The sequence below is a fragment of the Carica papaya genome, chromosome 3, assembly GCF_054855325.1.
Source record: "Carica papaya isolate Zhongbai chromosome 3, ASM5485532v1, whole genome shotgun sequence".
NCBI lineage: Eukaryota > Viridiplantae > Streptophyta > Magnoliopsida > Brassicales > Caricaceae > Carica > Carica papaya.
The window spans coordinates 5,018,205-5,162,383 of record NC_142311.1 but is presented as its reverse complement, the minus strand read 5'-3'; the positions used below and the strand labels follow the sequence as shown (position 1 = coordinate 5,162,383).

General features: G+C 33.1%; 10 protein-coding genes and 5 pseudogenes across 14 annotated transcripts; 4 read left to right on the top strand and 11 right to left on the bottom strand.

Moving 5' to 3' along the window:
* The first annotated feature begins 10,079 nt into the window (after positions 1-10,079).
* Positions 10,080-10,744, top strand: LOC110815914 (ethylene-responsive transcription factor ERF098). Its single transcript, XM_022043889.2, has one exon. The coding sequence runs from the start codon at positions 10,201-10,203 to the stop codon at positions 10,636-10,638; it is 438 nt and encodes a 145-aa protein (XP_021899581.1). The 5' UTR covers positions 10,080-10,200; the 3' UTR covers positions 10,639-10,744.
* Positions 10,745-20,151: 9,407 nt separating this feature from the next.
* Positions 20,152-20,869, bottom strand: LOC110815907 (ethylene-responsive transcription factor ERF098 pseudogene; annotated as a pseudogene).
* A 9,297-nt stretch (positions 20,870-30,166) lies between these two features.
* Positions 30,167-31,619, top strand: LOC110815892 (RING/U-box superfamily protein). The gene has a single exon (XM_022043862.2). It carries the CDS (start codon positions 30,464-30,466, stop codon positions 31,451-31,453), a length of 990 nt encoding a protein of 329 aa, XP_021899554.2. The 5' UTR covers positions 30,167-30,463; the 3' UTR covers positions 31,454-31,619.
* Positions 31,620-39,093: 7,474 nt separating this feature from the next.
* On the top strand, positions 39,094-44,424 carry ETFBETA (electron transfer flavoprotein beta). Its single transcript, XM_088215236.1, has 5 exons — positions 39,094-39,275; positions 39,365-39,649; positions 40,258-40,338; positions 40,744-40,838; positions 44,072-44,424. The coding sequence occupies exons 1-5, from the start codon at positions 39,207-39,209 to the stop codon at positions 44,295-44,297; spliced, it is 756 nt and encodes a 251-aa protein (XP_088071362.1). The 5' UTR covers positions 39,094-39,206; the 3' UTR covers positions 44,298-44,424.
* Positions 44,425-46,168: 1,744 nt separating this feature from the next.
* Positions 46,169-50,582, top strand: BHLH104 (basic helix-loop-helix (bHLH) DNA-binding superfamily protein). 2 transcript variants are annotated; one of them, XM_022043830.2, is made up of 5 exons: positions 46,169-46,385; positions 46,819-46,899; positions 47,361-47,438; positions 47,567-47,729; positions 50,172-50,582. In XM_022043830.2, the coding sequence occupies exons 1-5, from the start codon at positions 46,291-46,293 to the stop codon at positions 50,418-50,420; spliced, it is 666 nt and encodes a 221-aa protein (XP_021899522.1). In that variant the 5' UTR covers positions 46,169-46,290; the 3' UTR covers positions 50,421-50,582. The 2 variants fall into 2 exon arrangements, with proteins under 2 accessions (XP_021899522.1, XP_021899523.1); XM_022043831.2 differs by lacking the exon at positions 46,169-46,385 and adding an exon at positions 46,392-46,571.
* An 829-nt stretch (positions 50,583-51,411) lies between these two features.
* On the bottom strand, positions 51,412-53,395 carry LOC110815861 (WAT1-related protein At2g39510-like). Its single transcript, XM_022043829.2, has 7 exons — positions 53,118-53,395; positions 52,895-52,957; positions 52,686-52,802; positions 52,314-52,545; positions 52,067-52,225; positions 51,841-51,992; positions 51,412-51,757 (listed from the first exon to the last, which is right to left on the bottom strand). The coding sequence occupies exons 1-7, from the start codon at positions 53,312-53,314 to the stop codon at positions 51,607-51,609; spliced, it is 1,071 nt and encodes a 356-aa protein (XP_021899521.1). The 5' UTR covers positions 53,315-53,395; the 3' UTR covers positions 51,412-51,606.
* A 10,305-nt stretch (positions 53,396-63,700) lies between these two features.
* LOC110815829 (1-aminocyclopropane-1-carboxylate oxidase homolog 1 pseudogene) lies at positions 63,701-65,567 on the bottom strand (annotated as a pseudogene). Its single transcript, XR_015817495.1, has 3 exons — positions 65,060-65,567; positions 64,233-64,578; positions 63,701-64,132 (listed from the first exon to the last, which is right to left on the bottom strand). The product of XR_015817495.1 is annotated as a 1-aminocyclopropane-1-carboxylate oxidase homolog 1 pseudogene (transcript).
* Positions 65,568-69,523: 3,956 nt separating this feature from the next.
* On the bottom strand, positions 69,524-70,111 carry LOC110815830 (uncharacterized). Its single transcript, XM_022043788.1, has one exon. The coding sequence runs from the start codon at positions 70,109-70,111 to the stop codon at positions 69,524-69,526; it is 588 nt and encodes a 195-aa protein (XP_021899480.1).
* A 1,824-nt stretch (positions 70,112-71,935) lies between these two features.
* On the bottom strand, positions 71,936-73,856 carry LOC110815832 (1-aminocyclopropane-1-carboxylate oxidase homolog 11 pseudogene; annotated as a pseudogene).
* A 14,195-nt stretch (positions 73,857-88,051) lies between these two features.
* On the bottom strand, positions 88,052-89,959 carry LOC110825517 (1-aminocyclopropane-1-carboxylate oxidase homolog 1-like). Its single transcript, XM_022055980.2, has 3 exons — positions 89,388-89,959; positions 88,606-88,927; positions 88,052-88,493 (listed from the first exon to the last, which is right to left on the bottom strand). The coding sequence occupies exons 1-3, from the start codon at positions 89,894-89,896 to the stop codon at positions 88,245-88,247; spliced, it is 1,080 nt and encodes a 359-aa protein (XP_021911672.1). The 5' UTR covers positions 89,897-89,959; the 3' UTR covers positions 88,052-88,244.
* A 1,217-nt stretch (positions 89,960-91,176) lies between these two features.
* LOC110825516 (1-aminocyclopropane-1-carboxylate oxidase homolog 1 pseudogene) lies at positions 91,177-93,082 on the bottom strand (annotated as a pseudogene). The gene is made up of 2 exons (XR_015817613.1): positions 91,619-93,082; positions 91,177-91,521 (listed from the first exon to the last, which is right to left on the bottom strand). The product of XR_015817613.1 is annotated as a 1-aminocyclopropane-1-carboxylate oxidase homolog 1 pseudogene (transcript).
* A 1,654-nt stretch (positions 93,083-94,736) lies between these two features.
* Positions 94,737-96,599, bottom strand: LOC110825518 (1-aminocyclopropane-1-carboxylate oxidase homolog 1-like; annotated as a pseudogene). The gene is made up of 3 exons (XR_015817612.1): positions 96,028-96,599; positions 95,143-95,464; positions 94,737-95,052 (listed from the first exon to the last, which is right to left on the bottom strand). The product of XR_015817612.1 is annotated as a 1-aminocyclopropane-1-carboxylate oxidase homolog 1-like (transcript).
* Positions 96,600-100,662: 4,063 nt separating this feature from the next.
* On the bottom strand, positions 100,663-101,987 carry LOC148266626 (uncharacterized). Its single transcript, XM_088214689.1, has 2 exons — positions 101,786-101,987; positions 100,663-101,258 (listed from the first exon to the last, which is right to left on the bottom strand). The coding sequence occupies exons 1-2, from the start codon at positions 101,985-101,987 to the stop codon at positions 100,663-100,665; spliced, it is 798 nt and encodes a 265-aa protein (XP_088070815.1).
* A 13,854-nt stretch (positions 101,988-115,841) lies between these two features.
* On the bottom strand, positions 115,842-117,559 carry LOC110815808 (1-aminocyclopropane-1-carboxylate oxidase homolog 1-like). The gene is made up of 3 exons (XM_088215234.1): positions 116,967-117,559; positions 116,411-116,732; positions 115,842-116,317 (listed from the first exon to the last, which is right to left on the bottom strand). Exons 1-3 carry the CDS (start codon positions 117,479-117,481, stop codon positions 116,075-116,077), a joined length of 1,080 nt encoding a protein of 359 aa, XP_088071360.1. The 5' UTR covers positions 117,482-117,559; the 3' UTR covers positions 115,842-116,074.
* A 14,894-nt stretch (positions 117,560-132,453) lies between these two features.
* LOC110815806 (1-aminocyclopropane-1-carboxylate oxidase homolog 1-like) lies at positions 132,454-134,321 on the bottom strand. The gene is made up of 3 exons (XM_088215233.1): positions 133,576-134,321; positions 133,170-133,491; positions 132,454-132,968 (listed from the first exon to the last, which is right to left on the bottom strand). The coding sequence occupies exons 1-3, from the start codon at positions 134,109-134,111 to the stop codon at positions 132,711-132,713; spliced, it is 1,116 nt and encodes a 371-aa protein (XP_088071359.1). The 5' UTR covers positions 134,112-134,321; the 3' UTR covers positions 132,454-132,710.
* Between the last annotated feature and the right edge of the window lie 9,858 nt (positions 134,322-144,179).

Genomic DNA, 144,179 nt, shown 5'->3' with positions numbered 1-144,179 from the left:
CTAGACCTTGTAGAGGAGACTACAACCAAAATTGTTAAGATCATGAAGAACATTCAAACGGCTCAGAGCAGGCAGAAAAGTTGTGCGGACACCTAGATGAGGGATTTGGAATATGAGAAAGGCGATTGGGTGTTCCTTAAGGTCATTCATTTCAAGAGAATCAGTAGGTTTGGCAAGAGAGAGAAACTAAACCCCCCCAGTTTATTGGGCCATTCGAGATTTTAGACAGAATTGGTACCGTCACCTACAGATTGACCCTGCCTCTAGAACTTTTGAAGATCCATAACGTGTTTCATGTGTTCATACTACGCAAGTACAACCCGGACCTCTCTCATGTCTTGGTCCACTAGCCTTTTTCACTCAAAGAGGATTTGTCCTACGAGGAAGTACCAGTCGGTATTGTGGACAGAAAGAGCAGATTACTCCGCAACTAAGAAATTTCCTTTGTTAAAGTCATATGGCAGAATCACACACCGAGAGAGGTCACATGGGAGCTCGAATCAGACTTTAGAGCCCAATATCCCCAACTGTTTGATGGTGAGTGAGAGAGACAAATTTGACGGAACAAATTTCTTTTAAGGGGGAGAGATTTGTAATACCCAAATTTAATTTAATGGAAATTAAATTAAATTATAGTTGTAATTTTTTAATTTTTTAATTTTAATTTAGTGTAAAAATGAAAGAAATTTGAAGGATGATGAAATTGAAAACAATTTTGAGAAAAATATATGAAAATTTGGGTTCTGGGGGTTTTTTTGAAAGAAATATCGAAAAATGGAGATTAAAATACAATTTAGAAAACTTGTACCGCGTAGGATGCCCGATTAGTAGCTCTGACAAACCAGAACATGCCGCATGGTGACGGACGCTGACGCGGTGCCACGCGGGCGATCCGCGTGCTTGCGATCGGACGACCCAAATCTGCTCCTACGCGCACGGACGGCCCAGATCCGTGCACTCCCTAAACACGATCGGACGGTCAGATTTAAATACAATCAATGATCCAGATCTGCTTCCTATTTAAATGTAATCGGACGGTCCATATTAGATCGTGATGGACGGTTCAGATTAAATCGCGATGGACGGTTCAGATTAGATTACGATGGACGATCTAGATTAGATTGCGATGGACGGTCCAGATTCACTCCCTATTTAATCCCGATCGGACGGTCCAGATCAAACGCGATGAACGGTTTAGAATAAATAGGGACGGATACAAATAACCCTCTTCACATTAAACCCTAACCTTAGCCGCCAAACACCCTCGCCGGAGAAGAAGACCCAGCCGCCGGGAAGGAGAGCCGTCGCCACCCGCTGCTGCACCGGAGCTACTTTCGACCGCCAAAAGAGGTAAAAAAATTTCTCTTTGCTCAGAATTCAATTTTAAATACCCCTATGGTCAAATCAGAGCAAAAACACCAACCGATTGACCGAAAACTATGGGCAAAACCTGGTGGCGCCGCCGTGAGAAATTTCAAAAACTGCCTCCGATAAGGCCCTTCCCGATTCTCATTCTGCGTAATTTTTCTACTATTATGATCACCATTTTTTTCTCTACAGGTTGACCTGAGCAAAACACTCAACCGCAACGTGAGCCAGAGGAGTCGCCACACTGGGGAGCCCCGCCGCTAGTGAGTTTCAGTTTCTTGTATTTTTCCATTCAATCGAGGCCCCTTAACGTATTTTCTCGCAGGGATTGATGCAAAATCGGTCAAATTCAGCCAAAAATGGCTGACCCGAGGTGGACCGCCGCTGCGGGTGACAGCACCGTCGACGAAATTTGCTAAAAATGGGTCTTGAGACTGATTTTGAATTTTTGAAACATTTGTAGGTACTTATAGCATGTTTTAATCCTCGAAGAAAAATTCAAGGAACACGAGGACAGCCAGTAGGCTCAATCAACAGTTTAGATTTTCGGGCATCAAATTGTGTAAGAATCTCTCGTCCTATTCTCTATTATGGAATTGAAGTCTAAATAAATAATAATACGGTATTTGGTGTAATTTAAAAAATATTCATAATTATTTTCGGGTTACTAATAGAGGTAGAATTGAAAATTATCTATCGTTGATTCTATTGAATTATTTTTCAGTTAATTGTATGATGGTATTTCATTGATCGAATTTATAGTTTTAAATGCATGTATTGTTTGATTTATGTGATTACCATTGAATTGGAAAATGGAGACTGAAGAAAAATAGAAAATTGTGTGATTAAGTGAATTGATGAAACGGCAGCCTTACTGGGTATCCTGGGAAATAGTGGGCGAACCGAGTACAATAGAGAACCCTACCCTGAACGTTGTCTCATACTGGGTGGGGAGTCGAAACTTAGTAATTTGGCACTCATGCCGGACGGGGTATGGGGACGACCCGTTTCACCCTCATACCAGACGAGGTATTGAAGTTTAGTAATTTGGCACTGATACCGAACGGGGTATGGGAACGGCCTGTTAATTGAGAATGTTAAAGAAAAGGGTTTATGCGTAAGGGAAACATCCCTATGAACCCTCATGGATACCCGTAGACTGATGAAAAGAGACAGTTGTTGTTTGATTTATTAAATATGAATTTATAATGTGTGCATGTTACCGATTGCATATAAAATCACGACAAGGGCTATGTTATTGTCTCTCTAAGTTATTTTTATAAATTTTGTTGTAGTAAGTGGACAGTAAATAATTTTATTATTATTAATAAATGCATTTATTTAATTAAGTACTCCATTAGTTGTTTTGATTTTCTATCAACCTTCATTTCTGTATCGGTGAGTAGCATGATATTCTTACTGGGATAGTGTAGCTCATCTCTTATTTAACCATTTTAGATCAAGAGAAGTAGGATTCAGAGCCCGATCTACAAGAGGGTTGCGAGTAGGATGCTTGTTTTATTTATTTTTCACTTATTTCCTTAATTTTTTTGTATTTTTTTCAAATGGTTAATTCTCGTAGTACTATTCGGTATTTTAAGTTATTGTGTAAGGAATGTAAACCTTAACCATTCATTTTGCTTCCGCACTTAATTTATAATTTATTTACTTTGGACATTCAGAGGTCGTTATAAAGGGGCCACAAAATATACATATGCATAGCTCAAAAATTTAACATACAACCTAATATCTCATATGATATATACAGTAATTATATATATAGAACATGAGATCAAAATTTAGAATTTAACAATAGAAAATAAAAATTTCTAGGATATGAACAAAATGTATATGAACAAGAACCATTTCACAAGTTCTACTCCTCCGGCAGCGGTCTGATTCTTTTTTTTTATCTGAAAAATATCAGGATAAAATTTAATGAATTTCACCAACTCAATAAGTATTTTCGTTATTCCAAACCCAGATAAGATTTCATACAAAAATACACTATATGGGACAAATGCAGTAGTAATGTTTTCAAGGTAAAATTTATTTATTATTTTTATCATTTTCTAAACCAGAATTTGCTTATTAAATACAATTGTTTTGGACATTTTAATTTCACATATTTCTGATCGAATTTTTTATATACACTCGAATATCATTTATAATCTCGAAATATAAACACATACACTCGAAAAAATATATATACATTCAAAAGGTCATCTTTAGGGTCTCATCGTGCGATGTTGTTTATGTAGTCATTGAGGAGAGACAAAATGGATTCCTCCATTGCATGGATAAAATACACACAATAACTACAACAATTTCTTTTGCTAGGTGACCCACACTCACAAACATTTATTCACGTCTGTACTAGGTTTCAAACTTTATCCATGTGCAGTTTTATCATGCCCATTGAACTTCAGCCACACACACACACACTTTTCTCCTTGATTCAGACTAAATTAGAAGGTATCCATGGTCCATACCTTATTCACTCACATCCTCCCCTTTCTAAATTCTTATTTATTTCCCTCTTATTCTATTTTCTCTTAAATATTATTTAAGTTAATCCTTTCATACCATAATTATTTTCCTTCTATTTTTATTCATTCTCTTACGTTATTTTATTTTATTTTTCTCAATCTTCCACTTTATTGGTGGTTTTTTTAAATTTAAATTTTATTTATTATTACCAGTTCAAGCATTCATCAGTCATTGATCTTTCTAGTTTCCATTTCCTCATAAATTCCAAATAGGTTAGGGTTCACTTGTCATAAGTTCAAGTTCTGTTCTTCAACAAGAAATCATATCAGTATTTGTTTTATAATTAAAACACACACAATTTTGATAATATACATACACAAATTCAAAATTCTAATCCAGGTTCATAATAAAAAATACTTACAAATCTTTTGTGCAACGACCTTCCCAGATTTGCTTGAATGTCCTAATTCACTGTACACGCACGCGACACAAATTAATTAATGTAATTTAAATATTAAATAGAGACTCAATTTGACTGAAATTATGGGTTCTAATGACCACATAAGGGTGAGCAATTTGCTCCCCAACGGTCCCTATTTCCATAACCGGGAGTATCGAGTTCCCGTACACAAGGAAAATTCCTCAATTTTTGAGTGGGCGAGCGACTAGGCTGAGCTCGTACGGTCAGCCCGACATCGACTGCCCACCCGTCGCCCTGCAATCAAAACAATCATAGGAAAAGCTTACCTGTGCCAGTGTGGTGCGATTCAGCCTCATAAACACTTGTTTTGTGATTGTCTCCCAGTTGCAATCCCCTTTTCTTCTTTCTTCCTCCGGCTTTGGCTTCCACAGTGTTTCTGCCTCCGCTACTCTTTTTTTTTCTCTTCCCTTGCAGCGATCGTTCTCTGCTTTTCCCCCTTACTCTCCCACTCGGCTACACACCCTCCTTCTCTCTCCCCCCCAGTTCTAACTCTTTCTTTCTCTCTTTTCCTCTTCTCCGATTGTCCTCTTCCTTTCCTCTCCTTCTCTCTTCCACTTGTCTTTCACTCCGCTCGGCCTCCTCTTCGCTCACCCACTCGAACTCAACTCTCTCATTCTTTTTCATTTTCGGCTTCTCTTTCAAAATAAAGAAGAAACCCTAAATTTTTCCGTAAATACTCACCTCCTTGGCTGTTGGATCTAGCAATGTTCGATCTGGGCTGTTTAAACTGAATAAAATTCTAGCTATTGGATCCCTCAAACGATTCAATCGGACCGTCCATCTCCTGATTTCCTTTTTCCCCCTTCCACTTCCATTTAATTATGCTTTTACTCCTTTTTTTCTTACATGTTTTCATTTAGGTTCTTAAAATTAATAAAAAACCCCTAATATTTAAATTTTTTTCATTAAACCCTAAATCCTAATTTAATTATTTGTTTACATATCCTTTTTATTTTATTTAGGGTCCGGATATTAAAACATTGTCTACAACTATAAATAGATCTCAAGAATTATATTCAAGGAATTCAAGTTTAAAGTCATTAAAATACAAAACTTTTTAGCTTATCAACTTGTAAGGTGTTTTTGACATTCTTATTGAATAGGGAATTGGTATTTAGTTATCAAAATAACTTGTGACATTTTCATTATTCTCATTTCTTAAATTAATTTTAACTTATCAAGAATTTTTTTTTGTGGTATTTTAATCAAATGTTAAATCTTTATTACCTTAGTTCCAATCACATGTTGATTATGAGTTAAATAGGAAAAGTTTATCCATGAATGAAGTTTTTTTTATGGTAATTTTATATTTATAAGTTTTTGATCATACTGTTGATTCTAAATTCTACATCAATTCAATTAATTTTTTTTATAGTCTAACAAATTCAGGAATCTAAATGACATTTATTAGTGCTTTATTATTGTAGAAATATAATGTATTTAAAAAATATGTTATATATGCTAATAAATATAAGACAAACTATAACTTTTGTCTCAAATCATAAGCCAGGTTATTTGTGGATTCTAAAATATTTTTTATTATAATTTAATTGATAAGACTTATATAATTATTTCAAAACATGATTTTGTTGTTTATGTCATAAAAACGGTATAAAAAAAAATTCTTTCTTTTTGAATAACATAAAAGCTTAAAATACATAAATAATTTGTTAAATGTTAATTATAATTTAAAATGAAAAAAAATAAAACTATCTTCCTGATGGACACTTTATTCTTCTTTATCATTATATAATCTACATGGTTTAAATAAAATAAATTTATTATTTCAAAATATTTAAATTATATATTAAGATTAGTTCTTAGTTGCTATCACTTTCTAACTTCATATAAAAAAATTAAAATATGGTTAAAATCACGAGTGATTATAATATTTATGCTAAAATTTTCATAATTATATAAAAAAAATTTGACATAATTTTTTTACAAGAATAAAATAATATTAAAAAAACTTAATTACAGCATCTCATATTAAATGTTAATAATATCAACAAGAATACGTTCAAAGCCAACTTGCAACATGACTATTAGTTGTGAAAATCTATTAATTTACTTCTTATTTTAAAAAGAGGTCCCTCTTTATTACTTATAAGGCTAGCTATTCGGATCCCTCTCTTAAGAGCTCCAAGCAAAATACAAATTTGCAAAGAGATCTCTCATTCCTCCATAAAACAAAAACTGTAGTTGAGACGAAGACAAACATAAAGACGCATTAGCTTTGATTCCATACTTATGTGATGCCTTATAAAGGGAAGAGAAAGCATTTATCTTATGTACCAAAAAAATTAGAGAGCATATCAATGCTAGAGTTCAACAAATCGCAGCCAGTAACCTTTGGATGTAGAAGATGAAGCAATTCTCCTATTCTTGTCGACAATGCGCATGTTAGGGTTCTTAAGGGTTAAAATTTGAAGTGACTTCCAAACTGTCACTCAACCATTATACTCCCCCTCGTGGACTCCTAATTAAGAATAAAGTAATTCACAAATTTTAATTTCAATCTAATTAGATGATTGTAAATCCATTTTAGGGTTCTTAATTTTTCCTAAATGGTGGAGCACTAAATTAGAAGAGTTCCAAAGAAGAAATTATCATTGATTCAACAACTGTCAATGACATTACAACTAGTAAAGCAATAAAGGAACCACTTTAGATGAGCAAGTTCATCATGCAACTTTAATTCATAAAAAAATATTTCTTAATCCACTAAACCATTATTTTGATAAAAATGTGACCATAAAAAGATTTAAAAAGAGAATGTCGTATCAAATGGCCAACTATAATTTATGAAGATGCAACATTAGTAAAGAAATAATTGAATGAGATATAGTTGTTATAAGAGTTGATAAAATGAATAATATAGGTTATTCACGCACTAAAATTTTGACCCAACAATAGCCTAACCACACTTTGAGGAAGTATAGTAATTTGAGATACAAAGTTGATTGGCTTAGAGCAAGTGAAGAATGCTACTAATAATAAATTTGATAAATCAATTAGATATTATGGATGACGGACATTATTGTACTAATTTTATTTCAAAGATAATATAACTATTATGTTAATAATTAAAAAAAGATAATTTTCATGTTTTATCATTATGATGTAAATTTATATGAATGATCAAATTCATTACATCATAATTTTTAATATATCATATAATAAAAATATGGTTATGATATGATCATGAAAATGGAATATATATTTATAAATATAATTTATAAAAAGTTTTCTTTAAAAGATCAATATATAATATAGATACCATTAAATCTACACAAATTAGTACATAATATGTGATGCATAATCTAAAATTAATCAACTGCGATTAAGAACTCACACAATTGTAATTCATTCAAGTTTAAGAATAATAAAATTATGAAGTTTTAGTTTTCAACTAGTTAGATTTTGTCAATTTTCTTGTTGAATGAGAATTGATTTAACTTATTAAGATAAATTTTTGTAACGTTTTATCAATCTATCTTAAATTGATTTCACTTATCAATGTTCTGTCTTGTAGTGTTTAATCAATTCAAGTCATTATCCTAATTATCTTGGTTGACATTCATGTATTAAATATAGATCAAATAGAGATGATTTGTTGAAGGTTTTACGATTATGAATACTGATGTTAGATGCGGAGTTTTTGATCATATTAGTTGATCACGGGTTCTGCATCAATATATTACACACTTAAAGGTTATTCTCATTCAACGCTTGTATGGATGATATTGTAATGTGTACATACTTTGTATGAATAAGTTTGTTGGACTACCCTGAAAATTAGATTTTTGCATTACATTTTTATTATGTGTTAAACAAGAATTTAAATAATAATAATTGTGAGATAAATCTAGTTCCATAATAAGTTGCTTACACATGAATAGTTTTTCTTTGGTATTAAATTTAGTGTTATTTCTAGTATCTTGGTTACACTAGTCAATTACATGACTAAACTCTATAAAATTATGTAAGTGATAATTAAGAATCTATCACTATTGCTAAAAGGAAATGTAGTATCTTATGAAATTACTTTCTACACCCTTGTTTGAATATTTAGTAATTGCATTGTGACAAATGAGTTCTATTGAACATATGATTGACTTAAATGATTAAAATATTACGAATTAACTATTGAAACTTGAAGCTATTTATATCTTTGGCCATTCTTAGATATAGCATATAGAATGAACAAATATAGATAGTAAACTATTATAGACATGTTTAATTATTATTTTAATATATTCTAGCGTCATGAAATATTACTTAGATGTGATATATAATCATGTAGAAATAAACTAAAATCAAAATGTTGACAAATCTATTACTGAATAAATAATTGAACCAAATGAGTTAAGAGGCTTCAACTTTAAAATGCATTATAACTACAATGTGGAGAAATTTGGAAATAGTCTAAATGATTCTTCAAAGTGATTTCAAAGGTCAATTGGTTCGCAATGTTAAAACAATTTTAGTCATAAAGGATTTTAACAAAGTATTGGCCTCTCAAAGTTCAATTAAACACATTAAAGAGTTTAGTTGGATTTAATATGACTTAATCTTAAAACTTTAATCAAGGATTGACTAATTAATCATAGACTAAATACATAGTAAAATATTAGACGATCTAGATCATTATATAGGCACAAACAAGGATTAAAGATAATTTTAATCGAAAGACTCAAGTTCTTCTTTCATGAACTGTAGTAGTGAATAGTTAAGGGACATGGAGGAAAGACATTTGAGAATTATACATGCGCATGCCAACCATCCAAGGGAGAAAAAAACTCTCACAAATATGAGTTTATGGATTACAAGAGTTTTTAGAGATTTTATTCATTAAACTAATTTTGTTTAATTTAACAGTAAGTTATATAAATAATAACCTTAGTTTTAAATCAAAATTATTATGAAAATTTACCTCCCAGTGTCACAAACTTATTTTGGAGGACATACTTATAATGTGATTTTATCAAATAGGATTATTTTTTTTCCTTCTAATTTTTGAAAACATAAAATGGGATTTTTCAACAATTATTAATTTTTATAACTAAGAACAAAGTAGGTCGAGGTTAATGTAGCCATAAAATGCGCAATAGGTATATAAAGATATGTATGGATTTTTTACTCTATCACGATAACCAAATATGCCCATTGATTCGATGGAATTTAATTGTTCCCAAGGTATTACAATTCATAACAAAATCCATGGGATATATAGTGGGGTATATATATATATATATAATATCAAATGGCATATCCATTACGACATAATTAATTATCTGAATCCTGTGGTCAAAGGACAAAATAGCATAACCCATGTTCATAATGACTCGAACAGTTTGCGCCACAAAATGTATTATATTCTCGTTGCCTAAACAAATTATATATATATATATATATTATACGATATATATAGGAATCAGAATCACATTGCAAAAAAGAAAAATGCATATCTGCTTCAAGATGCAAATCAAGGAAAAGAGATCGGATTGGCCCTCTCTAATTCTTCATTAGAAAGACGAAAACAAATTTGATTTTTAGCACTAACGTTAACAATTAAAGAAGTTTCCAAGAAATAGAATAAAAATGGTCAATCCACGTTCTATATGGCCCCACTGAGACCGTCAAATATGACTTGGCATGCAAGTGAAAACTAATCAACCTCACATTTTCTTTCTATACATATATATATATATATACGTAACCCCACAAGGCACTGAGACTCACATTTTGTTTCTATCAACTACATCTGAAAGTATATAAGGTTACGTATCCTTCAAATAAACACCTGTTGCGAGCTAGTATATGTTTACATATTCTACTTGTTAAATTACATTCAGGGCATGGAAGGGCCTAGCAGAAGACAGGAAAAGGAAGAGAAAGGAAAGGAAGATCAGGGTGTCCGATATCGTGGCGTTCGGAGGAGACCTTGGGGTAAGTTTGCTGCGGAGATTAGAGATCCTTCAAGAAATGGTGCAAGATTGTGGCTTGGGACGTTTGACACTGCAGAGGACGCAGCTCGTGCTTACGATAGGGCTGCATTTAACTTGAGAGGTCATCTTGCAATCCTTAATTTCCCTAATGAATACTACACTCAGGTTATGGGGTCTCCTCCTCATCGTCCTCTACCCTCATCGTCTTATTCTGGTAGGAGGGTGGAGAAGGGAAGTTCATCCGCTGGACAAGATAGGCAGGTATTCGAGTTCGAGTATTTGGATGATAAGGTGTTGGAGGAGCTTCTTGAATCAGAGGATGAGAAGAAGAAGAGGGTCAGAGGCTGAAACTTCAAACCTTTTTACTATTCTTATCTTGCTTTGGGGAGAGATAAGCGAAGGGATTTTATAAGTATGTATGCTTAAATTCTCTGCAAAACTAGTCTTTGATCAAGCCTTCTAGATGTCTTCCTGGGAGTGTATAATTAACAACGTACTTGTTTCATACATATGCATCTCTTTAGAACGACATATATATACACACATATATATATATATAGTGGTGGACCGTTTAAATTGAACTAATTTTAGAGAATAGACTAATGAAAGTAAAAAGAATAGCAAGAGTAAAGAAATTCAATTGGTCACCTTAATATTCGAGAGTGTATGTAAGAATATGGAGATCTCGGATAGTTTTTGAGGGCATGGCATACGTGGGTCAGGTCAAAGTTAAGAGGGGTATTTTCTATCTCTTCTCTGTATATCTGCATATATATGAATTTATATAGCTAGGAAGTAATGCAAACATGGAGATAGCAACAAGATATGTGGCATGAACAAGAATGAGATAGTTAGTGAGAAAAGAGTGAGAAAATAAAATGGCAATTAAATTTGTTATACATTCAAATCTGATGGCCAAGTAATGAATCCTTAGCCGACCCTAATATATAATTGAAAAAGAACAATTTGTAAATAATTAGTTCAGCTCTTCCTAGCTATAACAAAGAGGAAATTTAGAAAATATGAGGAAAAAGCTTTTGAGTAGTGTTAAATTTGTTTTAGTCTTTTGCAAGTTAATACTCATTGCCCCAGCAGTTAATCTCATTTCAGTGTGCTTTCCATGTTTGTATAATCTTAATAATTTATTAATGAAAGGTTGTCTTCTTATCATGTGAAAACGAGAGTGTGGTTTATGCGGATATTATAAGAATTATGGTAAGCTTAGATTCAATGGTACATAAGAGGTTATTAATGGATTCATCTGACTTGGTTCAGAAATCATATGTATTTGTGTTGGAGGAAAATGAAACTTCTAACACATTGATAGTAGAGAATGAAGATCACAGCATAGATGAATTGGTATGGCTGTTACGACCTCAAGAAACTTTTAAGCTAAATACAGATGCATCGATTAGTCCTAATGGGCGACATACTTGGGGTTCGTATATGGAGCCTAGAATTCTAAGGCAGTATTTTCAAGCACGAGAGACATTATTTCGCCGATGTTGATAGGAATAGCAAAAGCTTTGGCGACTTTTCATAGGTTATAGGTATCATAGATGATTTGCTTAACGGTCAAGTCAAGTGTTTGTTCATCAGTTTGATTAAATAAGATGAGACTAATAACTAAAAATACTTTATGTTTATTTCATTCTAATACTTTTATTATTGACTTAAATTCTAAAAAAGTTAACAAGGCACGTACTTTATTTTGGAAAACAATTTTGCTACTTCAATCTCATGTTCTGCTGTGTGAACAATCTAATTTTGTGATTGTCCTACTTTTGGTTGATAAATAATAACTCTTTTCATTGAAAAAATAAAGCAATAAAGAATTATGGAGTGCCTGGTTAGTGAATTAATAATTTTACTGATACCATTATAAAAGAGTAAATCTTTCTTAAGTTTGAATGAATTAGTAATGATGATTGACTATAAAAAGAAACTGCAAGAGAAGTTTGGAGGCATGGTTGATTCTTGGTTGATCATTTCAAGGAATTTTATAAGAAAACTTTTACGTTCAAGTTCCATGGAAGAAGCACAAAGCTCTATACAAGTTTAATTTTAAACATTGTTTAAATATACTTGTATTTATCTTAAAAATTATACTCTATATGGTGGTTATTATGGGATCCAAAAAGTTCTGATTAAAAACTCATATAAGTTCAATTAGTTCAAAATTTGTATAACCATTTTATGGGATAGGAAGAGTTCTGATTACAAATTCTATATAAAGTTCAAGATGTATATAAAAATCATGTTTTTCAAAGCAAATAATTATTCAGTAAGTTTGATAGAGAATAAAAATAAATTAGGAGAAACTCAAGGAGGAAAAATTTGATAACTAAATAATCAAATGGGATATCTAAAATATATAAACGATTGATTAGATTTTCATACTAGATTAAATTTTTAACAGTTATCAATTATTTTATATACTATCAGAATTTTGAAATCTAAATTTTAAATTTTGCATGCTTCTTTATTTACATCTGTTAAAAGGATGCAATAAGAAAATTAAATTTTAACTCGTTGTTCACAATAAAAAAAAATTTACTGGCATGAGCCAATTATTTTACAGTAAAAGAACTTTAAAAAAACACTGGTATTATCCACACTTGTGCATGTATGTGGGCAACTTTTTCGCCAATAGAAAGCATTAATGTACCGAAAGAACTATTGCCACCATGTCCAGACCTTAAATTTTCAGTTGAAGAATATCCCTCTCAAAACTATTATTTTGCCTCATGCATATTGAATATGAATGAGATCACCAATATTCTTTCATGATGATGAACATGAATTAATCAGAGAGAAATCATACAAGAAGAATATAAGTATTTCGCTTTTTTAATTCTTCTTTTCTCCTGAGATATGTTTTATTTTCCAAAGCAATATGTAGATATATATATATATATGTACATATAGCTTCACCAAGCAGTTAAAGTTGCAAAAGACATTCAAAAGAGCTAAATCCTGTGGAGCTAATAGTTTCAAAAAGTCATAAAGGGCATGGGAGGGTTCTTCTTCACTGGCTAATTTTATTCTTGACAACGAAGTCATGTGATTAGTATTAATTTCATATATATATATATATATACATGTATATATGTTTAATGTGATATATATTCTTGTGTAGTGTCAAAACAAAATTTGCAGAAAGCCGAAGGAGACGGGAGGAGAAAAGGCAAAGCATATATGAGATAGTGCCATAGATGCTCTCCTTACTTTAAGATATGTGCATATATGGTATCTAGCACACTCATCTAAACTAAGAGTGGGTACAGAATTACATTACTAGAGGCGATCTATTAAAGATCAATTAATCTTTCTTAATTCTCTTTTTCTCAGTTTTAAAATTATAAATGGTACATTAGTTAAATTCCAACCGGTTAAGAGGATCTATGATGCAAAATACACTGAATTGTCTTCGGTTATCTCTTATTGGAGAATATTTATTTCAGCTAGTGATGAGAGTACCAACTTACTTAGAATAGTTGTTAAATATTTCTTGATTTGTTCATTAATAATTCATAATTGTAACAAAAATTTATATATAATTTGCAAATGATGATAAAGAACATTAAATGTGATAAATTTTACAGTCCTCAAGAATTACTAATTATACATGAGGTTGCACACAAAAGCTAAGGAGGGATGAGAGAGAAATTATATCTAAAGCAGATTTTGAGAAGGCTGATAACACATTCAACTAGGAGTTTCTTGATATGATGATTCATGTGTGATGAAGTTGAGAGGTAAGGAAGGTCTCGTATAAAACAATGTGTGTTTGAGAATTTTCTTATTGGAAAATGACTGGGACATGGGGATCCATTATCTTGATTTCTGTTCAACATAGTTGGTGATGGTTTATTAGCCACTTTGTTTAAAAAGCAGTAAGAGTAGGTATGTTAAGTAGAGTCATTCTTAGTTTAAGAACTCCATGTGGCACTTTGAATAATATTAATTTTATAAATTTAATTAAATTCAATTACAAATGATGTAATAAATAAAACAAAAATTAAAACACAAGATTTTACATAAAAAAAAAAATATTTTATTACAGAAAAAAAAAAAACTATGAATCAAATTCTGAATCATATCCATCATTAAAAAAATTAATGAATACAACAAATTTCAAATCAATTTTAAACTTGGATTCTATAACTAAGAACTATCTGAATTATCTCCTTAACGAACACTTTATGGATTTCTCTATTTGTAATTAAGTAATAGAGAAATAATTCTACAAATATTTTTAATAGTAAATATCTTTTAATTACTAAAAATGCATAAAGAAAATCTAATCAAAGAATAAAAGAATTCTAACTTTTTTTATGATTCTCACACACCCAAAAGGAATTTCATGCTCTTTTTTCTTCTTAATGAGTTGTGTTCTTTTTCGATGTACCATTTCATCATCTATAAGCTTTCTTTCTTTTTTCTTGATGAGTTATGTTCTTTTTCGATGTGCCATTTCATCAACTACAAGCTTTTTTTCTTTCTCTTTTCTTGATGAGTTGTGTTTTTTTTCGATGTGCCATTTCATCAACCACAAGGTTTTTTTTTCATAATGTTTTCTTGATCTTTTTTGTACTTGGTTTAGGATTTATAGTCTTATGCAAATATATACACCCAAATCCCAAAAAGGAAACTAACTCATATATATATATATATATATTCCCTTTTGTCTCTAATATGGGCTGAAAGCAATTGTTTGAATCTCAATCCTGTCGTCTTGGCACCGACTCATGTTTGTCTCGTGTCACCATTGTTGTTACTACGTCAATTAATTTTTTATCAATGTAAATTTTCTTCAATAAAATTTCATAATTTTTTACTATCTCACGAAGTCAATCGTATCTTACATTAATATATTTAGTGTGACAATAATATTTAGTATTTTTAGTTAAATCAAAAGCACTCTGTCACAGTTATACACATATTTATTATGGTTTAAAGATAATTATTGAAGCATATATGTGCACTAGAGTAAACTTTCTAACATAAAGATTACATGTAAAATTTTTAGTTAGAACAATTTTTTGTTAGCTTCAGTTGTCATAATATACTCTGTTTCAATTATGAATAAGTCAATATACTTTGGTAATCTAAACTGTTATGATATAACTCATCTTACAAAAGTAAATATGTATCATGAAGTAGATTTTTTATTGTCAAGATTACCTATCAAGTCTGTATTTGTATATCCTTCTGTGAGTGGTTTTAAACTATGCATAATACAAACACATGTTTGAGCTTTTTCTAGAATATCTAAAAACTCATTTAATTGCTTCATAGTGCTCTTTTTAAGGATTATAAAAAAATCTATTTACTACTTTAATTATGTATGTAATGTTAATTTTGGTAGAAACTATTACATACAACAAACTCTCCGAAGAGTAATGAATAATTGTCATCTCTTCTTTGTATTTTTTACTAGATGAACAACTTTTTCTTGCTCACTTTAGAGTGATTGGCCAGCTGTGTTAAATTAGTTTAACATTTTTCATATAAAGCCTGTCTAAAATACGTCCAGTATACTTTTCTTATGATAACCACAATTTCTTTGTTTTTCAATTCAGAGTAATCTGCAAAATAAAAGTTTATTATAACTTGCCTATATCTTTTATATAAAAAAAAAAATTAAACAAGTTAATTTTTAAATTAGCAATTTTCTTACCATCATACCTCATTATTAACATGTCAATAATGAAGTAAATAATGATATGTGATTGATCTGGTATATCCATGACTCATCATAGAAAAATTAATTTCTCAAACCACTACCTGGGAGCCTGTTTTAATATATACAAGCTTTTTCTCAACCTATAAATTATATGTTATATCCCCTTTACCTCAAGACTCTATAACTAAACCATATGCTTCCTCTAAATTACTACGGAGGAATGTAATTTTTATATCTAACTGTTAAATATTAAAAAATAGTATGCTAGAAAATGCATCTTTATAATTAGAGAAAATATCTCATCAAATTTAATTCATTTCTTCTATTTATATCCTTTAATCACTACGAATTTTATATTTGATGATCTTGTCACCATCTCTTTTTAGCTTAAACACTCGTTCTTCAAGGGTTTCTTACCTTGTAGAAGTTTTACTAATTATGGATATTATTCTTCTTCGAGGAATTTATCTCTTCCTGCATGACACTTTTATTCATTAAGCTTTTTTCGTATGAGGTTAAATCTCTTAAAAGCTTTCTACTTCCTTTTTTATAAGAGTAATATACTAGGAGTTATTTTGTCTAAGAATGATACTAGTTCTTTAGAAAATTTTCTAAATTGAGGTTGTGCAGCATAAAAGTAGAGGGGGTTGTTTCTCCTATTCAACAACCTCTTCATCTGCATCATCATCTATTATTTGCTCAATTTCACTTTCATGTTCTTCACTCAAATTTTTTCTTATAAAATGCTCAGTTGTTGATGAAGAATCAATTTTAATCTTTGTGTTTATTTTCTTAATTTTCTCTAACTTAGATAGCATCTCATGTTTTTAAAATACTATATCTTTAAATCTAATCATCTTTTTTTTTTCACTGGATCCTTTAATCTATATCCAAATTATGCATCTTCATAACCTAAAAAAAATGAAGAGACATTGTCATCAAGCATCTGTCTCTACTCTTTAGGTATATGTATGCAAACCTCACAAGCACACACCTTTAAGTAAGAGTATGAGACTTCTTTTCTATTTTAGACTCTTTTAAAGATGTCATAATATAAAATAACTTATAGATATTGATTCAATACGCAACACGAAATAGAGTTTTATCCCAAAGTGCCTTATGTAGATTAATTACCTTCAATATATATTTGAGTTTCTTAATTATGGGTTGATTTATTCTCTCAGTCACATCATTATGTTATGGAGTGTTAAAGATTATCGTCTCCTACGTGATGTCATGTATCCCTACTCTTTATATATAATATTTTTATATTTTCATGTTACTTGTATAAAACTCTTTGTACGTTTTATTGGATCTCTCATCGGAGGATTGTCATTATACTATTTTATACTTATATCTAGCTACAACTTGTACTCATAAGAGCCTCTTTCAACTCATTTTTGATAACTTGTCATGGTTTCGTTTTCATTGATACCAATAAATATAACCTCTCATTAAGAATGCTCTTATACTAAAATTGTGGCAAATGCAGGTGTATGGTAATAGAAAACTTGTCTTAAAATTATCATGTTATAGTTTCATGCATGACTTTCAACTGAATTTGTGGCTGAAAAAAGCATGTTTCTTGCCATCTTTTAAAATAATTTTCGGATAAATTTGATGGTATTTTAAGTAAGTCCTTTAATGATACCAACATCATGTTCTAATTCATTTTGTTTTAAGAGATATGGAGACAAAAAGTTAGAGGTTAACAAATCATACTAATCTAAAAGCTTTTTAAATCTGGCAAGATACTTTATTCTACATCTAAAGAGAGTACAATTCACCATAAACATTTCTAATAAATATGTAATTGAAATTGTATGTCTTTTGTAAAAATTTATTTAATTTTTCTAGTTGCATTTCATAATTTTTCTCCAATGACAATATTATCAAGAAAAGTGTGTTTAGTCTCTATATATTATAGAAGCTAAAAATTTACAATAACTACCAACCATCATGTCATCCTAAAATCAAGATAATTCCGGGTAATGTTTATTTTAAAATCATTTCTTCTTTCATATAAGACTTCTAAGAGATAATATCTTTAGTAATAAGAAAAATAATATCACAAAACTTAACACAATCTATAGAAATCATAAAAATAAAAATAAAATAAGAAAATATATTTTGAAAAGTTAAAAAAAGGGATATATTGCAAAGAATTCCTTTAAGTTTTGGGTTTAATTAAAACTTACATGTTTATTAGTTTGAGAAAATATTACCATATGATTTTTATGTTTCAAACAAGTATAGCAACTCAATTCAATTATTAAAACCCTCACCCAAGTTTCAGTCGAGAATCATTTTTTTTTTTCTAAAAAAAAAATATATTTAACATCTGCTAATCAGTATATTAGACTCAATATAATATTAATTAAAATTAATTTTATTATGTTTACAATACTAATTTAATTAAAATTAATTTATGGTCTTTTATGTCTATGCTTGTTCCCTTATGGTTATTCATTAGCTAGAAACCTTCGTGATATATTTATGATATATGGCTACTTGTATAATATTATTCCATAAAATGTATTTTACCTTTTTCTTTAAAAGAGAATATTGGTAGATAAACAATTCCAACTTTTTTGGCACGGCGACATTGAAAAGGTCAAACATTAAGCTCAGCCATATAAAATTGAAAAGATTGAATTTTGTGGATGACTGAAACAATAATTCATGGACATGGTATCTAGTGTGCTTCCAATCACCCTCATACATATGTACATATATGTATGTTAGATTGAATTTAACATAAATAATTCCATGTATATAAAATAGGAATCTTAGACATTTTGAGTCTTAGTCATCTGAATCTTAGACATTTTGAGTTTCAATTTGGCCAACGTAGTGATTGTAATATAAATAACTCAATATAAACAAACAATATGTAAAATATATATATACATACATACATACTAACATATACATAGTCTATCTTGTTTTAGTGACATATATAGCTTCATGCATTATTTTGTAAATCTGAATAAAATTAGGTGCAAAAAGAAATCAATTTAAGAAATGAAAATCAAAATGTATTATCACCAATCTAATTCTGTAACAACATAAAATGTAATCTGCATTTCCAAGTTATTTTTAAAAAACTCGAACAAAATAACATTGAACGCGCTGAAGTTTGAAGATTCATTACATATATATGGCTTCATAAATGGCAAACAACTCTGCCTCATTAGAGTCCTTTACTCGCACAATGTGCACTTAAATATTGAGCTAACACCCTTAAGAAGCCAAGCTTCTTCTTTATCATGAATGCCATGACGGCATATTAGCACGGAGTCATGCAAGAAGGAGAAGCTGCTCGAATTTTTAATTTCTTTTATTAAATGTTAAAGGTGCAGAAATTGCCTCGTTCTCTTGGGTGCAAATTGTACAAATGTCGCATTCTTGATATAGTTGAAGAAGTTTGGCGGCTCAGGAAAAACAAGGCTTTAAGCCTTTATATCTATATATAAATCTCCTAGTAGTACCTCAGCTACTCCGACTAACAACATATGCATATATACAAAGATATATATATATATGTGTGTGTGTGTGTGTGTGTGTGTGTGTGTATACTGCACACTCCCAGAAAGACATTTGTCTGTATGTCAGGACAAAAGAAAATTGTAAACGGATCCGCTTCAATATAATAAATATACCATTATTACATATTTAGTTTTCTCCTGACTATTTTGCCTCAAGTTCATGAATCTCTCTCTTTAGGATCGAGAAGCTGATTGCACAGATAAAGACATGTATTAATTAATATTACCTGAATCCGCGGAAACAGTAGTGATAATGATATATATAACCGTTGGAAGCATATATGATAATTGCCAATAGTTGGCTTTTGCGATATAGAATAATGCAAATGGCTGCAGGTACGTGGGCTTTTTTTTTTTTTAATTTTTTTACTAAGAATTCCCTATATTATATAATTGTTTAACTTCCCTATCACCGCAAAAAGAAAAAGAAAAGTAGTTGGTTATAATATGTAAGATATATGTCTACGTACACACCCTAATCATTAATTACAATATTCTTCTTGAATATATTATATATATATATACACACACACAGACACTATACATGATTGCTATAATTGGGAAAAAAGCAGAGTAATTAAGCTCCATTGCATATTACTTGAGATAAATAGGAAGAGAAGAGAATAGTAATAAATGGCGGAAATGATTAACTAGGTGTACAATAGTTTTTCAACTTTTAAGTAATTATTGAAACGGATTCTCTCGAAAACTTGATAGACAGAAAAGGCTAATAAATTATTTATGTTCTAACTATTAGTAGACACAAATGTGTAAAGGATGATGAGATGTTTTCTGCTAAAAGGTGTCAAAATATAAAAGAGATAACATGGGCTTAAGTATTAATAGACTCTTTGGCCTATATGTGATGTGATGATCGCACTCTTCACTTTTTGTTCTTATTCTCTTCACAATCAAGAAGTTCCTCCAGTAAGTTGTCATCAAAGTACTCAAACTCAAACACCTGCTTCCCACTCTGCTCCACATTGCCACGCCGTGAGGAGGAGGAAGAAGAAAAAGAAGAAGAAGAAGAAGAAGAAGAAGAAGCATAAGTAGATGAAGAAGAAGAAGAAGAAACACCCATTGGATACTCCTCTGGAAAATTGAGAATTGCTAAATGACCTCTCATGGTATATGCGGCTCTATCATAAGCTCGAGCCGCCTCCTCTGCCGTGCTGAATGTCCCTAACCAGACGCGTGCTCCGTGCCTCGTCGAGTCACGTATCTCCGCCGCAAACTTCCCCCACGGACGCCTTCTCACTCCGCGGTACCGGACCTGGTCTGCTCCTTCTTTGAAGTTTACAGCACGACTATCTTCTGCCATGGTGTGTGTATGTGAGTTAACTAGGTGGTTTGCATGGCTCATGTGGTTGGAGTTAGTTGGTGGTTATATACGGGGAGCTGGAGAAATTATGACACGTGCCGAATGAGAAATGCTCACACGTGAGTTTTACCCAATGAGAAGGTTCGATACTACATGTGGCCAAAATTCTGCCTCATCCAATGTATCTTGATTAGTCAATGTGATGGCTTTTAAGCCTTCTTTTATAAGATGCCTCTAATTTTTTATTCTAATTTTCATCTTATTATATATTATATATACCTTTAAATATTGACGACATTCCCATCAATTGATAGCATCACTTTTTCATTTTTCTTATATTATATATATATATATATATATATATATCACAGATAAAATTCGTCTTCTAAAATGCATGTATACATATATATATATATATATATGTGATGCATACCTATGTTGGTCATGATGATGTGAGATCATTTGGCTTCTGTTCCTCTCTGAATTACGTATGAAAAACGTTCTAATTGTATCTTGCACATGTATTATAAGACAAATCGAATCCAGGATTCTTGTTTGTTAAATTGATTATCACTATGTATCTATATAAAAGCTAGCTGCTTAAATTAATATTGTTTGATAATGTATGCGATGATGGTTTGTAGTAATTTTTAGTGTATATAATGGGATATCTCATTAACTTAATAATCTGATGACCATGAGATTAATTAATCTAATATATTGTTTTAGTATACATAAAAAATAATTAACGTAAGTTGTGACAATCCTGAAATGATGTTTTAGCTAGGTGGGTGGGTTCCATAAACACGCACGTGATATATTATTATTATTATTATTATTCTAATTGATTAGTAGTGTAAGCATCAGAATATTTTTTTGTCACTCCCAAGTGCTCAAGGATTTGTAACCCAATGGGACCATAACCTGGACTAGGCTCGAAAAAGCAGAGAGAATCTGTCAAAATTAAGAAATTCAAAAAAATAAAAAAACTATGGATCCGTTTTATGAAGGAATATTAGATCACTAGCTAACTTATATTAAAAATATTTATTTACTAATAATTAAAAAACAATTGTGTTTAAATCTTATATTTAATTTTAAATTTATAAAACTATGTTTGTGAAATTAATGGCTGTTAAGGAATAATTGAAAATTTAGGTGGCTGCATTACCAATTCATGTTTTGTTTTTGTTGCACACACTTGGATTTCTGTACAACAGTCTCCTTTTATTGAATATTGTAACAAACTTAAATTAACAAATAGCTCATTGCTCCTACAAAAGATTATAATTATAATTATTTAGGATTTTTAGGGTTTCTTTTCCCATTCTGTAATAAGATGGTTTTACATTTTTTAAAAACTTTCCTAATTTTTTAAAATTTTTGTTACATTATTTCACAATTTAATTTTCAATTTTTTAATTTACATTTTGTTTTATGTTTTTTAGTTTTCTGATTCTATAAAGTTAATTTTAGTTTTTCCCTTCAATTTTGTGTACTATTTTAATTATTTATTTTTTTAAAAAAATTATTTTTGTTTCTTAATTTTTTAATTTAATGAACTTTGAATTTTTTTAATATTATATTTTATTTTATAAATTTTTTTAAACTATTTACTTTCTTTAACTCTATGCCCTTTGTTACATTTTATTTTTTAGTTTAAACTCAATTTTATTTATAATATTTTTAAATTGTACTTCTGAAAACTTTTATTAAATATTTATTTTCAAATTTTATAATGAAATTAATTACTAAACATACCATATGCAGAGTCTAGCTAGATATTTATGTAACACCCTGGCTTAAAAATTTGGTCCGGAATAATTTTTTTATTTATAAAATATATATAAATAATTAAATATTTTATTTTATTTAAAATATTGAAAAAAATAAAATAGAAATAAAATTGAAAATACTTCAGGAGACATGGGTTAAATTGTAAATAAATTGGGTATTTTAAAAAAAAATGAAAACAATGAGTGAAATCGCCAAAAAAAAAAAAATAGGGCCACATGGAACGACCATATCAGTAGTCACGGCAAACCAAAAAACCCCTGTGGTGGAGACGCTGAGGCATGAGGTCATGCGGACGATCCGCGTGCCTGAACAATCCGACGATCCAGATCGCATCTCGCACGAACGAACGGCCTAGATACATTCTCTCTTCAAATGCAATCGAACGAATGAGATTAATCGCAATGAACAATCTAAATTCACCTATGAAATCAGCCTAAACAAGCAACGATCGGACAACTCTCCTCGTTCCATGTCAACGCAAATAGACGACCAGAATCAGAGGGAATAGAGGTACTTAAACCTCTCTTTATCGGCCCCAAACCCTAGCCAACACCCAGCCGAAAAAGAAAAAGAAGGAGGCTGGAGGGAAGACCAGCCACCGGATAGATGCTACTACCGCTGCACCGAAGTCGCCACCAACCGCCGAGAAAGGTAAAATTTGTTTTCCTCAAAATTCAATCTCGAGTTTCCTTGTGGCCATATCAAAGCAAAAGTGGCAACGGGTGAGCCAGAAATTGCGGGCAAACCTCAACCGAGCCATGGCGGCCAAAACAGAAAACCCTCTCTGATGATCCCTTTTTCATTTTCTGTTTCACATAATTTTTTGACCACCGTGTTCATTGTCTTTTTCTAGTACAGGTTGGCTGAAGAAGAATCTCAGTCGCAAAGGAGAACCGACGGAGTCACCGCACCCGGAGACCCCCTCCCCCTGCCGGTAGATTTCGATTTGTTGTCTTTTCTGGCCAACCGAGACTTCCTAACCCAATTTTTTGTAGGTTTACGTGTAGAACTAGTCAAACACTAGTGTATGTTGACCCCCTAAAATATTTATTTACTATTTTTACTTATTTATTTCTTTTTTTTTTTTATGAACTCCTCTAAAAGAGATATTTTCTAATCCTATTGAAAACTTTAATTTACAATGTAAAAAATATAAATTCTAACATTATTATTTACTTATGCATTTAAAGTATAAATTTATTTTTTTTTTAAGTTTTGAACCTTTATAATATAGATATATATATATATATATGTATGAAGTTCTCCCAAATTTTTGTACTAATGGAATTTTTAAAAATAAAAATTTATAAATTTTATTAATTAAATTACACATTACATTTCAATTATCAAATAATTTTATAACAAAAATACATAAAATACACCGTCAAACTTAAACCTATAATTTATATTAAATCTAAAATCTCTGTTAAACTTAAACCTATAATTTATATTAAATCTAAAATCTCTTATAAATGAACAAAAATACTAATAATTCTATTAAAATATTTAAAATTACATAAAAATTACATTCTTAGACTTTTTTCCATAGCAATATAAATTTAATAAATAAGAATGATCTGAATGACATATCATATAAAACCATAATATATATTCCCTTTACAAGGTAACAGAGAATACTGAGAAGAAAACGAAGAACAACCATCCCCACCATTGATCCGAGTTGTAAATAACGAAAAATTATGGAATTAGGTATTAACAGAAAAAAAAAAATTAAAACACAGAAATTGGTAATTAAAAACTTGGTCAACCGTTGACTTCGTTGTCAAAGGGCGACAACATGGACGGCTTACATAGCACGTGACAACACGTGCGGATATAGTGCGGTAATTTGTGTTGGATAATTACCAGAAGAAAAGATTACGTTGACCAGATCGTGCACTCACGTGGTCAAGTAAGCACTCCCGTCATGCTGATTATTTGGTGTCTGTTGACCAGTCAAGCAATTCTCATCCATGGGTTTCCTCTACAACATGGAAAGAAAAAAAAAAAAAAAAAAAAAGCCATTTTAACTCTTTATATATTCTCTCGTGTATTAAAAGAAAATTCGTACATTAAATCTTTTTATGAAAGGAAATTATGTTTTTCGTAAGTGCAATGCAATGCTTTATAGCCTGAATGGAATATTATGCAAGATTATATCGACTATGCCTGTGAAGTTCAAAGTAGAATATGGAAATTCTATGCTCCAAAGTCATTATTTTATTTTATATGAGTTATATAGTTTGAGATTATTTAGTTCATGTTAGCTCAGAAATAATATATGATAATTTTTAAATCGTTTAAATTTTTTATATATTTATTATACATATTTTTTATCTTTAATTATAAGATTAAAAATAAATTTATTTTTTTATTTTTTTATTAAAATAATTTATGAACGTCTCTAGTATTTAATGAGTATAAATATAAATATGAGAAGTAGAAAAAGAAATTTAAATAGATAAATAAAAGTAAACACGGAAAATTACCTAATGTTTTATGTAAACATTTTATGAACTTAATTACTTATTTTCCTATTCTTTAACATCCATGTAAAATGATAATTTACAGATATTTTTAAAACTCTATGATATTAGTGATTAATTGTGATAACGGGAGAAGAAGATTAATTATTTTGCAACTTGCATGAAAGTTCTTCCTATTGATTACCATTTAATAACACCACCCTATCTTAGAAAATAAATAGATAGCTCGACTATTCTCAAATTTCTCTTTTGTTATTATTTTTGTTTGTAGCTTTTTTCTCTCTCTCTCTCTCTCTCAGTTCTTTTTTTTTTTTTACTTCTTTTCTAAAGAATTTTTATTTATTGAATAAAAAATGTATACTTTAATATATATATATGTAGATGTTTATAACCTTTTTTTCCTTGCAAGATAGGTCAGACCAAAAAAAAAAAAAAGAGAGATGATGCACAAATAAAGCCCCTAGAAAATACAAGGGCGGTCAGTAACAACAAGAAGGCTCGCAGTAGCATAAAAGCAAACAAACATACAAAGGGAAAAGCAAAGCAGAAAGAAAACAAAAACCAGCCAAGTACAGTGACCCAGCATAGAACCTGTCGAACCAAAACCAAGTCGAAGAATAGCGGGAAAGCCAGGCAGACAACCAAAGCAGAGGCCACACAACAAAAACCCATGCTCACCGCTATCCTAGCAAGAGTGTCGCCCATCGAATTCCTCTCCCTGTTACTGTGCACAAAACTGACAGAATTAAGTTGTTCAATCCCATTCTCCATTTCATTACATAACGAGATTAATCTCCAAAGGACCTTATTTCTAGCCTAACACACAGCAAGGGTATAATCACTTCAATGACAAGATTCACGAAACATGCATTTGACATAGAAGTCAAAATCACAATAGCTTCTCGAAGGTTAGAAACTTAGCGGTAATGGAGTTAAGGATACCAATATTCTTCGAGAACAAGCATTTAATCCACGCTTTCTTATCCCTAAGGCACCTCCTGATGCCAGCTGAACTCGGCTTTTCCCACACAGAAGCATCAACGTTTCCACCACTAAAGGCATCTTTTGTAATGAAAATGCGGTCAATAGTTTCAGGATTCTCAACGCAGAAAGGACAGAAAATTTTGCACCTCAAGTTTGCGCTGACAATGGTGGAGGTAATCAATATCAGTTAACCGGTCCTTAATCAATTGCCATGTAAAAGTCTAGACCTTCGAAGGGAAGGGATTTTCGCTTCCACACCATAAAAAAGAACCAAAACTTATATAACAACTGTGTAACTTCTACTTGCATAATTTCGTTAGAGATATAGTAGGAGGATTGGTTTGTTGTATCATGGGTAGATTAAGACAATGACATAATATGCATATTAATCCTTATCACCTTTTTTCAAGTTTTGGTTTGTATTTGTATTTGAGTAACTTTTAAGGTAATTTCCCCAACAAAAAAGTTTTTACTGTCAAACAACATAAACTTTTGTCCCTTTTTCTATTATAAGTAATTATTTATAATAAACAAAGACTTGTTTCTAATACTTTATTTTTATTATAAAATTAAAAAATGAAAACTTTAATTTGTGTATTAAAATTTATTTTTAAGTAAATAAACGCAAAAATTAAAAAAACATTATGGTGATTAAGTGGTTAAAATTTGATTTCTAATTTGTTGGTCCTCTAAATGAACCCGATAGTTACAAAATTTTGAAGCAACTAGAACATGAACTATTATTGGCTATAAAAATTCTAGAATTATTAGTAATGTGAATGTGAAGAATCTGAACTAATACTAGTATGGCTTTTTCGTTGGTGTCAAATGTTGTAAACTTTTTGCTAGTTATGGTAGTACAATAATTAATATAATTAAAGTACTTATTCATGACTAAATATTACAAAACTATATGCATAGCATGATAAAATACTTTCTTTCACAAATTTTAAGCAACCAACTCCCTATAATATAGTTTTTTTTTTTATCAATATAATCATATGAAGACTTTGATCAAATAATATTTAATTATCATTAGAGTTAATATTAGGTGGTGAGGATTGTACAGTTTAAATGAGAAGAAAAAAATTAAAACCCTAAAAAATCAATTTGATTGAAAAGCCAAGTATATATATATATATATTAATTTTTTACACGTAGTAAACATTTAATTAAAAATATTTTAGGTATTTTAATCAAAGAAATATTATATATTTGTATTATACATGAAAAATAAAACTTTAAAAATTTTTTGTTGAAATTAAAATCTATTTAACTGTTCAGTCTGCATAGTCTAAATTTTATTTTATCATAAATAATCAAGGTTCAATTTATTTGATTTTAAAAAATTATAAACTAGACCAATGCAAAAAAAAAAAAAAAAAAGAAAAAGAAATCAAATGGCCGGTAGTTAACATCACAAGTAATCTTTTTATGGTTCAACTTTTTGTCAAATCTAAGTTGAAAGCTATAATAACTACACTAGTATTCTAAAGAAAAATGTGAATATTAGAAAGTAGAAGATTTTTTACTCCTCAACGAAATATTTTTAAAAGTGAGGAGACATAAAGTATTTAAGTGATTGCCTTCTACATAAAGTATGTAGTTATATCTCTCAAATCATGCTAGGATTATAATAGGAAACTATATACCAATACCTCATAAATAATATCCATAAAAATATTGACCATTGAAAAATCTAATTGTTTGAATTTGGTTGGGCAAGTCACCTTTATAAAGTCCCAACTCTCATTCTTCCTATTTATAGTATGTAGAATGCCAGGATTTCGAGTCCTATTTGTGAGAAACTCTATGAGATTCATTTAGAATGTAATTACGATGGGGATCAACTGCACCTTATAGTTGGAACAAGATGTGTGTGTTTAAAAAAAATAGAAGATTGGAGATTCAGATGCTCTTCATACTAATATTTCCATGCTTATAACACTTGAATGGAATTTGTTTAATAAAATTCCGTCAATGCCTTATAAAGCAAATATGTTAAAGACAAGAATTTTCTTCAGGCAAATGCTCCCTCAATCCCTCCCTAGTAGGTTCTCTCTTTGGAAAACTATCTTTAAAAGTTATAATTAGATCCTACAGTATATACGTTCGCATATTGGTGAATGGGTCCGTGATCTCCTCCTTGTGGTATGAGAAATGGATACAAATTATTTGCTTACATATAGGAATGGTTATTCATAAGGAAGATAGCGATCTTTGTGCCAATACTGTTATTGGTAACAGTTCTGAAAATCTAAAAAATACATTATTAAAACCATCACACTTCCTTATACCAAATATGTTTCTAATAATTTGTGGGAGGTCATGATAGATAGGGTACATTCATATTTATTAATGACACACCTTTAAACTAATTGGAGTTGGATCTAAATGTCAAATGCTCTTAATAACAAATGAATTCTTTTTTTTTTTTTTCTTCTGATCGAGTTACCAAATATTTTGTCATTGAATTAATTATTCTTTGCATCCCAAGAGTTAATTGTTTTCTTAATCAATTATCCACGCTCTTGGTGATTACATTAGCGTTAGAAATATGAGGATGACTGGCATTCCTAAGTATCACCAGCCTGAAACATTAATTTTACAATATCATAGAACCTTTTATATATGAGCCCTCCTGCAAGAGTTGCTTTCTCTTTTTCTCATATAAAATCATATATTAGTTAAATTCTCAAAGTGATTTTTAAAAAAAAAAAAAAAATTAAGAATAATTATTACCGTTAAGCTTATAATTAACGTAATTACTCTTGTTTTTGTAGAAAGAGATTTTGAATAAAATTTTAATAAAACAAGAATAAATTTTCTATACGCAGAGGGAAGACAATTAATAGTGAGGGAAATTGATGAGTAGAACCATTTACAGTGGATTCAAAAATTGAAGCCAGTCATTAAATAATCGGTGACTGCAAAGTCAACTAACTTGAAGACCAAGTTAGGAACATGGACTGGTTCTTGCTTGTTTGAATTATTTTCGAAAGGATAGAATACAAACACAATGACCATATGTATATGCCCGTAAAGTTAACATAGTATACGTATTTATCACGTAGATGTTTTGAAATGTATAAGACCCCTTAATCTAATTAGCGTTTTTCATTAATTAAATTAGTATATAATATTAAAAGCTATATGAACAAAATCTTTTTTCTTTTCCCGACCAGAAAAAGAAATTGAAAGGCCAAAATCTTTGACGGTGAAAAGTGTTTCTCCACCTTGTGGGTCAGGCTACGTAGTCTGCAACTCGTCAACACCCAGGCATGGAAGGTGTCGGTTGTGTTGGTTTTGGAGAATTTGACTTTTGTGTGAAAATAGAGCAGCCTCTGTGTTGACTAAAAACTTCCGTCCTGGGGCCCACACACCCTTCATTGTGTATAATTAATCAGACGGTAATTAGTGGTGGATTAAAATTGAGAGGCTTTTGGTGATTGAAGATCTTAAAAAAAGCACTATTATATATTTTCTTTTTGTGAATCATTAATTATTCATTAAAATTTACTAGTTTGTTGGTGCTTTTTTTGATTAGGCTAATTGGGTTGATAAACTAATCATCACAAGTAATAATAATGAAATAGTTTGTGATTAATAATTGAAACCTAAATTATTGCCACCCACCAAATTTCAACGGTTGGTAAGAAATTATTTTTACTCACTGTTTCAACAGTCTTTGACTTTTGATATCTACACTTTTTTTTTTTTTTTAAAGACCAGAAATATCCGCCTATATATATATAAGGTGGGTGGGTACTCTGTAATATGTGTAGTATAAAATATTTACAAAAATGGGTAAATTTAGATTTGATAAATTAGCGACATAAACCACATGCATTACACGGAATCTAATAGTTTAGTTCAGAGTCTGAAATCAATGAAGAAGATTAACAGTTGGTCCCCCACCAACTTGATTCTATACACTTCCTCTCCATTCTTATTTATTTTTTAATTTTAAATATCAACTCATCCATACGCTGCTGTTACGTTTTATATAAATAAAATTACAATAATCGAGACAAATATAATTTTATGGGGAGAGAAATTCAACAACTACCACGTACTCTCTCTGCTCTCTTTGTTTTGAATTAAAAAGTAAACACCACATTTTCATCGAACTGCAAACTTTTTCCTCTCGCCTGCCTTCTCCTTTCTCCATCTTCTTCAGTCTTCCTTCACACTTCATCTCTTCTCTGGTTTACCTCCTTCTTCTTCTCCTCCTCCTCCTGGCTTTTCTTTTTTTTTCTTTTTTTTCTTTAAATTGATTTGGAGTTTTGTGTTTGGTGGGTATTCAAGAGATCTAAGCTGCATTGTTGGATTTGATGAACCCTGTTTGATGGATCCAAAAGCTCTGCCTCCAGGAACCTCAATCTTCGGCCCTCGTTTGCATTCATCTGACACAAGTTTCCCCATTATAGCCATTGCCATTATAGGAATCTTAGCCACTGCTTTCTTGCTGGTTAGCTACTACATCTTCGTCATCAAATGCTGCCTTAATTGGCACCGCATTGACATCCTCAGGCGATTTTCTCTCTCAAGAAGGCGGCGAACCGAGCTCCTAGTGGTTTACGCTCCAGCAGTGGAGACTCGAGGATTGGACGAGTCTGTCATTCGGTCAATCCCCATATTTCAGTTCAAGAAAAGAGAAAGAGCAGAAGGTAATAGTAGAGATTTTGGAACAAGAAGCTTCTGTGAATGTGCCGTTTGCCTAAACGAGTTCCGGGAAGATGAGAAGCTGCGGAAAATACCAAACTGTAGCCATGTATTTCACATAGATTGTATCGATGTTTGGCTTCAAAATAATGCCAACTGCCCACTTTGCAGAACAGGCATTTCAACGACGACAAGGTTCTCTCCTGATCAAATCATGGCTCCTAACTCTTCCCCACGAGATCCAAATCCTGAAATCGGAGGTGATGAAGACTTTGTTGTGATTGAATTAGGAAACCGTAATTCCACGTTGTTTGCAGCTCAAGAGAGGCTGAATTCAAATTCAAGAGAGTTACTACCCACAAGGTCAATCAGTCCTCCTTCGTCGAGAATGAAGAAGCTCCATAAGGTTACAAGCATGGGGGATGAATGCATTGACATCAGAGGCAAAGATGATCAGTTCTGTATTCAACCTATTAGGAGGTCATTTTCAATGGACTCATCCACGGATCGACAGCTTTATTTGGTAGTTCAACAAGCTATCCAACAGAAAAGCCAAGTGAGTGAGGTTAGTCCTGTTGACGGTTGCAGCAGCAGAGTGAAGAGATCTTTGTTTTCTTTCGGCCATGGTAGGGGATCAAAAAGTGCAGTTTTGCCTGTTCATTTGGAGCCATAAAAACCCAGATTGGTTATTGACATAGGAGATTTGTAGAGAGTACAGAGTGCGATTTGTGACATAGAGAGATATTCAATTGAAATTGAATTTGATTTTGTTTTACTTAATTGATAAATTATAATAATTGAAGGCTGGTCCAGTCTAATCATGATCATCATTACCCAAACTACCACCACTATTATATGCTTTTCTTTTGAATCCTTCCAATTTGTTTTTCTGGGTTGGGTTGAATATAGGCACCGTTCAGTTGTTGGGTGATGGGGAGAGAAAAGAATGTGAGAAGTTTGATTTTAGGAGTACGTTCATTAGAAAGAATAACATAGCCTACCAACTTCTTGTACCAATAATATGATGGTTGGTAGGAAGGTATGAATGGTATGATCATGGTTGGTAATGCTCCTTCTCCAATTTTATTTTCCACCCTGTAAGAATCATCTCTTATCTTTTTGTTCTCAAATTTCAAATTTCATATATGTATATGTATATATATATATATATATAAATATCCGGTGATTGTTGCGGACCAAGAATTGTTTTGCCTCTTTAAAGACCTGCAAAGATGAAAAAGGTTAAAACCATATGCATAGGATTTTTCTGACAAAGGTGATTCCAACTTTCCAATGAGTTAAAAGGTAAGGTTAAAGCAGATAAAAATGAATTTTCTATATACAAGTGGAATTGCATGTTGATTCAGGGATGTGAATGGGCGCAAGAGTAAACCACGTTTGTTGGCTAACAAGTCGAGAAACAGGGAGGAGCGAACGTGATTTTTATCAAAACAGTGATGGAGACGTTTTCATAAAAGTCCACCCACGATTCGTACTAAGATTAGATATATATATACATATATATTTATCCTCTTTATTTTATAAAAAAAAAATTACATATTTATCATACTCTCATTTTTTTTACTTAATTAATTATAATCAACATCAACATACTTTAAAAAAAAAATTCTTTTATATATCAACATCTTCTAAAATATTTACTTCTATTTTGTAAATTCTCTGTTAATATGAGTGAGTAAATAAAGATATATATTTAATAAACAAAATTATTATATGTAGTTTACAAAATATTTTAAATTTAGTTATCAAATTTTGTCTAACATCAGAAAGAGAAGTATTTAAGGAGAATAAATACTTAAAACTTTTTTAATTCTTAATATTAAGTTTAATATAAATTAAAGTGTATTATTATTATTTATTAATAGTATTGTTATTGTAAATTAAGAGGATTTCTTATTATTTTATATATGTAAATACAAATAAATTTTACTTTAAAATGTTTTTCCAGCAACCGCGGCAAAGAGAGACATTTCAATACATACATATATATATATAGATATATATATATAATACTGAAAAACGTTTTTTTTTCTTTTTTTTTTTAAATAAAAAATAAAAATACTATATTAAAACTAATTATAAATATATAAGTTATATAAATATAAAATTTATATGTTATCTACTTCAAATTTAAAATATAAAAATAGAATTAATGTAATAATTATAATTGTATATAATATATAAAAATATAAATTATCTAAAGATAAAATTTTAGATATTACCCACTCAACTTTTAAAAATATGACAATATGCATAATAATCATCTCTTTTGAATTTTTAAAATAATAAAATAAAATTTAATTTTAATTGACTATAAATTAGAGACTATATAATTTTTTAGGACAAAAATAATTATAATGATATATATAATAATTATTTATTTAAAATTTTTAAATATAAAAATAGAGTTTGATTTTTAATTAACTATAATTTATAATTCGTGCATAACATGATATAGATATCTAGTTTGGGTTAAAATGAGAATTTTTAGTTAAAAATTGAAATATTTACTTGTAATGAGGATATGAACTCGTAGTGATTTTTTTTCCATGTAATTTTAGACAATTTTTAAACAGTTTCTAAGAAGCTAATAATAGTAGGACGATCAAGTGACTCATATTTGATAGATCATTATTGATCACATGATTTTTCTATCAATAACATGTCTATATGTTCATAAGCCACAAAGGATATTGATACAAGGTGACCAAATTATAATAACGAATTCATGGTTATATTACTTATTTCAAATTTTCATAAGTAGCTTAAACTTTTAAGTGAGAAACTAAACTTATTTTTATTTATGCTCTTGATATATAAATGCAAAAGTTTAAATATTAAATTCGTCTTTATATTATTTTTAAATATTTAAATTAATTTATAAAATAGTATTCTTTGTTTGTCTGTCTCTCTACTTTTAAAGGATATATGTATTAGTTATTAATATTATTTGTGAATTTGTAATGTGACAACAAGTTAAATAGATGGGTGTTTTTTATTAGATAAATTTTTATGTTAGATACCACAAGATATATTGTAATAAACCCAAAACGACGTCGTTTTGGGAGACCCTCCAAAAAGGCGCCGTTTTAGGAAAAAAGAAAAATAAAAAAAAAACAGAAGCATTCGCCTCTAGTCGGGGAAGGCGAAAAGGCAGAGGGGCGTACGCGCATTTGCCACCAGCCAGGAAATGAGGAGAGGAGACCTACACGACGGGAAAAAAGAATCATGCAAGACTCCTCCCGTCCCTCTTTATAAAAATAAAGGGAGGCGATCGGTGTAGGAGGAGAGAGAGAGAGAGAGAGAGAGAGAGAGAGAGAAGAAAACAGAGGGAGAAGGGCTGCGACTACCGTCAGTTGGTAGCCGAGAGAGGAGGGGAGGAAGGAGAAGAGGAAAAAGGAGGAAGAAAGGGCGGTGTTGCGCGCGGCGGTGCGCAGGAGAGGAAGATGGCCCGTGCGGTGATTCTAGACATGTTTGGTCGTTTTACTGCTCTTTCCGACGCGATTCCACCAGTTTTGTGCCGGATCCGAAGGTGCGAGGCACGCTGCGGTGAAATTCGACCGATCCGTAGCGGCGAACGGTGACGACTGGCGGTGGCATGTGGCTATCCGCTGGCAGCGCATGTGGAGGCACACATACTTCCATTGGTTGCACGCGATGAGTTCTAGGGACTCGGTTCAAGTAAGTGAGTTCAAAAAATCCTGATAGTTTACTGTTTTAGATTTAAGATTTATTAATCTTATTTAATTTTAATACAACAAATTATGTATTTGGTTTATAATTAGGAACAAGTCCATACACAGGTGTTTGAAATTAGAAGATAATCAGCTCATTACTAACCTAATATAGATGTCACTATACTATGTTGATCTTGTATATCAAAGATAATTTCATGAAAGAGATTTAGATAGAAATCAGGTAAGTGCGTAAGTGTTTATAAATGTAGTTTAATCTTTCTAAGATATTAAAATTGTGACGTTTAATAATTGGTGATTAGGCACATGATTCCGACGAGATTTTTCTACTGATTGTTGTGTTCTTATTTATATTCATTATTGAAATTGTAACGGCCTCGGAAATTAAAAGGAAATGTATATATTTATTCTAAATGCGGAAGCGAAATAAAATAGATTTTGATTAACATCCCTTACACAATAACCAAAACGAATTAAATGTATGAAAGAATAAACTAACTTAAAGGAAATACTATGAATGAATGCTATAAGGAAAACTATTAAATTCTTTGGCTTCTACTCACCGTCTTCCTGCAAAACGGGCTTGGGAACCAAGTCCTCCTGATCTGAAATGGTTAAGGAATGAGCTACATTAGCCCAGTAAAAACATCACACTATCTCACTGTCACAGAAGTAAAGGTTGGTAGAAAACAAAAACGACCAATGGAGCATAATTTATAACAAATTCATTTATCAATAATAAAACCCTTTACTATCCACCTACCTCGATGAGATTCATGAAAACAATTTATGAAAATAATTACATCATAAATATCATAAGATCACACACACTCTGTAACATAACACATATCATGTTTTTGTATTTCAATCATCAGACAACAAATTTCCTCTTTTATCAGCCTACTAGTATCCATGGGGATCCATAGGGGGTCCCCACTACATGTGAACTATTCACATTAATAACTTAATTCCAAGGCTGTCCCCATACCCCATCCGGTATGGGCGCCAAAATCATAAACCGCAATACCCCGTCCGGTATGAGGGTGAAACGAGCCGTCCCCATACCCTGTCCGTTATGGGTGCCAAAACACATAAAGTCTCCATACCCCGTCTGATATGAGAAACCACGTTCCCAGTAGGGTTCCCTATGGACCCAGTCCGTCCATCATCTCCCAGGATATCTAGTGAGGCTGTCGACTTATCCACTTATAAATTCATATACCATCCTTATTTTTCTTAGTCTCAATTACCCAATCAACATAAATACGTAAACTAGCAACGCACACCAAATAAGGCAACACAACATCGGGTTCACAATAATTCAAACCATAATAGATTAAATAGTTATTCATTCACACGGAACCACAGAATAAACAATTAGATACTTTACTGCATTTAGACTGTAAAATACATCAAACAGAAACAGACTGATAAATACATCATGTTCGAGCCCCATTAGCAATCTTAATTAATTATACATATCTATAAATTCATAAAATACCGTTTAATCATTTATTAAGCTTTAATGTCATGATAGGAAATAGGGTGAGAGATCCTTACTTGTTTCGGAGTCTCAAATCGGGTTCTCACTGCACCTACGGACAGTTCTTAGATTCCCTAAATTTTTTTCCGGAAACTGAAACACACTTCTGATACCTGCACATGTCCCCAAAAAACCCCAAATCAGACCCAGGACCCTTTTGGCCAATTTCTAAATTCCGGCACGGCGGCTCCTCCGTGCTCCGGCGACGGTGCCGCCGCCGGCGTCAGCGATCCGCCTCAGGTTGGCCGTTTTTGGCCGAATTCGGCCAAACTTGCATTGGTTCCTGTGATAAAACACCTCTAGAGCCCTCGGTGGGCCAAAAAATTACAAAAAATCGAGACTTACCGGCAGCAGGGCTCTCGGGTACGGCGACTCCTCCGGCGCGAGTTGCAGTTTGGTATTTTGCTCCTGTCAACCTGTAGAGAAAAGGACGGTGGTCACGGTGGTATAAAAGTTACATCGAACGAGAACCGGGAAGGGCCTCATTGGAGGCAAAAATCAAGAAAACCCGCGGCGGCGCTGCTGGGCTTCGGCGGTGTTTTTCGGCCAATTGGCCAGTGGTTTGGCTACGATTTGGCCACAGAGAGGTTCAACATCGAAAAACGAGCCAATGAGAAAAATTTTACCTCGTTTGGCAGCCAAAAAATCCTCCGGTGCTGCGGCGGGTGGCGGCGGCCGGTTCCTCCGGTGGCTGGGTCGTCTTCTCCGGCGAGGGTTCTGGCGGTTAGGGTTTGGTGTTGGATGTAGATGTGATTATTTATAACCCTCTCCTTTTAATATGAGCCGTCCATCATGATTTAATATGGACTGTCCGATTTCGATTAAATTGGAAATAAATATGGGTCGTCCATCGCGATGCGATCTGAGCCGTCCGTGCGTGATCAAATTTGGACCGTCCGCACGCGTGAGATCTGGGCCGTCTATGCGCACTTTTGATTTGGACCATCCGTGCGCGCGGGAATGGATCTGGGCCGTCCGATCGCGCGCACGCGGATCACCTATGTGTCTCCATCCCGCGTGGCTTCCCGTGTCAGCCTCCCTGCCACGCGGCGTGTCCTGGTTGGCCGGGACTGCTGACCGGGCTGCTGACGTGGCACTATTTTTTTAAATTACGTTTTAACCTCCGGTTTTCGATTTTTTTTTTTCAAAAACACCTACAGAATCTAAATTTTCACCCCTTTTTTTCCAAATTCAATTTCAATTAAATCCCAAAAAATAATTTTACCACATTTTATTATTATTATTATTTTTATTTCTATTAAATTAAATTAAAACTTTATAAATTAATTATTAAAATAAAATAAAATTAACAAAATTTCAAATTAAAATAAAATAAAATAAAATAAATAAATAAAAATAAAAAGAAAAGTCTTTGGGTGTTACAGAAATTGCTGATGAATTGTTTTGTTATATTTTGTTAACTGAATTCGTGTATATATTGGTTGCTATGTAATTGGGAGCATAGTAAGAATAAGTAAAAGAGTTTAGAATGATGAATTGTTATAGTATGCGTGTTATAGGTATAAAATAATATTAAATAATAAAAATTAAAAAATTTATGAGTGAGATGAAATAAATAGATAGACAATAAAAGATTTAAAAAATCTATTTAACTGGTATCACCGAGGAGTGGGTGTGTGTGTCGCCTTTTGGCATGTGATTGTGGTAAACCTACCCGTAGATACAGCTTTAGTCAAACATGGTAAAGCGATAAGAACTGTGAACTGAATACTGTGTACTTCAAATTGTAAACTAGTTGATACTAGCAGAAATGACATCGCGTAGTGAAACTATTTTAATAGGATATAAACCGATATGAATGGATCAGAAGTCATGTGTAACGTTTATGATACTGAAACACTGAATTAGTATATAGTGAACTATTTACTGTCAAAATTGTGATACTGAATATTGAATTTTGTTATCTAATGAACTTTCATGCCTTGAGTTATAATATTGAGATGATAGATTCTGAATGTTTATCGAACAAACTGGTTTGTAAGGTTCGGTTAATGAATTAAGATGTAGATATCACGTGTTTTCTAAAATAAAGAGAAAAATATTTTAAACCATTTCCGCCGGCAGTTTTATATTTTCTACTAACTTGGACAGACTATTATATTATTTCTTGGTTACTTACATGCTTACTAAGCATATTAAGCTCACTCTATTTATTATTGATCTCTTCCATATTAGGATTCCCAAAACTCCCTCTTGAACAGCGAAGGACTTGCTAGAAGATCGTTTAATTTTTATTTTAATCGAACAGTACTTAATGTTAAACATTTCTTTTTATAAGTGTTTATTTTAAAGTTTAAACATGTTTTACGGGTACTGAATATTTTGAGCTAAATATGCAATAAATGTATTTATTATTATTTTAAAATTTACTCCGCGACGTATTCATATAGATTATTTTATCATGATATAGTGTGTGTGTACAGTTAAAACTCTAAATGAGAATTCAGGCTATTACATATATAATATATAAAATGATACCTTAATTTTTTAAAATTATTTTTAATAAAATAAAAAAATAGAAAAATTCTTTTTCTTCTATGTAAAAGTTATTAAAAAAATATTTTTTAATTTTTTATTGTACTTTCTACATGTCAAATATAAGGTGAATTTGATATAAAAATTTAGTCAACTAGAAATAATATATATTTATATAATTAACATGTATAATTTGCTCTCAAGTGATAAATCTACTAACTTTATAAATGGTGTTTAACATATAAGAATTAAGAGACCAACAAAATAAAAAATTAGTATTGTAAAAATTAGAATATGTCCTTTGTTATTCTTTGAATTATAATTCAGAGTTTTTCCTTTTCTTATACATGTAAAATAGTGAGCAACACCTAATTAAAACTAAATAATAAATCTTAAAATACAAACAATAACAAAAAAATCCAGGTTTCAGAAATTTTGAGAAATTCATTTGTGTTAAAAGAAATAAATAAAAACATTTTTTAAAAAAAATTTGTTTTGGATAATCTGATATTTTATTATTTCTTTATTAAATTGTTAAAAATATATTCTATTTACGTATTCACTTATTCTTTCAATTTCCCCAAAACCAGACCTAACCTTCCATCCATTTCCTTCCACCTCTTTTCTTCCCTCTACCTCTCTTTTACGGATTCCAGTATTGGCTGCTCAAGATGAAGATAATGGTTGCTATCAAGCGAGTTGTAGACTACGCCGTTAAGATCAGAGTTAAACCTGATAAGGTAAGCCCGATTAACTCCTCCAATTTCAGTCGTCTCATCAAATGATCTTAATTCTGCCATTTGCTTACTCGATTGACTCAATCGAGCAGACAGGTGTCGAGACCAAGAACGTTAAGATGTCCATGAATCCGTTCTGCGAGATAGGACTGGAAGAGGCCCTGAGGATCAAAGAGTCAGGCCTAGCCACCGAGGTCGTCGCCGTCAGTTTGGGCCCTAGCCAGTGCGTTGATTCCCTGCGGACTGGTCTTGCCATGGGTGCTGACAGGGCTATCCACGTGGAGGCTAATTGTGACTTGTACCCTCTCCCTGTTGCTAAGATTTTGAAGAAACTGGTTCAAATTGAGAATCCTCACGTTCTTTTTCTTGGCAAGCAGGTATCTACTTTTTCATTCTCCACTTCTTTTTTTTTTTTCTAGGAAAATTAGCACATAATAAACTTGTTTGCGTTTGAACTCTTATTGTGAATTTGATCAGTTATTTTTTTAATACTAATCAATTGTGTACTTAGTAGGTACTGCGTATTTTATGCTTCAAATTCACTTTCTCATTTCTAGGGATTTGTTGTCAATTAGAGGGTTTTGGATTAATCAGTTGTAAATGAAGCAATGAGTCAATTAAATTTCAAAATTTAGGCTTGTTTGCTGGAATGTTTCAACAAAATACATATACATTTAGAAAATGAAAGCTATAAATGGTAAAAGCTATAAATGGAGCCTGAATACTTCTTAGTACTTCTTCGTCACCAATTGAAATTTATCTCAACTAACCATTGGAAGTGTAGGAATATCTAATGGTTTTTTGAACTTTTTAAATCTCTTATTAACTATCAACAGTGTAGACACTCCCTTTACTTCAAAATGACACACAATCCTTTGATTATTGGTTTTAGTTCTGCGTGCTATCCTTTTGTATTGATATTTTTGAGGCTTTTTTCGTTTTTAAATAAAAGTAACTGTTTCTTATTATCCAGATTGTTGTGTAGGCAATTGATGATGACTGCAATCAAACAGGGCAAATGGTCGCGGGGTTGCTTGGTTGGCCACAGGGGACTTTTGCCTCAAAGGTTAGTCCAAGACTCTGATTCGATTTATCGAAAGGTCTTTCCTTTTTTTTTGGTTTTAAGTCACTTGTTGTAGGGGTTCTGTCTTCTTTTTTCCTTCTATTGCACGCAGTACTGAATGGTTCAACAAATTTACTCTTATGCTGGGATAGCATAGGTTTACACGCTAGCTGTTTTAACCTGTAAACTATTCCGTTGTAACTTATAACTATTATAATTGGTTTAGGACATCCATTATGATTGCTGTTATTTTGAATTAGGCTAGGCTTAAGTTTTTCCCTATAGAAACAAAAATTTTGCTATGATAGTTTTTGCCTTTGGTTTTTTTATCAGTATCTCGCCCATTATTTTCTCCTCTGGTTATCAATATTTGATTCTGTTTTTTGATTTACTGGTGTTGTCTAGTAGGTTGTGCTGGATAAGGAGAAACAGATAGTTACTGTGGATAGAGAAGTGGATGGAGGTCTTGAGACTTTATGTTTAGACTTGCCTGCTGTAATTACGTAAGTTGAGAGCCTTTCAAATTATTTTCTTTTTAGCGAACAATTAAGACTTGGATCAGTTTGTATATTTATTTAGCTGCTGTATAACATAGAAGTATGTCACAGTCTCGGAACTGGGATGTGGTCAGGGCCTTGACACTTGAAAGCCTTGAAATGAGCTTGGTGCTTGCTCGGTAGACGTGCGACCTTTACGGCCTATTTTGAGGCTTCTTTTACAGAACCTCAGAATTCATGAGTACTCACTGGACTTAGGCTTCATAATTGATACTTTATTAATAACCTGATGAACATACTTATAGGGGAAACTGCTGAACCAGACTCCTGGATTGTAAACCTAATCTGCCTCCTAAATTTAATGTTAAATAAATTCCTAAAGCAAATTCCTGACTGAGGTATCAATTGAATCCTGAGCCAATAGTCCCAACTCTCTTTTAAGAGAAGGCCATATCCAAACACATTCAACATAATCCACCATTTAAGTAAGTGACATTCTTCTTCCACTCATAAACCCTGTGTACATACCGGATACCAGTGAACTTATCACGTGGATCCCACTATTTTGTGCATGACAATACTCCATGTAGCTTATCCTTGTGCAATAGTGTTGGATCGCAAACACATCCTCCCACCAAGAGATTGCTGGATCAAGGCCTTCCTAATGGACCAAAAATTCCTTCCTGCCTGCACCTGCTGATCGAAAACTGCCTTTACATTTGGTAGGACCTGACCATTTGACACTGTCCGAAGAGTATGTTGGCTTGTTGCTATTAAATTGCTCGAGGCATGACACATGGAAAACAAGATGGACTAGTGAGTCTGCTGGTGTGCTAGCCAGTTAACAACAATACTAATCTGATCAATTTTAAAAGGCCCATAGAAGCGGTGTATCAACTTCTTATTGGGACAATGGGCCAATTACAGCAGTACTTAAGAGTGAAGACAAAGCAACATCCGACCACCAACTTGGAAATGGACTTCCACAATGACGATCATGCACAAGAGCACTTATTGTAACTTAAGCTTGTTGAAGAGGTTCACTGAGATCCTTCAGGAGTTGGTCTCTAGGTCTATTTCCTTGGCCTTGGCCAACATGGGGCAATAGGGAAGTAGTTTTGGACCATAGACCACTTCAACAATGAGGTTTTGGGAGACGAATGAAGTCTTGTACCATAGCAATATTCTGCCCAAGACAACAAGCAAGTCTACTTTTGGGGCGATCGTTAGAAAAATAACAGAGATACCTCTTAATTTGTACACTTGACCACCTCAAGCTGACCATTTGATTGAGGACTGTAGGCTAAGCTAAATGTGAGTTTGGTGCGCAATAGCTGAACCCAGAAGACATTGTTAAGGTGACATCTCTATCATTGACAATGGATCTGATAATCAATGTAATTTGAAGATAGAGTCAAAGAACAGTCATGCTACTTACTCTCGTATAAGGTTGTAAAGAATGGTAAAAAGCTTCTCATATTTAGAAAAAGTAGTCTACCACCACTGATGATGCTGTCTTTTGTATATGGGGAAAGGCTCCCTTCACAAGTTCATTGATATGTCTGCTTAAATATGTTCATTGATAGGAAGAAGCTGTTAAATTTGTGCTGGTTGCACTTTCAATCTTGTGCATTGAGAGATAAAGCAAATTTGAACAAAGTTCTTGGGTTTTTTGTTTGACAGCCTTCCAGTAAAATCACTTGCCATACACCTTAATGTTTGTTTGGTATCCTTCACGGCCCATGTGAGTGCCTTCCTGAATCCACCAGTATGAGCAACAATAATCATGGCTTGAGATTTTATCAGTTAGGTACTTCTTGTTCCCTCTGTTATCATGCAGTTAAATCTCTGGGTTGCTGTCAGCCAAGACCAGCTATTCCACTTATTTCAAGCCAACATGTATATTCAGCTATTCTTCTTATAAACGGTTCATTATAGGTGGAGGGTCCATTTTTTCTGCATGTCCTCCATCTCTCTGCTTAATCATTTTATGAACTGTGAACTGTTTGAGGTATCTTGCATATAGGGAGTCCATTATGGTCAAACCAGTGTGAATTGTAATTCCAACTCTGCTACTATAAACTTTAAATTGCTAAGGTCAGTCTTCCACCTCTTGTTCAGTTGTAAGGCCAGAAGCAGAAGTGGCAAGCTGCTCAAACTGCCGCCATCAATCATTCACTATCCTAATCTGGTGCAACTGCACCAACTCGTCGAGCTTGTTACTAAGAAATGGGGAACCAAGGGGTAAAGTACCGTGCATTTTGAAATCCTCCCAACTCATTTTTGGTTTGTCATGCTCTAATTTGAGGAACAACAACTGGACATCTCTCTGTCTATGAAAGACACGAATACCACCTTGTTCTTCTTTGCTGTTCTATGGTGCTAGAAAAAAATGTTTGTCTCTATCCAGCCAGCCCAGCAGGTAAATGTTCCTATTATAATGTGGAAATTCGAGCTTGTTGAATCATGATGCTATCTCATTAGTATTTCACTGTGTGCTGTATGCTTCATTGGAGCTGCCCCCTTCTCCTTTAGTGGCCGAAATGGGTTTGCATTGGCCCTACTGAAATTTTCAGTTTCTCACCACCTTTCATCAAAACAGGTTGATTCCCGTATCTTTCTGCTATATCTCTTGGGTGATCCTGTGGGTACTGCTTGAGTAAATATCAAACTACTGTTGCGACAATCTGGAATTCCCCATGACAACTGACTTTGATATTAGTTTGTCTAGGTTCTAGGACTGGATATGGTTAGGTGTTGACTCTGGAAAATCCTGAAGCAAGCTTGTTACTTGCTTAGTAGACCTACGACGTTTACAGCCTATGTTGAGTCTCTTGTGAGGGACCCTCCAATTATTTCAGGCTTAATAATTGATATGTGATTAATAACATGGACACATTTATATTGGAAAATGCTGTACCAATCTCCTATGTTGTAGATCTAAACCAACTCTTTTATTTAACATAAAATAAATTCCTGGACCAATATCTTAATCAAATCGCAAGCCAAGAGTCCAAACCCTCTTTCAAAAGAAAATCATATAGAGACACAAACGAGAAAATCTACACTTTTGGAAGTGACTTTCTTATTCTTCCCATGGCTCCAATACCGTGCACATAGTAGATAAATACCTGTGAATTTATCACCTGAGGCCTCTATTTCAAATATGACAGAGCTATCATATTTTGTGTGTTTTTATTCTTGAAGTGGTTAACATTGTACGAGTTGTGTTCTTGCAGTACTGATTTGAGACTGAACCAACCGAGGTATGCAACACTCCCAAACATAATGAAGGCAAAGTCGAAGGTCATAAAGAAATTTACCGTGCAGGAATTAGATGTAAATATCAAATCTGACTTAGAGATGGTGCAAGTGACCGAACCACCCAAGAGAAAAGCTGGGATTATTGTTCAATCGGTGGACGAGCTGATCGATAAGCTTAAAAATGAAGCTCGAGTTATCTGAATTACATGCTGGCATGTCCCAAATCATCAGTAATTTCTCTTCAAATGTATGTACTGGAACCAAAAAACATAAAAATACAACTTTGCAAAACAGCTTCCTATTTAATGAAATTTTTTATTGGCCACCAGTAGACATTGACAAATTCCCTTTTACTTTAGTCCCAACACTGAGTTTGATAGCATGGATATTAGTATTTACAATGAATGCAAGCCAGTAGGGAAAAGGTTCTTCGTGAATAAATTACCTTGTATAAACTACACAACTAGTTGTAGTAATGTCTTATTACTTGCATTGTGTTCTTGTAGCAAAATGTCTTACAAATTTTTATTTTGAAACAGAGTATGTTGATATTAGTAAATTTTGATGTATTGTTTTCAAGTTATTATTTTAATAATTTTATTTATATCAACTTACGGTTATAATAATAATGCCTCTACCTACATTCAATATGATTGACTTGCAAAACATTCAATATTACTAATACTTTGGTAGAATCTAACACCTTTATTACACATATTTTTATGTCTTTTGAGGTCAAACAAATATAGATACTCCTCAAAGCATATATTAGTGGGATACTCAGTTAAAAAAGGCTATTTTTATGTTCGGAAATAAACAAATTAGCTGACATCCTCCTTAAGAGAGCATAAGAAAAAAAAGAATGGATGTTTTTTTTATATTATTATTATAAAAACAAGAGGATCGCCTAACGTGAGTCAATTTAGCAGGAGAGTTTTCAAGAATATATGCGTAGTGATGTGTAAATTTAGCAGAATTTTAATACCATTAAATATTTTTGAGGGGTTTTTTAATTAAGAAAATGGTGAAGAAAGCACAGTACGGAGAAGAAGGAAGATAAACTTCCACGAATGATTCTTTTACCTCCTCGATCAAAAATTAATTACTTGTTTTTTTTTTTTTTCCTCTTCAAAATGAATATAAATCAAAAAGTTTTCTTTTACTAGGGGAATATTAATTATTGTATTTACTACTCCGTGATTAACAACAAGATTCAGTAACCATCTTGGATTTCTTAAGCTCAACACCGTTATAATTTTACAGAATATATGAAAAGGTTGACTTGGGAACTTTTTACAAAAAATTGTGCAAATAAAGTGTTGTTCCCAACAATATATTTTTTTAAAAAAGTGAATGGTAATATTGCACTTGGCAGATGCAGAAGCAGAAGCAGAAGCAGAAGCAGAAGCAAATGCTTATACTGAATTATTACGAGCTCTTAAACGATAATTTTTAAAACCCATTTATTAGATTATTATACAAGTTGATGATCTTGGAGCCGTAAAAGTAAACTCATCCATCTCACGTATCAAAGAAAGAATTTGCAATAAATTTGTTCCCATCATAATAGCTCTCTCCGATTGTCTGTCCAATCCAAAAAATGTTATAGTTGGATAAATATTATTTCAATATGTTATAATAAAATATCTGTTAGTTTATTATGTATGATGTTTTAAATTTTTTAGAATACTTTATCAGCTTAGAAAAATTCCGTTAATTTTATAATATAAAGATAATAAATGTAAATTTTTAATTTTGAATAAAAGAAAAGCAATTTAAAAAAAGAAAGAAAAAAAAATTAAAAAAATGAATATTTTCCGGCCCAAGAGCTAATCCTGTGGGCCCTACCACATTTATTGGCCCAGAATCCGTGAAAATGCCGCCACTGGCAGCTTGGTTGGGTGGGCTGTTGATAAAAAGATTCGGCGGCGCGCAACCCAATCAATCAATCTAACCAACATTAATTGATCCTTTCCTTCCACGTGTCGCCATTTTACTGGTCAGACTATTTCTACTGTACCCTAGCATAAATTTCCTTTTTTGTTTTTTCCCTTTTATTTTTTTTATTTTTTTATTTTTTTCTCATTTTCTTTTTCGAAGTTCAAAGTTCAATTGTTTATCGTTCCAGCTTTCATGCCCTCTCCGAGATTGCGTATCCAAGAGTGGTCAAGTCCAAATCGTTGTCGGAGCTCAAATGGAAGCTTTAGATGAGGCTGATTGCTGGGATTTCCTTGATTACAATATCATCGGCGACAACACGTCTCCCGATTTATTTTGTTTCAATGACACGTTTGTTATTCTTTCCTTTTCATCATTTATTTTTTCCTTCAATCACTGATCGGCTATGGTTCTATTTGATTCTCGCCTTTATCTGTGTGGGTTTTGATTTTAATCTCTTGATTTTTGGATCGTATTGAAAGGAAAAATATTTCATTTCTAAGTTTGGGGTTTAATGCACGGAGAAGATAATGAAAAGTGAGAATTTATGAATCATTTGGTCTCTTCTTCAGTGCTGCTTGCATTTAGTTTTTGCTCTAGTCCGATCAGAAAGAGAATAGAATCTTTATTAAGTTATTCTGCAATGTTGAGTAGCCAAACAGTTATGGATTAGGGATACAGTATGTCTATGTGGGGAAGGGATGGAATAGTGTCTCATTTGAGGCATAAACATTTATTGGCTTGAAAGTACGGTCGTTTACTGCAATCCGTTGTTTGCTTTCAGGGGTGGAGCAGAGTTTGATTTTTCATCTGGTGTTGTGTTACAAGAGAAGGAAGGTGAGCAGAAAGAATGCACGCGAAAGAGGTATTAATTTGCTCTGTTATCCTTAAATTTTTACCCTTGATGTTTGTTGTTGAGATTCAAAAGTCTTGCTGTCTTTTGTCTTTCTCATCCTGTTTTCCTCGTAGTTATATGTTTTCATCTTTTCGCATCTAGTTTTTTCAACAAAAACTGTTAAGATAGAATTTGGACTTTCTGAAGCTTGAACAAATTTTAGAGCCCCTGCTTTCTTTTGAAGTTTGATTTGTTCATATATTTGAAAGTTTATAATTATTTTGAGTTTCTGAGTTTTGTTTCTTTTATTAATATTTCAGAGATGATTTGGATTTTAGAGATGAAATAACAGAACACTATTACGTCAAAAATTGGTTCCCAATTATTACACAGACGTGCTCTTTATAATTTTCTTCATTGTTCTGTAGTAGTGATGAAATGATTTTTGCCTATTATGGTTTACATGATGATATTGTTCTTATGGTTGCTAGGGGACGAACTGGATCATGCAGCAGGCCGGGGACAAAGGCTTGTCGTGAGAGATTGCGGAGGGAAAGACTGAATGACAGGCATGTTGAACTTTTCTTTTGTTTGTCTGTGGTGAAATGCTACTTTTTTGTTTATTTATTTATTTTTTTCTGAAAAAATAGCTTTTTGTTTACTTTAAACGGTAGATTTTCTTCTGCCAATGGTGCAGGTTCCTGGATTTGAGCTCTGTTTTGGAACCTGGCAGGCCTGCAAAAACAGACAAGCCAGCCATTCTCGATGATGCCATTAGAGTTTTGAATCAACTAAGAGCTGAGTCTCAGGAGCTTAAAGAAACAAATGAAAAGCTAGTTGAAGAAATAAAAAGCCTGAAGGTTAGTTTTGCATTTAGAGTTCTGATATAACAGTCCTATGGATTCCTCAATCTTCATCAAATGCTTTGCTTAATGGCCCCTAACTTGTGTTACCTTGCACTTTACTTCACTTGGGAGAATTAGTTGGCTTTTGCATTTTTTGAATTACATTGGCCTTCTGTGATTTTTCATGTGTCGTATTTTGTGGATATGTTTATGGAGGATATCACTTAGGGGCCATTTTATTCGCCGAAGAGGATGCCTTACAGGCATCAGTTTCCAGGAAATCCTTTGCTAGATGAAAGATTACATCTCATTGGGAAGATATCTGGTCAATTTGTGGACAAGGATTCTGGGTACCCAAAATAATTGCACTTTGGGAGTCTTATCCTAGTAATGTACCAAAGTATCCTTTTTAGCTATAGCACCTAAATACCTGAGTTCTTAAGAGCTGAAAGAAAGGCTAACATTAACATATAACAAACACCTAGTATGGAGCTTTAACAAGCATGGGTTTATTAGACTTGAAAGACTCAGTATTTTAAGAGTTTGGACATATAACTACGTAAATTTTGTACCTAGCTTATTTTGGAAGATTTTCACTCACTTAGAAGCTGTTTATTTTCTTGCCTTTTGAAATGTGAACGCTGAAATTGAGTTTTCTTCCTTTTCTTTTCCCATTACAAGTGTCTTATCAAGGGAGGTCATCTATGTCTTCTGAGGTAAGTAGATAAGGATATTTTTAGGTAAGAGTTAAAGTGAGGTGAGAATGGAGGATATCCATATCTTACAGTGGGTTTGAGCTTCCAATGATCAACATATTTAAAAATCTGCTACTATTTGGAAATCAGTTAATCAATTCATGGAGGAAGCAGTGGCTTGTGTGGCCAAAAAGAAAAAATTTCCTGAAACTCTCATACCATACCATTTTAGTATACACAAACAGCCCCTCAGTTCCATCATTTTTATGGGAGTTCATTGCTTATTTGGAAAATATGCCAACTCTATTATGAACATTGTTTGTTACATAATGTTCCATTGCAAAAATGGAATTATGATGAGTCCTAATTATATCTGAGATCAGGGTAGGGTTGTTGAGTGTAAGAGTGAACACAGAAGTGAAGATGTGTGAATATCCAGGGCCGCCTCACGGTTGTACGGGCTAACTGAGGTGGTTCATAGCTGTTGAAAGAAGATTAACAGCATTGATAAGATCTTATTAATTTATTTTGATATTATATTTCCATTATTTATCTGAAAGAAGTTTTGTTAATTTAGTGTATGAGGAGAAATCAGGTAAAAAAGAAAGGTCCTGAAGTAATTCAAGGGGTAATATAATTATATTATATTAAAAAGTTGAATCTTAAATTTGAGTTGGAGCAGGACTCAGTACACCAGTTTGTACGCAGTTAGTTGTCTGTCGATTATTTTGAATTTCTTATTAACATCCATTTTTTTGTTGAAGGAAAAAAGGCAGTGCAGAATAGAGATGAAGTAGGATTTCTAACAGACTAAGAGTTGTATTTCTAGCTTGTCTGCAATTTATTGTGATAATACGAATAACATTAGGACTTTTTAGTAGCTTAATATTTTTTTAGTTTACATACTTTTAAGCTTTAAGTTTTCTATAAGGATTCTCTAATTTTATTTACATAAATATTTTATATTTAAGCACTATAAGTACCTGCATGATCTCACTTTTGAGATCTTAGCCTTGAGTGAATCAATTATTATGTGAGTTTCCTCAATACCTTAGCTATATGATCTAATCAACTCCAAAGTATGCTTGAAAACACTCGCCTTAGATGGGATGCTTAAGGGATCTTAAGCGTGAGTGATAGTTAACTTTTCTGTTAGTTCTATCCCAATCTCAGGTGTAATGATTAACTTACTAATTTTGCCTCAAATCTCTAAGCAAACAAATGAATCCTAGTTTGTCCTACATAAAAAATGCTTATTAGATATTCATCTGTTAAAAGATTGGACGTTTTCAAGGTCATGAACTTTGTTTTGCAATATTTGTCTGTGCATCTCGGATTTATTTGTTTGTCTTTTCCTTTTATGTTAAGTTAAATATCGATTTGATTCCTTACTGAACAGGTGATAATACAAATCTATGATTGTGGAATTGAAGATATAATTGGAGTTGATCCGATGTATCAAATTTTAAACCATAACTGATATTCACTTATCAATAACTAAAGTTTAGAAATTAAATGGAATAAATAGGATGGAACCAAGCCCAATGTTCGGTCCTTGAATAGTTTGGAGATATTAGATTATGTCTGCTGCCTTTACATGTTTCTGAAACCAAATTTTAGGAATACCTAACTGAATTCTGTGATGTCATTTCTTGCATGGATTGTGTAGTAAAGTTGACAACTTGTTCAGACTTTTCATTTTGTCATGATTGTTAGTGGAAAACTGAGAAGGTTCTTTTTTGACATTCTGCTCTTTAAACAGGCTGAGAAAAATGAACTTCGTGAAGAAAAACTTGTGCTTAAAGCTGATAAAGAAAAGATAGAACAGCAGTTGAAAGCCATGGTTGTTCCATCTGCAGGGTTTATGCCGACTCACCCAGCTGCATATCATGCTAGTGCTAATAAGATGGCTGTTTTTCCTAGTTACGGCTTCATTCCCATGTGGCAATATTTACCACCATCATCTCGTGATACATCTCATGATCATGAACTCAGGCCACCTGCAGCATAGATTTTGATTTCAAAATAATTATTTTGAATGACTGGCTAGTTTTCAGTCTTTCAGATGCTTTGTTTTATTATCATACAACATTTTTTTTTAATCAATTGACATGTAAATATCCATTGTGTTTGGTTCAATTCCTAATCATTCCCTCATAATTTTCAGCTCTAATTGTTATATTACTCTTAACACATAGAATTAAGACAGTTTTATGTCTGATCTCCTCCACCCATTTCTTGTATTCCCTAGGTTCCAACTTCCATAGAATTCAAAATAGAAGTGGGGATGAGATTTAGCGTACAAATAGTCTTTTGACTCTACATGTCAAGATTAATATAAGGATTAGATGCAAGAAGTAAGGGAGAATGAAATAGGAATTGAACCAAATGGAACCTTTTTATTAATTGATTTGGAAATTCAACTATTAGATGGATAGCAGGACAGGCCAAAGAGGTAGATGGTAGTTCAATAAAATTTTTGCAGTCCATTGTTTAGAGTTTTGTCTGCGTACTTTCTCTCCCTGGATCATGTATTTGAAAGTCGTCCAAGGTCTTTTGATTTCTCAGAATAAATCCAAGGCGCTGCGAACCAAGAAGAAATTGTATCTTATGCATGAATCATGTGAAGCGCAATGGTTATGATGAAGTTTCTTCCCAGGATGGTCAACCATGAATGAGAGGTTCCTGTACTGAGTAAAATTTCACTCAGAAGAAGGAGGGACTAGCTGATGCCAATTTATGTTGAATTTTGCTTTTTATTCTGATAGGTGTGCAGAAATTTGTGTTTCAAATTGTTAGGTAATGGCGTGAGTGCCTAGGTATCTTGTCTTGTACATTTATCTGCCAAACTTTATGCTCTGGAATACAGTATCGAGCTTTTAAGTTTTTCTACAGCGCTTCTGAGCAGGGAATGGATAGATGAATTTAAGGATCTTATCAGTAATACAAGGGGGAGAAAATACAATTGGGAATAGGCAAAATGATTGCGTTTCATGAACTCATCACGTGAAAGTCTGGTTCCTGTCATAATAATAATAATAATTATATATATATATATACATTTTGTTTCTGAAGCACACCTTGGCAGAGCATATGCATCCTCGCTGTTTCTTGTTCAAATTTTGTATTTTTATTTGAGTTACTCAATTTTTTATAAGCCTTTGGTTTTGTTTGGAAGAGAGATTATTTTGTGTTAGTTAAGGTTTGTCATGTGAAACTTGTGGTTCAGCTGAAGTGAGTATCTGCATCTTGTTTTCATCGTTCTTTCTGGTGTCATCATCTTGGTCATGTTCTTTTCCCCATAGCAGCAAATAGAGGCCAATGATTACAATAACTCCCCCTAATATGCTGGAAAACCCACAGCCACAGGTGAAGAAACATTAGAGTATTAACATGAACACGCTATACCAACATTATAACTTCAAATTTACCTGCCAAAGTAGAGCTTTTCACCCATGACAGAGTATGCAAACACTGCCACTGATATTGTGGAAAGAGGATTGAACATGGTCACAAAAACTGGCCCTTTTTCTTCTGTGCACCATAATTGAAAGTAAAATACTATTCCAGAGATCACCACTCCCTGAAATCCATAACAAAACCCACAATTATAATTTTACTGAGAACTACTTAGTCTGCCCAAAATTCTTTACTTACACCATATATAGTTGACCACAAGTCAATGTTGAACCCTATTGTCCAAGCTGCTGCTCTATGCTCAACGATAACGGTGAACACGGCTGATTGTGCTGCCCCGATAAACGACATCCATGTGGTCAGTGACAGTTGTGCTGGATAGCGCTTCAGTGTAAGTGCCTATAGTTTGAAGAAAAAATATCGGAGGCTTACATTCGTTGAGTATTAGATAGTTTGTTGTGAGATTAATGAGTTGGGAGAGTGAAACCTGCATAATGTACGTGAGAGACCATGTTATGCAGCTAGCAACTACAAGAAGTGAACCCTTGAGCCAATTCTCATGGATGATGGAGTTGCTTTGGATGTGAATTAGAGGATGCCATGGGTGTTTCATGACAGGTCCCTTGAACAATGTCATTGTTGTTACACCAGCTAAGGACACTAAGGTCCCGGCAACTTTCGCCATCCCGCGACCGCTCCTAATATCAACAGCTTCTAATCTGTGTATAATTATAATTTCATTTGCACATGTTTGCTTGAATTTAGTGATCTTATAATATAATTAATGTAATACAACGAAAATAATGATATGAAATATCTGGGGGGAGAGTATATATGGGTTAAGATAGGAGAAGGTAACCTAAGAACAACAGCAATAACAAAGGTCAAGGAAGCTATGGTGTTGACCATAGATGCAAGAAAAGTTGGTGATGTATATCTGAAGCTTGCAAAATACATGTTCAGAGTTGAACTCACTCTGCAACCATAATAAAAAATAGTTATTAGCTTTAGGTTTTTTCACTTCCTCAAAATTATCTTTTAGCATATATAATATATGTATAGGCTTACCCCAAGATAGAGAGAACAAATATTTCCAAGAAAAGGGCTATTGTCATCTTTGGCCTTAATTTCCTGATTACAAGGTTATCAGAAAGGAAAATATCAGTAAATACTCTCTTGTTAATCATTCAAGTCTGAAGCATCTGAAAATGCTGGTAACTAGCCACAGACACATACATGAAACAGTTATAATATATACATATGTGTGTGTGTGTGTGTGAATTGCGGATACCTCTCCAGGAAATAAGCCAAAGGGAACATCACTAGAGCGGCCACAATATGACGATAAGTAATATAGACATGAGGATTCATGCCATGAGCAATGGAAGCTTCTGTTATGAAGTAGAGAAAAGTGTAGGCTATCTGAGCAAGAACCATAAGGATGTGAGGCTGGAACCTTTTGCAGATGTTCTTCCCACCATCTGCCATACCCTCGTCACTATTCCTTGATCTATACTTTTAATCACAAGAAGATTATAAAAATTAAACATGAAATCCGTCGGTACATATTCAAGATTATATAACAAATCGGACTTGATTCTTATTGCGTGTTGGAGTTAGCATCCTGTTCCCTGGCTAAATTCGATGATACATACAGTACCTATGGGAAAATGGAGGAAATATTCGCACCATATTCGTTCACTACTGAGGATAATTACATGTATACGTATATGCGCGCACGCTCGCGCCTGTGCTACTAGCTAATTATGAATAATAATTATTTGTTATAATCACCAGCTAGCTCCTATATAAGCATATATAGATATTATATACGTACGTGTTGGAATTTTGTAGATATTTAGTCATGTAAACGACGGTGGCTATAGTGCAATCTTCTACATGGCCCATGTGGAACTAAAATTGATAATTAATAATACTTGTAATTTTTTTTTTTTAATTTCATTTTAAATTTTTGTTCAAATTACGTCTTAATTCCTCCATCACATTTTAATTTTTTCTAAAGTTATCATGTAAAATTTATTTTTCATTTCATTTTTCAGTTTGTATTCAAGTAAAAAATTTTAATGTTTCTTTTGCTTTAATAGAAACTAAATTTAACTTGTATTTTTAAGAAGGTTTTTTTATTAGTTTAAGTTTACAGTTAGACTAATTCATTTGTTTAATTTAAACTCACACGAGTGAGTCAAAGAATTGTTACAAGAAAATTATTTTGTACTATATTTTAATAATTAAATGATACATACATATAAATTATAATATATATATATATATATTTTATTATAAAAAACAATATGCATTAAGATTATATATCTTTATTCCAATCCATGGAGAGAATGAAACACTATTATCCATCAAATAAATTGTTTTGAGAGAACTGAAAGCTGGCGGTGAGAATATTATTATATTTCATACCTGTTTGTATGTCATCTGCGAAGGTGACTGATTATGGTATGAATATAGGGCCAAAAACTTTACTGATTCTCCAAATTGAATGCGAATATTTTCAGGAAATAAACCACCAAAAAGTTGATTCAATTTAAGGTAAAATAACTATTCGCTATCTTGTGATCCTATTTTGCTTAATTTAGAGTTAATTTAATTTTTTCAAATTTATTACTTATTCCACAAGTTAAAATATACACCTCTAATTTGAAATTGCTCACCTCTCACGTAAGGTTCCAATATCTTTTTTATTTTTATTTTTTATGTTAAATTTAATTTTAATTTTAATTTTTCTTTTACTCTTTTTTTTTTATGTGTTTTTCTGTTTACGTAAGTTTTATACTTCTATTTGTTTTTATTTTTATTTTTTTTTAAAAAATTTATTATATATTATATATGAATATAGAGTCGGTCATCTATGCCTTTAGTCCAAGAGAAGAAACTCTTATCATTTCAATAATCTCGTTTCAAAAGTTTTATAATTATTGTTTCAATAATAAAAAAAAATTTAGGTGATAAGTGTTTATGTATGTTGTATAATTGAGATGAGTATGTAATGTCATAATGATAGGATTTATGTTATACAAATTTAGTTCATAAAATCCTTAATTATAAGATTAAAATAACACGAACCTTATTAAATTTGGATAGATTAACACATAATGAGGTACATCATTGAAAACTATTTTTTCTCATCAAATACTAGTATAAATAATATCATGATGAACTATGTTATCATCGTCTTGAAGAAAAGTTCTTTTTGGATTTCCAGTCATGACCACCTCTAAATTCCACGTTTTCTTTTGGGTTTACTTTTCTTTAAAACTAAAGAATACTTTTTGAGTAATTTGGGAGGCAAGTGGATCTTCCTTTCACTATTCAAGTGTCCAGACTGCCAATTTTATTGGTGTAGGGTGGTTCTTCGACTCAATTTTAACGCATGACATTAATTTCAAAATCTTCCGGATATTATCACTTTACACAACAAACCACCACAATTAAAAGACAATCAAAACAAAGTATTACGAAATGAGGAAATTTTTTGATATTCAAATGAGTTATTCTTCTTCTTTCTTTTGTTAAAACACCATAAAATAATTAGTAAATTAAACAATTCGAATAACCTGTGCATGAATGGCAAGCTTACCCTATAGTCGGTAGCTAAAGTATGATTAACGCTGTCACGCTCCCACACTCAACATAAGGCACAATTCTTCCTCATATCATTTTCATGCAGTAGACCCATAAAATATATATATGAATAGATCAAAAATATGATACAACTTAACATTTTATATGATATCTATAATAATTATATATACAAAATATGATATCAAAATTTAAAGTTTAACAAAACAAAACGAAAATTTCTCAGATATGCCCAAAATATACAAAAATAAGAACATTTTTTATAGGTTATACTCATCTGGCAGTAGCGCTGGTTCTTCATTCTTTTCTAAAAAATATCATGGTAAAATTTAATGAGCTTCACCAACTCAATAAATATTTTCATCATTTCAACCCAGATAATATTTCATACAAAACATATAGAATGAGACAAATGCAGTAGTGATGTTTCAATGTAAAATTTATTTATTATTTTTACCACTTCATATGTTTCTGATCAAGTTTTGAATTCTCTCGAATATCATATACAATCATCAAATATATATCCACATACTCTCGAAAGAACATAGATATACTCGAAAGATTATTTATAAGATTTTATCGCGTGATGCCGTTTATGTTGTCGTCGAGTAAAGGCGAAATAGATCCCCTCATCGCATGGATAATATACATATAATGTAACGACCCCGAAAATTTTAAAAGAAATGCATATAATAATTTGAATGTAGAAGCGAAATAAAGATTAAGGTTAACATCCCTTACACGATAACTCAAAAGTACTAACAAACATCACGGAACAAATTTTTTGAAAGAAATACGAAAAATAAAAAAAAATAAATGAAATTATAAAGTATCTAGGGTCTACTCGTAGCCTTCTTGCGGATCAGGCTCGGGAACCGGGTCTTTCTGATATGAAATAGTTAAATAAGGGGTGAGTTACACTAACCTAGTAAGAACATCACAATATATCGCCGTCACAGAAGTAAAGGTTGGTAGAAAATAAAAAACAACCAATGGAGCACAAATTTTAAACAAATTCATTTATCAATAATAACACCATTTACCGTCTACTTACCGCAGTGAGATTTATAAAAACAACCTATGGAAACCATAATATTATAAATATCATGATTTCATATATAATCTGCAACATAGCACATATTATACTTTTATATTCAAATTATCAAACAACAATTGTTTTTTTTTTATCAGTCTACTAGTATCCATGGGGATCCATAGGGGTGTCCCCGCTACACGTGAACCATTTCCATTAACAATCTTAATTCCATGGCCGTTCCTATACTCCCTCTAGTATGAGCGTCAAGACATTAAACCTCAATACCCCGTTCGGTATGAGGGTGAGGCGGGTCGTCCCCATATCCCGTCCGGTATGAGCACTAAGATATTAAACCTCAATACCCCGTCCGGTATGAGAGCCAAATGACCAAGTCTCCATACCTCGTTTGGTATGAGACAACGTTCACGGTAGGGTTCCCTATGAACCCGGTCTGTCCACCATCTCCTAGAATATCTAGTGAGACTGTCACCTTATCTATTTATTAGATCACATCCCTTTCCTGCTTATCCTTAATCTCCGTTACCAAATTAAATACAATCACATAAATAATGAACATATACTCGGTAATACAATCATATTTTAAATTCCAAAATTACACAGTGGTAAAGTAATACAGTAATGCATTTAAAACTCTAAAATCAGACACCATCATATCTTTAAACTGTAAAATAAATCAACAGGAATCAATATAGAACAATGTCCGATTTCAGGCTCCATTAGCAATCTGTAGTTAATTATGCATATTTATCTAACTTGTACAAAAGACCGTATTATTATTTATTCAAACTTCATATCTATGATAGGAAATAGGGTGAGGGGTCCTTACTTGATTCGACACCGAAAACTAGATGGTTACTGCACTTACGGGCGGTCCCTAGGTTCCTTAAATTTTTCTTCAGGAACTGAAACGCGCCTATGGTACCTACAAGTGTCCCAAATAACCCCAAAAATCAAACTCAAGGCCCACTCGGCCAATTTTGAAATTCTGGCACTGCGGCTTCGCCATGTTCCGGCAACGGCGCCGCTACCCGCGACGGTGATCCGCCTCGGAATGGCTATTTTTGGCTGAATTCAGCCGAACTTACACTGGTTCCTGCGAGTAAACACACTTAGTGCCCTCGATGGGCCGAAAAAATACAGAAAACCGAAACTCACCGACAGTGGGGCTCTCTAGTGCGGCGACTCCTCTGGCTCACGTTGCAGTTGAGTGTTTTGCTTCAGTCAACTTATAGAGAAGGAAGCGGTGGTCACAAAGGTGGAAAAATCACATCAAACGGGAATCGGAAAGGGCCTCATCGGAGGTATTTTTTGAAACACCCTGCAACAGCGGCGTTGAGTTTCGGCGGTATTTTTCGGCCAATCGGCTGGTTCTTTCACTCCGATTTTGCCATGGGTGGGTTTTAAATTGAATTTTGTGCAAAAGGATAAATTTTTACCTCATTTGGCGGTTGGAAATTGCTCAGAAACTGCGACGGGTGGCGGCAATCGGCTCCCCGATGGTTGGGCTGTCTTCTCTGGCAAGGGGCTCTAGTGGCTAGGGTTAGGGTTTGGGTGCGGATGAGGTTATTTATACCCATCCGCTTTTGATCTGAGCCGTCCGTCGCTTTTAATATGGACCGTCCGGTTATGATTAAATAGGGAGTGAATTTGGACTGTTCATCGCGATTTAATATGGGCCGTCCGTGCGCAATTTAATCTGGGCATTTCGTGCGCGATGCAATCTGAGCCGTTCGTGCGCATTTTTAATTTGGGTCGTCCGTGTGCGCGAGAACGGATCTCAGTCGTTTGATCATGCGTATGCGGATCGCCCACGTGGCTCCCCCGCGTGGCCTCCCGCATCAGCGCTTCTACCACCTGACGCGTCCTGATTGGTCGGGGCAGCTGACCGGGCAGCTGACGTGACGTAACTTTTTTAAATTATATTTTGACCCCCGATTTTCGATTTTCTTTTTAAAAATACAATCAGAACCCAAATTTTCACCCATTTTTTTCAAAATTATTTTTAATTAAATCCCTAACCAATTTTTTTTACTCTTTTTATTATTATTCTCATTAAATCAAATTAAAATTAAATAAAATAAATTAAACTCATATAAATAATAATTACATTTATATATATATATAAAATAATGATAATAATTTTAAAAAAAAGAAAGGTTGGGTGTTACATATAAATCTTACAATGGTCACAACAGGTACGTTTACTAGGTGGCCCACACTTACAAATACTTATCCATATCTAGATTAGGTTTCAGACTCTATCCATGTGCAGGTTCACGATACCTGCTGAATTTCAGTCACAGACACACACTTTCCTCATTGATTCAGACTAAACGAGAAAGTATTCAAGATCTTATAAGGCTCTTCATTGGTGACCTTCAAGAACACATGATCCTCTACTTCAAATTCCAAACTTGTTTAGTCTGAATAGGATAGGGACCTTGAATACCTTCTCGTTTAGTCTGAATCTAGGAGGGAAGTTTGCGTGTGTGGCTGAAGTTCTGCAGGTATAGTGAACCTGCACATGGATAGAGTCTGAAAACCTAATCCAGACGTTGATAGATATTTGTGAGTGTGTGTCACCTAACAAATATATCTATTGTGGCTATTGTAAGATTTTTGTGTGTGTGTTATCCATATGATGGGAGGATCCATTTCATATTTTCTTGATGACGACATAAACGACATCATATGATGAAACCTTAGAAATTATATTTAGAGTATATATGAATATATATTTGAGAATTGTATATGATATTCGAGAGAATTTAGAAATTGATAAAAAAGTGTGAAGTGGTAAAAATAATAAATGAATTTTGCATTGGAACATCACTACTACATTTGTCTCATTCTGTGTGTTTCACATTAAATTTTATCTGGGTTGAGAGAACAAAAATATTTATTGAGTTGGTGAAGTTAATTAAATTTTACCCTGATATTTTTCAGAGAAAAATGAAGAAGCAGCATTGTTGCCAGATGAGTAAAACTTATAAAAAATGTTCTTACTTTTGTATATTTTGTGCATATTCGAGAAATTTTTATTTTATTTTATTTTATTAAACTCTAAATTTTAACATCATATTTTATATATGTAGTTACACATATATCACATGAGATACTAGATTGTATTATAATTTTTATCTATGCGTGTATATATTTTATGGACCCACTACATGAAAATTACATGAGCAGGAATTGCATCTCATGTTGAGTGTCGGGGTGTGACAAATGCCATGCAATTGTTATCTAGCTCGATGAAGACTAGGACAATGGCATTGCAATTTTCTGTTAAATACTATTTTGTAGAATTTCGTCTAGAAATAGAAAAATTCATTTATAGCAAGTTAAAATGAGGTTTAACGCGCTAAATACTATGGTCATCTTGGGACTAGAGATATAAGATTGTAAAATAGTGTGCTCTTTCTAAAGCTTAGTGATTCGGAACCTAAGATCAACAATATAATCTAGAATTCACACAATACTCATAAAGCATCAAATACCTCAATTCTAGTAAACTCTTTCTACTTAATTCACTATCAATAAAGTGATAAGAACTAAGCTAATCAAGAAATTAAAAAGAATTAGAAAATACCACAAGTATACCTTGATAAGTTGATTAAATTCCTTACTCAACAAGAAGAATGGAGACACCTTACTAGTTTAAAATAATTTTGTAATTTTATTATTTCAAACTTGAATGATTACAACTAATAATTAAAAGTTCATTATAGAGTATTCCATATGAAATACAAAAATAAATAAATAAATCTTCTAATTAATTATAATAAATTATATAAGAAATCAAACTAAAACTAGAAGATGAAAAAAATTATAATTAGGAAGATTATAACTATAATGTTATAGATGTGTCATCCATTTGAGAAAATCTCTTAAATGGTAGGGATTGCTTGAATTAAGTAAGATCTTTTGAAAATCTCTTAATTTAAGGAAGATATCTTAATTTAAAGTAGATCTTTTGATTCCTTAAGAAGGTAAATATGTTTATGATCTTGTAATAAATGGCTAAAATCTATCAATAATCTCCATTGATTTTCTCTATATGTGATTATACTCTTGTATGGATCTATAATCTTGGCTTGAAAACTTTGGAAAAATATAACTTTGATTATCCCTTGATGGATTTCCAAAATTCATAGATCATGGTTTCTTTTTTTCCATTTGAGAAAAATATAGAAAAAAAAAAGTTCCTTCTTGAGAGAAAAATCTCTCTTGAGTTGGAGAAAATCTCTCATGAGTGGGGAGAGATTTCTCATGAACTTTTAACTTCTTTAGGGTCCGCTTTCTTTCTTAACTTGCTTGGTTGCTTGAATAGTTTAAACCATTTGTGCTTATCACTTGGTCAAATACTTCTTCAAGAAGAGGATAATTTATGGGTTAAAGTTGTTAAAACTAAATATTCCTCCAATAGATATGCTCTAGAAGTTGTTAAGCATGACTAATATAGAACTTTGACATGGAAAAATTTAGTGAACCACTTAGACATTTTGAAATCAAGTGTAAGGTTGGACATTGATTTTGAGGGTTAGGCACACTTCTAAACTAATATTTGGGTTAATGATCACTTTGCCCCTTTTTATTTAAGATACTCTATTGCTTAACAATATTTTAAGATAAAGGTGTACTTCTATGTGGATCCTGATGGGCCTTGAAAGTGGCATGAGTTTGCGACACTTTTGCTAACTAACATTTGCCTTGAATTACTCATATTAGAATGGAAGATAGTGTTGCCAATAAATGGGTATGTATCCACTCTAAAGATGAGATTTTAATTATTAATTCAATCTATTCTTTTCTTACTATCCTATAATCAACTACTCTGAGAGATTTTGGAAAGGGATTTGTGTTGGACTATATTCATTAATTTTAATGAAAGAAAAAATTAAAGTTTGCACTAATGATTATTGGTTGAGTTTTTGAGTTGATTAGTACGATATGAGCCAAGAAAGCTAAATGAAACACTAGAAACCCAAATGTTCATAGAAAAAAAAAACAATTTAAGGTTGAAGATTGAAGAATTACTATTTTGTTCCTTACCTTATATGTATTTATTTAAATATTACACATATTTTTTTCTTATTTTAGTAATAAGTATGTCGAGGTTACCATGTTATACAATATTTTCTTCATTTTAATAAATATAATTAATGTTGCACTATCTTTAGTTTTGACATCCCTTAATTATGTAAATTTTAGCATTTTTTTTTTCATATTTTGGAAATAAGTATGACACACTTATGACTACATGTCAAATAAATAATTAAAATTATTTTATGAATTATGATAATTTAAAATCTTCTATTATTAGTATGTGAACTGTGATCTAGTCAATAAACATTAAATGTTAGTTGTCATATTCATGATGTTGTCAATCTGGAGTTAAATATATTGGTGTCTGTGATAAAATCAAGTAGGCTAAATATTAGTCATGGGGATAATATAAGCTAATTTTGATATTGTACTACCAATAATATAGTTATGTGCTCTAATTTTGTAATTTGTGTCACTAGATGTAAATGTAAACTTGGCTATATTGGAGACAATTTTTTTTATACACAAGTATGTGTTATGAATCTAAATTTGAGTATATGCATTGATAAAATTGAATACTTCAAATATTTCACTATATAATTTTATTTCAATAATAGTGTAGATATTTATGATTTAAAGTGTTAAAATTTAATTATTACAACAATAACTTAATAATTTATGGAAATAAAAGGAAAGCAAAAATAGGAACAAAACTAAAGTGGAATCTTCTATTTCTGGCGGTGTTTGGAAGTTCAGTAGTTTGAAACACCAATAAATCCTTGTCAAATATATTACTAAAATTAAAAGAGTTCAGGCGTAAAAGACATTGCTACTTGCATTCACGTAGCTTGTTTATATTTTATATATTGATGTTTCGAAGCATTGGGATAGTGGAGTCCTACAGGAACTCTGAAGACTAAGGTATAGTAGAGTTCATTCTTTTATTGTACTTTAAACTGTCAAGACAATGAGGTTGTTCTAAAAATTGAATTTCTGATATTGCTAATGCAGATTTATTTGGCCTTTTCTTGATCTAATAATTTGAGTAGTGTTTTTTTTATATCCTCTACTATCCTACCTCAGATTTAGAATAATGAAAACAACTTAAATTTATCTTGAAATTTTTGAAAGCTTCAGCGTATTAGCATAATAAAGATACTTACAAGTTCATATTCTAAAAAATATATTAGATATGAATTCGCTTTGAGGTAACTAATTCACGAATAAAATAGAAATCAATCTCTACATGGTGTGCATGTACCTTTGGATTTGAAGGAGTCCATGATTTCATGGCAATTTAATTTGGCATTATTTTGTCTAATAATTTTGGTAGTATATTTTCATATCCTCTAACACAAATGAGATTTTAATCCTTACTATAAAGTCTTCTTGGAGTACTTTTACAACTATATTCATATATATTATTTTCCTTGCATTGTAAAATTAACTGTGGGGTATGGATTATTTACAGACAAGATCTCGAGATAAACAAACTTCAGCATTTTGGGAGTTGTTTTGATTTTAAATTACTTTTAGAATAATTATATAGTCTACTAAATGTTTGATATATAGCTATCCTAGTTGGCTTAATTTGTATGCTCATGAGCTTTTTCTTGTTGTGACATGTCTAATGCTCTATCTGTGGCGTTACAAAGAGATTCTAGTTTTGACTATCACAAGGAGGACTCACAGTCATCCATTATTTGGAGTTGAATCATGAATTTCCTAATCGGCCAACTTCTTGTAATGTTTGTGAGATTTTTATCGATTTTTTATTTTGTTAAAAAGTATACATAGCTTTACCTAAATGTATAAATCTTGCATCTTCTTGAAATTTTCTCACAAATATGTGACAATATTATTATGGATCTACATTCGGTTTTTAGGGGTTGCAATTATTTCCTTGAACTTTATTAATTAGGACTGTTGAAGAATTTTGAAATAAAAGTTAGCTCTGGTCTACCTCTTTTTGTCTTTGTGCTAGTGATCATTTGCATTCAACTTGCATTTGTCTATGTTTCTATAGTTGTTTATTGGCGTTTGTTTCTAGGGACGAACTTTGTCATCTTTGCTCTGGAATCTATTTCAATTATTAACAAAAAGTTGATAATTTAAATATCTTTCTTATTATATATACACACAAATAGAGACTAATATATTTCAGTGAACTTAGAAGAAATCATGGTAAATATATCAAGCAATACATCAACTTAACAAGTGGAAATGAAACTGGAGGCTAATTGTATTACAGATACAAACTGGTTGTGGTACAGAAGGTAAAATAATAATTAGAAAAAAAATTCCATTATTAAAGTTCTTGGATCTTCAAATTATAAACGTCAAAGCTTGAGCGGAGCAGTTCTCGAATTTATATCGAGTGAGCTGGAGAAAAAGGTGGAAAAATATTCACTTATTGTAAAATCTCTATAAAGAAGAGGATTGTTTTCTGATAGAAGCTCATTGATTGGACCATAAACTTTTGAGTCCACAGGTTCTCCATTGAAAAAGCACGCCGCTGAAATCCTAGGACCAACTCTTTTAGCAATCACTCTATGTTCAACGCTCTTCAACTTATTTTTTGACATAATCTGATTCAATTTATATGACGCACATGGTTAATTAATGCATGCATGTGATGATAATCCATGTATAAATAATATATAGAGCAAAGAGCAAATATATATGTACATATATATATATATGTATACGTAACTGGAGAAAGTCCCCAATATTGACTATTAACGCTCCAGGGATGGTTGGAACATCGACCCATTGATTTTGATGGAGGACTTGAAGACCACCGATTTGGTCTTGTAGAAGAATTGTCAGGAAGCAAGGATCAGAGTGCTTGGTAGTTCCCAAGGTAAGCTCTGGCTGCGGGCATGGTGGGTAATAATGACACACAACTGTACGTTGTTTGCCGCATTCAAACCCTACTAAATGGTCAGAGTTTAGTCCCAACGCCTCTGATAATAACTTGAGCAAACTATGTCCCAACTCACTCACATGCTTTACATATTGAACGCTACATTCTCTGCATATATGTACGTATAAAAAGGTAGTGGAACTTGAAAGTTAACGATCACATGTGTGATTATAAATTGGAAAAAGAAAAAACTCCTCTTAATTAGAATGAGCTCCAAAGGAACAGTTAAGTATGAGTTTTTATTAGTAATCCTCTTTGTTACGCGCTTCAAAACGCTTTATAGTTATTCTTTTCTTTTTCCTGCACTACTGGAGGACTTTGTAATTGCTGTAAGTGTGATCAATTTTAATTTTTTATAGAAAAAGATTCCATGTTGTAAAAGTTTGTTCTGTTTTATGCGACTTACATATCCTGCAATTAATATTTTTTGTTCAATCAAGAAACTTTTTTCTAAATAAAAGAAAGTTTTGTCTCAGCTATAAGTTGTAAATTATGAGTTTATATGTTGCTTGGTGTGTTTTTTATTTAGAAATTAATTAACTAGTTAGCAGTATATATAGGAAGATGTAGTGTAGTAGTTCGTACTTACCTGCAATCTGGTGGTAATTCTTGAGGATCCAAATCAGTGGAAGGCCACGTAATACTCAACGTGTCTCTCCAACTGGCTGCTTTTGAATTATACAAATCATAGTTGCTGTTGAGTTTAACTCTTCTGGTTCGATCACGCGTGTAGAACTGCTTCTTCATCTCAGCATCTCCCTCATGAAATCTGGTTGTCCCTTTGATCATGTCTTCCAGAACTTGCAGGGGGATCCCACGATTCACAACCTGAAAGAATCCCCAACTCGCCGAGCAGACTTCAGTTGGTCAACTATCTCCTTATGCCGGTCGCCATGGACGCCGTTGAAGTTGATGACCGGAACTGGGCAGTGGATCTGACAACGGTCTGAATCGCCGGTGAGCTTATCCGGTGGCCGAACAAAGATCTTGGGAACATTCACAATCCCAGCATCTACTAAACCTTTAACACCAGCTTTTGTCTCATCGAACGCCTTAAGCTCTTTTTCCCTGCAGTCTTCTTCTCCAACAGTATCCATTCTCTATATTGTGCAAAACGTTACCTTGAAGTTAAGGTCGTCGTTATTAAATACTTAAAGCTTACCCCAGAAAAATAAAAAATCACGACGAGATTTGTTTCGTACCGAATACTCAGCCACACACATTAAATATTCAAAGTATATACTAAGCCACTTCTGTTTATTGTGATACGTGAAAGCATTTTATACCAGAAATATATATATATATATTGTAGATTTTTAATCAACAAACTATTACAATTTTTTACTGTAATTTTAGAGAGAGAGTTTAGAGAGAGAGGGCAAGAAAACAGAGTATGTATATGCGGAATCCTCTGTTTTCTTGTTTCTTTTAAACTGTAGAATTTTTTGAGCGGAACGAACTAATTTTTATTGATTGATTTGAAGTGTTATTTAAACACAGAATTAAATTAGAGTCCGATTCAAAAAACATAATTCGAACTCTAACCAAAAACAAACTTTAAACACATAATTTAAAAACAATCCTAAACCGCATATATGTCGGTTTTCTATATGTATTCTATCACCTCTCTGTTTGGAGCTTTATTTCAAATAAATTTTTATTATAAATGAAATCCTTATGTCGAACATTCTTCCTTAAGGATTTTATTCATCCCCAATAATTTTTTTAGTTCTTCAAATTTGACTTTCGGCAAGGACTTGGTAAAAATGTCTGCTACTTGATCTTTTGTTGCACAGTGTACTAGGCTTACTTCTTTCTCCTTTTCTGCTTCCTTTATAGCGTCGAACTTAACCTTTATATGCTTAGTCTTTCCATACAACACCGGATTCTTTGCATAGAGGATCGTAGGTTCAGTGGAAAGCATCTGTAAATCATTTAGTATTTTCCTTAACCATTGAGCTTGATTTACTGCTCCTGCTGCTGCTATGTATTCAGCTTTGGTGGATAACTAGTGCAACAATTTCTTTCTTCTTTGACGACCATGAAAATGCACCAGAACCAAGTAAAAAAACATATCTCGATGTGCTTTTAGCATCCTCCACACATCCTGCCCAGTCACTGTCCGTGTATCCTAGAAGCTCTCCTTCTGTGTGAGCTTGAAAATAGATTCCCAGATCAGTGGTTCCTCTTATATATATTAACTACTGCCATGTGTGATTTTCTTGGTGAATTCATAAACCGAGATAACAGGCTGGTTGCATAAGTTAGATCTGGTCGAGTGGCAGTTAGGTAGAGTAAGTTGCTAATTTTACTCCTGAACTCTTTCTCATTCGCCATTTCTTCTTCTTCAGCTTCTGAAAGTTTAATATGTGGTATGAGAGGGGTAGATATGGCTTTGCAATTTTCAAGCTTGAATTTTTTGAACGATTCCCTCGCATACTTCTTTTGTGATATAAAGATCCCTTTCTCAGATTGCAAGATCTCCATTCCCAGAAAATAGGTTGTTATCCCAAGGTTTGATATCTCAAATTCCTGCTCTAGTTGTGTTCTGAGTTCCTTTATTCTTTGTTCATCATTTCCAGTGATGAGAATATCATCAACATACAGTGATATGATGACCATTTTTTCATCCTTTAGGTGTTTAATATATAGGGTTGCTTCGTTCTTACTTCTTTTAAACCCACACTGGAGCAGGTATGCATCAATTTTGCCATACCATGCTCTGGGAGCTTGCTTCAAACCATACAGTGCTTTATGTAATTTATACACATAATCAGCCTTCTCTTCTACTTCAAATCCTATCGGTTGCTGGACAAATATATCCTCTTCCAATTCACCATTTAAAAAGGCATATTTTACATCAAGGTGCAAGACATGCCAACCTCTTTGTGTTGCCACAGCAAGCAGAAACCTTATCATTTCATGTCTTGCTACTGGGGCAAATGTCTCCCCAAAATCCACTCCCGGTAATTGAGCATAACCTTTCACTACCAGGCATGCTTTGTACTTATTGATTGAGCCGTCTGGGTTTATCTTGAGCTGGAAGATTCATTTAACTCCGATTGCATTTTTACCTTTTGGTTTGGGAACTAGAGACCAAGTGGCATTTTTTTTTTATCATGTTCAATTCTTCTTCCATAGCTTTTCTCCAAACCTCATGTTGAGCAGCTTTTTCAAAAGTTGTTGGCTCTGCAACAGCAATGTTGTATTGAGCATAGATGTCAGATAAGCTTCTTGTCTTTTTATTTGGTGATTTTTATGACTCTTGATTATTCATTTCTTTATTTTCTTCTTGAGCTTATTTTGAAGTAGAACTTATATCATCAGGAATTATCTTTTCATCTTTCCAATCCCAGTGAAATGCTTCATCAATTACCATATCCCTTCTGGTCATAACTTTTTTAGTCTTTGGATTGAAGACCCTGTATCCTTTTATTTCTATACTATAATCCAAAAAGATACAAATTTCTTCTTTATCATCCAGCTTCTTCCTTTTCTCTTATGCTACATAATAGTAGCAGATGGAACCAAACACCCGTAGATGCCTTGTAGCTGGCTTCCTTCCACTCCAGCATTCATATGAGGTCTTTCCCTCAACAGCCCGAGAGGGAAGTCAGTTCAACAGGTATACAGAAGTGTTCATGGCTTCACACCAAAATTGCAGAGGTAGCTGTTTATCCTTGAGTAAGCTTCTTGTCATCTCAACCACAGTTATGTTCTTTCATTCTGATACTCCATTTTGCTGTGGAGAGTAGGGGGCTCTAAGCTGTCATTTTATGCCTTCTTTAATACAGAAATCCTTAAACTCCATTGAAGTGAACTTCAGACCATTATCTGACCTCAAACACTTCAGCTTCATTCCACTTTCTGCTTCTGTTTCAGCTTTGAACTCCTTGAATTTTTGCAGAGCTTCATTCTTTGTTTTTATGAAATAGATCCATATCATTTTGGAGTGATCATCAATAAACATGATGAAATACCTGTTGTTGCTTAGTGACTTTGTGCTCATAGGACCACAAATGTCTGTGTGGATCAATACAAGCTTGGTATTTGCTCTATAGGAAGACTTTGAAGGGAAGGGTTGTCTGTGCATCTTCCCAAGTTAGCAGATTTGACAGATCCACTTTTCTCCTATGATTTTAGGGAGATCTAGACTCAATTTTAATGAGTTCATCTTCTTGAGGGCTTCAATATGCACATGTCTAAATCTTCGATGCCATATAATAGTGTCGTTTTGAGCAGCGCACCTTAGTTTTTCTTTAGCTCCTTGTAGCTTCAAGGTGAAGCTTCTGTTGATCATTAGAATGTTTGCAATTTCATACGCACGTGAGTCTTTTATAGAGCATGAATTTTCCTTAAAGACCATGGTGTATCCCCTTATGATTATTTGGCTCATACTTAACAGATTTTGCCTCAAGCCAGGCACATACCGGACGTCAGGTATGACCCTTTTTCCTTGGTTCGTGGTTACTACAATGCTTCTTTTTCCTTATGCTCTTAATGCCTTTCCATCACCTAGAGTTATATTGAGTTTTGTATCCTTGTTAAAATCAGAAAACATTCTTTTGTTTTTGCACATGTGGCTTGTACAACCACTGTCAATTATCTAGTGAGTGTCAACTTCGTCTGATTGCTCGCTGAGTGCCATAAACATTTACTCTTCTCCTTCGGTTTCTTCGGCATAATTTACTTCCTGTTGAGACTGATTTTGAGTAGAAGAAGCAGCTGTGTTCCCTTCATATTTTTTCTTCCATCAGCATATCTTTTCGATGTGTCCGCCCTTCTTACAGTAATTACACTTGATCGGGTTCTTCCTTTTATACTAGCAGTCTTGTTCTAGGTGGTTATTGCGAGTACATATTCTGCAGTTTGGTAATCCCTTTTGCTGCTTATTATTGTGCTTGTTTGAATTTTGTGTTGATCGTGTGACTTGATCGTCTTGATTTCTTTTTCCTCCTCTTCCTCTGCCTTGATTCTTGCTTCTGCTTTGTGTAGCTACTAGTGCTCCTTCGGTGGAGTTTGCTTCTCTCAAGGCTGTCCTGTGCTCCAATGTTTACAGCTTGCCCAATAGTTCTGCAACCGATAGAGTTTTGAGATTGCACGTTTCTTCAATCACTGAGATTTTGGCCTCGAATCTTGCATGGAGACTCACCAACATTTTTTCAACAACTCTTCTGTCTTCGAAGTCTTCTCCGAGCAATCTGATCTTATTTACTGTATCAAGTAGTTTTGGGGCATTCTCTTTTATAATTTCTGCCTCTGCCATCTTCAGTGTTTCAAATTGCTTTCTCAGATTCAGAACTTTCACCATCTTGATTCTTTCATCACCTTTAAACTCCTCCTTCAACTTATCCCATACTTGCTTTGGGTTTCTTAAGTTCATTATTCTGGAGAAGATCGAATCTGATATTGTCGCATCCAAACAAGACAGAGCCCGAGGTTTCTTTGAGATGTCTTCTTCATACATCTTTAGTTGGTTTATTATTGCATCATCTTTCAATGATGCTGGTTCTGCATCGTCTTCCACGACCTTCCACAGGCAGTGGGCTTGCAGGTATGTCTTCATCTTTATTGCCCATACGTGATAATTTTCTCCCGTAAATAGAGGAGGAGTTAGTGTGCCAGTCGGGTTTGTTGCCATGTTATATTTTGTTTTTTTCGATTTCTTTTCACAGATCCCTTAAGATCATATAGCTCTGATACCACTTGTAGATTTTTAATCAACAAACTATCACAATTTTTTGCTTTAATTTTAGAGAGAGTTTAGAGAGAGAGAGGGTAAGAAAACAGAGTATGTGTATGCGAAGTCCTTTGTTTTCTTATTTCTCTTAAACTGCATAAATTTTTGAGAGAAAAGAACTAATCTTTATTGATTGATTTGAGGTGGTATTTAAACACACAATTAAATTAGAGTCCTACTCAAAAAACATAATTCGAATTCTAACAAAAAACAAACTTTAAAGACAGAATTTAAAAACAATCCTAAACCGCATATATGTCAATTTTCTATATGTATTCTGTCACCTCTATGTTCGGAGCTTTATTTTAAATAGATTTCTATTATAAATGAAATTCTTACGTCGAACATATATATATAATTCGTGTGTAGGTGCAAACTAGAGTTTTAATCTTCCTTATTCAACTGTATATTGATTATCACGTAAACTCCTAATAATTGAGTAAATAGGGTCTACTTCGTTTTTTCGAGGAAAAAACTATCTTCATTGACCAAATCAAGGAAGACAATCGTGCATTAGCAGAATCAAGTCTAGGGAGGAAATCCAGTCATAAAGATGAGTTAGATAGGGGCCATATTAATGTCGTTAAAGTCCACATTGATCTCTCTTCAGCAACATTGAATGAAGTGAGCCTCCCCGCATTAGTTACCTTCAAGCAACCTCCTATAGAAAATCTTGATTTCTCTAAACATCGTAATCTTATCCCTCAGACGACCCAATAGTATCTAAGGGAATTGCGCCCAAATTCCTAATCATGCAACTCATTTATATAAAAATCGAAAAACCCACCTAAATCTTTCCTTATATCTAAACTACAATTCAAATAATAGTGGCCCAATACTTCCAATCTGCTAGCCCAATTTTGATCACCCAAAATACCCAAATTCTCTTTTCAGTCAAAACTATAAAACTTTTAATCTCTTAACTGTAGAGGTTTGCAAATGCCTCTACAGTTAGATATATAAGTGCCATATGTAAGGAAAAGCTGTAGTAAGTAAAGAAAATCAAGAAGATTGGGTTTCACGATGTGGTGATCTAGAGAACTCAAGGAAGAAAAAGAGGTCTTTAATTTTGCTAAAAAAATGATATTTACATCATTCTCCTTTCAACCTCATCATCTTTATTGATATTATGGTAAAGGTAAAGCTAATAGCAGAGATTGAACATTCTCAAAAATCTGTTATCTTCTGTATTTTAACTCAAAAACAAATTTTAGAATTAGTTAGAAATATTTGGCAATAGCCATACTCTCCCTTGGCTAATAGTAAGAGATATCAATAATATTATGTACTATAAGGAGTGTCTCAAATGTAATTTCTTGAATAAAAACTCATTTAATTTTATGATGGATTTTTATAATTTTAAAGGACTGATAGATTCAGAATTAATAGTAAATAACTTTATCATTAAAACTACTTTACACCATAACAATGAAAAAATGATCATTATACTCTATTTTTTATTATATAAACATGGTAGTACAAGTGTATTTTGTGTTAGAGAAGTGATAATCAATATTGTTACATTTTTTTTTCACATCACAACCTTTACAATAAAGTGATTATAATTCAAGAACTCTTTATTTCATTAAAGTATTTTCCAATCACTTACACATATACATATATACGTATATATTTTAATTAATTAAGCATTTAAAACAAACATCATAACTTGAAGAAGTCTCTGATTTTAGTACCAAGTCCCCCTATCGAAACCTAGTATCAAAATCACTTATGATTGTCTTTGTAAAATGGTGGATTGTCTTTTGATACTACTAGCTCATGGATTGGACCATAAAGCTTCGAAGATCTCCATTGAAGAAACAATCCACGAAAATCCTTGGAATAACACCATTATTAGCAACAACTCTGTGCTAAGCACTGTTGAATTTCCCATTGTAAATAATCTAAACAAATTTCAAACATTCAACAAAGTAAATACATGATTTGCATAATCAATAATATTAAAAAGATTATAACAAAAAATAAATTAAGTATTATAACCTGAAGAAGATCTCCTATATTTACTACCAAAGCTCCTAGAATAGGTTGAACAATGACCCAGTGATTTTCATGGAATACCCGTAGACCACCTATTTGATCTTGAAGAAAAATGGTGAGAAAAGATAAATCTTCATGGATGTTGATTCCAAAGATACGCTCTGGGTTGGGACATGATGGGTAGTATTGACACAGAAAGTTATGTCATTTATTATATTCTATTGCATTCAAATGCTCTATTTTTAGCCCCAACGCTTCTGATATCAATCCGAAAAGACTACTTCTCAGCTCCTTCACATATTTAGAATATTCAATAGTAGGATCTCTATGATATTGTATTATATTTTTCAATGAAAGGTTGTGGATTCTAATAAAAATATTATAAATTCTTAGTTAAAAAAAATAAAACTCATTGAATCTTTTAAAGAAACATATAAAATATGTATATATATATAAATTACCTGCAAATTGCTAGTATTTCTTCAGGGTCAAGATTATTGATACTTAATGAGTTACTCCAATTAGCTACTTTAGATCCATATAGGTCGTAGTTGCAGAAGAATCTAACTTTTCTTGGAGCAGAACATTTTCTTCATCTCAGTATCTTCCTCATGAAATCCCGAAATCCCTTTGATCATGTCTTCCATAATTTCTAGGGGGGGCCCTGTAGGAATTTTAAAAACTAGATTTGGATATAAATAACCATGCTCATAGAAAATAAAAGAAATTAAATCTATAACAGAAGCGTATATGAATTCATAGCAAAAATAATTTACACGTTTGATGGTAAATATTTCAAATTAGTACATAATTTTGAGTTTTTTTTTTCTCTCTCTATTTCTGATAATGAAATATCATAATACAAAAACCATACGTATAATTTGGAGATTATAACTGCCTATTTATAGACAAACATGTATGTCAATTTTTTACATTCTTAATTTAACCCATCACAAAGTTAAAAATTATAGATTTGGTCTCTACACATAAAAATAAAGTCTACACTTTAATTTGATATATTAAAACTCAATATACCATTAACAGTATCATATCACTTTTTAACTAGGTCAAATTAATTTGATAACTTTTTATTCACAGTAATTTATACATATATACATATATAGTAAACTTAAAACTTAACAATCACATGCTTCACATCTTGAAAGAAACCCCATCTCTTTGATGCGTACTTCAGCTAGTTAACTCTCCTTATGCTGATCGTTATAGATGTCGTCCAAGTTAATGACTATTTCTTGACAATTGATTTATGAATGGTTTGAATCGACAAAATGCTCTTCCGACAGTCGAAAGAAGATCTTGGGAATATTCATAATCCCATAATATATCAAACCTTTAACGTTAGTTTTTGTCTCATCAAAAGCCTTAAGCTCTTTTACCCTTTCATAAGCTGATACATCTTCTTGTTCACCGTCCATTTAGCTCTAACCAACAACCTCTTTGCCAATTCACTTTGTTTTGAGGTCCTCCCTTACTTGTGTCTCAATGCTCTCTTTTCAAGTCCTATTGTTCATCTTTCATGTTTCTTTCAAATTGATGTAAACTGCTTCCTTTCCTGTCTATTTTTGGTTTCTTCTTCCACTGTTTTTTTCCTACTTTCTCACGTTTTTGCCTTAGTGAGCCAAATGCGTCCTTTCTTTTTTGTTGCTTCTCTCTTTTTGGGCTGAACTCTCTCTATCTTTTTCCTTCAATCTTCTTTTTTTCATGTTACTTAATGGACATGTGATCGATAGAGCCCTCTCTTATTCATTTCCCTTGACCATCAGCATCATTTTCATGGAAAAAGATAAAAGCAAAAAAAAAAAAACCAGAGCAAGAAAAACAAATGTAGGAGAACTTATAAATCTTTTCTACTGATTCTAATCTATGTAAAACAAGCAAAATGAGCCTCTATATATAGGCTTACATAAAACAAACAGAGCTAAAAAAACCGGCATCAAATCCCACAACTAATCCCACCACTCTGCTACCTATTTGCAACTGTAAAAGAAACTTGCTTAAATCTAGGAAACTAATAGATAAGAGAAAGACTCATCAAGTTCCTTAAATAATGATTTTGTTCCACACATATGGTTAGAACAACCGCTGTCCAAAAACCAAACATTGTTAGACTGCTCTCTCTCACAAAAAAGAGCCATGAACAACTTACTTTCTTGATTTGGTTCCTCTGTAAAACCTGCTTGGTTGTTCTCATCTTTTTATTTTTTTCCAACAATAAGCCTCTCTATGATCTGGTTTGTTACAGTAATAACATCTAAAGATCTTCCTTTTCCTCTTTTTATTAGATGTGCTTCTGCCTGTACTTTTTCCTTGGCCTCTTTCATGAAAGCCACCTCTGCCACTGCCACTGCCACATCCAGCAGCATTTTCATGCATCTCCCCTTCACCTGAAAGGCTTTTTCTTTATTCTTTTCATATGACCTGAGCAATCTGTCTTCATGAGCTTGTAAGGAACTCATTAGCTCATCAAATGAATAATTTGATAAATCATGGGCTTCCTTAATAGCAGTAACAATATGTTCAAATTTAGGAGTAAGACTCCTTAATACTTTTACAACAACTGTTTCTTCAGAAATCACTTCACCATACGACTTCATTTGATTAACTAGAGAAGAAATTCTAGAAAAATAAGCTTGAACAGATTCATCATTTTTCATAGACAGAGTTTAAATTCACGACGGTATGTTTGTAACTTTACCGTGATTACCTTCGAGGAGCCTTGGAACTCCTTCTTCAAAGATGTTGCTGCTGTTGTAATTCTTGAGAAAATTGTTTCATGGACAGCTTGTTGAATTAGAAATAAAGCTTTGACATCCTTCTTTTTGTTTTCTTTCAATTTTTCTTCTGCTTCTTCATCTGGGTCTTCTAAATCTACGAAACCATATTCGACCAAATCCCAAAGATCCTAAGACTTGAAAAGAGTCTTCATCTTAATACTCCAAAACTCATACTTTTCACCTATGAAAATCAGTATAAGCGGCTGTGAGGATGATGAAAAAATGTTTCCTGCCATTCTCTACACTTTCTCTCGTGTTTCCCTACACTCCCCAAAACCTTTTACTCAATTGCCCAAAGGACTAAAGCCTGGCTCTGATACCAGATTTGATGGAAAAAGATAAAAGCAAAAAGAAAACCAGAGCAGGAAAAGCAAACGTAGCAAAACTTGTAAACTTTTTCTTCTGATTCCAGTCTATGTAAAACAAGTAAAAAGAGCCTCTATGTATAGGCTTACATAAAACAAACAGAGCTAAAAAAAACCGTCATCAAATCCCACAACTAATCCCACTACTCTGCTACCTATTTGAAACTGTAAAAGAAACTTACTTCAATATAGGAAACTAACAGATAAGAGAAAGACTCATTCAAACTTTGAATTACATTTCAACACATTTCAGTGTTTCGCCTATTCCTTTTCCATTTTCAGATGATGAATCAAACTATCCCTTCTCCCTCTTTGCCATTGCAATTAAAAGAAAGAAGAAGAGAAATTTCAACGGAAACAGTGTCATTTTGCGTGCTTGGAGAGCCAAGCTTCGGTTTGTATCTCATGCCAAGCTTGACAAAACGCTTCATTTAGATTTTACTTTGGGTTAAACAGACTAAAATAACTAAGCTGGAGTCTAGTTTTAGAGTTTTCAATTAAATTGGGTTAAAAAGCCTTTCAATCTGATTTGGATTTTAAATCCCTTATTGGCCTTCTTTCTCTTCTTTTCTTTTTCATTTTTGTTTTTTTTTTTAAATTTTTTTACTAGTTTCTCTTTCTCTTCTCCTTTTCTTTTTCTCTTTTTTCATGTTTCTTTCTTAACACTAATAAAAGAAAGTAACATTAAAAAATTTGAAAAACTAGTCAAAATAATAATCATTTGTAGACAAATTTAATATAGTTTTTTTGAATTTTTCATTTGTCATATTTTAAATTTTCTTTTAACTTTTATCATTATTACTTTAAATATTTTTATTGTGCATGGACCAAATTGAAGTATAACATTTTTACTAATATTATTATTTTAAATAGTTTGCAATGATTAAATTAACATGTAACATTCCGAATTCCAATATCGGTGGGTAAAGACGTTAGCACAATATTTTTAACTAATAGAACATATAAATATTAAATATGCATTAGAACTACACTTTAATACACATTTTTTGTGTCACGATAATTATTTGTTTACAAATAAATAAGTTATCTAAACTAATTTATAAATCTAGAATAGAAACTAATAAGTTTTTTTTCACCATCTTCTATTGATCTTGGACTTGTTTCTCATATTCTCTTACCTGAATGAGGGTGAATTGGGATGAACTTTACAAGTTCGGCAAGAAAAAAAATTCTATGACGAAGACTTATGTACATATATTCATGCAATACATAAAATAAAATAATATTTATAATCAAGAAAATATCAAACAAAATATCTCAATCAAAATATACAACAAAACAAATTATCACACGAAATATATTCTAATCCTCACTCTTATAACCTTATTCTTATTCTTATTTCAAATCACACTTATACTCAAACTATCACAATACACTCAGAATATCACATCTAAGGTTTCATTGCGCGATGACATTTATATTGTAACATCCCGAACCCTAATGCCTGTGGGTATGGACTTTAGCACAACATTTTCAACTAGCAGAACAGGTAAATATTAAATATACAACGAAACTATACTTTAATATACATATGTTGTGACATAATAATTATTCATTTATAAATAATTGAGACATCTAAATTAGTTTACATTATTAAAATAAAAGTTAATAAAGTTTTTTTTCACCATCTTCTTTTGATCTTGAACTTGTTCATCATCTTCTTTGACCTGGATAGGGGTGAATTGGGTGAGCTTCACGAGCTCAGTAAGAAAAAATAATTCTATAATAAAAATTTACGTACATACATTCACGTAATATATAAAATATAATAATACTTATAATCAAGAAAGTGTCAAACAAAACATCACAATCAAAATATATAATAAAACATAACTCATCACACGAAATATATTTTAATCATCACTCTTATAACCTAATTCTTATTCTTGTTTCAAATCAAACTTACATTCGAAATATTACAATACACTCAGAATATCATATCTAAGGTTTCATCGCGCAATGTCATTTATATCGTCATCGAAGATAGGCAAAATGGATCCCTCTATTGTATGGATAGCATACACACACAAAAATTTCAATATAGCCACAATAAATACGTTTGCTAAGTGACCCACTCACAAACACTTATTCACGTCTGGATTAGATTCCAAACTCTATCCATGTGCAGGTTCACCATACTTGCTGAACTTCAGTTATACACGCACCCTTCCCTCCTAGATACAGACGAAACGAGTAGGTATTCAGGGTCCTTACACTCTACACTCTTTCCAAATCTCTCTCATTTTTAATTTACTTATTTTCTACCTAAGATCTTAATTTCTATGCGTAATTAAACACAAAGACACATAAAATACACGATATCATCACGTATATAAGGTTTATACATTTTAAATCACTTTTTGAATTATCTTATACCGAATCACACAGCAAGTACAGGATCCTCAGATTCCTCGCACAACTATACCAGATCACACAGTAAATATAATGTACCGTACATCTGCACCAGATCATACAGCCAGTATAGTATACCCAAATTTCACATGTACACACACTAGTTATACATTTCATATGCATAACACATTTTAATACACACACATATATTATAATACAGACATGTACTCACACAGAATATATATTTACATTTATACATACACAATCTCTACTGATATATGCACACACATTCATACTTAAATGCGTATATACAATCACACACAACATAACATATATATATATATTTACTCACGCATTTGTTCTTATCAGTTCTGTTCTTATCAAGTATATTTTTATTAATTCTTATCTCATTCATCGTATATTTTTATATATATACACACACAAATGCGTAACAACATATATATATATACACTACATAAATACAAACAAATACAAATTAGACATACTAATTATATTTCTATTATACTATACATACATTTAAACATTCACAATAATATACTATATATATACACATTTCTATAAAAATATAATTTATGTCTCCGTATGGAATACGCATAATTCTTACTTACAGTGCGATCAGGAAAGCTTTGGGAATTCTTTCTAACTCATTCTACGGTCATCTCAGAAATTCGAATACCGTTTGAATAATTTTCCTCGTTTATAATAGAAAACGTATAGATTAAATTATGAATAATCTTAGAAACTATATTACGTAAAATTAGGAATGGATTTTACCTTCAAACGCGCGGTCCCGATCGCTAATGCCACCACGCGTCATCATACGCGTGTCACTGAAAATGTTAGACGGTGATGATCGACTCAGCACGCGTTGTCTCATGCGATGCACCATCATATTTGATTGCCATCCTTCCATTTTTCTTCCTTACTTTAATTAAAAAAAAATTTCTTTTCTTTTTTTTCTTTTTCTTTTCTTCCTCTTTTCTTTTTTTTTTTCTTTTTTTTTATTTTTTTCTTGTTCCTTCCTTCTTCTTCTTCCTCTTTTCCCGTAGCTTCCTTTTTTTTCTTTTTCTTCCTCTTTTCCTGCAACTCCTTTTCTTTCTATTTCCTTTCTTCTTCTTTTTCTTCCTTTTCTTCTCTCTCTTTCTACTCAACCATGATTTTTCTCTATCTTCTTCTCCTTTTTCTTCTCTTCCTTTTTTTCTTCATCTTCTTTCTTTTCCTTTTCTTCTTCCTATTCTTCCCGTGACGTCTCCCCTTCCGCCGCGTCCCACCTTTGCGACTGCCGCTCACTCATCCTCCTCACGAGGCTTAGGCTCCTCCCCTCGCTCCGTTCTCTCGGCCTCGATCCTCACTCAGATCGGTCTCCTCTCTCACCCGTTTGAACTCATCTCTCTTTCTTTCTTTTTTCTCTTGTACTATTTCATTATATACATACATTTTTTTTACTCTTTGTTTGTTCTCCTTCTCTCTACATTCTTCTTTTTTTTTAATTAACTAATATATATTTTAATCGCATGGATAGCACACACACAAATCACACAATGGCCACAACAGGTACGTTTACTAGGTGACCCACACACAAACGAATGCTTATCCACATCTGGATTAGGTTTCAGATTCTATCCATGTGCAGGTTTACCATATTCGCTGAACTTCAGCCACACACGCACCCTCCCCTCTTCGATTCAGATTAAACGGGTAGGTATCCAGGGTCCTTACACTCTATACTTTTTCTAAATGTCTCTAATTTCTAATTCACTCATTTTCTACCTAAGATCTTAATTTTTATGTATAATTAAACACGAACACACACAAAAAATACACAATATCATCACGCATATCAGAACTATACGTTTCGAAATATTTTTTGAATCATCCTGTATCAGATCACACAGTTAGCACACGATACTCAGATTTCTCGCGCAACTATACTAGATCACACAACAAGTAAAGTGTACCGTACATCTGCACTAGATCATACAGCCAGTGCAGTGTACCCAAATTTCACACGTACAATCACTGGTTATACATTTCACATGCATAATATATGTACAAATATTTTAATACACACACATATTATAATACATACATGTATCTTCACAACATGTCTCAAATAGATTATATATTAATATTCACGTATACATATAATTATTACCTACATTGTGATCAGGAAAGCTTTGGAAATCCTTTCTATCTCGATCTATAGTTCTCTTAGAAATTCAAATACCGTTTGAATAATTTTTCTCTTTTATAATAGAAAACACATATATTAAATTATGAATAATTTTAAAAACTATATTATACGAAATTAGAAATGAATTTTACTTTTGGACACGCGGTCCTGGTCGCTAGCGCCACCACGCGTCATCACATGCACGTCACTGAAAATGCTAGGCTATGATCATCGAATCAGCGCGCGTTGTCGCATGTGATGCACCAACATCATATTTGGTCGCCACCTTTTCATTTTTCTTCCTTAATTTAATTTAATTTTTTTTCTTTTCTTTCACTTCATTTTTTTTTCTTTTGTTCCTTTTTTTTCTTTTTTTTTTTTCTCTTTTTTCCTTTTCTTTTTTTTCTCTTTTTTTTTTCTTTCTTTTTTTTTCTTTTTTTTTTATTTTTTTCTTCCTTTTTTCTTCTTTTTTTTTCTTCCTCTTTTTCCATTGCTTTCTTTTTTTTTTCTTCTTCTTCCTCCTTTCCCGCAACTCCTCTTTTTCTTCTTTTTTTTTCTTTCTTCTTTCTTTTTCCTTTCTTCTTCTTCTTCTTCTTCTTCTTCTTCTTCTTCTTCTTCTTCTTCTTCTTTCTCTCTCTCTCCTCTTTCTCTGTCTACCCGACCATAATTTTTCTTTGTTTTCTTCTCCTTCTTCTCTTCCCCTTTTTTTCGTATCTTATTCTCTTCTTCTTCTTTTTTTTCCTTTTCTATTTCCTCTTCTTCCTGTGGTGTCTCGCCTTTTCGCCGCATCTCACCTCCTTGACTGCCGCTCACTCCTTCGCCTCACGCGGCCAAGGCTCCTCCTCTTATTCTGCTCTCTCGACCCCGATCCTCACTCATCTCGACCTCCTCTTTCACCCACTCGAACTCAGCTCTTTTCATCTCTTTTCATCTCTTTCTTTTTTTCTTTTTTCTTCTACTATTTCATTATATATATATATATATATATATTGCCGCTTGGTTTGTGCTCCTTCTCTCTACATTCTTCTTTTTTTGTCCTAATTAATTAATATTATATATATTTCTTTTGTACCAGCTGGGTATTACATAATGTTGATGTTAATTCACTTGAAAAATGATTTTTGACTAATTGGATCTCAAATATCCTCCATTCTCTGTAACGAATCATCTGGCTAGACTAGGCATTGGAGCATCAGATTAAAAAAGGAGACTTTTGCATTTGCATGTGTTAAGACTTTTTCAATTATTTCATCCTTAAGTTATCATCACAATCATTCCTTGTCAAATTTGTATACCTCTACATTCGCGTTCCTCTATAGAGAATCTTGTTAAAACTTTTAAAAGTCGATCGAGCCACTGATGGAAAACAAATGATGAACAGATGAAGGTGAATCAATTCTCAAGTAATAAAGAAATATTTTTTTTATCATTTTGGTTTAGATTATTTTGAGAATAAATATTATTTTTTACTAAACAATGAATATATGTACCCACTATAGTTAGCTTTGTATGTTCATGAATTTGTTTTTATATAGACATGCAATGTTATAACCTATTTAATTTTGACCACCACAATGAAATTTCATACGAGTGACATTATTTTAAAGTGAATCCTAAGTGCTTCTTAATTAATTTTTTTTTTGCACTGTTTGATTTTTATTTATTATTTATTTTCTATAAAAACATATATAACATTACCTAAATTAGTAAATATCTCATATTTTTGTGAATTTCCCACAAATATATGGCAATATAAAAGATAGGAGGCCTTGCAATTATTTTCTTGAGTTCTATTAATTAAAATCATTGAAGAAGTTGAAGCAAGAGTTGGATTTAATACCTCTTTTTGTTGGATATTCTAAATATTTTAATTTATTTTTTGTAAATTAAGACAATCTCAAAATTAATTCAGAGAATCCTAATTTAATACTTTCAAACCAACTAATTAGTAAATTAATTCTAACAAAAATAAATAAATGATTAAATTACGAAAATAAAAGAATATAAGATTTACGTGAAAAATATTTTGATATAAAAAAAAATTACATGACAAATTCTAAATTAAATTTACTATCACAAAAATGAAGTATACAATATTATGGAGAAATATACAAATTCTTTCGTAACTTAATTCTCTTGAATGATTACACGAAAATAAGAGATATTCTCTAAAAATTAATTAAGGTATACCAAACAAAAATTACCGCTCTTGTCAACAAATTTTCCCTATCTGTCTTGACTTTTATGTAGAAAAAAATCAACATTTTTCTATTTCTACCTTGAAACCCGTGCGCAGAAAATATAGTAAACAATTTTTCCTCATTTTCCTCACTTTCTGTTTGAAGAAGAAAACAAAATTATATTCTAATTTTCGGTGTGCGTGCGTGAGAGCGAGAGAGTATCAATTTTTCTGCTTTTATTGTGCTGTTTTCTGCCTTCCCTTTTCGACTTTTGTGTAATATATATATATATGTATATAAGAGAACCGTTCCCCTTCTAAAACTACAGTCCGATTTTTTTTTTTAAATTGTCTAATTTGCACTTGTAGGCTGGACACAAAACCAACAATCTTCCCCTCCACCCCTGAAGAGATGTCTACCAGATATTGTTTAATGTCTAATCAATCTCATATTCTTGGTGCACGATTAATACTTATCACGAGTCACTATCTTAGTTAATATGTCAGCTGAATTTTTATCAGTGTAAATTTTTTTCAATAATATATTTTTACTATTCATCACACTCGTATCTAATTGTATCTTACATCAATATGCTTAGTTTGACAATAATATATGACATTCTTACTCAAATTTAGAGCACTTTGATTATCCAACACATACTTATTTTGTTTCAGCTATATCTGGATTTATATATTCCTATAGAATTAGTTCTAAGTCTCTAAAATATAAGCATATCTTACAAGTACCTCTTAAATATCTGAAAATTCATTTTACTACTTTCTAATGATTCTTAGCATGATTAGAAAGAAACCTGTTTATCAAACCAACAACATGAACAATATCTAATCAATGCAAACCATAATATATATCAAACTCCCAACTGTAAAGGAGTAAAGAACAACTGATATTTCTTTTTTTCCTTTTTGAGTAGAAAGATATAATTTCTTGCTAAGTATGAAGTGATTACCAAGCGGTGCACTAACTGACTTAGTATTCTTCATATGAAATCTATTTAGAACCTGCTCAACATACCTTTCTTGTGAGCACCATAACTTTTTAATTTTTCTGTCAAATAATTTGCATACCCAAGTCGTATTGGTCCCAAATCTTTTATATCAAAAGAGGTAAATAATTTTTTTTTCAAACCACTAATCTATGTAGTGTCTTGTCCTACTATCAATATATTATCTACGTAAAGTAATAAAATAACAAACTTACCATCTAGGAATGTCTTGGAATACACACAATGATCTGCATTTATTATAGTGTAACCATGGCTGACCATAAAAGAATTAAATTTCTTGTACCATTGTTTTGTAGCTTGTTTCAACCCATACAAACTCTTTTTCAATATGCAAACCATGTGTTCTTTTCCTTTGACTTCAGATCCTTCTAGTTGCTCCATATAGATCTCTTCTTCTAAATCACCATGAAGAAATGTTGTCTTCACATCTAACTATTCAAGCTCAAGATCTAAACTAACAATTAAACCAAGAATTATTTAAATGAAGCTCATTTTCACAACAGGAGAAACTATCTCATCAAAATCAATTCCTTTACTACCAAATGAGCCTTATATTTCACTAGCTTCTCACCATCCATCTTAAGCTTGTTATCCACTTGTTTTTCAAAGTTTTTCTATCTTTTAGAAGCTCAACTAACTCATAGGAATTATTCTTTTTTAAAGAGCTCATCTCTTCTTACGTTATTTTCAACCACTGAGTTATTTCTTGATGATTCTAAACTTCTTGGAAGCTTTCTGACTCCTCATCTCCAGTAACTATAATATGCTCAGAATTGGAATATCTAGTAAAAAGATAATGTGTTCTAGTTGATCTTCTAAGCTGAAGTTCTTCTGTAACTTAGGATACAAGGGGTTGCTCCCCCTACTCAGCATCATCTGGTGCTGACATATCATCAAATCTTTAATCATTATATAACTCTCCCTCATCTGTGACATCTCTAATTGAAGGAGAAACTAGTGCATGAAGAGGAATATCTTCACTTGTAATCTTCTCTGATGTTTTAAAGTCTAATAAGGTCTTATGTTCTCAAAAATCATATCTTTAGACCTAATGACTTCTTCAATGAATCCCATAATTTGTACCCAAACTCTATATCTCTATAATCCAGTAAAATACATGGAACTGTCATGTCATCAAGCTTCTTTCTCTTCTCCTTAGGTACATGTATAATGTCTTGCAATCAAAAATCTTTAAAAGAGAATAACTGACATCTTTCCCAGACCATACTGTATGAGGAATATCAAAATCTAAAGGAGCTGATGGAGATCAATTCATCAAGTAGTAGGTAGTGTAGAGTGCTTCACCCTAAAATGGTTTTGGTAAATTAGTCATTTTCAATATGCATCTGACCTTTTCAAGGAGAGTTTTATTTATTCTTTTAGCTATACCATTATGCTAAGGAGTACCGAGCACTATCTTCTCATGTCTAATTCTATGTTATAGATAGTAATTCTCAAACTCATTTAAAGTGTATTCACCACCATTATCATTGTAAAGACACTTTAAGGAAGTTCCTTTCCACAATGACATGAAATTGCTTAAAATACTTAAGAAGCTGGTTTTTTGTTTTCAACACAAACACCTAAACCTTTCATGAAATATCATCAATAAAAGTAAAAAAATATATGCTACCTCATGGTTTCCACATCAATAGGACCACATACATCAGAGTAAACTAATTTAAGAACATTTTTGTTCTTTTCAGATGAGGTAATAAAAGAAATTATATGTTATTTACCATACACACAATTATCAGAAGGGTTTAGATTTATACCTTTGGTAAAAGAAATTTGAGATTTCTTTGTCAAAATCTGCAACTCCTTTTCACTCATGTGAATCAGACTCTTATGCCACAAATATGGTGAAACATCATCTTTAGCTGCATTAAGTGCACCATTAATTCTATTCACTTTAATCTTGTAAATTGTATGACACAGTTTGCTTCTATCAATTACAATTAAACTTTTAGTGAGTTTTCATTTTCTACCACCAAATAGATTGTAATAATCATTTAAGTAAAAAATATTAGTAAAAATAAGATTAAGACGTAAATCTGGTACATGTCACATGCTTTTCAGAGTCAACGTGCAACCAATGTAAATTTGCATATAAATATCACCAATACCCACAATATTTGCATAGTTGGTATCCATCTTCACGCTAACAAAATTTCCTACTTTATACATAATAAATATATCTTTTCTGAGTGTAGCATGATAGGATGTTGCAGAATCAACAACTTATTAAGTATTAGAATCAATGACATGGCTATAATCCCCAATAAATGAAAGTACAGTCAGTTCTTCATTGTCATCAGCTACAGTTGCAGTAGTGTTTTAATCATATGTCTTTTTATGATTTTTCTCACTAGTCTGTTCATTTATCTAAATCCTGTAGTTTTTTTTCATATATCCATCTTTGACGCAATAATAACAACTGAACTTTCCTTTCATCTATAATTTACCTCTCAATTTATAGTGCCCCTTAGAACCTATACTTTTACTTTTACCCCTACTCTATGTTATTATAACAAGTGCCTATGAAGTCTCAATACCCATATCTTTTCTTCTAATATCTTTATTGTGCAGACTATCTATTACCACAGGTAAATATAAAATACCGTTTGGAGTAGAATTGCTAAGAGCACTACTAAGGTTTTCCAACTGTCTCGCAAAGAATTCAAGAGCAATGATACTTGTAATTCATTATCTAAAGCCATTTTCATTGTGTTCAACTTATTTTCTACTTCTTGAAATTTACTCAAGTATTATGCAAGTGATTGTCTATCTCTCAGCTTCATATTGACAAGCTTTCTAATGACAAATGCACAGGTGTTTCACAACACCTGTACATTCACTTTTTTGTTTATATAATGATAGACACTATTATCAACTTACTGTCGAATAGTTCCTACAGTCTTTCCATGCATCTTTTGCTAATCATCATTTGATTTTTTCATTAGCTTAGTAGTTCATAACTTAATCAAATCATATAAATCCTTACAATAAAGATAATCAATCTTTGAATTCCAAATTGAATAATTTGAAAAAAATAATTTTATCATAGTACTAGTAAATTCTTCTATCCTAATTCACACAATTAATTTTAGACCACAAATTAATCAATAAATCAGTCACTCAATCTCTGATATCATTTGTTGGGTCTTTTAAATATTTTAATTTACTTTGTGTAAATTAAAAGAATCTCAAAATTAATTCAAAAAATGTTAATTTAATACTTTTAAGTTAATTAATATTTTAATACAAATAAATAAATAATTACAAAAATAAAAACTCCTCTGGTGTAAAAAAAAAAAAAATTAAGAGATAAATTTCGAATCAAATTCATTATCACAAAAATTAAGTATACAATATTTTAAAAAAATACATAAATTCTTCCATAACCAAACTTAATTCTCTTGAATGAATGATCACACCAAAATAATTAGAAATATTATCCAAAAATTGATTAAGATAGACTAAAGAAAAATTCCCATTTTTGTCAACAATTTTTTTCATGTCTGTCTTTATCTCTGTGTAGAAAAAAAACAAACTCTTTTTCTGTTTCTGCCACCAACCCCATGCGCAAAAAATACAGCAAACTATTTTTCCCACTTTCCTCGCTCGATTTCTGTGAAAAGAAGAAAATAAAATTATATTCTAAAAAATTGTTTACTTTTTTGGTCTTTCTCCCATTCGATTCATGGTGTGCGTGAGAGTGAGAGAGTATCAATTTTTCGTGTTGTTTTCTGCATTTTTTTTCGACTTGCGTGCAATATATATATATATATATATATAAAACTGCAGCCTTAATTTTCTTTTTTTTTATTTGCATTTTTAAATTGCCTAATTTGCCTTTGTGGGCTGGACATAAAGCCAACACTTTTTAGCTTTTTGTCAATGGTCATTTGCTTTGTACTTGGATTTATCTGTCTCTATCATTGTTTATTAGCATTGGTTTCCAAGAATAAATTTTGTATCTTTCAAGGAGAATTTACTTCAAGTATTGCTAAAAAATTATTTTATCTTTCATATTTTACGTATACACACAAAGAAAAATAGATAGAATCAATAGATACATACATAGTTAGATATATATATATATATATATTTTTATAGAGAGAGATTCCAATAACCTTAAAAAAAAAAAAAAACTATGGTAAATATTTGAAGTCATGTATTAACCTAACAATTAGAAGTTAAATTGGAGATTAATTATACTACCACCACAAACTAAGAGTGATACATAAGATAAAATATTCGTGCGTGAGAAATTTCGATATGGTCTTGCAGAAGAATTGTATAGAAGGAAGGATCATAGTGCTTCGTAGTTCCAAAGGTAAGCTCGAGTTGCGGAGATGGTGGGTAATAGTGTGTACATCATTTGCCCTATTTAAATGCTCAAGATTTAGTCCCAACACTTATTATAATAATTTGAACAAATTATGTCCCAACTTATTCACATGCTTTAGATACTCAACTTTGCACATATGTACGTGATTTATTTATTTTATTAATTTACTACAAAAAGTATATGCATATGTCCTATGTTCGTAAGATTTTTATCCATTTTATGTTTTGTTAGAAAGTATATATTGTTTTACCTAAATTTATAAATCTTGCATCTTGTTGAAATTTTCTCACAAACATGTGACAATATTATGGATGGATCTATATTTCAACTTTTAGGCGTTGCAATTATTTCCTTCGGCTTTACTAATTTGGACTGTTGAAGAATTTTGAAATAAAAGTTTAGCTTCCCTCTACCTCTTTTCAGCTTTTTGCCAGTGATCATTTTCCTTCCGCTAGCATTTGTCTGTGTTTCTATTAGTTGTTTATCTGGAATCTATTTCAATTATTAACAAAAAGTTGATAATTGGAATACCTTTCATATTATATATACACAGAAATAGAGATTGACATATTTCAGTAATCTTAAAATAAATCATGGTAAATATACCAAGCAACACATCAACTTAACAAGTGGAAATAAAATTGGAGACTAATTGTATTACAGATACAAACTAGTAGTGGTACAGAAGGTAAAATAATGAGCAGAAAAAGTTTTCCATTATTAAATTGCTTGGATCTTCAAATTACAAACGTCAAAGCTTGAGCGAATCAGTTTTCGAATTTACATCGAGTGCGCTGGAGAAAAAGGTGGCAAGATATTCACTTATTGTGAAATCTCTATAAAGAGGAGGATTGTTTTCTGATAGAAGCTCTTTGACTGGGCCATAAACTTTTGAATCCAGAAATTCTCCAGTTAAAAAGCACGCCACAGAAATTCTAGGACCAACACTTTTGGCAAGCACTCTATGTTCAACGCTCTTCAACTTACCGTTTGACATAATCTGATTCAATTTATATACGACGTACATGGTTAATTAATGCATGCATGACCATGTATCAATAATATATAGAGCAAATTTACATGTACATATATATATATTTATGATTATATACCTGGAGAAAGTCCCCAATATTGACTATTAAGGCTCCAGGAATGGGTTGAACATCGACCCATTGATTTTGATGGAGGACTTGAAGACCACCGATTTGGTCTTGCAGAAGAATTGTCAGGAAGGAAGGATCAGAGTGCTTCGTAGTTCCCAAGGTAAGCTCTGGCTGCGGGCATGGTGGGTAATAATGACACACAAATGTACGTCGTTTGCCGCAACCTAACTCTACTAAATGCTCAGAGTTTAGCCCCAACGCCTCTGATAATAACTTGAGCAGACTATGTCCCAACTCACTCACATGCTTTACATACTGAATGCTACATTCTCTGCATATATATGTACGTATTACAAAGATAGTGCACCATGAAAGTTAACAATTACATGTGTGACTATAAATTCGAAAAAGAAAAAACTCCTCTTAATTAGTATGAGCTCCAAAGAAACAGTTAAATTATGAGCTTTTATTAGTAATAATTTCTAGTTAATATTTCTTTTTTCCGCACTACTGGAAGACTTTGTAATTGCCGTGAGTGAGAACAATTTTAATTTTTTATTGAAAAAGATTCCATGTTGTAAAACTTGTTTTATATTTTACTCCACATACATATCCTGCAACTAATATTTTTGTTCAACCAAGAAATTTTTTCTGAATAAAAGAAAGTTTTATCTCAATTGGAAGTTGTAAATTATGAATTTTTTATGTTGCTCGGTTTGTTTCTGATTTAGAAATTAATTAACTAGTTAGCAGTATACATAGGATAACTTGGTTTACTAGTTTGTATTTACCTGCAATCTGGTGGTAATTCTTGGGGATCCAACTCATTGGAAGGCAACGTAATAGTCAACGTATCTCTCCAACTGGCTGCTTTTGAATTATACAAATCATAGTTGCTGTTGAATCTAACTCTTCTTGTTCGATCACGCGAGTACAACACTTTCTTCATCTCAACATCTCCCTCATGAAATCTGGTTGTCCCTTTGATCATGTCTTCCAGAACTTGCAGGGGGATCCCATGATTCACAACTTGAAAGAAACCCCAACACTCCGATGCAGACTTCAGTTGGTTAACGATCTCTTTATGCCGGTCGCCATCGACGCCGTCGAAGTCGATGACCGGAACTTGGCAATGGATTTGACAACGGTCCGAGTCCCCGGTGAGCTCATCCGGTGGCCGAACGAAGATCTTGGGAATATTCACCATCCCAGCATCTACTAAACCTTTAACACCAGCTTTTGTCTCATCGAACGCCTTAAGCTCTTTTTCCCTACAGTCTTCTGCTCCACCGGTACCCATTTCCTGCAGAATCAAGTCTAGGGAGAAAATCCAATCAAAGATGAGTTAGGTGGGGCCTTATCTGTAATATATATATATATATATAGGTATTTAATGCGATAATGTCCGCATTGATCCTTCTTCAGGAACGTTAAATGAAGTGGGCCCACCAACTTAGTTATCTCCAAGCAACCTCCTAGAGAAAATCTGAATTTCTCTAAACATCATAATCTCATCCCCAATAGTATTTAAAGGAATCTGGCCCAAAATCCGGATCATGCAACTCATTTACATGTAAATAGGAAGACCTTTCCTTAAAATCCAAACTACTATTCGAATGATACTGCCAATCTGCTACCCCAATTTTGATCACCCAAAATAACCCGATTCTCTTTTCAGTTAAAACTATGAATCTCTAACTGTGGAGGTTTGGAAATGCCTCTAGCTAGAAGTTGGAGATATGTAAGGATAAGCTATAGCAAATAAAAAAAAAAAAAAAATCAAGAAAATTGGATTTAATGATGTGGTGATCTAGAGAACTCAAGGAAGGAAAATGAGGTCTTTAATTTTGCTTAAAAATATGGTATTTACCTTTTAACCTCATGTTCTTTATTAATATTATGGTTAAAGATAAAAATTATGGTAAAAATTGAACATTTTCAAAAATTTATTATCCCCTGTATTTTAAATTTTTAAAAAGATTTTTGGAATAAATTAAAAACATTTAGCAATGACCATATTCTCCATTGACTAATAATAAGAGACATTAATAAAAATGTATCAGATGCAATTTTTTAAATAGAATCTCATTTAATTTTATGATGAATCTTTACAATTTTAAAAAACAGATAGATTTAGAATCAATAAAAAATAAATTTATCTAATCATAAAAAAATTTTAGGACCAACTTGATGAGACACTTTGTTTCTTAATGCATTGTTGAAGCCCCTATAGTTTATGTTCGTTTGTTGAAGGTTCCAAAATTACCTCAACAAGTCATATATTATTGCCTAGGTATTTTTGATATAATAATTTCTCTGTCTTACGTTAATAATATAATACATTAAAACCTGAAAACTTTCTAAAGTGTTGGCCTTGTTTCTTACTGCTTATTTGAACATGAAAATATTTTGGAATGGAAGACCTTTGAGTAATCAATTATTAATTCTTATTTAATAATTTAAGAGCAAAACTACTTTGCACTACAACAATAGTAAAATGCTCATTGTACTCTACTTTTTATTATATAAACATAGCATTATTGTTACTTTTTTTTTTTTTTCATAACCTTTACAATAGAGTGATTATAATTTCAAGAACTCTTTATTTCATTAAACTGTTTTCCAATCACTTACACATATACATATATACATATATATATATGTTTTAGTTTTATTAAGCATTTAAAACAAACATCATAACTTGAAGAAGTCTCTGATTTTCGTACCAAGTCCCACGTATCAAAATCACTTCTCAAAAAATCTTTGTAAAGCGGTGGATTGTCTTCTGATATTAGCTCACCAAATTGGACTATAAAGCTTCGAAGGCTCTCCACTGAAGAAACAAGCCACGGAAATCCTTGGAATGACACCATTATTAGCAACAACTCTGTGCTCAACACTGTTGAACCTTCCGTTGGAAACAATCTGAACAAATTTCAAACATCCAACAAAGTAAATACATAACCTGCATAATCAATAATATTAAAAAGATTATAGCAAATAATGAATTATGTATTATAACCTGAAGAAGGTCTCCTACATTTACTGCCAAAGCTCCCGGAATGGGTTGAACAATGACCCACTGGTTTTCATGGAGTACCTGCAGACCACCTATTTGATCTTGAAGAAGAATGGTGAGAAAAGTACATCTGTATGGCTGCTGGTTCCCAAGGTAAGCTCTGGGCTGGGACATGGTGGGTAGCAGTGACACAGAAAGCTGTGCCATTTATTACCTTCCATTGCGTTCAAATGCTCTGCTTTTAGCCCCAACGCTTCTGATATCAATCCAGAAAATACTACTTCCCAGCTCCATCACATACTTGGAATACTCAATAGTAGAATCTCTATCATATTGTATTATTTTTTTCAATAAGAGATTATGGATTCCAACAGAAAGATTATATATATAAATTATCTGCAAACTGCTGGTATTTCTTCAGGGTCAAGATCATTGATACTTACTGTGTCACTCCAATTAGCTGCTTCAGATCCGTACAGGTAGTAGTTGCAGAAGAATCTAACTTTTCTTGTTTGATCACCCGAGTAGAACAGGTTCTTCATCTCAGCATCTCCCTCATGAAATCCCGAAATCCTTTGATCATGTCTTCCAGAACTTGCGGGGGGATCCCATGATTCACAACTTGAAAGAAACCCCAAGTCTCCGATGCATACTTCAGCTGGTCAACTATCTCCTTATGCTGGTCGCCATGGATGCCGTCCAAGTCAATGACTGGTACTTGGCAGTCTATCTAAGAAGGGTTTGAGTCGTTAGAAAGATCTTCGGGCGGATTAACGAAGATCTTGGGGATATTCACAATCCCAGAATCTATCAAACCTTTAACACCGGCTTTGGTCTCATCAAAAGCCTTAAGCTCTTTTGCCCTGTCAAAAAATGATACATCTTCTCGCTGACCGTCCATTCAGCGCCAACCAACCTGCTCTTTGTCAATTCACCTTGCTCTGATGTCCTCCCCTACTTGTGTCTCGATGCTCTCTTTTCAAGTCCTATCGTTCCTCTTCCATGCTTCTTCCGAGTCGACGTAAATAGCTCCGTTTCCTCTCTATTTTTGGCTGCTTCTTCCATAGATTGTTTACCTCTTTTCCTGCTTTCTCACGTTTTTGCCTCGTGAGCTAAAGGCGTCCTTTCCTTTTTGTTGCTTCTATCTTTTTGCGCTGAACCCTCTCTACTCTTTTTCCTTCAATCTTCCTTTTTTACGTATTCCATAATGGACATGTGAACGATATTTCCCTTGGCTGGTCACCATCAGTTTCAGATGAAGCACCAAGCTATCCGCCAATTCAATTGAAAAGAAAGAAAAGAAATTCTAACCGAAACGGTGTCGTTTTTGCGTTTTTTTGGAGAACTAAGCTCGGATTTTGCTTTGCGTTTAAACAGATTAAAGGAACTAAGCTGGAGTTTAAGTTTTAGAGTTTTAAATTAGATTGGGATTCAAGACTCTTCCAATTTGATTTGGATTTTAACAAAACCCAAACCCAAACCCATTATAAATCCCTTATTCGGCCTTCTTTCTCTTCTTTTCTTTTTCATTTTTTGTTTTTTGTTTTTATTTTTTACTTCTAATTTCTCTTTCTCTTTTCCTTTTCTTTTTCTCTTTTTTCATGTTTCTTTTTTAACAATAATAAAAGAAAATAACATTAAACAAAATTAAAAATAATAAAATTATAATATTATCATTTGTGGACAAATTAAATATTTTTCTTTGAATTTTTCATTTGTCATCTCCTAAATTTTTATTTAAGTGTTATCATTATTACTTTAAATATTTTTATTATGACTGGACAAAATTGAAGTATTAAGTTTTTGCTAATGTCATTATTTTCAATAATTTGCAAAGATTATATTAATGTTGATGTTAATTCACTTGAAAAATGATTTTTGAATAACTGAATCTCAAATGTCCTCCATTCTCTATTATAAATCATGTGGTTAGATTAGACATTGGAGCATCAAGATAAAAAAAAAAGGGCATTTTTTTCGATATTTTCATCCTTAAATTATCATCACAATCATTCTCTTTTAAATTTGTATACCTCCACATTTGCGTTCCTCTATAAAAAATTTTGTTAAAGGTTTCAGAAGTCGATTGAGCCACTAGTAAAAAATAAATGATAAGAAAATTATATATGAAAAGAGAAATATTGTATGTTTGATCTTCTAAGTGGATGAGAAATATTGTTCAAACACCAATAATAGAGTCCACTTTTAATCTTTGTTGCTTATGTGTTCAAATGTAATATTTTTCTTTTATGACAACTACTAATGATGAAGTATTAATTATTTTTTAGATAAGCATACATAATTATATTAGGAATTATTTTGATTTAAATTACTTAGAGAATAAATATTACTTTTCACTAAACGTCCAATATATATACTTATTTTAGTTATCTTTATATGCTAATGAGTTTTTCATATATGGATTTACGATGTTATAACCTATTTAACATTCGAGTTACGACATTATAAATATATCATAATTTTGACCACCACAACAAAATCTCATATGGGTAACACTATTTTAAAGTCAATCATAAGCGATTCTTAATAAAAAAAATTTATATGTTTGATTTTTATCTACTATTTACTTTTTAAAAAAACATATATAGCTTTACCTAAGTTAGTAAATATTGCATACTTTTGAAAATTTTCCATAAATGTTTGGCAATATAAAAGATAGAAGGCCTTACAATTATTTCCTTTAGTTCTATTAATTAGAATCATTGAAGATGTTGAAGCAAGAGTTAGATTTAATTTACCTCTTTTCAGCTTCTTGCCAATGATCACTTGCTTTTGGACTTGAATTTATCTATGTTTCTATTATTGTTTAGTTAGCATTGGTTTTTAGAGATAAATTTTGCGATCTTTCATCGAGAATTTACTTCAATTATTAATAAAAAATTATTTTACCTTTTATATTATATATATATACACGTAAAGATTAATAGATAGAATCAACATATATATAGATAGTTATATATATATATATATATTTTATAGAGAAAGATTCTACTAACTTCAAAAAAAATTATGGTAAACATTTGAAGTTATATATCAACTTAACAAGTAGAAGTTAAATTTGAGACTAACTGTATCACTGACACAATTTAACAGTGATCCATAAGGTAAAATATTTGTTAAGAGAAAATTCTCCATTACTTAATTATTTGCGTTTTCTAATCTCAAACATTAAAGCTTGAGTACATTAATGCTCCGCATTACATCGAGTCCAGTGGAGTAAAAGGTGGCAAAATATTCACTTATTGTAAAATCCCTATAACGAAGAGCATTATTTTCTGATAAAAGCTCTTTGATTGGGCCATAAACCTTTAGAGGTTCTCCAATAAAAAAGCTCTTTTGGCAATAGAAATTCTGGGACCAACTCTTTTGGCAATCACACTGTGTTCAACGCTCTTCAACTTATCATTCGAGATAACCTGATTCAATTTATACGTGAGATACGTGGCTAATTTTAATGCATGTGAAAATAATCCATGTATAAAGCGAATATATTTAGGTGTATGTACCTGGAGAAAGTCTCCAATGTTGACTATTAAGGCTCCAGGAATGGGTTGAACATCAACCCATTGATTTTGATGGAGAACTTGAAGACCACCGATTTGGTCTTGCAGAAGAATTGTCAGGAAAGAAGGATCAGAGTGCTTTGTAGCTCCCAAGGTAAGCCCTGGCTGCGGACATGGTGGGTAATAGTGACATACAACTGTACGTCCTCTGCCACATTCTAGCCCTATTAAATGCTCAGGTTTTAGTCCCAATGCCTCTGATAATAAGTTGAACAAATTATGTCCCAACTTCTTCACATGCTTTAGATACTCAATGCTACACTCTCTGCACAAATGTACGTAATTTATTTTGTTATTAATTAACTCCAAAAATATTGGGTCTTGAAAATTAACAATTACATGTGTCATTACAATTTTTGTTTTTGTTTTAAAAAAGCCCATCTTTATTATGTAGAACTTTTAAGTTGTTAAAATATGTACTTTTATAAGTAATATTTTGTTTATGGATTCCTGGAATCCTTTATAATTATTATTGTCCTATGATTTCTAAAGTCATATAAAACTACTATGCAAAGTATGAAAAATTATTAATTTTTTACTGAAAAAGATTCAAGCTCATAAAATATTCTATACGACATATATATCCAGCAATTAATATTTTTATTCAATCAATAAAATTTCTCTGTCTCTGTCTCTCTCTCTCTCTCTCTCTCTATATATATATATATATAATAAATATATATAGATATTAAAAGTTTTTATCTCAATTATAAGTTGTAAATTATGAATTTATATGTTGCTTGGATTTGTTTTTTATTTAGAAATTAATTAGTTAACTAGCAGCATATATAGGATGATTTAGAAATTATTATAGTAGTTCGTACTTACCTGCAATCTGGTGGTAATTCTTTGGGATCCAAATCACCGGAAGGCAACGTAATAGTTAATGTATCTCTCCAACTGGCTGCTTTTGAATTATACAAATCATAGTTGCTGTTGAATCTAACCCTTCTTGTTCTATCACGCGTGTAGAACTGCTTCTTCATCTCAGCATCTCCTTCATGAAATCTAGTTATCCCTTTGATCATGTCTTCCAGAATTTGCAGGGGAATCCCATGATTCACAACTTGAAAGAAGCCCCAACTCTCCGACGCAGACTTCATTTGGTCAACGATAACCTTATGCCGGTCGCCATGTACGCCACCAAAGTCGATTACTGGAACTTGGTAGTCGACGTGACGGCGATTTAAGTCGTGGGAGAGCTCATCCGGTGGCCGAACGAAGATCCTGGGGATATTCACAATCCCAGCATCTACCAAACCTTTAACGCCTGCTTTTGTCTCATCAAAAGCCTTGAGCTCTTTTTCCCTGCAGTCTTCTTCTCTATGGCTACCCATTCTATCTGTGAATCTTTACCTTGACGATCGATCAGGTATAGTCGCGTCATTATTAAATACCCAAAGCTTAGCCTAGAAGAACTTCGACGGCATGTCTCTTACTGAAGACGGATCAGTTATCAGCCACATAAGTTGGATTCTCCTCGTTGTGACACGTGGAAGCATTCTATGTTAGAAACAGAATTCTCTCAATCTCTGTGAATTCAGCTATACGTGTGCTGATCCGATACACAAATTTGTTAGAAGAGAATTATAATGTTAAAATTATAACAATACTAACTCATTTATTGTTTTTTTTTTAAATAAAACAATACTCATTTTATTGTTAATATATTTATTTTAAAAATTTAATGAGTTATTGATTTAAATTTTTAATAAATTATCACACACACACACACACATATATATATGTGGAGTTTTGCGATAGTGTTATGACATAAGGTTAGGTTGTAGATAAAAATTAATTTTTTTAAAATCAATTTAATTAATGGACATCATTTATGTGTATAAAATTTCTTTTTATTAAGATGTATGTGTATAGAATTAACATGATATTAATTATGATATTTTGGATAGTCAACGATAGAGAATAAATTGATTAAGAAAATCATTATTATACTCATTTCTTGATTTATGTATAACCAATTAAAGAAAATTATCAACCGTTGATTTAAAATCTTAATGAAAATTTTGAAGATTAAAGTTTTCTTTTAGTATCTAGATTATTAATTAGTGTGTAACGCCTTGTTTTTTTTTTTTTCTTAATAGTGCAGTCTAAAATAATTTCATGATCAAATACGAAAGTTTCATTCCAAATCAATCACACACATAGAAACCTTACCATAATCTATTATTCAAAATCAAGATAAACTTGCAACCCTACATGTACATCACAGTAAAAACGATCTCATATACTTCCAGCAAATACACTATCTACACTACTACTAATTTTTACACACTCTATTATGCCCATAAAAAGAATCCTTACTCTGTTGCTTTATACACTAGGCTCGGAAATCAGCAACTCCGATCCCAGATCCATCCCTACTTCATCTATGAATGATAAAGAGTGAGTACATATAACTTAATATAGTAAAAATTAAGTTACAAGTATGATATGCAACAATAGAAAACCCAATATTTCTATATGTACTCTATTTACATAACTTAAGTCATACATTAATATCACCCTGGGACTACACAAGACTAACTTACCCCCCGGTAATTTAGTTATTATGCATATCAAGTGTGACCGTCTTCTGACGTCACCCCAACAGTACACAAATGTTCTCACCTGTCACCAGTATCAACGACCAACAATCAACCTTCTATCTCTCGACCCCTAACAGGCCACACACACACACACATATAACATTCTCTCCTGTCACCAATATTGGTGATCCAACCCCTTGCCCATCAGAGTCCCGACCATCACCACTATCGGCGATCAACTTACTCCTTCTAGGTAGCGACAACCAATATCGGCGTCCCCCCAATGCTACCAACTCAAGAACAATATCATCCTGTTCTCGCTTCACTACGTTGTCCTGAAGCTCTCATATACCTTTAACCTGTATACCGAACCTACATGTGTCTCCCCATAGGACACACACTAACATTTAACACACACACACCAGTAATATTCCCTTGCCAATTACTAAATTTACAGCAGCTATACCAACTTATGTACAACTCACACCCTCACACCACACAGCTATACCAACACACCTCTATCCCGATACCTCACACCCACGCCCTATAGGCCTCCATTTCTTACTCTCTAATTTCCAGCATACACACACTCCACCCTTCCATGCCTACCTCTACTCACAGCCACACTGCACTTTTTCTCTTACACAAATCCCCTCATGCACCGAACTCCTCCTTCTCCCTCCTCCCGCGGCCTACTCCAAGTATCCCACTCACAATCACGAACTCTCCTCTCTCTCATGGACCTCACCCCCACACCGCATTCCTCCTTCTCTCTTCTCCCGCGACCTACTCTAAGTATCCCTACTCACAATCACGAACTCTCATCTCTCTCACGGACCTCACTCACACACTGCATTCTTCATTCTCTCTCCTCCTGCGGCCTACCCTAAGTATCTTTACTCGCAATCACGAACTCTCTTCACTCTCACGGATCTCACTCACTCACCGAACTCTTCGTTCACTCTCTCCTCCCGCGGCCTCCTCCATGCACCCAACTCATACTCACACAAAATCTCATCGCTTTCACGGATCTCACTCACTCACCGAACTCCTCGTTCACCCTCTCCTCCCGCGGCCTCCTCCATGTACTTCCACTCATCTTACACAGAATCTCCTCTCTCTCTCGCGGACCTCTCTCACTCACTGACTTCTTCACTCTCTCTCTTCCTGCGGCCTCCTCCGTGAACATCCTACACCCTTCCATGATTTCACCTACCATACATACCCGCCTGTTCCCTGCATCGTAGTTTTCTACTCTATATACCAAACAAAACCTAGATTTTTTAACTTAAAGTCACAAATTCAAATCCACACCACACCTATACAAGAAACTTAAAGTTTACCGTACTTCCCATCTCCATCTTCTTTCCTCTCATGGCTCGCACCGTCACGATCCTCTTTCCTTCTCTCTCTCTTCTCGTTTCTCCCCGCTCCGGCTCCTCTTTCTCTCTCTCTCGAGCCTTCTCTTCTTTTTTACTTTCTTTTTTTTCCTCTTACTTTTTTTTTCTTTCTTTTCTCCTATTTATACCTCACCTGCCTCTCATCTTACCCGTCCATCTCACCTCATCCCAATCGTCCACTTCCTCTTCACCAAACGACACCGTTTCCTCCAAACGACGTCGTTTCCTCCTCCTCTTCTCCAAATGAAGCCGTTTTCTCCTCATCTTCTCCAAACGACACCATTTTCTTTTCTATAATCATCACTATATACACATATATACATACATGCAATTTTTTTTTCTTACATCTAATTACTACATATTCCCCCCTCCCCCCAAAAAAAAAGAATTTGGTCCCTTAAATTTTGTTACCTTACCTCCAAAAAGTTTCAGATAATTTCGTCTCATCTCGTCCTCCCATTCCCACGTTGCTTCCTCATTCGCGTGATGTCTCCATTGTATCTTCACCATAGGTATTATCTTACTCCTCAACTTCCTTTTTTGTCGCTCAAGAACCCATATCGGTTCCTCATCATAAGACAAGTCCTTCTCCAATGGTAACGATTCATACCTTATAATATGATTCGGATCCAGGTGATATTTCCGTAGTAGGGATAATGGAATACATTGTGAACCCCACTATACCGAGGAGGAAGTGCTACCCTGTACGCAACCACACCCACCTTCTCCAGAATTTCAAACGGCCCTATGAAATGGTGACTTAACTTCCCTTTCTTCCCAAACCTCAGTAAACCCTTCATGGGATATACTTTTAGGAATACATGATCCCCTACTTCAAAGCTCAAATCTCTCCTGCGATTGTCTGCGTATCTTTCTTATCTACTTTAAGCAGCTTGTAAATTTTGCCGTATCACCAACACCTTAGCAGTAGTTTTCTCTACCATTTTCGGTCCCAACAACTATCTCTCTCCCACTTCACCCCAACAAACTGGTGACCTACAGGGCCTACCATACAGAGCTTCATATGGAGCCACCCCGCTGCTAGTATGATAACTATTATTGTATGTAAACTCTATTAAGGGCAACATATCCTCCCAATCTCCCCCCATGTTGATGACACATGCTCGCAACATATCCTCCAATACCTGTATTGTCCTCTCCCTCTGTCCATCCGTTTGTGGGTTAAAAGTTATGCTAAAACTCAATTTAGTACCCAAAGTTTGTTGTAAACTTCTCCAAAACCTAGAGGTGAATCGAAAATCCCGATCAGAAACAATCAATACGGGAATGCCGTGTAACCTTTCTACCTCTTTGACATACAGTCTGACCAACTGCTCCACTAAATCAGTCACCTTCATTGCTAAGAAATGGGAAGATTTAGTTAGACGATCAACTACCACCCAAATACTATCATGCTTCTTGCAGTTTCTTGGCAACCCGATCACAAAATTCGTGGAGATATGTTCTCATTTCTACTCGGGTATGGGTAAAGGCTGTAACAAATCCCCAGGCCTCTAATGTTTCGCTTTCACTTGCTGGCATATCAAGTACTTTGACATATACTCGGCCACATCTCTCTTCATGCCTCTCCACCAGAAACTTTTCTGTAAGTTTTTGTACATCTTAGTACTTTTCGGGTGTATGGCAAATTTGGTGTCATGTGCCTCACTAAGTATTTCTTCTCGTATCGTACGATCACTGGGAACACACATTTTGGTTTGAAATCTGAGTACCCCATCACCGTCCACCCCAAAATCTCTCACTGTCCCATGTTCCACACTCTTCCAGATCCTCTGTATCTCGGTGTCCACCATCTGCTCCTCTTTGATTTTCTGAACCAAGGTAGGTTGTGCCCTTAAAATAGCCACATTCCTTCCATTACCCCCTTTTTGAATACATAGTTGTTGCATGGCTTCCCATAAACACCACTCCGACACCATCAAATGCGCCAGCACCCTGGTACTCTTACGACTGAGGCCATCCGCCACAACATTTTCCCATCCGTGATGATACCTGATTCTACAGTCGAAGTCTTTCAACAGGTTCATCAATCTCCTTTGTTGCATATTCAACTCCCGATGTGTGAACAGATATTGTAAACTCTTATGATCTGTATAAATTTTAAAGGTTTTCATATACAAATAATGTCACCACAGCTTTAAGGCATAGACTACTGCAGCCAGCTCCAAGTCATGGGTTGGGTAATTCCTTTCGTGTACCCTTAATTGTCGGGACCCATACTCTATAACCTTCCCCTGTTGCATTAATACACAACCCAATCAAACATAAGATGTGTGCTATACACTGCAAAATCACTTTCTCCCGATGGAATGACCAATATTGGGGTGGTAGTAAGTCTGCATTTCAATTATTGGAAACTACTCTCACACCTCTCATTCCATTCAAACTTCACATTCTTTTTTGTCAACCTGGTAAGAGGTGCCGTGATACTCAAAAACCCTTGAACAAACAGGCAGTAATACCCCGCCAACCCTAAAAAACTTTTGATCTTTGTTATAGTTTTTGGCCTTTCCCACTTTACCACTCCTTCTACCTTCATTGGGTCCATTGATACCCCATCTTTCGACACAATATGGCCCAAGAATGCTATCTAATCCAACCAGAACTCATATTTACTGAGCTTTGCATACAGTTTGGCTTTCCGAAGTATCTTTAGCATAGTTGTAAGATGCTCTGCATGTTCCACTGAATCCTTTGAATAAATCAATATGTCATCTATGAAGACAATGACATAACGATCCAGTAGGGGTCTGAACACCTGATTCATCAAATCCATAAACACTGCGGGAGAATTCTTTAACCCAAAATTGGCCTCCATTATCCACGCTTTGAAGACTTAGCACCACTAATTGTATGGAAAAACTTTTGAGATTTACATAGACATGAAGAGATTGAAGCATATATTTTTCTAAAATGATCTCAACATGCGTCAGAGGCGTTGGACATAACTCTTCAAGAACTACAATTATAAGATTTTGTATCGCCCAAGAAAGAGTAATGTGGTAGCTGATGCGCTCAGCAAAAAAGTGTAGGTATGCAGACTCACTTAATGATTTCTAAATGCAGTGTAATAGGGGCTACACAACAAATATGAGTTCAGGACTTGAAGAGGATTACATGCTTGGCACATCTAATAGTCCAACCTGTAACACCCAAGTAAAATAAAATTTTATTTTATTATTTTTATTTTTATTTATTTGATTTTTTATTTAATTTAGTTTAATTTAATGAAAATAAAAATAATAATAATGATAAAATTGGGTAAAAATATTATTTGGATTTAATTGAAATTGATTTTGAAAAAAAAGGGTGAAAATTTGGATTCTGGGGGTGTTTTTGAAAAAAAAATCAGAAACCAAAGGTCAAAACGCAATTTAGAAAAATTGTACCACGTCAGCACCCACCTCAGCAGCCAGGTCAGTGGCCCGATCAGCAGCCTCGGCCAACCAGGACCCGCCGCGTGGCAAGGCAACGCTGACTACGGGACGGGCCATGTGGGCGATCTGCGTGCGCGCGATCGGACAGCCCAGATCCGTTCCCGCGCATACGGACGGCCCAGATTCAAGCGCACGGATGGCCTAGATTCAATCAGGCACGGACGACCCAGATTGCATTGCGATGGACGGCCCAGATTTAATCCCAATTAAATCACGATCGAACGGTCCATATTTAATTTTGATGGACGGTTGAGATTAAAAGGCAAAGGGTATAAATAACCCCACTCACATCTGACCACCAAAACCCTAGCCGCCAGTGCCTCGCCGGAGTAGAAGAACCAGACGCCGGAGGAGTCGGTCGCCGCCACCCGCCGCCGCACCGGGGAAGTTTTCGACCGTCGATCGAGGTAAATTTTTTCTCCCTTGCTCGTTTTTCGATGCTGAGTCCGCCTATGGCCAAACCGGAGTCAAACCACCAGCCAAACGACCGGAAAACCCAGCCGAAGCCCAGCGGTGCTGCCGCGTCCCTCCTCGATTTTTGCCTCCGATGAGGCCCTTCCCGGCCTCCGTTCGATGCAAATTTTATACCACTGTGATCACTGTTCTTTTCTCTACTGGTTGATCGGAGCCAAACATCAAAACGCGACTCACGCCGGAGGAGCCGCCGCACTTGAGAGCACCGCCGCGGGTAAGTCTCAGTTTTTCATAATTTTTTGGCCCACCGAGGGCCCTAGGATTGTTTTATCACAGAGACCAATGCAAGTGTGGCCGAATTCGGCCAAAAACGACCAACCCGAGACGAATCGCCGCCGCATTGCCGAAGCACGGCGGAGCCGCCGTGCTGGAATTTTGATATTAGCCGAAAGGGGCCCTAGGTCTGATTTGGGATTTTTTGGGACACGTGTAGGTACCGGTACTGCGTTTCAGCTTTCTGGAAAAAAAATCAAAGAAATTAGGGACAGCCTGTAGGCACACTATGGAGTCGAATTCAGACCCCAAAATAGGTAAGGACCCCTCACCCTATTTCCTATCACGGTATTAAAGCTAAATAAATAATTAAAATGTACTGTGTGACTTTATAGATGTATAATTGATTTAGGTTGCCAATGGGGCCCGAGTCTGATACAGTGTTGGTCTGTTATTGTTTGATCTAATTTTCAGTATTAAATGCAGCATGATGTTTGATGTAATTATGTTATGGTCTCGTATGCATGAACTATGGTTTCTTTTATTATGGTTTGTATTATGGTGAACCCGGTACTGTATTGTCTTATTTGGTGTCAATTACTGGTTTACATGTTGTGTATGATTGGATGATTGAGATTAAGAAAAAAGGCAAAAAGGTTATGTGAATTGATAAGTGGAAAATGTGGACAGCCTGACTAGATATCCTGGGAGATGGTGGACGGACCAGGTCCGTAGGGAACCCTACCGGGAACGTGGTCTCTCATACCGGACGGGGTATGGAGACCTTATGTGTTTTGGCGCCCATACCGGACGGGGTATGGGGACGGCCCGTTTCACCCTCATACCGGACGGGGTATTGAGGTTCATGGTTTTGGCGCCCATACCGGACGGGGTATGGGGACGGCCTTGGAATCCGGTTGTAATGTTAATGGTTCACGGGTAGCGGGGACCCCCTATGGATCCCCATGGATACTAGTAGGCTGGTAAAAGAGGAAAATATGTTGTTTAATGATTGAAATGCAAAGGCGTTGTAAGTGTTATGTTATACAGTTTATATGATTTCATGATGATGATAATGTTATTGCTTTTATATGTCGTTTTCATGGATCTCACCGAGGTGAGTGAACAGTAAAGGTTTTTATATTAATAAACGAGTTTGTTATAAATTATGCTTCATTGCTCATTTTTGTATCAGAGCTGCGTTTCTCGGACCCATTCCTTACACAATAATGCTTAGAGAAATATTCACCGATAAACCGTTACTCAACCATTTCTTATGAAATACAGGTGCAGAGAGATGAGGAGAGGAAGACCCCTACTGAACTGAGCGGCCCGGGATAATTCACTTCGGGAGGATGTAGACAGGCTATTTAAAATGATGGAAGGATTCATAGCTGCCCAGCAAGGGCGAGAGGAGAGAAGGGAGTTACCCAACCCTCCTCCACTACCGCAGGTTGAGCCTCCGCTATAGCAAGTTGATCCCGAGCCACCCCGGCACGAGCCTGCTCCTCCACAGTACCACCCGGCACCATTACCACAGTACAACCTAATGCCCCAGCCACGGTACTACCCGGCACTGCCACAGCACGACCCAGTGCCCCCAGTATATTAGCAGGTGCCACCATAGGACCCCCCAGTCTATCCCCAGCCAGGTCCAGTCCCTCCTCCACGGGACCCCGCTCCTTCCTTGATCGACCCGGGCTATATAGAGAGGTATAGGAGACTGAACCCCTCCACCTTTGCAGGAGAATCCTCTTTTGAAGAGGCCCAATACTGGCTGGCGGAGACTGAGAGAGCTTTCAGGATCTTGGGAGTAGTTCCTGAGCAGAGAGCTGCCCTTGCTTCCTACATGCTGGTAGGGGAAGCAGGACGTTGGTGGGAGCTCAAGCAGACCACCCTGCCTACACCAGTCACTTGGGAGCAGTTCCTTGCGGCCTTCCATGCAAAGTATCTCCCTGAGCACCTCCGACACCTAAAGAAAATGGAGTTTGTTCAACTAGTTCAGGGAAACATGACAGTATCAGAGTATACTCGTAAGTTCCTCGAGCTGGGCCGATACTCACCGGAGACATTGATGGATGAGGGCCGAAAGGCAAGGAGATTCTAGTTGGGTCTTCGCCCAGAGATCAGGCAACACTTGTTAGTACTGGAACTAAAGATATATTCATCAGTCCTAGCAAAGGCACAGATCGTGAAAGGAAGCTTCGACACACGTCCTCAGCCATGAGGGAGTTCCCGACCCTCAGCTCCCTTTCACAGGCAAGCACCTACTGCACCTGCCCAACCAAATAAGAGGCCCAGACCAGCCATCCAGGCCCCTCCTCAGGTTCCAGGGGCAGCTCGTGGGAAAATCTATCAACACTGCGACAGAGATCACGGGGATCGACCCTACTACCACCTCAACAACACTTGTCGCATTTGTGGCAGTGCCCAGCATTATGCCAGAGAATGCCCGAGGAACCAGAATCAAGGGAGGCCTCCTATCTAGGGCAAAGCTTACAACCTTACCCAGCAGGATGCCGACGCCGACCCGGATGTAGTACGGGGTATGTATACTATATGTGACCATATTGCTCATGTTTTATTTGACACTGGTGCATCGCACTCTTTTGTTTCACATGCTTTTACTTCCAAAATTAATGTATCACCTAATAAACTTGAATTATTGTTGTTTGTGTCTACTGCCGGGGGTGAAACACTAATAGGGGAAGCTATCTATAGGGTTTGTGCCGTGGAGATAGCAAATAGAAAACTGAGGGTAGACCTGATAGGGTTAGACACGGAGAATTTTGATGTAATATTAGGAATGGATTGGCTAGCGGCGTAGCACGCCACCGTAGATTGCTTTAGCAAGAAAGTTGTATTTAATCCTTCTAACGAGGAGCCATTTACAAATTAATAAAATTATTCAGTACATATTCCTTGATGGCAAGTTTTCTTAACTTCTAGTGCCTTAATCTTATTGTTTTCTCTGACTAGGCAAGTCCAAGAAAGAAATTTGCATTCAAGAGATTCTGGTAGTCCGAGACTTCCCAGATGTGTTTCCAGACGAACTACCCGGTCTGCCAGTGGACAGGGAAGTTGAGTAAGTGTGGATTCTGGCTTTAGCAGACCGTCTTCCTAAGACACATCATATCGAAGGAAGGGGTATCAGTGAATCCCGAAAAGGTTGAAGCGATACTTAGCTGGGAGAAGCTGACATCAGTTAAGGAAATCCGTAGCTTCCTGGGAATGGCAGGTTATTATCGCAGGTTTGTTGAAGGATTCTCCAGTCTAGCAGCTCCTCTAACCTGAATCAGAAAGAAGAATGCCAAGTTTGAGTGGAATGAGGACTGCGAAAGAAGTTTTTCAGAATTAAAGGAGCGGCTGACCACTGCACCCGTGCTGGCTTTACCGAGTGGATCAGGAGGATATACAGTTTATAGTGACGCCTCCTATCTGGGCCTGGGTTGTGTCCTAATGCAGTATGGAAAGGTTATAGTATACGAGTCCAGACAGTTAAAGAATTATGAGAAGAACTATCCCACCCATGACTTGGAGCTTGTCGCAATCATTTTCATGCCTTGAAAACCTGACGCCATTATTTGTACGGAGAGACCTTTCAGATCTATACCGATCACAAGAGTTTGAAACACATATTCACTTAAAAGGATCTCAACATGCGTCAGAAAAGGTGGATGGAACTCCTTAAGAACTATGATTGTGACATCTTATACCATCTGGGTAAGGGCAACGTGGTAGCAGATGCCCTCGGTAAGAAAAGTGCAGGTATCTTAACCGATTTGATGGTTTCAGAATGCAGACCAATTGGGGCCACGCAACAAGTTCGACTTCATGATCTGAGGAGAGTCACATGTTTGGGTCGTCTAACAGTCTAGCCCGAGTTAAACCAAAGAATAAGGGAAGCCCAGAAAGTTGACCCCGCCCTGGTAGCCCGCAGGAAGGATGCAAAAAAGGGAGGGAGCACAGAATTCTGAATCTCTACCGATGGATTACTTCGTTTCCAAGACAGGGTGTGTGTCCCAGATGACAGTGAGTTAAAAAAGGACATCATGATGGAGTCCCATAGCTCGAAGTTTGCCATACATTCAGGAAGCACCAAAATGTACCAAAGCATGCAACCCCGGTTTTGGTGGCATGGGATGAAGAGAGACATAGCCGACTTTATATATAAATGCTTGGTATGTCAGCAGGTCAAGGAAGAGCATCAGCACCCAGGTGGATTACTTCAGCCTTTACCGATCCCGGAGTGGAAGTGGGAACATATCACTATGGACTTCGTATCAGGGCTACCCAAGGCACGTTCAGGACATGATGCCATATGGGTAATCGTTGACCGACTTACCAAGTCTTCCCACTTCCTAGCCATCAGGATGACCGATTCATTGGATAAATTGGCAAGGATGTATATCCGGGAGATAGTCAGATTGCATGGGGTTCCAATGACAGTAGTATCCGACAGGAATCCCAGGTTCACTTCTCAGTTTTGGAGTAGCTTCTAGCAAGCTATGGGAACAAAACTGTCTCTTAGTATTGCCTTCCATCTCCAGACTGATGGACAATCAGAGAGGACAATTCGTACGCTTGAGGATATGCTCCGAGCTTGTGTCCTTGACTCTGGGGGCCATTAGGATGACCATCTACCCCTGATAGAGTTTGCCTACAACAACAATTACCAAGCAAGCATCGGCATGGCTCCATACGAGGCGTTATATGGGCGCCCGTGCAGATCACCAATTTGTTGGGAGGAAGTGGGCGATAGAAGATTATTCGGCCCAGAGTTGGTAGAGGAGACCACGTCCAAGATAGTTAAAATTAAGAAGAACATTTAGACAGCTCAAAGTAGGCAAAACAGTTATGCAGATACCCGGAGGAGAGACCTAGTGTTTGAGAAAGGCGACCGGGTGTTTCTTAATGTCACTCCTTTCAAGGGAATTAGTAGGTTTGGCAGGAGGGAAAAATTAAACCCCCGATATATTGGACCCTTTAAAATCTTAGATAGGATTGGTACTACTGCCTACAGACTAGCACTGCCTCCAGAGCTCGCCAGAGTCCACAACGTGTTCCACGTATCCATGCTACGTAAGTACAACTCGGACCCTTCTCATGTCTTGGCTTATGAACCGCTTCCACTCTAAGAGGACTTGTCTTATGAAAAAGTACCAGTCGGTATCATGGACCGAAAGAGCAGAATGCTCCGCAACCGGGAAATATCATTTGTAAAGATCGTGTGGCAGAACCACATGTCCAAGGAGGCTACTTGGGAGCTAGAATCAGAATTTAGAGCCCAGTATCCCCATTTATTAGACCAAGAGTAGGAGACAAATTTGGAGGACCAAATTTCTTTAAGGGGGGGAGAGTTGTAACACCAAGTAAAATAAAATTTTATTTTATTATTTTTATTTTTATTTATTTGATTTTTTATTTAATTTAATTTAATGAAAATAAAAATAATAATAATGATAAAATTGGGTAAAAATATTATTTGGATTTAATTGAAATTGATTTTGGAAAAAATGGGTGAAAATTTAGATTCTGGGGGTGTTTATGAAAAGAAAATCGGAAACCATAGGTCAAAACGCAATTTACAAAAATTGTGCCACGTCAGCACCCACCTCAGCAGCCACGTCAGCGGCCTGGTTAGCAGCCTCGGCCAATAAGGACCCGCCGCGTGGCAATGCAACGCTGAACAGGGAACGGGCCACGCGGGCGATCCGTGTGCGCGCGATCAGACAGCCTAGATCCGTTCCCGTGCGTACGGACGGCCCAGATCAAATGTGCATACGGACGGCCCAGATTCAATCAGGCACGGACGGCCCAGATTCAATCAGGCACGGACGGCCCAGATTGCATCACGATGGACGGTCCAGATTTAATCCCAATTAAATCGCGATCGAACGGTCCAGATTTAATCTTGATGGACAGTTGAGATTAAAAGGCAAAATGTATAAATAACCCCACCCACACCTGACCACAAAAACTCTAGCCGCCAGTGCCTCGCCGGAGGAGCCGGCCGCCGCCACCCACCGCCGCACCGGGGAAGTTTTCGACCGTCGATCAAGGTAAATTTTCTCCCCCTTGCTCGTTTTTCGATGCTGAGTCTGCCTATGGCCAAACCGGAGCCAAATCACTGGCCAAACGGCCGAAAAACTCAGCCGCCGCCCAACAGCGCCGTCGCGTCCCTCCTCGATTTTTGCCTCCGATAAGGCCCTTACCGGCCTCCGTTCGATGCAAATTTTATACCACTGTGATCACCGTTCTTTTCTCTACAGGTTGATCGGAGCCAAACATCAAAAGCGACTCACGCCGGAGGAGTCGCCGCACTCGAGAGCACCGCCGCCGGTACGTCTCGGTTTTTCGTAATTTTTTGGCCCACCGAGGGCCCTAGGGTTGTTTTATCACAGGGACCAATGCAAATGTGGCCGAATTCGGTCAAAAACGGCCAACCCGAAGCGAATCGCCGTCGCCAGAACACGGCGGAACCACCGTCGTCGGAGCACGGCGAAACCGCCGTGCCGGAATTCTGATATTGGCCGAAAGGGGCCCTAGGTCTGATTTGGGATTTTTTGGGACACGTGCAGGTACCGGTAGTGCGTTTCAGCTTTCCAAAAAAAAATTCAGGGAAATTAGGGATAGCCTGTAGGCACACTGTAGAGTCGAATTCAGACCCCAAAACAGGTAAGGACCCCTCACCCTATTTCCTATCACGGTATTAAAGCTAAATAAAAAATTAAACTGTACTGTGTGACTATATAGATGTATAATTGATTTAGGTTGCCAATGGGGTCCGAGTCTGATACAGTGTTGGTATGTTATTATTTGATTTAATTTTCAGTATTAAATGCAATATGATGTTTGATGTAATTATGTTATGGTCTCGTATGCATGAACTATGGTTTCTTTTATTATGGTTTGTATTATGGTGAAGCCGGTACTGTATTGTCTTATTTGGTGTCAATTACTGGTTTACATGTTGTGTATGATTAAATGATTGAGATTAAGGAAAAAGGCAAAAAGGTTATGTGAATTGATAAGTGGAAAATGTGGACAGCCTGACTAGATATCCAGGGAGATGGTGGACGGACCACGTCCGTAGGGAACCCTACCGGGAACGTGGTCTCTCATACCGGATGGGGTATGGAGACCTTATGTGTTTTGGCGCTCATACCGGACGGGGTATGGTAAAAGAGGAAAATATGTTGCTTAATGATTGAAATGCAAAGGTGTAGTAAGTGTTATGTTATACAGTTTATATGATTTCATGATGATGATAATGTTATTGCTTTCATATGTCGTTTTCATGGATCTCACCGAGGTGAGTGAACAGCAAAGGTTTTTATATTAATAAACGAGTTCGTTATAAATTATGCTCCATTGCTCATTTTTGTTTTCTACCCACCTTTACTTTCGTGGCGGTGAGATAGTGTGATGTCTTTACTGGGCTGGTGTAGCTCATTCCTTATTTAACCATTTCAGATCACGAAGACATTGTTCCCGAGCCCGTTCCGCAGGAAGACGGTGAAGGGAACGCCTAAAGACTCCATAATTATATTTATAGTTCTTATCTCGAGTATCTCTTTTAGTTAGTTTGTTCTTTCATGTTTTGAGTACGTTTTGGTTATTGTGTAAGGGATGTTAATCAAAATTTTTATTACGCTTCCGCATTTGACATTTTTAATACATATATTTTATTTAAATTTCTGGGGCCGTTACACAACCCGAACTGATTCAGAGAATAAAGGAAATCCAATTGACCAATCCCACTCTAGCAGCTCTCACGAAGGATACATAGCAAGGAGTAAATCTAGAGTTCCGAGTCTCTGTCGATAGGTTGCTCAGGTTCCAAGATAGGGTGTGTGTCCCAAATGACAGTGAACTAAAAAGGGATATCGTGATAGAGGTCCATAACTCAAAAATCACAATGCATCCCGGAAGTACTAAGATGTACCAAAATATGGGATCCCATTTTTGGTGGAGCGGGATGAAAAGAGAAATTTTTGATTTCGTCTTCAAGTGCGTTATATGTCAATAGGTTAAGACAGAGCATCAACGCTTAGGTGGGTTACTTCAGGCATTGCTGAGCCCGGAGTAGAAATGAGAACATATCACCATGGATTTTATGATAGGGCTGCTAAAGGTACACTCGAAACATGAGGCTATATAGGTAATTGTTGACCGACTAACCAAATCCTCTCACTTCTTGGTTATCAAGATGACTAACCCCTTAGACAAGCTAGCTAGAATTTATATCCGATAGATAGTTAGGCTATGTGGAGTTCTGTTGTCAGTGGTGTCTGACAGAGACCACTCCAGGTTCACCTCTCGATTTTGATCTAGTTTTTAGCAAGCAAAGGGAACGAAACTGTCCCTTAGCACCGCATTCTACCTTTAAATTAATAGACAATCAGAACTGACAATTTACACACTAGAGGATATGCTCTGAACTTGTGTTCTAGAATTCGAAGGCCATTGGAACGATCATTTACCCTTGATAAAGTTCGCCTACAATAACAGTTACCAAGCAAGTATTGGCATGACCCTGTACGAGGTATTATATGACCGCCTCTATAGATTGTTGATTTATTGGGAAGAGATGGGTGATAGAAAATTGTTTGGCTCAAATTTTATAGATGAGACTACAGCCAAAATAGTTAAAATAAGGAAGAACATTAATATAGCTAAGAGTCGGCAGAAGAGTTATGTGGACGCTCGGATGAGAGATTTGAAATTTAAAAAAAGTGATCGGATATTTCTTTAGGTCACCTCTTTCAAAGGAATCAACAGATTTAGAAAGAGGGATAAATTAAATCCCCGATTTATTGAACCGTTTTAAATCATGGACATGATTGGTACGTCCGCCTACAAACTAGCACTACCTCTAGAGCTATTTAGAGTCCATAATGTATTTCATGTATTTATGTTACGCAAGTATAATCCGGACCCATCACATATCCTGTCTCACGAGCTCTTTTCACTCCAAGATGATCTATTCTATGAGGAGATACCGGTAGGCATTGTGGACCGGAAAAATATAGTACTTCGGAATAAGAAAATTTCCTTTGTCAAGATTATATAATAGAATCATGCAAAGAAAGAGGCCACTTGGGAACTAGAATTGGATTTAGAGCCCAGTACCTCTAACTGTTTGACTTGTGAGAGGGTGACAAATTTGAGGAACTAAATTTTTTCTTAAGGGGTGGAGAGTTGTAATACTCGAACCCGGGATAAATTTTTTTAACTTATATAATATATATAAATATGAATAAATTTTAATTTAATTTAGTTTTTATTAAATTTTTGAAAAAATGAATTAGGGACAAAACTAAAAATAATTTTAGAAAAAATGGGTGAAATTATGAATAAAGGGGGTGTTTTTGGAAGAAAATTTAAAAACAGAGGGTTGAAATCGTAAAAAGAGAAAATATGGCCACGTGGGACGACCACATCAGCAGCCACGATGAACCAGAACATGTCGTATGGCGGAGAAGCTGACATCGGCTCCATACGGGAGGCTACGCAGGTAATCCGCATGCCTAGGTGATTCGACGGTTCATATCACATTCCGTGCGCACAGACGACTCAGATATGTTTCCTCTTCAAGCGCGATCTAACAGTCCGATCCAATCCGATCATGCGGCTTAAATTTATTTTTCGAATAAGAAGGATCCAATAAACCGGAGAGGACCAAGTGTCTCTGCACGGACGACCCATATTAACTCAGAGAGGGTATTTAAACATCACGTTCTAGGGAACACTAATCCTAGCCGCACCAGTCCTCGCCGGAGAAAAAGAAGAATGGCAACCAGAAAAGAAACTGACCACTGTTGCCGTCGTAGCAAAGCCATCGTTGATGCCAAAACAGGTAATGTTTTCCTCATTCCTGCTCGGAATTTGATCTTGAGTCTCCCTATGCCCAAATCTGAGCTAAACGGTTGATAGGAGAGCCGAAAACTGCAGACAAATCTCGGTCGAGCTGCCGCAACCAAAATTCAATGCCCTCTCCGATGACCCTTTTCTCGTTTCCTATTTCACGTAATTTTTTATCCACCGATCCAACGTCATTTTCTGGTACAAGTTAGCCGAATAAGAACCCCAGCCGTGAAGGAGAATCGGTGGAGTCACTGCACCCGAGGACCCCCCGCTGGTAAGTTTCAATTTTTTTTATCATTTCCAGCCAACCGAGGCTTGCTAACCCTTTTTTTCGTAAGTTTACGAGTAAAACCAGCCAAAACTGGAAAAAATGGCCGAAATCGATCAGGCTGAGGCAAACCACTACCATGGGCGGTGGAGTCGGCGCTGGAGCACGGCAGCAACATTGTGCCGAAACCCTAAAATTTTCTGGAAGAATTTTTAAAATGCTTATTCTGGCCTTTCGAGGTATTTTTGGATACTTGACGAGTGTTTTAATTTTCACAGAAAAAATTCATGAAACCTGGAGACCGCCAAAAGGTGCAGTAGACAGTACGATATTTTGAATACCGATCCGGGGCTAGAATCCATCACCTTATTCTCTATTATGTAAATTGAAACTTAATAATTGATAATATTATATATTATGAAAATTAAAAAATTCTAAGAATAATTACACGTCACTAATGGAGTCGGAACCGATCAGTTTATATTTGCTCTAGTTTACTGTTTATTTTCCCTGTATGGCTTAAAATGCTTATCATTACATTGTGTGAATTAAATATATATACTTAATTGCTTTCTTGGTTATTTGGTTTATCTCACTGCATATTCTCCATTTGTTGGTTCATTTTGTAATAAATGTTTCAATTGTGTCTCCTGATGTACGTATCGCCTATATGCATGATTTACTATTGATCTGTAAAAATAAGTTATTAGTATGTAATTGGAAATTGGTTTATGCTTTGAATTTATGTAAGAAAAGCTTACTGGGTACCCTAGGAAAGGGTGAACAGACCCGATACATAGGAAATCTTACTTTGAACATTACCTCAGTCGGACGAGACTGGGAAGTCCCATACCGAAAGGGTTTGAAAGATATGTTTCACCCTCATACCAGACGGGGTATCGAGGCAATGATTTGTTTGATGTCCATTATTGGACAGGGTATGGGGACAGTCAGATTAATTGACAAATCTCGATATTGAGTTTACGAGTAAGGGAATATCCCTATGGAATCCCAGAGGTCCTAATAAGTCGGTAAAAAGGAGAATTATCGTTCTTGTTCACTTGTATGTGAAATCAAAATGTTATATGATTATTTGTTCTTATAGGTTGATTTTGAAAAACTCATAACGGTAAATATAGAATAAAAGGTTTGATGTTAAATGAATTTAAATTAAAGGCTCAATTAGTTGTTTTATGATTTTTACCAATCTTCGGTTTTCGTATCAGTTATTAGCGTGATATTCTTACTAGGTTAGTGTAGTTTACATTTCTATTAACCATTTCATATCAAGAAAACCAAAATCCATATCCTGATCAGCATGAGGGTTGTGAGTAGGTTACCTCCCAGACCTCATCACGTGCTAGTGAAGGTTAAACCTCTAGGATATTTATTTACTTGTTTTAATCATTTATTCATTTCTTTTTACGAACCACTGTAGAAAAGACATTCTCATAACCCTATTGAGCATCCATAATTACTGTATGAGGAATATAAACCCTGATATTATTGTTTGCTTCTGCTATTTTAATATATATTCATTTCCTTAAAGTTCAGGTCTTTACAAATATTACTGGAAGGATTGTTGCTGGTAATAGATACAATTACTACTATTCCTTTAATTAGTTTATAAGTATTTACTATGATTAATACCAAGTAATGCACTTAATAGATGGAATAAATGGAGACATGCACAATAAAGCAATAATGATGAAGAGATAAAAAATATACAGAAGAATTCAAATTCAAAATTTTAAAATCTTTGTAAGCAACAGAATGTCTACACAAGTTCCTTGATATCAACACAACTTAAGGTCTGAAAATATCACACTTATGAATTCATCATTGGACCTTGGTGGGGCAAGTGATAAGATTATTACCTTGAGCCCCCTTTTCGATTTCACATGTTTTCTAGTGTTAAAAAGATTCATGCTTAAATACCTAGACTGACAATTACCTCAACACAAGACACTAAATTGTCTGCATAAACTTATTGCATGTACCTAACACAGTTCTATAAAAGTAAATATTTTTTAATCTCTAGCCAATTAAGCCACCTAAAAATATCAATATCATTGTTTCCAAATAGAGCTAACTAGCTCTTGTATTAGCTAATGCTTACTTTGGTAACAACAGAGCCACCCGATAGGACTCAAGCCCCTATAGTTCTTGTCCATTCGTTGCAGATCCCAGAATTATTCCTACAGGTCACATATCACCTAAGTATCTCTAATATAATAACTCATATTTCTTAGTAATGTAACATATTAGAACTTAAAGGCTTCCCCAAGGGTTAACCTTATCTCCATTGATTATTTGAGAGTGAAAAGGTTTTGAATAGATTACTTTTAAGCAATTAATGACTAATTCTTGTTTTACAATTTAAGAGTAAAACTACTTTACACAACAACAATGGCAAAATGCTGATTATGCTTCACCTTTTATTCTATAAACATGACAGTACAAGAGTATATTGTGCTAGGGAAGTGATATTCATTATTTAAAGAGATTTTTTTTTTTTTTTTTTCATGATGTTTACAACAGAGTGATTATAATTTCAAGAACTCTTTATTTCATTAAACTGTTTTTGAATCACTTACCCATATACATATATATTTTTTAATTAATTAAGCATTTGAAACATCGTCATAGCTTGAAAAAGTTAATGATTTTTGTACCAAGTCCCACCGACGCAAACTTAGTATCAAAATCACTTATTAAAAAGTCTTTGTAAAGCTGTGGATTGTCTTCTGATATTAGCTCGCGGATTGGACCATATAGCTTGGAAGGCTCTCCATTGAAGAAACAAGCCACGGAAATTCTTGGAATAACACCATTATTAGCAACAACTCTGTGCTCAACACTGTTGAACTTTCCGTTGGAAATAATCTGAACAAATTTCAAACATCCAACAAATTAAATACATGACTCTGCATAATCAATAATATTAAAAAGATTATAGCAAAGAATAAATTATGTAACCTGAAGAAGGTCTCCTATATTTACTACCAAAGCTCCCGGAATGGGTTGAACAATGACCCACTGGTTTTCATGGAGTACCTGCAGCCCACCTATTTGATCTTGAAGAAGAATGGTGATAAAAGCTACATCTGTGTGGCCGCTGGTTCCCAAGGTAAGCTCTGGGTTGGGACATGGTGGGTAGTAGTGACCCACAACGCTCTGCCATTTATTACATTCCATTGCATGCAAGTGCTCAGTTTTTAGCCCCAACGCTTCCGATACCAATCCGAAAAGAGTACTTCCCAGCTCCTTCACATAATTGGAATACTCAATAGTAGAATCTCTGTGACATTGTATTATATTAGTTAGTAACTAGTAACTTAAGTTTCATTCAACCTTATTTGAATGGTTGATATCTACTTTTTTCAATAAAAAGTGGTGGATTCAAACAGAATTATTTTAAAATTGTACTTTTTAAAAGATAATTTTTATTAAATCTTTTAAAGACACGTATACGAATTATTTATAGAGAGTGAGCATATATATATATATATGTGTGTGTGTGTGTATAAATTACCTGCAAACTGCTGGTATTTCTTTAGGGTCAAGATCATTGATAGAAGCTATGCCTAACGAGTCCCTCCAATTAGCTGCTTTAGATCGGTACAGATCGAAGTTGCTGTTGAATCTAACTTTTCTTGTTCGATCACGCGAGTAGAATAGTTTCTTCATCTCAGCATCTCCCTCATGAAATTTCGTAATCCCTTTAATCATTTCTTGCAGAACTTCCAAGGGGATCCCATGATTCACGACTTGAAAGAAACCCCAAGTCTCCGATGCAGACTTCAGCTGGTCAACTATCTCGTCATGTAGGTTGCCATGGATGCCGTCCAAGTCGATGACTGGAACTTGGCGGTCGATCTGGGAACGGTTTGAGTCGTCGGAGAGCTCTTCCGGCGGCCGAACGAAGATCTTGGGGATATTCACAATCCCAGAATCTATCAAACCTTTAACGCCGGTTTTTGTCTCATCAAAAGCCTTAAGCTCCTTTGCCCTGACATAAGCTGATGCATCTTCTTGCTCACAATCCATTCAGCTCCAACCAACCAGCTCTTTGCACAACTCACCTTTCTCCCATGTGACACCGCAACCTTATCAATTAGAATCATGACAGCGATTTTTTGGCTTTTTAATTCCTTGGTCTTATCAATTAGACAGGAAAAATAATAAAAATAAAAAGTTGGACTTTGAATATTAATGTAATACTAACAGAAATTATTCACATTAAAAACATGTATATTTTATTGATGTAATTGATAATAAATGATAAAAAGTTGGACTTTGAATATTAATGTAATAATACTATTAAACTAATTATAACTGAAATTATGAATGTTATATGTAATTAAAAAATTTTATTGAAATTAAAATTATCTAGTTAGAGTCCATTATGAACATGCAAAATAGTGAGTTGGGAATACTCAAATTACATCGAAAGTCAAACACAGGTTTGAATACAACAGAACGAAACAAAAAAAAACTATATATCAAATTCAAAATGTGACTCTCAATATTTTTTTCATTGCTTGAAAATAACCGGCACTCATTTAAAAATAAAAATAAAAATCATAACAATTTTGACATTTCAAACCATTTGAAAAAGACTCAAAAGGGTTAAAAAAAATAGTATTTTAAAGGTAAAATAGAAAGCTAAAATAGACCTAACACTTTAAAATAAATTTAAAACACCTAGAAAAAAAATCACCAAATAGCTAAAGAGGAAAAGTGAATGACCAATAAAATTTTAACAGTTTAAAATTATTTACTGAAAAAAAATAAAGAAATGCCGATATATTTAAAACCGTTCAACATACTCAAAAATAAGACCTAATTTTAAAGTATAAAACAAAATAGAAAGAACAAAATGTATTACAATGAGTATAGATCTCATGCTAAACTCTTAGAAAGATATTGATATCTAAGTAAAACTATAAAAACCATTTATTCCTTACTAATTTTAAATAAAGAAACGTAAACCCTAACTATTATATTTTTTTATTTAAATAAATATTTTACTGAATTATCAACCTCAAAATTCTATCTTCATTTTTCATTCAACAAAAACATGTAAAGTTTTACAATCTTAATAAAATTATATTAAAAAATATCATCAAACCACAAGTATTACATACATTCAATCTAGAGAATCAGATAAATAGTAAACTCAAATTATAATTCACCAAATAGATTTAAATTTCACATTTTAAGCATGTGCGATTTACTGTGACAAATATATATAAGGTTTTAGAAATTTTATGTACGGAACCCAAATTGGAAATCCCTAAATTGATTATCCTATCTACTCTTCTTCATTCTAGGTTTTTTTTTTTTTTTACTTTTTAGTTATATTTTCTCTCTTACTTTCCACTTTCTCTGTAACTGATGATGGATAAATTTGTGATTAAGACAAAAATTTAAAATGAATCTTAAATACCAACTGAATAGTATGGGAGATTATTGGAAAGAAATAATTGCGGTGGGAAAAAACAAAAGGATGAAGTTGTTGTGTGTATTAAGGACTTCTAAGGGAACTTGTTACTTAGTAAATTAAAATAAACACACAAAGAATGTCATGCCACAGGAGAAGACTCCATATGTTTTTAAAATAACAAGAAAGAAATTAAATTAATGAAATCTCATGGAGATAGACTTTAACTATTTAATATAATTAATGGAAATAAGTTATACTCGATGGGGGTTAGACTTAAAATAAGTTTAAATTAATTTTGTAGTAATTAGCGAAAAGTAATGAAGCTCATAAGGATTAAATCGAGGTTTATTATTGTTAAAGTAATTAAAAGTAAATGTTCAAAGAAAATAATAACAAGGGAATCGAAGAAATGAGATTTAAGGCAAACGATAGGCAAATTGTAAGTCCTTCGAGGAAAAGATTCAAAGGTGGCACACATATTTCTAAAATTAATAAATGATAATAGTAGATTTTAATTAAGTAAAATACTGGAAGTAAAATGAAAAGATAGTCAAGAGTCAGTATAAAGTATCAAAAAATTAAAATTTGTTTCATCATATAGAAATTAAAAGGAGGGGTGTGTGCATGTCTAATCGGTATTCGACAGGGTGACTGTTGATGAACCCTATCACATAGACAAAAAAATTAGTTGTATTGTTTATTGTTTAATTGTGATAGTATGAACTCACGTCCAGAATTCTAACTCTTTGCCCACCATATCATGATAAAATAATTTATAAGAATATTTTGCGAAATAAATTTTAAAATAATAAAAAGTACATTACTTACATACTTAATTCAAAATATTCAATATTCATGAGATATGTTTAAACTCTAAAATAAATAATCACTAAAAAATAAAATGATTAACATTAAGTATTGTTCGAATTAAAATAAAAATTAAATGATCTCCTAGCAAGTCTTTCACTATTCAGGAGTGGAGTTTTGAATATCCTGATATGTAAGAAATGAATAATAAATATGGTGAGCTTAATATACTCAGAAGTATGTACTAACAAATAATATGATAATTTGTCCAAGTTGGTAAAAAATATAAAACTATCGATGGAGATAGTTCAAAATATTTTTCTCTTTAATTAAGAAAACACGTAACATATACACCTAATTCATTAACTAAAAATTACAAATCAGTTTATTCAGTAAATATTCAGAATCCATTATTTCAGTATCATAACTCATAATACAAATAGTTCAATAAATAATATAATTCAGTATTCAGTATCATAATTTAGACAGTAAGCAGTTCAGTAGATACTAATTCAGTGTTTCAGTCTCATAAACGTTACACATGACTTCCTATTCATTTCTATCAGCTTATATCATATTAATATAATTTCACCGTGTGATACCATTTTCGTCAATATCAACGAGAACAGTAAGGATCTCCTCTACTGCGTGAATATGTTACAGTTCAGTTCACGATTTATAGCTTGCAATATACAGTATTCAATCCACAGTTTTACAATACTTGTCATTTCACCATGTCTGCCTAAATTCATATCTATGGGTAGGGTTCACCACAGTTACATATCAAAAAGCTACACACGCACACACCCACCCCTCGGCGATACCAGTTAAATGAATTTTTTAAATCTTTTAATAAATATCTTTTCATTTCAAGTTGCTAATAAATTTTCTAACTTTATCATTTAATATTTTTTATACATGTAACACACATACTATAAATATTCATTACTCTAGACTCTTCTACATATATTTAATATATTCATAATTACATAGCTACCGGTACATATACGAATTCAACTACCAGAACATAGCAAAACAATTTACAAGTAATTTCAGTAGTAAACGTAAATAAGAATACCACAATAAGTAGTAAGATCTTGTCAAAATCATGCGCCTAATTATCAATTATTAATGTCATAGTTTTAATATCTTAGAAAGATTAAACTACATTTATAAGCACTTACACACTTACCTGATTTTCTTCTAAATCTCGTTCGTGAAATTATCTCTGATGTACAAAATCAACCTGTTACAGTGATATCTATATCAAGTTAGTAATGAACTGGTTATCTCATAATTTCAAACACGTGTCTAGCCTTGTTCTTAATTCTAAATCGGATACATAATTTATTGAATTAAAATTAAATAGGATTAATATAACTCTAAATTTGAAACGGTAAATCATGAGGGTTTTTTGAACTCACCTATCCAAACCGGGTCCCTATGATTCACTGCGCACAACCACTAAAAGTCCATGCACCTCCACACGCACCGGCACCAGACCTTCACTCGCCATCACCGCCCAACGCCACTCGCCTTTGATCGCAACTGTGGATTGGCCGAAATTCACCGTAGGGTGCTTCGTACCCTCAAATCCGGCACAAAGCTTGTGGAATCGTGCTAGAGGGAGCTGCAGAACAACCAAACACGCCCTGAGTCATCGCGCAGACCTTCTTCTTCTCTCGTGCACCGCCTCATGCAGCACTGTCCTCTCTTCCTCCTTCTTCATCTTTTCCTTCCTCCTCTCCTCTCTCGGCTGCCGACTAACGGTAGCTGCGACCCTTCTCTTTCTCTCTCTCTCTCTCTTTCTCTCTCCACCTCTCTCCCCCTCTCTCTATTTTCCTCTCTCTCCCTCCCTCTCTCTCTCTCTCTCTATGTCTTTCTCTCTTTTCCTGCACTGATCGCCTCCCCTCCCTTCGTATTGTAGAGGGAGGACTCCTACACGACTCTTCTTCCTAGTCGTGCAGGTCTCCTCTCCTCTTTTTCCAACCGACGGCATAGGTGTACACGCCTCTACCTCTTCACCTTCCTCTACCAAAAGCAAGCACGCCTCTGGTTTTTTTTTTTTTTACCCAAAACGATGTCGTTTTGGTGTGTTACATTAATGGTCACATTGGCCAAGGACTATCATGGTCAATACCATCGTATTGTATTGTATCATTCTATTGTTACTATTATTGTCTCGATGTTTATAATGGTAATCCCTACTGCTCTCATTGATAATGATTAAAATGATATCATACGATAAAACTCTCAGTATTTTTAAGTGTCAAACTGTATCCTGTGAACTATATTGACAAACTGTGAACTGTAATTATTATACTATTAACTGTAAGACTGTAAACTATATTTGTCGACAATAAACTGCAATGTTGTATTGTTAACTGTAATACTGTAACATGTACCACTAACTGTAAAATGTAAAACTGTGCTGCTAATTGATAAATTGTAAATTATACTTTTAATTGTAGGTTGTAAATAGTAATCGTAAACTGTAGAGTGCAAGAAAGGACTCTATGGATATATTATTCTTTTTATTTTTGTTTTTTAATGATGAGTATGAATAAAAGGGTGGATGCAAGATATACAAGATATGATAGCCTAATGAAAGATTACAACTACGCAAAAATTATATAAGATAGTAAAATCTCTATATGCCTAAGGTCTGATACCAAATTATGCAGAACCTAAGATCAATAATTGTGATAAAAAATCTCAATATACAATTCACCATAAAAACTTAATCTCTAAACAAATCATTTCTACTTAACTCATTATCAACTTGTGATTGAGAAATAAGATAATTGAGATAAATGAATTGATTCAAAAATCACAAGAAATATCTTGATAAGTTAAAATTAACGCAAGAAAAAAGATTGATGAAAATATCACAAGTTATCTTAATAAGTAGACATTAATTTCCCATTCAATAAGAAAGTTGAAGAAACCTCACAAGTTGTCAAGCAAAAAGTTTTATATTTTATTAAAATTGAACTTGATTTTGATGTATTTATAGCCAAAGCAATGAGACTGTTGTATAGACATAAACTTTACTAATCAGAGTAGAAATTGAAAACTAAATCCTAGGAAAACTCTTAATACAATCTTATTTAGGATTCTAATTACAAAATATATTAAAGACTTATATACATAAATATATTAAATGTCTACTCTCTTAAATAGTATAGGATTCCTTTGAGGATTGTGTTTGCCTTGCCTTGCCTTGATCGGATTGTGTCTTTATTATTTAGTAAATTTTTTATGTAGACTTTATGTTGAAGATGAACAAAATTCCAGCCATGTTTGAGTAAAAAAATAACTCTTTTTTCTTATGGGAATCGACCATGATGGGGAATCCTTATCCCTTAAAACTTTTATACTTTAAACATAATTCCAACTCTATTAAAATATTAATTTATGAAAAGGAAAATGATTAAAACTCTTGCAAGATTGACTTAAATTCTTTGAAAAAATTTAGATATAAGTCCTACTAGAAATAAGACTTATAAAACTGATTTCTACCTTGAAATGAAGTGAGTGTAATCCTAGTCAAGACATGTAATAATATGATTCTTCATTTTTTAAGTTGATAAGACTCTAAATTGATGAAAACTCTAAGTTTTGATGATATAAACCTCTTGAAACCCTTCCATGCTTGATATGATAGGAATTCTTAAATCCTTAGGAGATTTACTTGAAGTTGAAAACCATTTATAAGGAGAGCTGTGAATAACCAAGTGTTCAAAATCTTTGAGACTCTTACCATTCATATGATTAACATGTCTTATAAGAAATGATTGTTCAGTTATGACTCTCTTGAGAAGAATAAACAACTCCCTCGTATGAAATACCCCATAGTCTATAATTGGAAGGACTCTTTTAGTCATTTTCTCGTAATCATCTTGGTCATTGAATCTTAGTGTGAGTTGCAGCCCCCTCCCCTTCCCCCTTTGCTTGCATCACTTTACCATCACGATCCACCAAGTGCAGTCACGTCATTATTAAATACTCAAAGCTTAGCCCAAAAAACTTCAAAATCTCGGCGGCATATATCTCTTATTAAATATTGATAGTTATTGGCCACATACGTTGGATTATTAAAATATTTAAAAGACCAACTCATTTATTGTTTTTTTATAAAACAAAACTCATTTTATTATTAATATAATATCTTTATATTATTTATTTTTAAATTTTAAAAAAATTACTGATTTAAATTTTTTATAAATTATTATACATATTATATATATGAAGTTTGGCGATAATGTTATCACATAAGGTTACATTATAGATCAAAACTGTAATACCCAACTAGTGCCCAGCTGGGTATAAAAGAAAAAATATGTATAATATAATAAAATATACATACACAATTAATTATAAATTAAAAAAACAAAGAAAAATAAAAAAAAAGAATGTAGAGAGCATGAGAACAAGACCTAGCAGCAAATATGTATATATATGTATATATCTATAATGAAATAGCAGAGAGAAAAAGAAAGAAAAAAAAAAGAGAAAGAGAGAAAAGAGCGAGAGAGAGAGACGCGATTGTGAGAGGAGGGAAGGGTCGAACGGCATCGACGGCTGAAAGAGAAGGGTCGCGTTGTGTTGCACAATACCGCAACCAAAGGAGAAGAAGAGAGAGAATAGTCATGATTGGGTAGAGAGAGAGATAGAGAGAGAGAGAAAAAAGAAGAAGAATAATAATAATATAAAAAGAAAGGAAAAAAAAAGAAAAAGAAGAAGAAAAAAAAAAGAAGAGGAGAGGGAAAGGACAAAGAAAGAGGAAGGAAGAAGAAAAGAAAGAAAAGAAAAAAAGAAAAAAAAAGAAAAAAAAAGAAAGAAAAGAAAAAAAAAGGGAGTGCGACGACTGAATATGTTGTTGGTACACCTTATGCGGCAACACGCACGGATCCCAGCATCAGTGCATAGCATTTTTGGTGACACGCATGTAATGGTGCATGGTGACGTTGATGACCTAGTCTGCGTGTCTAAAGGTAAAATATATTCTTAATTTCGCATAATACAATTTCTAAAATTATTTATAATTTAATATATATGTTTTCTATTATAAATAAAAAAAATTATCCAAATGGTATTTGAATTTATGAGAGAACTGTAGATCGAGTTAGAAAGAATTTCTAAAATTTTTTCGATCACACTATATGTAAGAATTATGTGTATTTCGTACGGAGACATAAATTATATATTTATATAAATATGTATATGTATAGTGCATTATGTGTGAATGTTTAAATGTATATGTAATATAATATTAATATAATTAGTATGTCTAATTTGTATGTGTATTTATATAATATATATACATACATTGTTACACATGTGTGTGTATATATATATAAAAATATACGATAAATGAGATATGAATTGATAAGAACAAATACGTGAATAAATACATAGATGATATATTGTATGTGATTGTGTCTACATATTTAAGTACGAACATGTGTGTATGTTTCGTTAGAGATTGTGTGTATATGAATATAAATATATATTTTGTTTGAGACATATATTGACAATACATGTTTGTATTATAATATATGTGTGCGTAGCATGTGAAATGTATAACCAGTGTGTGTACGTATGAAATTTAGGTACACTGCACTTACTGTGTGATTTGGTGCAGATGTACAACGCACTGTATTTGTTGTGTGATTTAATACAGTTGCGCAAGAAATCTGAGTATCCTGTGCTTATTGTGTGATCTGATACAAGATGATTTATAAAGTGGTTTGAAATGTATAGCTCTTATGTGTGTGATGATATTATGTGTATATGTGTTTGTATTTATATATGATATATTGTATGTGATTGTGTCTACATATTTAAGTATGAACATGTGTATATATATTGGTAGAGATTGTGTATGTATGAATATCAATATATATTTTATTTGAGATACGTATTGACGATACATGTTTGTATTATAATATATGTGTGCATAGCATATGAAATGTATAACCAGTGTGTGTACGTGTGGAATTTAGGTACACTGCACTTACTGTGAGATTTGGTGCAGATGTACGACGCACTGTATTTACTGTGTGATTTAGTACAGTTGCGCGAGAAATCTGAGTATCATGTGCTTATTGTATGATCTGGTACATGATGATTCAGAAAATGGTTTGAAATGTATGGCTTTTATGTGCGTGATGACATTATGTGTGTATATTTGTATTTAATTATGCATAGAAATTAAGATTTTAAATATAAAATAAGTCAGTTAAAAATGTGAGAGATTTGGAAAGAGTGTAAAGTATAAAAACCCTGAATACCTACTCGTTTAGTCTTAATCGAAGAGGGGAGGGTTCGTGTGTGGCTGAAGTTCAGCAGGTATGGTGAATCTGCACATAAATGGAGTTTGAAACATAATACAGACGTGGATAAGTGTTTGTGAGCGTAGGTCACCTAACAAACGTTGACCTAACAAACGTAACTGCTGTGACTAATGTGAGATTTTGTGTGTGTGTTATCCATGTGATGGGGGGATTCATTTTGCCTCTCCTCGATGACGACATAAACGACATCCCGTGATGAAACTTTGGATGTGATATCGAGTGTACGTGTAATTTGAAATAAGAACAAAAATTAGGTTATAAGAGTGAGGATTATAATATGTTTCGTGTATTTTGGTTGTGATGTGTTGTTTTGATATTTTTTTAATGATAAGTATTATTATATTTTATATATTACGTGAATGTATGTACGTAAGTCTCTGTTATAAAAAAATTTTTCTTACTGAATTCTTAAAACCATCCCAATTCATCATCATTCAGGTAAGAGGAGATGAGAAATAAATCTAAAATCAATAGAAGATGATGAAGAAAACTTTATTAACTTTTATTTTAATATTGTAAATTAGTTTACATGTCTTAATTATTATCCTATCATAAGAGATGTTTATTAGAGTGTAGTTCCGCTGCATATTTAATATTTATCTATTACACTAGTTGAAAATATTGTACTAACATCTGTACCCACTAATATTGGGGTTCGGACTATTACAAAAATTATTTTAAAAAAAATCAATTTAATTAATGCATTATTTATGTGTATAAAATTTCTTTTTATTAAGATGTATGTGTATAGAATTAACATGATATTATGGATAGTCTAATATAAAGAATAAATTGATTTAAAAACGCATTACTATTACATTTATGTATTGTTAATTTATGTATAACCAATTAAAGAAAATTATCAACCGTTGATTTAAAATCTTAATGAAAATTTTGAAGATGAAAGTTTTCTTTTAGTATCTAGATTATTAATCAGTGATTGTTGGGGTTGAATGCCGATGACTGGAACTCGGCAGTCGATCTGGGAACAGTATGACTCGTCGGAGAGCTCTTCCGGCGGCCGAACGAAGATCTTGGGGATATTCACAATCCCAGAATCTATTAGACCTTTAACGCCGGCTTTTGTCTCGTCAAAAGCCTTAAGCTCCTTTTCCCTGTCATAAACTGATACATCTTCTCGTTCACCATCCATTCAGCTCCAACTAACCAGCTCTTTGCCAATCACCTTGCTCTCGGGTGATACCGCGGTCTTATCATTTAGAATCATGACAGCTTTTAATTTTATTTTTTTTTAATTCCTTGGTCTTATAATTAGTCAGGAAAAATAATAAATAATAAAAAAGTTGGACTTTGAGTATCTGTAATGCTAATAGAAATCATTCACATTAAAAACATGTGAATTTTATTAATGCAATTGATAATAAATAATAAAAAGTTGGACTTTTAAGTATGGCTGTAATAATACTATTAAACTAATTATAACTAAAATTATGAATGGTGTATGTAATTAAAAATTTTATCGAAATTAAAATTATTTAATTAGAGACCATTATGAACATGCAAAATAGTGAGTTGGGAAATCTCAAATTACATCACAAGTTCAAACACAGGTTTGAATGCAACAGAACAAAAAAAAAAATACCATATGTCAAATTTAAAATGTGACTCTTAATATTTTTTAAAGTTCTTAAAAAGAACGTTACTCATTTAGAAAAAAAATAAAAACCATAACAATTTTAACACTTCAAACCATTTAAAAAGACTCAAAAGAAAAAGAATTAGTATTTTAAACGTAAAATCAAAAACCAAAATAGACTTAAAGCTCCTAGAAGAAATCACCACATGGCTTAAGAGGGAAAGTGAATGACCAATAGAATTTTAACACTTTAGAATTGATTATTGAAAAAAAAAATAAAGAGATCTCAATATATTATATTTGAAATCATTCAACAAACTAAAAATAATACTTGATTTTAAAGGATGAGACGAAATAAAAAGAAACAAATGATATTACAACCACCGTTAGGTATCATGCTACACTCCTAAAAGTATATTGATACCTAATCAAAATTATTAGAAACCATTTGTTTGTTACCAATTTTAAACTAAATATCCCATTTTTCATTAAACAAATACCTTAAAATTTTATTTTTATTTTCCATTCAACAAAAGCGTGTAATATTTTACAACCTTAATCGGATTATATCAAAAAATAATCTCAAACCACAAGTATTACATACATTCAAGTTAGAGAATCATGCAAATAATACACTCAAATTCCACTTTACCAAGTAGATTTAAATTTCATACTTTGAATATGTGCAATCCACTGTGATAAATGAATATAAGGTTGAAATTTTATGTAAGGAATCCTGACTAAAAATTCCTAAATTGATTGCCATTTCTACTTTTCTTCTTTATAAATTTCTTTGGCATTTCGCTTGCTACTTTTCTCTTCATATTCCTCTTTCTTGCATTTTTTTTCAACTTTCTAGTTTATTTTTTCTCTCTTACTTCCCCCTTTTTTTTTTTTTTAAAGGATGTGCCTAGAAGTTATCTCTTCCTTTAGTGATTACCTTTTCTCCTTTCACCGTGGATTCGATTTTTTTAATCCATTGACTGAGGGCTTCATTTATTCTCTTTTTTCCTCAAGTCAATACCATACTTTGCTATGATGTCATCCCCTACTTGTGTCTTGGTACTCTCGTTTCGAGCCCTATTATTCTTCTTCCATACTTTTTTTGAAATCGATGTGAATAGCTCCCTTTTCCTTTCTATTTTTGGCTTCTTCTTCCATTACTATCCCATAGATTGTTACCATTTTTCTTTTTTTATCATTTTTTTTTACCTCTCGAGCCAAAGGCATCCTTTCTTTTTTATTATTTCTCTCCTCCCTTTAGGTTAAGCCCTCTTTACTCTTTTCCTCCAATCTTCTTTTATTTGCATTCCATAATGGAGCATGTGAATGATATAGCCATCTCTTCTTCATTTCCCTCGGCTGGTTAAGGCCAACTCTGCCTCTCGTCTACTCTTTTTTCATTTTCAGATGAAGCATAAACTATCTCTTCCCTCTCTTTGTCGTTATAGTTGAAAGAAAGAAGAAAAAAAATTCCAAAGGAAATGGTGTCATTTGGATATTTGGAGAACCAAACTTAGGTTTGTATCTTATGCCAAGCTCGTTAAAATGCTTTGTTTGGATTATACTTTACGTTAAATAGATTAAAACAGTTAAGCTATAGTTTGGTTTTAAAGTTTTAAATTAAATTATGTTCAAGACTCTTTCTATTTAATTTGGATTTTAAACAAAATCCAAACCCATTATAAATCCCTTCTTAGCCTTCTATCTCTTTTTTTCTTTTTATTTTTTGTTTTTCACTTCTAATTTCTCTTGTACTTTTCCTTTTCTTTTTCTCTTTTTTCACATTTGTTTTTTTAACAATACTAAAGGAAAATTAAATTAAACAAAATGAAAATAAATTAAAATTGTAACAGTAACAATAATAACGATAATATTGTTAATTGTGGACAAATTAAATATTTTTGCTTGAATTTTTCATTTATTATCTCCTTATATTTTTATTGTCACTATTATCATTATTACTTTAAATATTTTTATTGTGACTAGATAAAATTGAAGTATTACATTTGCTAATGTCGTTACTTTATGACAACAGAGCAACCTGGTGAGACTGGAGCATCTATAGTTCTTTTTCATTTGTTAAAAGTCTCGGAATCACAAATATAGGTCATGTCACAGCCTAAATATATCTTACATAATAACTCTTATGTATTAGCTCAAAAGTATAACATATTAGAAACTAAAAACTTTTCAGAGTGCTAATCTTATCTTCCATTACTTATTTGAGCACGAAAAAATTTTGATTAGAATACTTCAAAATACTCAATGACTAATTATTATTTTTAAATTAAAGAGCAAAACTAACTTTACACAACAATGGCAAAATGCCCATACTCTATCTTTTATTGTATAGACATGATTGTCCAAGTATCTATTGTGTTATCAAAGTGATTCTTTATATTCAATGAGAATTTCTTTCTTTTTTTTTTTTACATAATCTTTACAATAAGTAGTTATAATTCGAATGGCTCTTTATTTCATCAAGTTGTTTTCTAATCATTGAACATATACATAAATATATATGTGTGTGTGTATAAATATATGTTTCAGTTAATATTTTAAATAACATCATAATTTGAATGAATACAAATTTGATATCAAATCACTTATTATAAAATCTTTTTAAAGAAGTGAATTGTCTTCTAATATTAGCTCACAAATCGGACCATATAGCTTTTGAGGCTCTCTATTTAAGAAACAATCCACAAAAATCCTTGGATCAACACCATTATTAGCAACAACTCTATGTTCAACGCTGATGAACTTTCCATTGGAAATACTCTAAACAAATTATAAATATCATGTAAGAAATTAAGTACATGATCAGTGTAATCAACAAAATATTGAAAATATTATTACAAAAAATAAATTAAGTATTATAACCTGAAGAAAGTGACAACCGTTTGGTGATATTAAAGATTTTGTAATAATAAATTTTTTATTATGATAATAAAAAAATTGTCATCGAATAATAAATAATAGTAACATAAATAGTTCAGAGTTACTACTAATACTATAATAGTAACAATATGCTTAATTACCATTAATTTATCATCCCTAAAAGCTAACACTCTTGTAGTGATCGTGTTTAAGATTCAATTTGCAATTCGGTATGGATGTAATCACTCAAGGTGAAGATGCATCTCTTATCATGCACATAATGGACAAATTGAACTCAAATTAACCTTGCAAAACTAGAATAATTGCACATAAGTTTTTAATTTTTCAGGCTGATGGTGGAGAAAATATTACTTATAGGAATGTGAGGAATCAAGAATGCAAATATGAAAGGGGAGGTGAAACCCTTGGCAATGCAAGTTTTTAATTTGCCTCGGGTACGTGTCTGTAACAGGCAACAAAAAAATCCCAAATTTATACCCTTATATTGGTTTCTAATGGGTTAAAAATGAGGAAAGGAGGCAGTGCAATATGTCCCCAAATGAGCTTCCATGTGAACGCATGGTTAACGGCATTAAAATATTTAATAGTGGAGGTTTTTTTCTAAATGCATTCTAAAAGTAGAAGGGTTTATCTAAGGGGAGAAATTATTAGTCATATGTACTGAACGTATTTAATCATTTATTTAAATCTATTTTATGTTTAAAAATTAAAATATTACATTATTTGTTATTTTTGTCTGTAACTTTTAATTACATAGATTTTAAATGTTATTTCAATTCAGAGATAATGGCTTATTTGTTTTTTTAACTAATTAAAAATAAATTAAATTAGTTGAGATATTGGACTCTTATTAAGTATACAATTATTGAAATTATAGAATTATTTATTTGCATTTTATTTATATTTAAAAAATAAAATATTAAATTTAGCATTTATTATTGCAAACTTTTATATATATATATATATATAATTTTATATTAATTTTGTTACCTTTTAATATACTTATTATTAAAAGAACAGAAAAAATTATAAAAATATAACATATAACCAGTAATGCTAGTTTTCATTGTTATTATTGTGAAGTATCAACTATGGTTGGATTCTCCGAATTGATTTTTTACAATCTTCTCGCTAAATATATAATCAATCATATTGTTATAAAGTATTAGGTTGACTTTCTATTTTACTGGTTGATCAAGAATGTTTGTGAAAAGTTTTTCCAAAGTTCTATAACATTTTGGATTTAATTTCAACATCTATTTTAAACAAATTTTAATTATTTGTTTCAATGCAACATTGAGTTTTTGATCCTTCCAAGGGAGAAAACAAAATATCTCCTTAGGCAGGAAAAACAAATATCGAAGAAAATTTTTAAATAATAATAATAAGCTAATATCTTGTCACCTATATTAGGATATAGGCTTAATGGACCAAAATTATCAATCTAAGTTTTATATATATATTTTTTCTAATCATAACATGAAAGTCTATCATATTAGGAGCAGCCTTATCTTCCGATGTTATGTACTTCTTATATATTAGTATTTATATTCATATATATTAATGTTTATGAATTAGATGTGACAATTTCAAAAGAGTATCTACAAATAATAGTGGAGAGAGACACAAAATATTATTGTCTCTCTTTTTCCTAAAGCTCAATCATCATCAGAGTATAAGTTGTTGTTGTTTCATCATATTGAATTCTTAAAAATTGTAATTCTGAGTGGTACGTATTAAATTAATGTAAACATATACCAACATATCTGTAGGGATGACTACTCAACAATCACATGCCTTTTTTGGTTGTCCTACTTGAGAAGATGATTTTTACCCATATTATAAATTGAACTATTGATTTAACTTTAGTTATTTTACAAAGAACATGTACACTATATAAACGTTTACTATATGTATACGGGTTAATATTTTCTTATATAAGATACACGTTTCTCCCATCTTTATTTATTTGTTGAAGATCAGTATGAATCAACAAACAACAGCTAACACAAATATTTTCAACATTAAACATGCAAGTGTATGGAATGACTTGTTTGTGGATTACAAATAAAATACACAAGGGTTCGGGTGTATTCCCCAGGAAGCTTTCAATTTATTCAACTTGATAATTAATTCAACAATGCAATGTTGACATATCCTGGATTACTTTTCTAACTTGAAATGTGTAAGTGCTGAGTTGCCATCAAGTCCTTTATATGCATAATAGGAAATGAAGTCCTTGCCCGAGGTATATGTATATATAGCAGGATTTTCTTCTGATACTAATTCCTCGATCGGACCGTATGTCTTCGGAGACGAGCCAATATCTGGCCTGAAGAAGCAGGCCACAGATAACCTAGGCCCTCTATGATTTGCCAACACGCGATGCTCCACACTTTTGAATCTATCGTTGGTCATCAGCTACAATATTATCCAACATACCGAGAAATTGATTAAATAAGAAGCTCAATCACATGCATGCATAACATAATTATGATAATCTAAACAGAATAACATATATTTTAATTTTGTTTTTTCGGAGGTGGATCTGCATTTCAAACTAAAAGAGGAAAATAAAGGTCCATATAAAAAATCTGGGGATATATAGAAAATTAAGCTTGCCTGTAAAAGATCTCCAATGTTTATAACAAGAGCTCCTGGGAGAGGAGGTACATCAACCCATTGGTTTTGATGGAAAATTTGTAGTCCACCTATGTGATCTTGAAGAAGAACGGTGAGGAAATCAGGATCAGAGTGTTTAGAGGTGCCCATGGTAAGGTCAGGCTCCGGGCATGCCGGATAGTAATGGCTCAAAAGACAATAACCTTTTGCACAATCCATGGATACGAGGTGGTCAGGTTTTAAGCCAAGTGCTTCAGATAGTAACTTAAACAACGTGTTCGCTAATTCACCAATATGGTTCGAGAATTCCATTGTTATATCCCTGCACACACACGAACACATGTATCTAAGTATATATTATGGGAGAGAAACGAAGACAGAGATTAATTAAGTGATACATAATTACCGGCAAACATGAGGCAGGTAATGAGGATGGAGAGGCTCTGGTGCCATAACACAGAAAAGGGTATCCCGCCAGTTAGCATATCTTGATCGGTATAAGTCAAAATTACTCGCCAACCGGACTTTCCTCTCCAATTCCCTGGAGTAGTATTCCTTCTTCATCCCTTCTGGCAGTTCGTGGAATCCTCGTGTTGCCGCGAGCATTTCCCCCAATACCCTGAGAGGCACCCCATGATTCACCACCTGAAAGAACCCTACGCTCTCTGCAGCATTTCGAATCTCTACAATCACGTCACGATGCCCGCTCTGGAGGTCTATGACGGGAATCACCAACTGGGTCTCCGTTGTTGCACCGGATTTCTCGATGTTAGCGTTCCCAGAAAGCTCCTCCGGCGGCCGAAGAAAAATCCGGGGAACTTTGGTGACTCCGGAGTCGACAAGGCCTTTCACCCCCGCTTTTGAATCGTCAAATGCTTTGAGTTCTTGGTATCGGTCGTACGTGGTGGAGGAAATCGCGTTGACTGTGGCCGCATCCACCATGTTCAGGTGTTTGGTTTTAACTGTGAGTACGAATTTGATTATTAAAGCTTGACAAGGAAGCTCGGCTCTCAGGTGTACATTTAAGCTACGCCATACGAGGGTAGATATGAGAGATGGCAACGTGGAACATCACGGGCGGGTTTTTGTCTTAAAAAATTATTATACATTTATTAAGGCCACAAATTACTACTATTCTAAAATATTCATTATCTGTTCTTTTCTCACTATTTTAGTTTTTATACTTCTAAAATTTTTTATTTCAGTCCCTATATTTAATAATGTTAATAAAGATGTTACATGAACTCAAGTTGGATGCATTTCACATTTTGATCGGATCATTTAAGTTAGATACCAGATATACGATGATGTATATATCACGTTTTGATAGGATTATTTAAGTTAGATGCCACATATGTGATGATGTAGGATCTAATGTATTTTAATATAACCAGAAAAAAACTAAAGAAATTAAAAACATAAAAGAAAAACTACAGGCCCTCCCTCCACTCTCTTATCTTCCCAAATATCACTGCTAAAAAATGTTTTTGGCAACCCAAACCTCATTATACCGAGCTTGGTCTCTTCTCTCACGTCATCTTGGACATTCCTCCCTTGTTCAACCACCTTTTCTCTCCCACTCTCTCTCTCTAAGTTTCCACTGTCAAATCTGTTGGATATCGACACGACTTAGAAGAGAATCGAATGTTTCTTGAGGGAGATGTCTTAAATCATTTCTAGGAAAAACACTTTTAGGTGTCCCTCAAGCAACCTTTGATTTTTTTTTTCTTCAGATTGCATCTATCTTCTCTTCTAGGTCACATCTATTTTTTCTCCATTAGGCAGTGGAAACTTAGAGAGAGAGAGAGAGAGAGAGAGAGAGAAAATGAAGTATACAAGAGAAGAAGGTCCTAGATGAGGTGAGAGAGAAGAGACTAAGCAAGGTATAGTGAGGTTTGGGTCGTTAAAGACAGCTTCCAACTGTGACATTTGGGAAAACAAAGGAGGAGGAAGGAGGGGCCAGTAGTTCTTTTTCTTTATGTTTTTAATTGTCTAATTTTTTATAATAAATAATAATTTAAAAATTAAAATTTTTATATATTAGGTAGCATGTCATTCCGTTTGTAACATTTAATATAAACGAACTTGAATTCATGTGACATTTCTATTAATATCTTTAATAATTAAATATTGAAATTGATATTTTTTAAAATTCTATGAAGAAAAATATTAATAAATAGTATAAGGATCAATTTAAATAAAATTTAAAATACACAACTATTCAATCAGAATATAATACGTTTTGAATATGAATTTATGTGACACTTCACTAATATTATTAATAATTAGAGGCTGAAATTGAAATTTTTTAAAATTGTATGGACCAAAATATAATAAAAAATAATATAAGAACTAATTTGAATAATATTTAATGTAAACAACTAATTAACCAGAATGCGATACGTATCGAACATTAATTCATGTGACATTTCTACTAATATCATTAATAATTAAAGACTGAAATTGAAATTTTTTAAAGTTGCTTGAACCAAAATATAAAAAAAAATATATAGTATAAGAACCAATTTGAATAACATTTAATGTAAATAACGACTCAATAAGAATGTGATAAGTATCAAACATGAATCCATATGATACTTCTACTAACATCATTACTAATTAGGGACTGAAATTGAAATTGTTTCAAACTGTATGGACCAAAATATTTAAAAATAGTCTAAGAACTAACTCGAATAATATTTACTGTAAATAATAACTCAACTAAAATGCGAATATGAATTCATGTGATACTTCTATTAAGATCATTAATAATTAGAGACTGAAATTGAAAGTTTTTAAAACTGTATGGACCAAAATATCAAAAAATAGTATAAGAACCAATTTAAATATTTTAAGAGATACTAAATCAGTATTTGACATATTTATTAATGATATAATACATAAACACATATTATAATACAATAAAGAATACGTTTTAAATAAAAATATATGAAAACTCAATTTAACTCGAATTGAATGCTTTTTATGAAAAAATGAATAATTCAACTATTCAATTGAGTATCGATTAATTCTCTTTTACTCCTTTAATTATACATCTTTAGTTAACTTATCAATTGTGATAGCTTAAAAAATATCTCCGAGCTAATTTTTTAGATTTAATATATTTAATTTAACATTTATATGTGTTTGAAAATATATCATAAGGTTAAAAATATAGTTTAGAGTCAAACAGAAAATTAATAAATAGGGATGAATGAGCTAGAATAAGCATGAAGATGCATGAAAAAATGTAATAACTTTTTAAATGAAATGGTATAATGGAAAGTTGTAACTATTAGATAAAATGACATGATGGAAAGAACAACTTTTAGATGAAGTAACGTTTGAAAAGTGGTAACATTTTAAATGAAGTAGTATGCGGAAAAAAACCTTTTAGATAAAACGATATGTGAAAAGTGTAACATTTTAAGTGAAATAACATGATGAAAGGTGACAACTTTTAGATAAAATGGTATCATGTAATGGTGGTAGCCTTTCTCTCATGACTCTCCACTCCTATAAATAGGAGATAAGAGAATGGAGGAAGATACATTCTAGATGAGAGAAAATAGTAAGAATGATAGTGGTGAAGAAAAAAGATTGAGTATGAAATATGTAATTTTTTGAAAGTATTTTGAGGTTTTAGATAAAAATCTTGGAAAAAATCTGTTAAATTTGTGAAAGCAGAGAAAGAGAAAGAAAAGAGGAAGAATGTTCATGATTAAAAGAAAGTTATAAACCATTAGAAAGGTAAACTTTTTATTAAGTTTTGAAGTTCGGTTTCTCTTTGATTTTTGAGATTAGTTTTTAAACATTGTGTTGGATATTTTTAAGTCAAGAAAGCGATCAAAAATCATTCTGAAACTCTGTCGAATTTTTTACAGGAAAAATTTATAAATAAAGTTAGAACTCTGTCAAAACTAAGACTATAATTACTGAGGACCTGAGGTAAGTGAATATTATGAATTCATAACTTACGTAGTTTTGAAGTATTTTATGTACTTTCAGCATAAAAATGTACAAGTGTTTAATTTATTTTTCATATTTGCTAAATATTTGTTAAAGTTTTACTTCAATATAAGTGTTATTTCACTTTGTGTTTTCGAAATGTGATTTTGATATGTGTGCATCACTCATTATGAAAAAAAAAGTTATTTCGAAAACACTTGCATTATGTTAGGCTTCAATCTGGCTGTACATAACCATTCCGTGTTCGGGTGTATTGACAAAGTGATAAGTGTGTACTAATACATAACTATTCTGTATTCGGGTGTATTGGAAAATATCTGATCTGCATGCCTTAAGTGTTCCGTGTTTAGGGAGTAATAGTGTTTCAAAGTACTCATGTATGTCGTTCCGTGTTCGGGTACATAAGGAACTAGTTATAAGTAACTATGACTACGCATAATGTATGGTAACTGATTGATCCTCCATAATAGTGATGAAATATACAACATGAATTTGTTTTATGATTTGTGCATTCGTCTTATGACTTGTATCTATTTGTAACAACTCGAACCCCAATGTCGTTATATACAGACATTAACATAATATTTCCAACTAGCAAAATAAATAAATATTAAATATGCAGTAGAACTACGCTTTAATAAATATCCCTTGTAACAAGATAATTATTTGTTTATAAATAATAAGGCATCTAAATTAATTTACAATATTAAAATAAAAGCTAATAAAGCTTTTTTCATAATCTTTTATTGACTTTGAACTTGTTTTTCATATCCTCTCACCTGAATGTGGGTAAATTGGGGTGAGTTTTACGAGTTCAGTAAGAAAAAAATAATGAAGACTTATGTACATACATTCAGGCAATACATAAAATATAATAATACTTATCATCAAGAAAATATCAAAACAAAGCATCCCAAGCAAAATACATGAAATATATTCTAATCCTCACTCTTATAACCTAATTTTTATTCTTATTTCAAATCACATTTACACTCGATATCACGTCTAAGGTTTCATCGCGCGATGTCATTTATCTCGTAATCTAGGAGAGGTGAAATGGATCTACACATCGCATGGATAGCACACATACAAAAATCTTACATTGACCACAACAGTTATGTTTGCTCTGTGACTCGCGCTTACAAACACTTATCAATGTCTGGACTAGGTTTTAAATTCTATCCATGTCTAGGTTCATCATACCCGCTGAACTTCAGCCACACACGCACCCTCTCTTCCTCGATTCAGACTAAACGAGTAGGTATTTAGGGTTCTTACACTCTATACTATTTATAAATCTCTTTTATTTCTAATTTACTCATTTCATTCATAAGATCTTAATTTCTACGTATAATAAAACACAAACACACGCATACACACAAAATGCATGATATCATCATGTACATTAGAGTCATAAATTTCAAACAATTTTCTGAATCATCTTGTATAGATCACACAGCAAGTAAATGATACTCAGATTTCTCAGGCAACTGTACTAGATCACACAACAAGTACAATGCGTCGTACATCTGTACTAGATCACACAACAAGTGCAGTGTACCTAAATTCCACACGTACACACGCTGATTATACATTTCACATGATACGCACATATATATTATAATACAGACATGTATCGTCATTATATGTCTTAAACATAATATATATTTATATTCACACATACAAAATCTCTACCGATACATACACACATGTTCATACTTAAACGCGTAGACATAATCACACACAATATATCATATATATATATATTCACGCATTTGTTCTTATCAACTCTGTTCTTATCAATTCCGTTTTTATCAATTCATATTTTATCTATCGTATATTTTTATATATATACACACACATGCGTAACAACGTAAATATATATACATTATATAAATACATACAAATACAAAATAGACATACTAATTATATTCATATTATATTAACATATATTTAAACATTCACACATAATGCACTATACATATACAAGTTTATATAAATATATAATTTATATCTCCATACGGAATACACATAATTCTTACGTGTGTTGTGATCGAAAAAAGTTTGAGAATCCTTTTTAGCTTGGTTTATGGTCATCTCAGAAATTCGAATACCGTTTGAATAATTTTCCTCATTTATAATAGAAAACACATATATTAAATTGTAAATAATTATGGAAAGTATATTACGTGAAATTAGGAACAGATTTTACCTTAAGACACGCGGTCCTAGTCACTAACGTCACCACATGCCATTACACGCGTGTCACCAAAAATGTCACACGCTGATGCTAGAATCTATGTGCGTTGCCGCATACGACCAACAACATATTCGGTCACTGCACTCCATTTTTTCTTCCTTTTTTCTTTTCTCTTCTTTTTTTTCTTTTTTTTCTCTTTTCTTTTCTTTTTCTATTTTTTTCTTTTTCTTTTCTTTTCTTTCTTTTTTTTCTTTTTTTTCTTTTTCTTTCTTTTTTTTCTTTCTTTTTTTCTTCTTCTTCTTCTTTTTTCTCCTTTCTTCTTCTTCTTCTTCTTTTTTCTCCTTTCTTCTTCTTTTTTTTTTCTTTTTTCTCCTTTCTTCTTCTTCTTTTTTCTCTTTTATTCTTCTCTCTCTCTCTCTCTCTCTCTCTCTCTCTCTACTCGACCATGATTCTTCTCTCTCTTCTTCTCCTTCAATTGCGGCATCGCGTAACACCACGTGATCCTTCTCTTTTGGTTGTCGATGTCACTCGACCATTCCCTCCTCTCACGGTTGCGTGTCTCTCTCCTCGCTTTTTTCTCTATTTCTCTTTTTTTTTTCATTCTCTTTTTCCCTACTATTTCATTACATATATATCATATTTGCCCCTTGGTCTTGTTCTCCTGCTCTCTACATTCTTCTTCTCTTTTTTTTTTCTTTATTTTCTTTTAATTATAATTAATTGTATGTATATTTTTTATTATATATATTTTTTCTTTTATACCCAGCTAGGGACTAGTTGGTTATTAAACTGCTTTGGAAAAATAATATAAGGTATATTTTGTTGTGTAAAAAAATTATATATTGCATATACTATAATGTGATTACATAATATCGTTTATTGAATATTTTATCTCACCCTTTAGATACTAAAGATACCGCTGCAAAGTGAGCAGTGATACAAAGAAAATTTCTGAAGCTAAACTCTGATATTAAGGTTACTATTTCGTACTTTTGTTTAGTAATATAAGTAAAAAAAATTTATAATCTTGTACATATATTTATATTTTACATTTAAATGATATAATGTTTTTGCAACTTTTTTATGATTAATAAAGTTAAATTATTTTACCTAACTCGAATCTATGAAATTTAAGTAAGTACACTTCGTTCACTACCCTATAAGATGAAGAGTGATCCGAGATATTAATATTGTAAAAAAATAGTTAAATTATAATTTTTAACTATTCAATCTGAAATATAAGTAAATAACAAATTAGGTGAAAATAATTGTTTTGCTTTATTAATGAGAACAACTTTTTTATATTATTATTTAATTTATATTTAATAACTATAAATAAATAAATATTTGAAATAATTTTAATATAATAAATTAAGAGATAAAATTAATTTTTATCCACATCCGTTGCACAACTTAAAAATTATTCTATTTCTCGGCCATGATAACAATCTCCAGTTGATACACAAGACCACCACAGGATGATCAAATATATATATATATATATATATATATGCATATATTTAATTATGGGCTGATCTCATTCTGTAATAAAGAATCTTTATGTGTCACCCTACTTCCCAAAAATTATTAATAAAGTTGTAGAACGGTTTATTTCATGCAGCAGTTTCTGTTTAGAGATTGTCCCTTATTATATTATCCCCCCTTATGTGAGTTTAATATTGTATGATAATTTAGTGTACAAAACTCAGATAATTCGTGATAAATTATCTATTAATTAGATGCTTAATTTTTTTTAAAAAATAAAATTAGTTATAACAATCAAGTATTAATTTTGATAAACTTAATAAGAATAATTTATTTATTTTATCAAACCATGCAGGTGATAATAACGTTAGTTAGGAATGAAGAACTACTTAAATTTAAAGTATATTTCAAAATAATTCTTTGTCACTTAAGCAAGAAAAAAATAAATTTTTTTATTTTTATTAAAAATTTCACATGTTCAAATAATTTTATAAATTCATAAATTAAATTATTAAAAAATTAATATTAATTGTAATATCATAATTCAAGAACTAAATTGATAATCTTTCATATTACTTTCTGTTTGCATTTTAAACCGGATCCTGTGCCACGTTGGGCCATGGCTATAGAATTTTTACACTTTTTTCAATTTTACAAATTAGAAATATGCAATATATATTTTGAGCTAATTATTTATTCTTTTACTATAAAAAAATAAAAAAAAAACACACACAAATACGTGGTGATAATATATTATTTTTCTTGCATATGATCTCTAATCGTCCCTAAAGAACTATATAGTTGTTATAGGTTAAAAAAAACATAAAGAAAACATTAGGTAATAAATGAAACTTAACTATGTAAGCATAATCTAATCAAAAGGAGTTGAAAAAATACACAAGGTGGCAACTATTTACGTAACTACACGTACGATATGATTTAAAATTCTTATACTTCTATAATAGAGGCTGACAAGGGCCAAATATATTATATTAATATTGTTAAAAATAATATATAGTCACACATTTTGTGTCCATTGCACGTAATAATAATTAGATATATAATTGATGTCATATGCAACATAATGGGATGTGCCATGCGCAAAAAAAAAAATGATACTTAATTATAACGAGAGTGTATAGAAGAGGATTTCAAATTTAAATTATTAATTATTTGATTAGTTTTGAAATGGTTATTATTTATGAAGGGGATGGAAATAAATAAATAGAACCGAGGGGCCATTGCACATGGCAGCGACTAGCTACAAATATATATATATATATATATATATATATATATATATATATATAGTCGTTCCTCCATGTGCGACCATACAGAAAGCTTCCAAATGTGTAAAAAAAAAAAAATCACCTGTTTTAAAATTACATGAATTAACAAAATAATATTCACCAACTGGTAAATTTTGTTGGAAATCCATTGAAAAATCAATGAAATCACCCACGGATTTGTGATTGTCGGTTTGTTTGTCGATGGAATATTTCATTAAAGGAACATTATTTACGGAATAGTTCTGCAATAATCGGATCTGGAATTTGGATCGAGATCAATTTTAATATTTTAAATTATATAGAAATTTATTTTTAAATTAATTAATTTTATTTTTTGTTGAATTTATATAAAAAAAATAGGTTATAAATGAAATCGAAAATAATTTTGAGGAAGATTGGTGAAACTTTGGGTTCGGGGGTGTTTTTGAAAGAAAAATTAAAAATAGGGAGTCAGAGTGCAAATAAAAAAAATTGTGCCATGTAGAACTGCCCAGTCAGCAACTTCGACGAATCGAAGCACGCCACATGGCGAGGCACGCTGACGTTGGTGCCACGTGGGCGATCCGCATGCCCCGCGATCGGACGGTCCAAGATCGATTATGCGTGCGTGGACGGCCCGGATTTATTTTTCCTTTAAACGCAATTGGACGATCGAGATCAAATCGCGATGGATGATTCAGATTCATTTCTTATTTAAACACAATCGGACGGTTCAGATCAAATCGCGATGAACGGTTCAGATTTATTTCCTCCTTAGGCGCAATCGGACGGACGAGATTGATCACGATGGACAGTTCATATCAAAACGAGATGGGTATAAATACCTCACATTACACAAAAACCTAAACCCTAGCCGTCAACCCCCGCCGAAGAAGAAAAATAAGATGCCAGAGAAGTAGGCCGACCGCCAACTGCCGCCGCACCGGAGCCACCGTTGACTGTTAAAAGAGGTAAAAAAAATTTTTACCCGCTCGGAATTTAATTCTGAGCACCTCAATGGTCAAATCGTAGCAGAAGGGAAAGTGGGTGAGCCTGAAAACCGCAGGCGAAGCTTGGTGAAGCTATCGCTACCAAAGCCCCAAAACCCCTCTAATGAGCCCTTTCCCAATTCCCGTTTCACGTGATTTTTCAATCATTGTATTTATCGTCTTTTTCTATGTAGGTTGGCCAAAGAAAGAATCTCAGTCGCAAAGGAGAACCAGCAGAGCCGCCGCACCCGGAGGTCCCCCCGCTAGTGAGTTCGGTTTGCTTTGGTTTTTTGACCAACCGAGATCCCTGACGTGTTTTTCTGGATAAATACGGCCAAAATCATCCAAAAACTAGCCAAAATTGGCTAGGCAAAGGCGAACCGCTACTGTGGGCGGTGGAGCCAGCGCCGGAGCACAGCAGCACCGTTGTGCCAGAACTTTAAAATTGGACGGAACGAGTTTTGGACACTAATTTTGAATTTTTAGGATATTTTTAGGCACGTAACAAGTGTTTTAGTTTTCGTCAGAAAATAAAGTACCAGTTAGAAAGCATAATAGATAGCATGACGTCCCAAAACACCGATCCGGGTAAGGATCTCTTACCATTTTCTCCATTACAGCAAATTGAGAATTAATAATTAATAATTATATATTTTTATAAAAAATTAGAGAATCCTAAATATAATTATAGGTCACTAGTGGAGTCAGAACCGATTAGTCTATAGTCGTTTCAATTTCATGTTTATTTTTCTGTATTGCATATATTTATTTACTATTATACTGTGCGTAACTGAATTGATGATTTTTAGTATCTTCTTTGTTATTTAGTTATTTGTTCCCTTGCATTATTTGTCGGTATTCTGGTCATTGGTTATTTGGTTGTGTTAAACTATATTATTGTTTAAGTAAACCATGAGTATAAAATGAGATATGATTATTACGTAGTTGATTGTTATGCTGATAGAAATCTGTATGAAAAAGACTTACTGGGTATCCGAAAAAGGGCGGACGGACCCAATACATAAGGAACTCTACCGTAAACGTTATCTTAGTTGGAGGGGGCTGTGAAGTCCCTTATCAAAAAGGTATTGGAGATATT

Bases quoted from the DNA above. Each gene is read 5' to 3' on its own strand.
- LOC110815914 (XM_022043889.2), top strand. From the start codon at position 10,201: ATGGAAGGGCCTAGCAGAAGACAGGAAAAGGAAGAGAAAGGAAAGGAA.
- LOC110815892 (XM_022043862.2), top strand. From the start codon at position 30,464: ATGGATCCAAAAGCTCTGCCTCCAGGAACCTCAATCTTCGGCCCTCGT.
- ETFBETA (XM_088215236.1), top strand. From the start codon at position 39,207: ATGAAGATAATGGTTGCTATCAAGCGAGTTGTAGACTACGCCGTTAAG. The intron at 39,650-40,257 runs GTATCTACTTTT...ATTGTTGTGTAG, and splicing joins TTCTTTTTCTTGGCAAGCAG to GCAATTGATGATGACTGCAA. The intron at 40,839-44,071 runs GTAAGTTGAGAG...GTGTTCTTGCAG, and splicing joins GACTTGCCTGCTGTAATTAC to TACTGATTTGAGACTGAACC.
- BHLH104 (XM_022043830.2), top strand. From the start codon at position 46,291: ATGGAAGCTTTAGATGAGGCTGATTGCTGGGATTTCCTTGATTACAAT. The intron at 47,439-47,566 runs GCATGTTGAACT...CCAATGGTGCAG, and splicing joins AGGGAAAGACTGAATGACAG to GTTCCTGGATTTGAGCTCTG. The intron at 47,730-50,171 runs GTTAGTTTTGCA...CTCTTTAAACAG, and splicing joins AAGAAATAAAAAGCCTGAAG to GCTGAGAAAAATGAACTTCG.
- LOC110815861 (XM_022043829.2), bottom strand. From the start codon at position 53,314: ATGGCAGATGGTGGGAAGAACATCTGCAAAAGGTTCCAGCCTCACATC. The intron at 52,226-52,313 runs GTTTCACTCTCC...TTCAAACTATAG, and splicing joins CTCTCACGTACATTATGCAG to GCACTTACACTGAAGCGCTA. The intron at 51,758-51,840 runs GTAAATTTGAAG...TGGGTTTTCCAG, and splicing joins GAAAAGCTCTACTTTGGCAG to CATATTAGGGGGAGTTATTG.
- LOC110815830 (XM_022043788.1), bottom strand. From the start codon at position 70,111: ATGGCAACAAACCCGACTGGCACACTAACTCCTCCTCTATTTACGGGA.
- LOC110825517 (XM_022055980.2), bottom strand. From the start codon at position 89,896: ATGGGTACCGGTGGAGCAGAAGACTGTAGGGAAAAAGAGCTTAAGGCG. The intron at 88,928-89,387 runs GTAAATACAAAC...ATATATATGCAG, and splicing joins GAATTACCACCAGATTGCAG to AGAATGTAGCATTCAGTATG. The intron at 88,494-88,605 runs GTATATAATCAT...AAATTGAATCAG, and splicing joins ATATTGGGGACTTTCTCCAG to ATTATGTCAAACGGTAAGTT.
- LOC148266626 (XM_088214689.1), bottom strand. From the start codon at position 101,987: ATGGAGGCCAATTTTGGGTTAAAGAATTCTCCCGCAGTGTTTATGGAT. The intron at 101,259-101,785 runs GTAAATATGAGT...AAATTTATACAG, and splicing joins CAAACTGTATGCAAAGCTCA to ATCATAAGAGTTTACAATAT.
- LOC110815808 (XM_088215234.1), bottom strand. From the start codon at position 117,481: ATGGATTGTGAGCAAGAAGATGCATCAGCTTATGTCAGGGCAAAGGAG. The intron at 116,733-116,966 runs GTAATTTATACA...ACAATGTCACAG, and splicing joins GAAATACCAGCAGTTTGCAG to AGATTCTACTATTGAGTATT. The intron at 116,318-116,410 runs GTTACATAATTT...AAATTTGTTCAG, and splicing joins ATATAGGAGACCTTCTTCAG to ATTATTTCCAACGGAAAGTT.
- LOC110815806 (XM_088215233.1), bottom strand. From the start codon at position 134,111: ATGGTGGATGCGGCCACAGTCAACGCGATTTCCTCCACCACGTACGAC. The intron at 133,492-133,575 runs GTAATTATGTAT...GTGTGTGTGCAG, and splicing joins TACCTGCCTCATGTTTGCCG to GGATATAACAATGGAATTCT. The intron at 132,969-133,169 runs GCAAGCTTAATT...ATAATATTGTAG, and splicing joins ACATTGGAGATCTTTTACAG to CTGATGACCAACGATAGATT.